Genomic DNA, 144179 nt, shown 5'->3' with positions numbered 1-144179 from the left:
AGACCCAGCCTCACAAACTACCCTGCTCAAATAAGTACATACCATTGGTGCTCTAGAGCTCCAGTCTCAAAGGCTACATCAGAATGAACTTCAGATTCCCCCAGATCCTTTCCCTAAACTGTATAAAACTCCCCTTTACCCTTCTGTAGCTATCTAAATATAAATGGTCACCTTCATCACACTAAATTCAGCATGTCAGAACAGCTGGCCAGAGAATTCTTGCTTCTGTTCGCAGGGCCCAGATGCTCCGGAGGTTCTGTCTTACCTGAATATTCAAGGCTTTCCCCCAACAAATCAAGGTCATTCCCACCCAATTTAATTACCAAAATCTTGAACTGGGTGTGGGTGCGCTATGTGGCTTAAAAGACTGGGAGTAAGCTGTGTTAAAATAAACCTCTCTTCCCCAACCATACCACTGTGACCCAACCACCCTGGCTCCAGTGGGATCCAAAGTGGGACTTGTGTGCCTGCAGCATGGACCAGTAGATATGCTGTGTCCACAGATAGGTACCTTGCTCTGACCCAGCTGTATTTTTTAGGACTAGAAGAAAGTAGACTTTTAACAAGCAGAACAGCTAACACGGAGGGGTTTACACATAGTATTAGTAATCTGGAGAATGTCACCTGCCTATGATTTGAATGGTCTGGGCACTATAACCCCTAGCAGTGGTTGTTGAAACAAAACAAATCCTAAAGGAAAGATTCTAAATGGTATTCCTTTAGCCCCATTTTGCCAGCTTCTTTGTTATGACTGTTCAAAATGGATACCTGGTTAGAGGGGAATGGACTTGGTGAGCAAAGAGAAAACCTGCCAAGGATATCATATAGACAGAAATTCATGCAAGGTTCTCACTGAGAGGACTCGTGTATCTTTTCTATCCTGGATCTTAAGTTTTCTACTGTGAGTTTTGAAGGATGTTTAAAAAGAAACATTAGCATTCATTTTTTGTACACAACCAAAAATATTGCATCAGTTACTGATATCTCTGTCCCAATTTTATTCCACTAGGGCTTCAAAGTATGGCAGTAACAGGAAGAGGAAGCAAAACAGCACCGCTAGGCAAGAAAGACTCCAGCAGCCAGTCCTCCCCGACTACTGCTTTCTCAGCAAGTTTATTTGAAAGAAGAGAACTTGTTTTCCTGTAGTACAAAGACTAATACCTTCATTTTTCTTTCAGCAGAAAGGAAAAACACAACAACCCTAACCTTCAGGAAGATAATTGCAACACAAATCTCAGCACAAAACCTAATCTGGTAGCACAGTCACAAGTGCAGAATGTTTGGAAGGCTGTTGAGTGTGCATTCAATACTGCTGGATTCAGAACAGAATTCAGCATTTTAGGTGGAAAGCAAACATAATTTCTTCCTCTGGCTTACATAATTTTGTAAGATTGGGCTTGCCATCTTCTTTATTCATTCATACAATGATGTCCCATCTTTCCTGTTTGTGAATATGAGAGGTAGTCATGAATCTGACAAGCAGAATAATCAGTATTTGCAGTCAGAAAGTGAGCTGCGATCAATACCACACCACCATCAAGAGCAGGCATGGGCAAACTTGGCCCGTCCAGGTGTTTTAGACTTCAACTCCTGGAAATCCCAGCCACCTTTCCAGCTGTTAGGAAGTGTGGAAGTTGAAATCCAAAAAGGAAGAGGGGTCTACCAAGGGCAAGATGGATGGATGGTATCCTTGAAGTGACTGGCTTGACTCTGAAGGAGCTGGGGGTGGCCACAGCCAACAGGGAGCTCTGGTGTGGGCTGGCCAATGAGGTCAGGAAGAGTTAGAAGCTACTGCACAAATAAAAAACAACAATGAATTATTAGAGAGTCTAAGCTTGGTTGAAGGCTTGTCCACACACTTCAATTGTGTGTGGAAGGTTTAGAGGGTGGGGGCTAGCCTGAACTCCTTCGGGAGGGCATTCCAAAGCCAGGGGGTCACCACTGAGAAGGCCCTCTCTCTCGTCCCCACCAGGACCTCCCTGGTAGATCTTAAAGCCCATGCCAGTTCATAGGAGATGTGGTCTTGAAGATAGGTTGGACCCGAAGTGTATAGGCCTTTTTAGGTAATAACCTGCACTTTGAATTGGGTCCAGAAACTCATTGGCAGCCAGTGGAGTTGATTTAGCAGGGGCATGGTGTGCTCCCTGTAACCACATCCAGTTAGTAATCTCACCGCCAACCTTTGCACTAAATGCCGTTTCTGAGCCATCTCAAAGGGAGCTCCATGTAGAGTACACCACAGTAGCCCATTCTAGATGTAATTAAGTTGTAGATCACCGTAGCCAAGTCTGGCTTCTTGAGGTATTGGTAAAAGGCAGAGAGAGAGAGAGAGAGTAGATTAAAGAATAAAGAAAACAAATTCAGGTGAAGACTAACAAACAAGAAATGACATGAATACAAGCTATGCCTAAACTGTTAGAAGGATACACAGACTAGCCACTACTGAGTGTAAATACGCTAAGATGGCTACCTCACACTTTCCTTCAGGGGACCACAAGTCATGTATATGGTTCTCCACCTCCTCCCTATATTTCTCCTCACCATTACATTGTGATGTAATCTTGGTTGGGATGCGCATCATTGTTAGGTGTCCCCAGCCTGAGGGTACATATACACTGTAGAATTAATTCAGCTTGACACCACTTGAACTCTCATGGAATCTTGGGAGTTGTAGCTTGATGCAGCACTAGCGCTGTTTGACAAAGAAGACTAAAAAACAACTCCAATGATTCCACAGTATTGTGCCATGGCAGTTAAAGCTGCATTAATTTTACAGTATAGATGTACCCGTAGTTCAACATTTCAACCTCCATTATTTCCCCCCCGTCTTGCTGGGACATCACAATTTGTTCAAATGAGGATGGATTTATCATTGTTTATTTCAAACTTTGTTGTTTCCAGTTATAGTTAAACATTCTGTCCTTATTTCAAATAGAAGACAAATCATTGAGAAAGAAATGTCACAGCTGGATCCAAGATTCTTTTAATTCCAAATGTTAATAGGTGAAATCTAGAAACTAAAGTTGATCAATAATAATAATAATAATAAACTTTATTTATACCCCATCTCCCCCAACGGGGACTCAGGGTAGCTTACATGAGGCCAAGCCTGAACAACAAATTACAACAAAATAAAACCAAAAAACAAGCAACACCATAATAATTACATAGAAACATATGAATACAGTGAGCAATATAAAATACAATATAAAGAAGGAGAAGTTGTTGGGTCTAGTGTCCATAAAGAGTTTCTTTCCATCCTCCCTCTTTTTTTGCAAATGGCAGTGGGGAAGAATGGAGACCCACCCACCATCCCCTAAGCAGTTTCACTAAACACTTCTTTGCAGTCTCCACAGCAACTGCTGGTTTATGGGACTTTCATGGGCAATCCCATTTGATCTTCCCTTGATCCGGGAAGATAATTGCCTACACCAAGTAAAAAAGCTGCTGTCATTTCTTTCCCTGTGGAGCCTGCTAAAGGGAAAGCTTTGACATGCCATCTTCTGGAAGTCTAATAATTTTCTACCTAAGGATATAATTGGCAGAGTGATATCAGATCCAATCAGGAGCCTCTAGTGGCACAAAGGGTTAAACCCTTGTGCCAGCAGGACTGAAGACTAATAGGTCAGAGGTTCGAATCTGGGGAGAGTGTGAGTGAGCTCCCTTTGTCAGCTCTAGCTCACCGTGCAGGGACATGAGAGATGCCTCCCACATGGATGGTAAAATATCAAAGCATCTGGGCATCCCCTAGGCAACGTCCTTGCAGACGGCCAATTCTCTCACATCAGAAACGACTTGCAGTTTCTCAAGTCGCTCCTGACATGGAAAAAAAATCAAATCCAGCTGATGACATTGAATCTTCCAATGAACAATAGACTAATCAGTTAAGATGAAACACAGTGCAAAAGGAAAGCAGTGGAATCCAACTTTTACTAGCCAACTAATTACTCACAGAATATGTACAGAATTTTTTGTCAAGTCAGCAAAAAATAAGTATTGACTATGGCTGTCATCTTGAGAGACATTTCCAGAAGAAATAACTATTCTTGAAATCATAATCTTATTAGCTGTTGGGTAGGCCAGCATTCAATATAATTATAGTGTTCCTCTAAGTACTGACCAAAGTCTGTATCTTTGGGTTAAATCCAAAGGTTTAATTTCCCCCCATCTGCATGATACATTTAGAGCTGGGAAACCACTGGAACTAAGAAAAGCTGGAATTGGGTAGTCAGTGGGATTTAAGTAGCCGCCTCTATGCTTTTGCTTAGACTGAAGCTAGGCGTTCCAGATAGCTTCCTCTTTTTAAAAACAGGGGTTTTTTTTCACCTACATGATACATGAAATCCATTTATAGCCTTGGAAACCACTAGAGCTAAGAAAAACTGCAATCCGGCAGAGTCAGTGGGATTTAAACAATCTAGCTATATGCTGTTGCTTAGACCGAAGCTGGAAGCTCCAGATAGATTACTGGTTTCTGTACTACTTTAGAGACACTAAACTTAGATCCAATTTTCTCATGGGGTTTGTTTAACCCTAAAATCGTGCTTCTCCATAGAAATCAACGAGACTCAATTTAGCTGTGACTAAATTGTTAAATAAATCCTGCTCATTTGAATGGTTCCATTCTAAACAGTATTTTGGATATTGTTATTCATCACCATACACACATTTTCCCCATCAAAATACTGGAGCAAAAACACAGTTTCAGCCTTATATCACAATTAGATTTTTTTTTTAAAAAAAAAAACCCTGAAAATTGAATCTTAATTTAATGTTTCTAAAGTAAAATGGAAAATAGTAAACTATTTGGAATTCCTAGTTTTCACTTAAGCAATAGTATTCAATTGGGCTACTAAAATCTCACTGATGCTGCCTAAATCAACTTTTCTTAATTTTAGCAGTTGCAGTGGGTCTTTTGTATCATGTAGATTAAACAAGATCAAAAGTGGAACCTATAATTGTGTAATATTGCCACACCATGAAGCTTGTCTGATTGAAAACTCTGATATATTCTAAAGCCATGTGGTGGAGGGTCCTTCTTTGGAGGCTTTTAAACAAAGGCTGGATGTCCATCTGCTGGGGGTGCTTTGAATGTGATCTTCCTCCTTCTTGGCAGGGGGTTGGACTGGTTGGCCCACAAGGTCACTTCCAACTCAAGGATTCTGTGATTCCATAAGAGCATTGTATGAAAGTAAACATAGTGATTACCTCATAAAATTATATGAACACTCTAAAATAATGCATGGTTCCTTATTGTATACTAGGCTGTTCGGCATTTACAGAGATCATAATGATAATGTATGAAGGTAGCACAACCGAGACTTAAATGCAATTAAGATCATTTCATTATATATAATATATTACATCCCACTCAGAAAAGGCTTCTATTTAATTATATTGTGCAATGTGCTTCTTCTTCCCCACTTGCTCCTACTCCTCCTTTTTCTCTTCATGGCTACATTACACTCTAGAGAAGGTTATTCTGCTTCCATGGGTTTCAGTTTAATTAATTGCCTAATCTCTTAAAAACAGTTTTTGTATATACAGTATAATCTCTATGCACAATACCTTAATTAACGGCAAAAATGCTCATGGAAGGAAACCAAGCTATTTGCTAACTCTTGCAATTACATTTGACCCATGACATTGCCATTAGCATTTTATAGCTAAAGCCAATTTCATATATGAGTTTAGGATCATGTGCAATGTTTTGCATTAAGTTATATAAGATGCATAGCAATGCTCTGCAAATTCATGCAAATAGAGGTCCGAAAATTCTTTCTGCTGGAATTAAATGAGGAATATGCACTCCATAGTGCCCTCCTTCAAGGGGAAACTCTCATGGTTTAGTGTTGTATCACATATGTGTTTGGTGTTTTATAAAGCATTTCAAACATGGGGGAAAGCAAAATTTCTTTTCCCTTCATTACATTCTTCGTCTTCATTGTGTGTGTATATACATGATGATTGCACGCACAGCTTCTACAGTACCTTAAAAATGTCTTCTCAACATCAGAGACTCCTCCTCAAAAGTAGTTTTAAACAAACAGGAAACTTGTGGCCAATTGTTTAGCAGTTATATGAATAAGAAGTTGAGTTCATCTGCAAATTGATTCATTTCCGATGTGGCAAGGTAAATATGGAAACCAGCTTCTGCAGACCACACCTTTTTATTTAGGCCAGGCACGTAGCCAGGATTTCGTTTCGGGGGGGGGCTGAATTTTTTTTCAGGGGGGTTTCGGGGGGGGGGGCTGAGTTTCGGGGGGGGGGGCTGAGTCTGAGTGAAAGAGGGGCTAGCCTATCAAACCTTTTGTATCGTTACCCCAATACCCCCATGCATATGGGATATATTGAGTATGGTGATCAGATCATGATATGAATAAACATAACAGTTTAAATAATGCACCATTAAGGCCTTTTCGCGAACCACCATGAAAATTTCGGGGGGGGGGCTGAAGCCCCCCGAGCCCCCCCCCCCCCCCCCCCCCCGGCTACATGCCTGATTTAGGCCAATAATGTTCATTATCAAAACCTGGAAATGTTTTCTTTTTGGATGATCTGTCCAAGAACCTCCAAGACAGCATGGTGTATGCTAATTTCAGAAACTGTAATCCAAATAATAACTCTTCCAAGCATTTCTTGATGGCAGATTTGAAATTTTTCTCAAGATGTTTTTTCTGAGAAAATTTCTAATATTTTTCTTTTTCCCTCTTTCTCTCCTTCCTAAACAATGAAACTTCCAAATATGATCTGTCCCATAACTTCCAAATATTCCCCAGCCATCATCTCTCTGTCTCTTGAATGCCTCTAGAACAATGGTTCCCAGCCTGTGGTCCATGGATCATCAGTGGTCCTCAAGAACTGAAATATGGTCCATGGCCTCACTTTTACTACACCATTATAAGAAGAACAGCTGGTCTTATGAAACCCTCTTTTAGTGCCATAGCTTATTAAATATGGCGGACGAGCAGATGGTGACTACGGGATTGCATAAGTTCTGTATCAGAAACTAGAACTGATGTGGTATATCCAATGCAATTTTATGAATCAGCACCTCACATAACCAAACCAAATCTAAAGTTGACCAAAAACTGATTTGTAACCCTTCTGGTACTAATGTTGGAGTGTGGTGCCTGGTCAAAGGGGTCCCTGTTTAAGTGGTCCCTGGTAAAAAAAAATGATTGGGAACTACTGCTCTAAAATGGTGTTAGGTAAGCATTGCAGAGAATGCATACTGGAGGTCTAGCTGTCAGTGGAACTGTTGCTGCTGACACCTGCAATGAAGTGCAAAACCCAAGACACATACAGGGGAAAATAAAGTCTTTCTGTATAACCACTGCTCATGGCAGGCATGTAGCCGGGGGGGGGGGGGGCTTGGGGGGCTTCAGCCCCCCCCCCAATTCTCATGGTGGTCCGCGAGAAGGCCTTACTGGTCTATTATTTAAACTGTTATGTTTATTCATATCATGATCTGATCACCATGCTCAATATATCCCATAAGCATGGGGTATTGGGGTAACGATACAAAAGGTTTGCTAGGGTAGACCCTCTTTCACTCAGACTCAGTCCCCCCCCCCGAATCAAACTCAGCTCCCCCCGAAACAAAATCCTGGCTATGGGCCTGGCTCATGGTGACCCCTTTCTTTGTTAAATGTGAGAAACTTTATCATCTTTCTGAAGATGGTAAGTGAAATAGTGCCCTCACCCATTTCCAATTCTTCTGCCCACAAATTAGGTAGGGAATAAAGTATATGGTGGAATATTATCAATTGTGTGGTGAACTTTTCATCCTTTTTGTTTTGCTTGGTGTTTAAAATACATTTTAAATTATTTTATCTGATTTTATAGTGCTGTGGTTTAATTGTTTTGTAACTTCTGTTATTGAGAAGACAGGAAAGCTTAGAGAAGACAATGATGCTTGGGAAAATGGAAGAAAAGGGGAAGAGGGGCTGACCAAAGGCAAGATGGATGGATGGTATCCTTGAAGTGACTGGCTTGACTCTGAAGGAGCTGGGGGTAGTGACGGCTGACAGGGAGCCCTGGGTTGGCTGGTCCATGAGGTCACAAAGAGTCAGAAGCGACTGAACAAATAAACAACAAACTTTGGTTATGTACATTTTAGCTTATTTCTGTTTTCAATTTTGTAGGCCATCTTGGGCCAACACAGATCTGACTCTAGGGTAAGAGACTGATCTGAGGCTGTCCAAAAAGCTTTGATGCAGGCAAGGATTACAATCTAGGTCTGAATACACAGTAATGCTCTAACTGCTGCATGATGCTGCACTTTGATGAAGCAGACAATGCATGTGCGTAAAGCCTGAGTAGCCTTTTTATTTATGCAAGCTCCATCATTTTAATCAATTGATTAATTCAGTTCATTCACTAAAATTCCTGTGATTAACCATCTGAAAGGTCTTCAATCAGGTGAAATTAAGGAATATTCATAAACCTTGCTTTTAATCTTTTGTCCTAAAGGATGTAATTTCCCCATCACTAGGAATGTTGCACCCAGCAACTGCTGGAGCTCTTTGGAGCTTTGTGGCTCATTGTTGTGGTGACAAAGAACATCTCAGTTAAGGGGGTCTGACTTGTATGGCCAAGCCAGATTGGGTGCAACTGAACAATATGGGCTCTGTGCTCATCGAAGCACAGAAACAACGCCCTCAAAACAACAATGCTGCAAAACAACAATGCTCCAGACTGGCCTCAGATTTTGTGGTTTGTGTAGATGAGACTTTAGTCCATAGGAGCTAAAGTGAGTAGGAGCAGACAGTAGAATATCACTCGCCATTCTTCCAGCCACTGGTTGAGTTTGAGGTTGCTCCCTAGTGCATTCCAGTTGCCCTCAAACATCTGATGCTCTTGTGCATCAGGGTTTACAACACTGTGAATAAATGTACAGGATGCCCCTTTGTAAATTATCATTCACAGTAAATGCACTAGCATAACTGAGTACTTATTGGTGGTGGTAGTGTTGTGTGCCTTCAAGAAGTTTCTGACTTATGGTGACCCTAGAGTGACTCTATCATAGGGTTTTCTGGGGATGAAACCATGTGACATACCCAATTTGGATGTCTATGGCTGAGCAGGGAATCCAACCCAGGTCTACAGAGTTGTAGTCCAAAGTTCAAACCACTATGCCATACTATTCTAATGTATGTTTCCAAGTACAGAAAACAGATGTGAGCCCAGAACAGGAAGGGTAGCTCTTGTACACTAGGTAAGAAGTGGGGCACATAGAGCTGCCACTGCCACTTTCAACTATGACAAAAATACGCTGGTGGAGATTTACACTCTCCCCACATGTTTGCTGGATCTGGATTCCTTCACAACAGTATGTCTGAATGTAATTTAGGACTCTATTTTAGCTTCTTTGTACCCAGTGTGGTGTTCTCTGAGCCATCACCTCTACACTTGCAGTTTGTCTTGCCATTTTTAGAAAGGTCAACCAAAACAAACAGAGCTTTTTGTGTGTGAAAGGCTCTTCTTCTGTAACAGCTATACAACACCATCTATTCTGAGTTGGGGATATCTGCTTGATTTAGCTAATGCAACTAGAAGAGAGCTCCATGTCAGTTCATTATAGAACAATTTTTTGCAATTTTCTTTAGATTTGTGAATAAAAGAGCTTGAGGTTTATCAAATTCAAACACGAATGACAGATTTTCTCAATCCCTACTTTAATGTCAGTGCAAAAAATAAGATGGTTGGGCAATGCTGCCACAATTCCTGCTTTGACAAATCCCTTATTTGGCAAACATGTGATAAACACAGTAACTTTTCAACATGATCCAGACATGGAGAGAAGCATTTTCTTCCTGCCACTACCTAGAATGTCTTCCCTTTTCCTGTTTCCAGCGATGCTGTCAAAGTGTGTTAGCACATAGTGGACCACTATTAATGTTAATGCATCTATAAAAACTGCCTATATTTGAACAAATATCTCAATAACGTCATTAGTCTAGTTGTAGGTCAGGGTAGCACTCATCTACTATATATTAAAATAATACAAATTCAGTCAGTACTGCTGTGCTACAGCATTTCTCCTGCCAGCTCTTAGAAGCTGTAATAGTTTGCCTCACTTTTCACGATGCACTTTTGACCTTGGTCTCTGGAGGGAATTCTTGGAGGCTAGTCATCCATGTACTGAAAGAAATTAGTATTTCTGCTCTTGGGATGAGCTGCTGTAGCTGGTATATGTTTGGGAATTGTGGGTGGGAGGGATGCAACACATTCTGAGAGCTAATCTAGCAAAGGAAGATTGATTTGCATGGTACCATTTGAAGGACATGGAAAGGAAAGAATAATTGCAGTATGCTGTCTGAAAGAGATGAAGCATGGAGAGATGCATGATAAATTTTTCATCAGATAGCTGTTCGTACCAGCAACTAGACTTATTAATATGACAGCCACAATTCCAATCCATGTTGGTGGTGGTGATAGTGGGAGGTACTCATTTCTAGGGGTCAAACTAGATGTTATGCTTAAACCTATTTAGAAGAAATCTCTTATGTGGTGAAAGTTGGCCATTTCCATAAATTTCCTTCATCTATATCTCTTGTATTTAACATGCTTTGCTTTGTGATTGGCCAATGGAAATAAACATAGCCTTAATTCGCAAGTCTGATTGTTGAGATGTGTATCTCTGAGAAAATCCTGATATGTGAGGAAAACAGCTTCATTATATCTAATACACATTCTCTTTAATGTCTAAATTGACCCAAAGGCACATTCCAATTTGGAAGCGATCCCATGTGTGGCAATGTCATGAAATGCACTGTTTATGCTCATGATTGAGTTATGTAGTATCTGTTTCACTAATATTCTTGTGTCCTTGTTTTCTATTCCTATGGGTGCCAAAGCTAAAGTGACTAGTAGAGTTTCTTTCCAAATTCAACAGTGGGAGTTTTTAATTAAGCTTTTAAAAATGTTCTTGTAAGGAAATTAAGTGAAACTTCATTTTTAAGGCTTGTATTCTCATCATCCCTTCCCTCCATTTCTTCCTTTCAAAATGTAATGCAGATGTCTTCTATGTAATGAGAGAGCAGCTCATAGGACCCAGATTGGAGCATCATCATCATCATCATCATAGAATAATAGAGTTGGAAGAGACCTGGTGGGCCATCCAGTCCAACTCCCTGCCAAGAAGCAGGAAAATCACATTTAAAGCACCCCTGGCAGATGGCCATCCATCCTCTGCTTAAAAGCCTCCAAACAAGGAGCTTCCACCACACTCCAGGCAGAGAGTTCCACTCTGACCAACTCTCACCATTAGGAAGTTCTTCCTAATGTTCAGGTGGGATCTCCTTTCCTGTAGTTTCAAGACATTGTTCTGCAACCTAGTCTCCAGAGTGGCAGAAAACAAGCTTGCACCCTCCTCCCTGACTTCCCCTCATGTATTTATACATGCTATCATTTCTCTTCTCAGCCTTCTCTTCTGAAATCTAAACATGCCCAGCTCTTTAAGCTGCTCCTCATAGGGCTTGTTCTTCAGACTCTGGATCATTTTAGTCACCCTCTTCTAGACACATTCCTGCTTGTCAACATCTCCCTTCAATTGTGGTGCCCAGAATTGGACACGGTATTGGACACTGTATATGTCAGCATATGTCATGCTTGAGCACCTGGGAAAAGTACTATTTCAAAGGACCCCAGTCCTGAGACCACATTTTTATTATCTTTTGTATTATCTTGGGCAGGCCCAAGAGCATGGAGGTAATACTTTTTGGACTACAACTCTTACACTCTCCCAGCCAATGAGGCCATTGGATTTTCTGGCTAGGAAATGGTGGAAACTGTAAGTAATTCAAAGAATAGCTGTTCCAAACACTATCTGGCTCTGGATCTCAGAATACTGTTGTCATTGCCACTACCAAGTAAGTCTCAAAGAACTTGTTATTCATATTGTCTATTTGCAACATTTTGTTGCAGATCATAATTTTAATGCCTGGTAGCGATGGGCAAATTTCACCTCCATGAAAATGTCTGATCTCCCTTTTATAGTATTCTATAAATATATAGCTTTCGGTGTTTTTCTGGTTATTGTATGTATTTTTGCCAGTTCCATTGCCTTTCTGGGAAAATTTCAGAGCATGAAGAAATATATATACTCCTTCTTTCTTGAAACTGGCAACATACAAAATTCAATGCTGACATCAGCACACGAAGATATTCTGAATTCAGTGCCCACTGCTTATAGTGAATTTGACTCAACATCCCTAGTGAGCAAAATGTCACATTACCTCTGCTGAGCAGGACATTTCACATAAAATATTAGCAAAAACAATTAACTTTAAGCTATTAATCCCACAGATGCTCCTGGCAGCTGCATAAGGATTTAAGCCAATTCCCCATAAATGTCTTTGGCTTAATAGATTATATTACGGTATATAAAATTGAGAGATACTAAATTAGCTGAATTATTATTTTCATATCAATTTTAGTCAAGCAAATAGGAGCTGGCAATTAATAAGGAGAAAGATTAATGTTGCATCAATATATATACAGGTATGAATTTACATATTTAACTATGCATTTCATTAAAATTAATTTTACAAAAATATTTGAGAGTAGTATCTTATTTATAACTGAACACATAAATGTTAGAAGATAAGCAAAGCTCAAGTATCCTCCAAATCCCTGGTTCTACAAATGAGTCATAGTTGGGTATTCCCATAAGTTATAGGATGGCTACTATAATTCATCCCATAGAATCCATGGAATGCAATGCAGAAAAGTCAGATTGAGAAAGACCTCTAGTTCCAGACAACTGTTCCTCCAGAAAAAGTCTGAGTACCTATTGGTCAATGCAGCAGGTGAATAACTTCAGGAGAACGACCCCTCCCCCTGCCAATGCAAAGATGTGGAAAGTTGCCAGGATAAGGAACAGTGATGAAAAAAACCAACACATCTTAAATACGCAAGATCTGCCAAGTGTGGTGCAGATCTGTGATTGGTGGGGTTCAGAGTGCTCTCTTGATGCAGGGTGAACTACAACTCCCACCTTGGTGGATCGCCCTCTCAAACCCCTCCAGTATTTTCTGTCGGTCATGGGAGATTTGTGTGTCAAGTGTGGTCCAAATATATTGTCGGTGGGACTAAAGTGTTTTCTGGATTCAGAGTGAATTGCAACTACCATGTTGGTTGACCAATCTGCCCAAACTTTCCAGTATTTTCTGTTGGTCATGGGAGTTCTGTGTGGCAATTATGGTCCAGATCTGTCATCGGTGGGGTTCAGAGTGCTGCTTGAGTGTAGGGTCCATCATCGGTTGGGTTCACAGTGTTATCTGATTGTGGGTGAACTACAATTTCCAAAATTCATGGATCAACACCCCCCCCCCCCCACTAAACTCCACCAGGATTCAAAGTTGGCCATGTTGGGTCTGTGTGCTAAGTTTGGTCCAGATACATAATCAGCTGGTTCAGAGTGGTCTCTAGATGTTGGTGCACTACAACTCCCAGAATCTAGGCCCCTAACCCCTCCAGTATGTTCTGTTGGTCATGTTTGGTCCAGATCAGTTGTTGACAGGAGTTACAGTGCTCTCTGAAAGTTGAGAACATCTTAGAAAATATATAGATACAAACATATCCAAGGTCAACTCCCACCCCAAACCCCACCAGTATTCAAAGTTGTCAATGTTCGGTATGTGTGCCGATTTGGTTCAGATTCATCGTTGGCTGGGTTCACAGAATTGTCTGGATCTGGGTGAACTACAACTCCTTGAATCCAAGGTCAATTCTCCCCAAACCCCACCCATGTTGATTATGTTGGCTATATGTGCCAATTTTGGTCCAAGTCCGTCATTGGCTGAGTTTGCAGTGCTCTCTGGATGCAAATTGCCAATATCTCCTGGATAATGGAGAAAGGCAGGGAGCTTCAGAAAAACATTTCTGTTTTATTGACTATTCTAAAGTCTTTGACTGTATGGGGATCCCAAGTCAACTTGTCTGTCTTCTGAGGAATCTGTATAATGACCAAGTAGCAACAGTAAGAATTGACTATGGAACAACAGACTGGTTCAAGATCGGGAAAGGCGTCCGGCAGGGTTGTATACTCTCACCCGACGTATTCAACTTTTATGCAGAACACATCACGCGATGTGTGGGGCTGGAGTTAAAATTGCTAGATGAAACATTAACAACTTTAGATATGCAGATGATACCACTTTGATGGATGGAAGCAAGGAGGAGCTGAGGAGCCTTCTAATCAAGGTGAAAGAAGAAAGTGCAAAAGCTGGGTTGCAGTTAAACATTAAAAAATCAAAATTATGGCAACCAGGCTGATCAATAACAGGCAAATAGAGGGAGAAGTGGAGGTAGTGAAAGACTTTGTATTTCTAGGTGCAAAGATCACTGCAGTTGCAGACTGCAGCCAGGAAATCAGAAGAAGTTTACTTGTTGGGAGGAGAGCAATGTCCAATCTCGATAAAATAGTAAAGAGTAGAGACATCACACTGGCAACCAAGATCCGCATAATTAAAGTGGTTACTATTCCCCACAGTAACCTATGGATGTGATATATATTTATATATCCTATGGAATCCTGTAGTTTGATGAGTTATCCAGCCAAGAATTCTAAATATCCCTCACTAGATAATGCTAGATTAGATATGGTAGATGGTTTGTAGTTTGCAGTTTTTATGTGTAGGATGTAGAAATATTATCCTAGAAAAAAATCAATTTTCATTCTTTTGTTGTTGATGATGTTGTTTTGATTTTGTATGTTTGTATGTAGGTCTTGTTTTAATCTGTCGTAATTTTTAAAAAGGGGGGGGGGGGAGGAAGTCAGGAGAAGCAGGGGTATCATTCACCCTGTCTCTGTTGTATCACTTCTCAAAGCTAAATCGTTCCTCCCTCCAAGGAGCTCAGTAAGGGACCTATTATGTATGCTAAATTCTTTTTAAATTTTTTTAAAAAGAAATGATCGTTCCTAAACTAATTCCCCTGCTGTGAATAAAACCATTTTTCTTAATATAGAGGGCAATTAAAAAGCTTTGTATAGCACCCAAGTAAATGCACTTTACACTGTGTGTATGCAAATACTTCAAATGGTAGAATTTCCATTTGCCAGCTCTCTGTGAGTAGCCATTTAGCTTTAATTGTGCCTAAGAATGTAGACCAATTAAGGATGACATCGGCAGAGCAAGGATTATTTGTTAATCTGTAAACGATATCCAGACAGTTCGTCTTTCGCTGCAGTTTTGGGTGCATCTGCATTGAAGAGCTATCAAACTGCATTACTTCTACAGTTTAGATGCAACTTTGGTTTAGCTTTTTTTATGAGGGCAGGAGAAAAGTGATGTATTTTAAACAGCAAGAAGTTGGAAAATGACAGAGATAGTGTTCCAGAACTACTATTACTATTCATTTTTTTCTGGATTTCACCCATTTTTTAGTCAGGTCTCTTAGTGCTCATTCATCTGCCCTGAATCCCAAGCTTTTATTATTTTTATGTCTCTTGTTGTTGTACAAGCAGAGTTACAGTGCAAATGTGCAGTAACTCCTCTGCTCAATATTTTGAAGAAACAAAGCCTATCACCTATTCAAGTGTGTTGCTGAATACTATGCATTTTCTTATATGACTGGTGGAAGATCAAATTTTGGATTTCTTTCATTGTTTGTAGATGAAATTTATTTATTTATTTATTTACTACATTTATATATTGCTTTTCTCACCCCTGAGGGGACTCAAAGCAGTGCACATCAATTAACGGCAAGATTCAATGCCAACATACATACAAAACAAAGCATTATATCTAAAACAATGGTTCCCAACCTGTGGGCCACGGCCCAGCACTGGTCCGTGAACCTCCTTCCTCTTTATTTATTTATTGTATTTTATTTGTTTTATTTCTGCTCCTTTCCACAGAGCTGACCAGCACGACCCTTTTGGTACTAATGTTGGAGAGTGGTCCCTGGTCAAAGTGGTCCCTGGTCGAGTAGGCTCCAATCAAAGTAGGCCCTGGTCTAGTGGGTCTGGGTCAAGTGGGCCCTGGTCAAAAAAAGATTGGGAACCACTGATCTAAAATGATGACATATAACTAACTATACATTAAACCCTTAAAATCATATTAAAACACAGAACATAAACAAACATTTATGCAATTAAAACAGAGAATTAAAAACATCTTAATATTAACATTAAAATCATATCATCCAAGATTGTAATCCAATGCCATTCCAGTTGTCAGTTGCACTTATTTCCTATTCATTTCTTGTACTCAATTTATTCATCCCATAGCCAAGTCTTTAGGTAAATAGCTTGAATTGGCCTTTTTTGAGAGAATCAGATGCTAAAAGAATTGGCCTACACTGGGTATGTGTAAGAATAGTTTAGAGCTAAAGTATTTTTAACACTATATGATTATTTTATTTATTAGTATATGGAGCCCCCGGTGACACAGTGGGTTAAACCACTGAGCTGCTGAACTTGCTGACCAAAAAGTCACAGGTTTGAATCCGTGGAGCGGCATGAGTTCCCACTGTTAGCCCCCGCTTCTGCCAACCTAGCAGTTTGAAAACACGCAAATGTATTTATTTATTTATTTTATTTTATTTTATTTTATTTTATTTACTACGCTTCTATACTGACATTCTCAGCCCGAGGGCGACTCATGGCGGTTTACAAAATGGCACAATTCGATGCAAAAATAGTTTAAACATTAAAAACATTTAACATAGATAGTAGATCAATAGTAGATCAATAGGTACCACTCCAGCAGGAAAGTAATGGAGCTCTGTGCAGTCATGCTGGCCACATGACCTTGGAGGTGTCTATGGAGAACCAACCCCCAGAGTCTGACATGACTAGACTTAATGTCAGGGGGAAATCGTTACCTACCTATATGTTTCCATGTTCAAATGGGAACTCACATCCTGATTTTCTGGAATCTTAGCCAAACACTCAGGCCCCTTCTGCACTGCCATATAAAATCCAGATTATCTGTTTTGAACTGGATTGTATGGCAGTGTAGAAAAGGCCTTAGACACCACACTGGCTATCTTATAGATCAAAGCTTATACAAGCTTATTTCTTGAACAGCATCTTTCAGAGTCTCCCAAGTAAGATGTCCTGTGGTCATGATTGATGAAGGATTCTGGAATACAAAGTTTAAAAAGAAAGTGACATCGGCAGGTTTGAACTCATGACAAGGGTATGGAAGCCAAGTTCTATGAGGAGTGGCTAAGAGAACCATGTTTCGCCTGGAGAAATGAGGATTGAGAGCAGACACTGTAATCATGTTTAAACATTTGAAAGGATGTATTGTCGAAGGCTTTCATGGCTGGAATCACTAGGTTCTTGTGGGTTTTTTCGGGCTATAGAGCCATGTTCTAGAGGCATTTCTCCTGACGTTTCGCCTGCATCTATGGCAAGCATCCTCAGAGGTAGTGAGGATGCTTGCCATAGATGCAGGCGAAATGTCAGGAGAAATGCCTCTAGAACATGGCTCTATAGCCCGAAAAAACCCACAAGAACCTATTTGAAAGGATGTCGCATTGAGGGGGGAACAAGCTTGGGGTTTGTTTTGCTGTTTTGGAGACTAGGATATGGAGCGATGGATTCAAATTACAGAAAAAAACCTTCCACCTAAACAATTAAAAAGAACTTTCTGCCAGTAAGGGCTGTCTGACAGTGGTGTAATCTCCCTTTTTAAGCAGAGGCTAATTGGTCATCTTTTGGGTGTGCTCTGATTGGGTGTTCCTGCATGGTAGAATGGAGTAGGACTGGATGGCCCTTGTGGTCTTTTCGAACTCTATTATTCTATGATAATAATTTGTTTCTTGCATAAAATAAAATAGTTTTATGCAAGAAACAAATTCTGTGTACACTGAGCCACCAGAAAGCAAAGATGTCACTATTTCAGTCACCCATGTGGACAGTTTTGGATTTCAGAATATTTCCTATTTTGTAATTCTAGATAATAGATGCTCAACCTATATCAAGATTTTAGATATCCCCAGATTGGTAGATGTGAGCTGTTTTGTGTCCCATACCAGGAGAAAGGCATGATATAAACAAAGGAAAATAGTATAACACAAAAATAAAGTGTTAATCATTCTTTACAGAGGCTGTACTGGGTTTCCCAGAGTGCTATTTGACAGCAGCAGCTTTTGGTATCCCTTTCTCAAACAACGCCTTCAGCATCTTGTTTTCTTTTCTCTATTACTTTTCTTTGTCAATATGAAGAGTGATCTCTCGGCTGGTGGCGATGAAAAGCTACATCACTGTTGGCTTCCCTCTAGTGGAGGCTTGCCAGTGCGGATCACTGTTACAAAAACTAACTCCTCTTCACTGTCCATGAAATCTTAAATCTTCCTTGGGGTTTTGTGCTATGTTGCAGACAATCAGTTCAAGGATGTCGAGCTCTAGAAGTTTAAAGCAGCCCTGGCTAGGATTCTTGACCCAGCAAACGGCAATGGGATTTTGCCAGTCTCTTTAAACTGTCAACGGTGGAATAAGCTAACCCAGCATCTGTAATAAGAATCACAACACCAGGAATAAGAACTCACATGGCTTTCTGTGCAGAACAAATTAAGGTTTGATTATGACTAAAAAAAATCTCTAAATAGGCTTCAGGAGACATTGCATCAGGACAATTCTAAATTATTGACATGGAAAAAGTTATCATCGAGGGGCACTTCATTCTCTACATCTGGTTGCAAATGGTCTTGCTTGTTGTTTCTAAATATGTGGTTCAAAACTTCAATGCTGGTATGAAAAAATGGAATACAATAGTGCTCCCCCCCCCCCCCCGCCTCATGTGTACCTTTTTGGGGGTTTTCCATGCCCAGGATCTTGGCACATTGCTCTCCATGTGTTTTGCTGCTTCTGGTCTTGCACTACAGTGGCCATAAGTCCATCACCTTAAACAAGGAAATGTATTCCTGAAAAAGAAAGTAAAATAATTGGCTAGCGAATAGCTACAGCAGCAAACTTTGAAAGCATTGCTACAATTTAAATATACTGTTGTATTTAAAATCTGGGTTGCAGTTAAACATTAAAAAATCAAGGTTATGGCCACCAGACTGATTGATAACTGGCAAATAGAGGGAGAAAATGTGGAAGTAGTGACAGACTTTGTATTTCTAGGTGCAAAGATTACTGCAGATGCAGACTGCAGCCAGGATCACAGGCTGAACAAAGGAAGATAGATGCTTTTGAACTGTGGTGTTGGAGGAAAATTCTGAGAGTGCCTTGGATGACAAGAAGATCAAACCAGTCCATACTCTGAGGATGCTTGCCATAGATGCAAGTGAAACGTCAGGAGAGAATGCCTCTAGAACATGGCCATATAGCCCGAAAAAACCTACAACAACCCAACCTCCTGATAATAAGAGCTATTCAACAGTGTGATATGCTACCTTAGAGTGTGGTAGGGTTAACTATGCTGAAGCCTTTTAAACAAAGGCTGAATTGCCATCATTTGGGAGTGCTTTGATTGTGTATTCATAGTGAATTGGATGGCCCTTGTGGTGTCTTCCAAGTCTATTATTCCATGAAGGAACCAGACAGGGCTGTAGCCAGAAAAAAATTTCGGGGAGGGTTGACAATTTTTGGGGGGGGGGGTGAAAATTTTGGGGAGGGTTGAAAATTTTGTGGGTGGGTGGAGTTGAAACCTGCCTCATAGCTCATGCTGAAGCAAAGAGCACAGCAGGAGGCAGAGCAACTTTCAATAGCCTGCAGCTCCACCCCTATCAACCACCTCCACCAAGTCTGGCCCCCAACTTGGTTGCTTCACTACATAGGCTCTTGCTGCAAGTAATGACAGTGTGAATAAATTGTCAATATTTGCTTGAGATAGTGCTTACAGTTCTGGACGGACTCTTAATTTTTTGCATCTCATAGACTTAGCAGGAGGGGGATTCGGTTCACCAGTTAAAATTCATGAGTAAACCAGGTTTTTTTTTAAAAAAAATCTGAAACATTTCGGGGAGGGTTTGAACCCCTAAAACCACCCCCTCGCTACAGGCCAGGAACCAGACCCTGTTCAATCCTGGAAACCACACATGGTTAGATACTTGGATGGGAAAAGCCAAAGCAATATCAGGTACAATAAGATATATTTTAGGGGAAAGCTGTCTCAAACCATGACCCACTGCATGCCTACTCAATCTGTTATCCAAATGCATAGTGTTGATGTTTAATTTAAAGGTCTCTGCTCTATTCTCTTATTGTTTTTTTTTTCTAAATTAGACTTGCACCAGAAAAGACAACCTTTCAATCCCCCAAATAGATGTTTGTGAAATAGAGCACATAGCTGCATTATCATGTGCTGACGATCATATAGAAAGGAAGGAACTAATGAAATATGAAGACTCCCTCCCAAGATAGACCAGGATGGCCCCATCCCTGCTTGACCTTCACAAGCAGGTAAAGACCTTTCTGTGGCTGGCATTTAGGGGAAGATGAGGGGCATGATACTGGGGAAGTTGTGGATGGATTCTGAGTTTTAAACATAATTTTAATTGCATTTATTCTATTTTAACTATATTTTAACCTTATATCCACATAGTACTATTTCATTGGGTTTTTTGTTTTTTGGGGGGGGTTTTTTGTATTTGCTTTGATTTAAACTGTGATTAGATTGTGTAGTTGTTAGCTGCCTTGAGTTCCCATGTGGAGAAAAGTGGAGTATAAATAAAGTAAATAATAATAATAAGCAATTTAGTATTAATTTATTTCCTAGGCCTGCTACACTATAATGGTTAAACGTATATGGGCATGATGCAGCAGTATTTGAGATCTTGGAGTGCAAGGTTGGCCTTATGACAGCATGTCTACCTTACAGCTGTGTAACATGCCAAGGGCAGGAGTAATTTATCCAGGTCTCTCTCGCTTTCCACTGCTCCACTGACCCTGGAACTGTGTTTGCTGTGTGCATTGCAATTCAGTCAACCGTGAAATTACTTCCTGTTGGGAAGATGCTATGTTTGTTAGCAGTTATCGTAGCTGTGCTGGCTGCCTCCAATGATGGAGTCATGAAGAAACTGTTTCTTCTACCTGCAATATCCTTGTAAACTAAATCTCTACAATTTTTCAAAATGTAAAAGAGTACATTCAAGGGACCAGGGTGAAAAGTTTAATTTTGAAATCAATGATTTTATTTTTCATCTATAGCTACAAAACCATGGAAGAAATGGTTTTTACAAGCCTTTTTTTGCTCTGGATAATTAGGCCTTCTTCTGCTCAATGCTCTCCATGTGTGTTTGACTCTATAAACACTGTCATGCTAGCTGCAATGATGGGAGTTGTTCAACATAGTTAAGGGCAGGTTGAAGAAGACTGATATGTTTTAAGTATGCTCCTTTGTAATCCTTGTTTATGCTGGGCTTAGTCCTCATGTAAGCCACCCTGAGTCCATTCGGGAAGATGGTGGTAGAATCTAAGAATAAAGTTGTTGTTGTTGTTATTCTTCTTATTATTATAAACACAACAAGATTAGTACACAGCAAACAAGATTGCTATGCTGGCTGTTGTATTGGATCACATTTCGGACACTTCCCACGTGTCTAGGACTTTGTGAGGTAGCGACAAATAATGTGTGCAGATCCCAGTAGGGTGGCCTTTTGCAGCTGGCAGATGGTAATTTTGTCAGCACTGATTGTGTTTAAGTGCAGGCCAAGGTCTTCAGGTACTGCACCCAGTGTGCTGATCACCACTGGGACCACCTTGAGTGGCTTGTGCCAGTCTTTGCATTTCGATCTTTAAATCTTCATATTGTGTCAGCTTTTCCAATGGTTTCTCTTCAGTCCTGCTGTCACCTGGGATTGCAACATCAACGATCCATACTTGGTCTTTTAACACAATCGTGAGGTCAGGAGTATTGTGCTCCAAAACTCTGTCAGTCTGAATTCAGAAGTCCCAGAATAGTTTGATATGTTTATTATTATTATTATTATTATTATTATTATTATTACTATTTTAAATATTTAAGACTTGGATTGACTGCCTTGCTTTAAAAAATCAATATACAGTTCTTACTGAGAAAGATGTATATCAGTAGAGGCTGCCATTAACATAATGAACTGCAAAATGTGTACAATAGGTGCTATACCAATTTTTCCATAGTTTATCCAGCACTAGGGTTAACTACATGCATCCTGTCCAGAGCTTAGAAAAATGCATGCTGGCCAGAAGATTCTGGGAACTATAGTGGAGGGGAAAGTCTTTCTCACCCATGTTCTTATCACTAAACTGGAAAGCTCCCATGTTGTTGGAGCAGTTAGTTGTAAAAGTGCTAATCAAGGACAAGGACCAAAACATGCTCCATTGTGAGTTGTACATTGGCTATATTAATCAGTACATATTATGAGCAAAGCTATGCACAACTATGTCCGGACTATATAGGCAATGTTACTTGTCAGTTCTGCAGGACCTTAGTACATCAGCCTTTTGTCTTGTCACAATCATGTTCTTTAAGCAAACAGAAGCACACCATTATTGGAATGATCACTTTCACATCTTGTTTCAGTAGCACACTTTGTTGATGTGAGTCTTCTGTAAGGCCTTGCTTCGCCTCCCCCCTTTCTATCCCTACCTGGGTTTTTTTTCTATTTTCCCTTTGCTCCCCCTTCCCCATTTTGCTGCAACTGCACAGCTACTCAGTTTCAGCATTCTTACCATACTCTCCTCCACTTTGCAATGTTGAGACTGCCAGACCTGTAGTCAGGGGTTTTTTAGGGGTTCAACCCCCCCCCCCCCCCCCCGAAATTTTTCAGGTTAAAAAAAACCCCTGGTTTACTCATGAATTTTAACTAGTTAACCAAATCCCCATGCTAAGTCTATGAGATGCAAAAACTTAAGAGTCCCTCCAGAACTGCAAGCACTATCTCAAGCAAATGTTGACAATTTATTCACACTGTCATTACTTGCAGCAATAGCCAATGTAATGAAGCAACCAAGTTGGGGTGGGTGGGTGTTGAATACTCTCATTAAGGAGGCCAGACTTGGTGGAGGTGGTTGACAGGGGCGGAGCTGCAGGCTATTGAAGGCTGCTCTGCTCCCTGCTGTGCTCTTTGCTTCAGTGTGAACTAGGAGGCAGGTTTCAACCCCCCCCCCCCCAATTTTCAACCCCCTCTTCCCAAAATTTTCAACCCTCCCCGAAATTTTCAACCTTCCCCGAATTTTTTTTCTGGCTACAGCCCTGGAGACTGCAGTATAAGGACTACACAAGGAAGATTGATGGGAGATCAATGATATTAGATTAATTGATGTGTTTTTCCCCATCAATAAAAACTGATCCAATCATGATTCAAGTACTATGTAACTATGGGCCAGAAGACATCATATAACACCATCTACCTAAAAGTTATTTTATCCTGCTGTAATTGCACTTTATCAGCTTCATGTGATAAAGTCTTAAGAAGGAAACACAGGAAATAAATGATCTTTTTTGTAGTCATAATCTAAATGAAAACTCTTCCCTTTTACTGCAGTGCAAGCCCATAAAAGTCTACTCGAGCTCATTTCTTGAATAAATTAGATATACCCTAAAAGGAAAGTTTCTACTGGCATCCATGAAGGCATCCCTCCACAGACTAATGGTAGGTGTGTTATGGCATGGTGCAGGGCGATAGGTCTTCATGCCCAGTGGGCAGATGCCGCTGGAATCGCCTCAATATACGGCAATACTGAACGATTCCAGAGGCACATGTGAAGAGGTGGGGTCAGTAGGGAGCATGCTTCCTATTGGCTTTTTCTTTTTTGAGTCCTTTTGTTCATCTGAGATGGGTGCGACTGTCACAGTATTATATCACAATGGTTCAAAATAGCTTTAACTCAGCAAAGTTTCCAATTGGTGCAACTGATGATGGAATTTAAAATAACCCTATATATTCTCAGTTGAAACTGCCACTGAAATCAGCGGGATTTAGTCTCAAGGAAAGTGAATGAGTCTTCCAGTCATGCTGTTGTACATTTTCTTTGCTTGTTGGTAAAACGGAGCCACAAGTTATATGGACCTGTGACAAAATTGTTGGGTGTTTTGAAATGTACAGGCTAGCAACGACTTGTTTGCCTGCTAGGTAATATGCTCCACTCTGGGAAAGAGGAGACCATAGTATTGGAGTACAAATGTCAGCGAGGTCATAGTTCAGATGCCATATTAGATCTCTTCTGAAATAGTGGAAGCCCTTTTCACTGAGTGCAGAAGAACTGGACATGCTAACTAATAGCTCATCCAGAAAAAAATGAAAGCATATTCTCAAGTTTGTATTCAAACTTTTTCTGTAAATATCCCAGGGTTCCCTTTGGGACTCATAATGAATTAGAACAAATTAAAAAACCTATTAAAATCAATGAAATACAAAAGTTAAAATGAGGTTAAACATATTATTATTGTATTTATTATAATTCTATCCTGCCTTTTTCCAGTTTGGAAGCTTAAGTGACCAAAACAAGGACTGGAGGGCTCCAGATTGATACAAATTAGTTGGCCCCATGTAGTGAAGTTTTCCTCTGTGGTTTTTTTTTAATTTTCTGTTTAGTTTTGCTGTAATTAACATATGTGGAAAATGTAAATGGGCATATCAATTCAGAATAGTATAAAAGTATCTGAATAACAATATGTTGAATAAAAAAATAAACAGAAGAGGTAACATTTGATCAATGAACATAAAACAATAGGAGGTGTGACATAGGTTCTGAACATATCGGATCATTTTATGATGTCAAAATGAATTTTTCAGTATTTTCTCTGCATTATTGATCTATGTAACTTTTTGTGTATTCGTTGGCCATTACATCTCACCACAGCCTTGAACTGGCCCAAAGTATCGAGCATACAAGGCTCAGTGTTGTGTTTTGGGGGTGCAGTAAACATATAGCATAACATTTTTTTCAACATAAATTTAGCACTTTTCTAATATGCATAGTGCATGCATGTCTCTTCTTGATGATAGATTGTTGTCACACAATTTAAATAAGTATTTATTGTGCATGATACATGCACTGGGAAGATATTTTTGTGCTGGATGCATTTAGAAACTACTACATAATACTTCATTGGAGTATTCTATTCCCTACAAGGATTAATTTTAAAAGCCATCGCATAACTACTCACAAAAGTCAGCCTTACACTAGCATATCTTCTAACCTTTGAAGAGATCGGCATGACCTTAAAGGATGGAAATTATGTCTGACTGCCATTAAACAGACTCCCATAAAAAGCCTTGTTTGATAAGGGCAAGCTACAAGGAAATGTTTGATTCCATAAGCACAAAAGCAACATAAAACATGAAAGGAAATGTTAAAAAGTCAAATAGTTGAATACCACACCAGTATAGGAAGACAGAGAAGGAAGTGTTATCTAGTTATCCTCTCATAACTAATCAATATTTGTCCAAGGGAACATGGGTGGAAGGACCATGGAATAAAGTTCAGGCAATTTTTTGTTGCATTTTATTCTACATATCTTTTACTTAGGATTGTAAGAAAAATGTTTATTGTTGTTTCACATCTATTTATTACAACAGTTATTGAATGAACAATAATGCCGGTCATTGACCAAAATAAAATATTCATTCATTCATTATTGAACAAGATTGGAACTCAAAACAGAGTCACCTATATATTAAGAGAACTAGGAAAGGAATTACTGTGAGAATAGTACCCAGCACAGCTTGAATGAGATCCTGTTTAAATGGTTCTTGGTGCCTTGCAAACTAACCAAGTGATATTGGTTGGAGATACAGAATATACACCAGTTGTACTGTATTTTTGAAGGAATGGCCTCAAATTGTAAATGTTTAGGAATCATGATTGGAAATGTTAGCAAAATTACAGGTTATATTATTCCATATGATACACCAGCAGCTCTTTTTTATTATTTAAAATCCATTGCTATTTGAGACTGATCTAGCAAGAATGAACAGCAGCAAGCCAATAAGCAATCAATCAGTGGTATAGAAAAGCTAGGTCTGGGGGGGGGGGGGAGTTGGGGGGGGGATTAACTTTTGGACTGCAGCCTCCAAAAACCTACAGACAGTAATCATGGGAGTTATGCTCCAAAAAGTAATGTAATAGGATTGATCTGCAGTCCCAAAACATCTGGGATCATATGTGGTCAATGGGGAAGAAAATCAGCAGTCCAAATCTGTGTTCTTCCTTGATGGAAATCGCTTCCACTTCTTGATCCTCCAGTGATCCCATCCTTGTATGTTTGCCTGCCTGTGTGCCTGCCTTTGAGAGCAAAAGCAGGTCAGTAGTTTGAACATTTGACTAGGATTCTGAAGAGCAGTATTCAAATCCTCGCTCAGCCATGGAAAGGAAACCCATTGGGTGACTGTGGACAAGTTGCACTATCACAGAAACACAAAAGCAAAACCTCTCTGAAACAAGTCTTTCAAAGAAAACCCCATGTTAGGTTCACTATGGAGACACCCTAAATCAGAAAGAATTTGAAGGCACACAACAATAACATGTATTAATGGCATCTTTGGGCATATTTGTGCGTACATACAATGCATACATCATTTAGGGACAGAAAGGTTGTCCATCTCTATAGAAATGATTTTTTAAAAGTCTTACGACTCTGCCAACAACATCTATCTCACAATCCAGGCCAGGACAGCTGTATGGATAAACAATGCATAGTGTACCACACATGACTCTGCTGAAATGACCTTATTGATAAAGGGCCCTTGGGGATAGGAAAGGTGAGTCTAAATTTGCTGGTGTCTTATCTAGGATAATGTCTAATGGCCAGTCTGGGACGTTTTAGCATGAATCTGCTTGTATTCATCTGCTACTTAGAAACTGCTCTTTAATAGGAACTGAATCTATCTAGGGATAGAATTAGAATTAGCCTCATTATGGAAAATGGAAAATTTAAGAGAGTTCCTTACAGAATTTAAGATGAAGAAAACTCTTCACAGCCAGTTTCAGTCCCTTGGTGATTCCTTTGGGGCTAAGTATTTATTTGTTTGTCACTGACTCTCCTATTTTCTTCTATTTGGGCACCAAATGTACAAGATGTGTTTGATAACTTTTCATAGAACAGAATAATGAGATAAGTTGTTCTTACCAAGTTGTTCTTACCAAGTTGTTCTTACCAAGTTGTTCTTAGGAATTGAGATTCCAAATTTATATCTTCTGAAAAGAAAGATGCAAAATTCTGAGTTCAGGAGAGAGACTCAGGACAGGAATCCTACAAGACCATATCTCTCCAGAATCCAGTTTTCCAGGAAGCCATCACATTACCATCCTTAGACACACCACTCCTTGATCTGCTCCAATCACATTTGCTCTATTACATCCTAGGCTTGTAAAACCAGGATCGAAAGAAACAAATCCTCCATAAGTATGATGGTAGGGTCAAAGAGACCAACCTTCCTTTTAAGGTTCATTCTGGATCTGGTCCTCATTGGAGTAGCATAACGGATATGGAATAGGATCCAGTTAGTGGCATACATGTCAGCATACATGTGGCATACATGACCCCTCGATGGACTGTCACCTTGTCGTGGTGAGGGGGCTTGCGTGTTCCGATGAACCTGTGGGCACAACAACTGGAGTCGTGCACTCCCAGGAGTGGCCGCGGGGGAGGTCCCAGACCAAGCACAGTCCGAAGACCCAAAGACCTCAACGGCGGAGCAGGCGGAGGATAACATGACACATGTTACAACGGCTGCGAAGGCGGAAGAAGGCTGCAACAGACTGAGAAGCCATGGTCATTGTGTTAAACTACATCACCAGTGGAACCTCATCTGTGAAGACTGTGTGTTGTTCAGTTGTGCACTGACCTCCACACATTAAAAAAACCCACGCACAGGCGTCTTCCAAAGAAAATAAAAACCAAGCAATCAAAGTCCCATGGCGATCAGCGAGTGGCGACGGGGGCAGGACTGTGAAATCTGGAAGCCCCTAGTCACAGACTGGCACATGGGCGGTGGGTACGGACTCAGTCGTTCTACCTCAAGGTCCGAGGCAGTTGAGTAGTTCGGCAGCTGTATCCACGACTGAGCAGCCCTATTGAGGACCCACTCTGCTCACCCCACACGGGGAGGGGGCTAGAAAAGGTGCCCTAAACATAGTCTGCCTCACTTATCCCTGACTGGACTGCCGCGTCCAGTGGGGTCACCATCCTGCGGCCAAAAAAGGAAAATGAACTTCGGTACGTGGAACGTACGGACACTGATGGACAACAGTGACAGTGAACGCCCCGAACGCAGAACTGCCATCATCGCAAGGGAGCTGGGACGCTTCAACATCGACATAGCAGCCCTTCAGGAGACCCGGAGAGCAGGAGAGGGACAGCTGAAGGAAGAAAAAGGAGGCTACACCTTCTTCTGGAAGGGACTGCCCGAAGAAGACCAAAGAATGCACGGAGTTGGCTTCGCTATAAGAAATGATCTGATGAAACATCTGTCCGAAGCACCCACTGGCATCAACGAACGACTCTCCACCCTCCGAATTGATCTTGCCAAAAACCAACGGGCAACCATCATAAGTGCCTATGCACCAACACTAGACGCTGATGAAGACATCAAGGAGAAATTCTACTATCAGCTGGACACTGTCCTATCGGGGATACCTAAGGAGGACAAAATCATTCTCCTGGGGGACTTCAATGCAAGAGTCGGGCGAGACTTCGACCTGTGGCCAGGCACCATAGGAAAAGACGGGGTTGGAAACAGCAACTCGAATGGCATCCTGCTTCTCACCAAATGTGCGGAGCACAACCTTGTCATCACCAACACGCTCTTCCGCCAGAAAAACAAGTTCAAGACATCATGGAAGCACCCCCGGTCAAAGCATTGGCACCTCTTAGACTATGTAATCACACGTGCCAGAGACCGCCGTGACGTACTCCTCACAAGAGCCATGACAGGTGCTGACGACTGCTGGACCGACCACAGGCTAATCCGATCCACGATGGCTATCAAGATCGCCCCCAAGCGCAGACTCCAAGGAAGAAAGACAAGGCGCAAAATGAACACCCAAGCCCTTCAGGAGCCCTCCAGACGAGCCCATCTCCAAACAGCACTCAAGGACCATCTACCCACAGTACACCCCGAAAATGTTGAGGAACATTGGAACAAACTGAAGACCTCCATCATCCAAGCCTGCGAAGAAACTATTGGATACCAAGCCAAGAAACATCAAGACTGGTTTGACGAAAATGACATCGAGATCCAACAGCTAATCGACAAGAAAAGGAAAGCCTTCCAAACATGGCAGAGAGACATCAACTGTGCTGCTAAGAAAAAGATCTACGCCAGTGCAAAAGCTGAGGTCCAAAGAAGGACAAGAGAACTCAAGAACATCTGGTGGACAAAGAAGGCTGAAGAAATCCAACACCTAGCAGATACCCATAATGCTCAAGGATTTTTCAAAGCCACAAAGGTCATCTATGGGCCAAGAAACCATGGCATACAGCCTCTACGCTCATCAGACAGAACCAAACTCCTGAAGGACCAAAAGTCAATTGCACTACGTTGGAAAGAACACTACCAAAGCCTCCTAAACCGCAGCTCCAGTGTGGCCGAAGAGGTCCTCTCACAAATCCCGCAACAACAAACCAGGGATGAGCTTGCAGCACTGCCCTGTTTGGAAGAAGTCAGCAATGCCATCAGCCAACAAAAGAACAACAAAGCCAGCGGACCGGATGGGATCCCTGCAGAAATCTTTAAAGAGGGAGGACCTGCGCTGACACACCAACTCCACCAGCTCATAGAAAAAGTGTGGGTGACCGAGAAAATCCCAGCAGATTTCAAGGATGCCACCATCATCACCCTCTTCAAAAAAGGGGAAAGAACAGACTGCGGAAACTATCGAGGTATCTCCCTTCTAACCTCTGCTGGAAAAATCCTCGCAAGAATCCTTGCAAACCGCCTTCTGCCCCTCTCAGAAGACACCCTCCCAGAATCCCAGAACGGCTTCCGCCCCTCCAGAGGAACTGTGGACATGATCTTCACTGCACGACAACTCCAAGAAAAATGCAGGGAACAAAACCAACCTCTGTACATGGCATTCATCGACCTTGCAAAGGCATTCGACACAGTGAATCGCAGCGCTCTCTGGACCATCCTCCAAAAAATCGGGTGCCCAAGCAAATTTGTGAACATCCTGCGGCTCCTCCACGATGACATGATGGCAACAGTCTTGGACAGCAATGGCTCCCAAAGTGACCCATTTAAGGTGGAATCAGGTGTCAAACAGGGATGTGTTATTGCCCCAACTTTATTCTCCATCTTCATCGCCATGATACTACACCTTGTTGATGGGAAGCTTCCCACCGGAGTGGAAATCATCTATCGGACAGACGGCAAGCTATTTAACCTCAGCAGACTGAAAGCCAAAACCAAGGTCACAACAACATCTGTTATAGAACTCCAGTATGCTGATGACAATGTCGTCTGTGCGCATACAGAAGAAGATCTACAAGCCACTCTCAACACCTTTGCAGAAGCATACACAAAGCTTGGCCTGTCACTGAACATCGAGAAAACCAAAGTGCTGTTCCAGCAGTCACCAGCCGCCCCCTCTCCAATGCCAGAGATACAGCTTAATGGTGTAACATTAGAAAATGTCGACCATTTCCGCTACCTTGGCAGCCACCTCTCCACCAAAGTCAACATCGACGCCGAAATACAACACCGCCTGAGCTCTGCAAGTGCAGCATTTTCCCGAATGAAGCAGAGAGTGTTTGAGGACCGGGACATCCGTAGGGATACTAAGGTGCTTGTCCATAAAGCTATTGTCCTCCCAACCCTGCTATATGCCTGTGAGACGTGGACTGTCTACAGACGTCACATGCAGCTCCTGGAACGATTCCATCAGCGCTGCCTCCGGAAAATCCTGCAAATCTCCTGGGAAGACAAGCGGACAAACGTCAGCGTGCTGGAGGAAGCAAAGACCACCAGCATTGAAGCAATGGTCCTCCAACATCAACTCCGCTGGACAGGCCACGTTGTCCGGATGCCTGACCACCGTCTCCCAAAGCAGTTGCTCTACTCCGAACTCAAGAATGGAAAACGGAATGTTGGTGGACAGGAAAAGAGATTTAAAGATGGGCTCAAAGCCAACCTTAAAAACTCTGGCATAGACACTGAGAACTGGGAGGCCCTGGCCCTTGAGCGCTCCAGCTGGAGGTCAGCTGTGACCAGCAGTGCTGCAGAATTCGAGGAGGCACGAGTGGAGGGTGAAAGAGAGAAACGTGCCAGGAGGAAGGCGCGTCAAGCCAACCCTGACCGGGACCGCCTTCCACCTGGAAACCAATGCCCTCACTGCGGAAGAAGATGCAGAGCAAGAATAGGGCTCCACAGCCACATGCGGACCCACAAGGAAACCCATGATGGAAGACCATCTTACTCGTCCAACGAGGGATCGCCTAAGTAAGTAAGTATACATGTCAGTAAGTGTGATGTCATGTATCATGTCCCCGGTTTTCATAAGAAAACCGGAGTATTATTTGTTAGGTTTTACAGATTTAGATCTACAATTGACGGAACAAGAGGATAAACTTTTTACATATATGACGACTGCCGCTAGAATTGTTTTTGCTAGAGAATGGAAGAAAGACTCAGTACCACCCGTACAGGAATGGGTGGGAAAAATCAGAGAAATAAAGGACATGGATGAATTGACTTTTTTGTTGAAGAAAAATACAGGTATGATACTAAGAAGAACGAATTGGGATAATCTCCATGAATATCTGGACAATTTGGGAAAATAAGAAACAAGAGAGACAATTTCTTTTTGAACTTATTTTATATTTTTGAATAATAAGAAGATATTATCCAAGTAGATGGAATGGAAGTCATTTTTTTGTTTTCCTTTTTTTGTGTGTGTATTTGTGTATTTTTGTAGAATTTTTTTTTAGGGGTTATTTGGGATTTTAGTAAATTTTTGTGTTTCTTCTTTTTTCTCTTTTTTTCTTTATTTACTCACTTTCCTATACTTTATTGTTCTCACTCTTTTGTTGTAATCTATATAAAAATTAATAAAAAATTCTAATTATGTATCATGTCCCATAGTTGATGGTGGTGGCAGACCTGGCAGTTGGTGATAGAAGGGTTAATGTAAGTCTTGGTTGTAAAGGGCTGAGTAGTTTGTAAGTAACAGTTTACAGGTAAAAGCAATTAAGGGTGGAGGCATGCAGGGGATAGGATGGAGCTGGGTGTTACTGGATTTAAGGAGCTAACCTTGGGACTGATCTTTGGGAGAAAAGTATTTGTCTTATTTTGGTGGTAGATGCTGCTGGTTTCCCCCCAGGTTTGTTGGATTTTTGGTATCTTGACCTGTCTCCTGTAATCCTGGAGCCTCTGGACTGGCTTTTGACTACGGTATAGACTCTTGATCCATGGACTTTGTTTATTGAACTCTCAGCGTTTGACCACTGGAATGGACCCTTTGACTACAGTGTAGCATTTGCTATCAGTTTTTGTTTATTCTGTGGCTGAGTGCTATCTTTATTATTTATGCTTTGGACTATTGAAAGTAAGTGCTGTTTTAATTAAATTGTTTTATACAAACTGGGTTTTTGTTTGGTTCATCTCTGCCTCTGAATAAGGCAGAGCCCTGGCAACATGACATGTGGCTTATGTGTGCATGCAGAAAGGTGTTTCTTTTAAAAGCTTCTTGCATCATGACAAACAATCTTTTCTGCAGCTGTCATGTTTGTTCAAGCATGGGCACACTTCAGCCCTAACAGTAATTCCTAACAGTAATTGTGGGAGTTCAAGACCAAAACACCTAGAGGGCCGATGTTTGCCCATGCCTGGGTTTGTTGGTGAGAGCAGGGGTAGTGGAGGTCATGGCTGCTACTGCTGCTTATAGGAGAAGGCAATGTAAAGAAGCAACTGGTTTCCATCATCTGAATTGCCTCCCCATTTCCTACCAGTTAGCAGCAGTTGCTCCACCTGAGGCTTGAAAGTTTCCAAAGCATGGGAAGGATATAGAGTTGCATGGACAGAGCATTATGCTCCACTGGTTGAATGTAGCATCTCAGCAAATATGTGTCTGGCCTTCAGCCTACTTACTGCCTAGAGCTGTCCAAGGTACTGAGCATTCTGTCATTTCTGGCTTCATTTCCTATAATTCTGGAGTTTCCCAGATTTCTGTTTGGAATGTGCAGAAGTCTTTGCAATTTAGGCTACTGCAACATGTGAAAGCCAAGTACTGGTAGTGCCGGGCCTTGTGAGGGGATATTACAGCTTCAGAAGTGAAATGCTTTACTGCAGGAGTTCGCTTGTTCCCCCAAGGTACCAGCCAGTGCTGTTGGCGGTTCCTAAGTCAATTTTGACAAGAAGCAAAGCTGTATTGCATCTGGAGGCCACCAAGTAGTCTATGAGATGGAAAGGTAGCAAAGTCTATCTCCTTGTGTCCCACTTTGTTATTGTTTGATACTGTCAAATTGTTTCCAAATTAGGGTGACATGGCAGTGAAGCTATCATTGGATTTTCTTGGAAGATTTGGTCGGGAGTGGGGCTGCTACTGTTTTCCTCTGGGCCTGAAAGAGAGTGTGACTTTCACAAAGTCACCCAGTGGGTTACTATGTCCAAACAAGGATTTGAACCCTGTTCTCCAGAGTTATAGTTGAATGCTCAACACTTTATTGAAGGACTTAAAGTTATTGCAATGTGAAGTGTCTTTGTTATACGTATATATTAGATGACAAAATCCAATATGCAATTTCCTGTGTTATTTGAGTTTCTATAAGAATGTATTAATGTATTGATATTTGCAATGTTTTAATGTTTTTAGATTGATGTACTAGTTTGCTTTTAATCTTTTTACTGTCAATTTGTAAATAAACAAATAAAATTTTGCTGTTGAGATACTTTTTTAAGACTGTTTGCTCTTGCTCTTCTTTAAAGGTCTTCACAAAAGCCTGGTGAAGTAGAGCAGGGTAAGACTTATATATGTTTCACAATAAATTCTGTAAGTAAGCTGAGGCTTGCACCTGTGTTCCCTACATACAAATATGCGAATTAAAGCTAAACATGTTTGGAAAAAAAGGGTTTGGAGGCTCTTCATTCAGTTAGTATTTCACACCTAGTCCAAATTGGCTCTTTTGTAGCGCTTTACAGCTGTGGTTTCTGAAAAAAATGGCAAGAGTCAACGTACTAAAAATTCAACAAGCTCCCAGAGCAACAAAGGAACACAAGACAAATGTTACAGTCTTACTGACAACAGCAGTAATACTTGTGTAAGCATGTGCTTCATAAAATAGAAAATGTAACATTAAAACAAAGTTTTAAAAGGGAAATCTCTGAAGCATGCAGCCTGGTGCCTTGGCCTTATTCGGAAGAGCATTTCCTAACCATATTTAAATGAGGGGGCTCATAGATTTAATACCTTTTTTTACAAGACTCTTAATGATATATTTCTTCTTTTCCCACTCACAATGGGAAGTAGAGGATGACCCCCATATCCACAGGGCCCATATCTGTGGTTTCATTTATCCATGTCTGACAAAGCATGTCCCTTTTAGGCATTTTCTAGACCCTCCAGTGAATCTCTATGGTATTCTTGGGCCAGAAATCCTTCATTTCAATTAGAATTGTGATTATCCTTGGTGTCGTGTATCTACATCAAGACTGGGAACTTATCCCATGTGGATCATTTTGTATCCTCTCAGAATTAGAAGACACCACAAAGGACATCTCGTCCAATCTACTGTGGAAACTTATGGAAGTGTAATGCTCCTTTGTAGCAATTTAGGACAATTTTGGACTTGAGACACAACAGAAGAGGATGAGGAAGGCATTTTTCTTGCCAGAGAAAGCTGCTTTCCTTCCTCACCTCATGATCTCCGAGGAAGCCCACACAGAGGAGACAGATAGCAAGGTCTTTCAGCTGCAGAAGACTGCCCCACACCAGAACCTGAACTATCAAGACAGAACTTGAAAATGGGTAGACAACACTTTCCTTTGTGCAAGAATGGCAAGCCAGAGAAGCAGAGCCAATGCTCCACACATCAGTGTAAATACTAGGGGTATGTAATTTAGTTAAACACCATTCTGTTTTCAGTATCCGGATTTTGGTGGACACCCAGATCCATTTTTGGGAGTCTCCTGAATACGGTTGGGGGGGAAAAACAATTTTTTGATCTGGCAACCAAAAGATCCGGGAACATCCAGCCCATTGGTGGCAATGGGGAACTTACGAGGCTCCCTTTCTGTCATTTTCAGGCATCAGTCTTAAGAAACCATCCTTTCTGGGATCCTTTCTCCTTCAACCTCTTCACATGCGCTGCCTGCCCCGTGCTCCACACCATCCAGGCTTCCCCCTCATCTCCCTCATCACACAGAAGGAAGTCTAAGCCTCAGTGAGCCCACTGAGTTCAGGCTTTAAAAAGGGAGACTTCACTATTTCTCCTTCACTGCAAGTCTCAAGCCAGCTGGGTTCAGGTTTTAAGGGAGACTTTGCTATTTTTCTTTCCAGTCTCCCTTCTTTCCTTGGCCCGGGTTTCATGTTGCCAGAGGTGGCCCACATTGTCCCGACTTTCCCTCATCACATGGATGGAAAACTCTTTAAGCTGGCTCAACACATCTTTCCTTATGGAAAGATGGGAAGCCTCCCATCCTTTCTGGGGTCTTTTCTCTTTATATCCTTCAATAAGACCTGGGTTAAAGGCATCAGACTTAAGAAACCACCCTTTCTGGGATCGTTTGCCCTCAACACCCTTTCAATGAGGCTGAGTGAAGGGAGACACCCTTTTTAAAAAACTTATTTCAGTGGGAGCCACACCACTTGAAAGAGTATTAGCCATTCTTAAAAAAAGATACAAATTACCTCCTCATTTTTGCCTCATGTGAAGGGAACCATAGGTGGCAGTTGATTAAGTAGAAAATAAACTTCTTATTTATTGCTATTTGAGTTTTAAAAAACCAAAAAACAAGCCAAGCCATGCAGAGCTGTGAGCAGCACTGAGATCACCGATTTATCTCTCTCTGAATCCTGTTTCCAAAAGAAAAATGGAAGCTCAGCTTGGCTAAAACACACGACTTTAATAAACAAATAAATAATAAACTTTATTTATACCCCGCCACCATCTCCCCAACGGGGACTCGGGGCGTCTTACATGAGGCCAATCCCAGACAATATATTACAGCAAAAGCCCAGACAACATATTACAGCAACATATTCTTCTGTTCTGATTGGCTCAGCAGGCAGGGCTCATAGGGAAAGCTTATGTGGGTGCGTGGGTGCCTCTCTGCACTCCACATGTAGCCAAAAGAAACAAAAGAGTCATTTTCACCAGCCACATGGTTTGTTGTGTCCAGAAAAGAATGGCAGTGGAGCCTGTGCTGTTATGGCTGACTGAAAGGGCTGAAATAGGTGAACCAACCAGAGCTCATTTGTGAAAATGAAAACAGCACAACCCTAGTAAATACCACATACCAAGTAATTAGCCACTTGGCTATCAAGTTCAGGCAGCTATACATCTCCCACCAGCAGGGAATATTTATTGCAGATGACCTTTTTGACTTCCTGACTCCTTGGATTGGCTATAAGGTACAGTATTTGACTTGTCTTCTTACCTTTTCATTCTTTCTGACTGACTGATTTTAATTTTTTTAGACCTTGCTAGTTCACCTCTCCTCATTTTGACTCTCCTATGACTGTTCTCAGCCCAACCAGAACCTGGCATCTCCAGCACTTGTTACTTCTAAGGACAAGACAGCTCCCCTGCTGGCTTCTAAAAGGTTTGAACGCTAGCAGGAAAGCATCCTGTCATTTCAAAGATTAGTTTGCTTGCTGCCCCTGCTTATTTTGTCTCTGAAGTGTCTGGAGCCATCTTGCCTCATGGGCCAAATAACACTGGAGTGGGAAGGATGGAATTGCCTATTTGAGCCTCTAACAATTATAGTATCCTGGAAAAAGTATGTTTGGTTGACTGCTTGGCACCCTGAACAAAAAAATTGCTACTGGAAGTGAAGATATAATGTAAATCTTGGAATCTACTTTTAGTCCTGTTATGCATGCTGAACTTTTCCAAAGACTTTGCATCCAAGTTTTGAAAGTTATATTACCTTTTTAATCAAGGGTTGCTGTAATCTACACAGGAAGAACAGTGAATGCACCACAAATGTGAAATAGCAGTTGAACAAAATTTTACAGAAACGAGTAAATAAAAAGCTTGATAAATTCAAAATTATCACACTTGCTCTAGATATGAAATACTGTGGTAGTGGTTTTCAATTTCAGATTTTATAAATCACTGTTAACCAAATCAGTGATATAACTTAAGAACAGATTATTAACAATCTAAGAACTCTAGTACAGTATATTACAGATCCTTGGTGGTGCAATTATAACTCACAGATTTACCCATTACAGTGGGCCAGTAAAAGGCAGAAACTCTTGTATTTTCTGAAATGGACTTCTGCTGGAAGACCTCCCCTGTTGGCTGCATAGCCCACTTTTGCCAGATGTTTTAAGAAATCTGCAAGCAGAGGTTCTTCTGCCAAAATTGTTCTGTTGGCTGATACAAGCTATCAGAAGAAGGGGGATAGAGGGCTAAGAGTGAATGGAGTGAGGAAGGATCTGTTTTCTGTCAAATCCAAACCTTCCAGAAACCAGGGACACAATCGCTCTGCTGGCCAATATAGGTCTATGTTGATTAATTTGCAGCAGGCTGAGAGCAGGGTTCAGATTCAACATAACTTCAGCTGGTGTAGCTAAATTAGCTCTCACATTTTTAGGAGTCAAGATTGAACTCTTTTATCTTGAGATTTTTGTCAAAACAAATTTGCCTTCTGGAAAATAGTAACAAACTATTTTAGTTTGCATCCAACAAATTTGAAAGTGCTGAGGCTTATTCTGTTACCCAATTGGCTGATAAACAAATTGACATAAAGTTTAAGGGCTATCATGACCCAGATGCCTAGTGTTAACAAGGGGGCTGTAAAAATAAATAAGATTATATTATTATTTTATCCCAAGCTTCTTTCAAGGCGCTGAGAGTAACATTCACAGCCCTCCTTACCCATAAATAAATATACATCTTGTATTTCCGTATAAATTACTACAATCTAAGAAGTTAGTTAATATAAATGTCTGGGAGAGCTGTTTTCTAAAAGTAATTACCTACTGTTATTATGCCAGTACTACAAATATTTGGTTTCTGTTATACATATTCTAAAAACAACTCCTCACTAATAGGTCTACTTTTAAGAAGTGAAATAGTCCCAACACCAGCCAGCACTTGTCCTATGTGATTCTTCTAGCACCAGTGCTTAGTAAGAACACACTCCATAACTAAGTAATTAAAAATTAGAGTTACACATGAACAGATTGAATTTATTCCCTCTTTGGTTATGCTCCTAGTGCAATATAGCTAAATCTTTCCTACTAGGAAAAGGAAAGATGCCAATAAATATGAAAAACAAAACAGTGGCTGAAAACATTATATATTTGAAATCCTAGGAAAAGGAAAACTGTGTGTTCAGGTACCTACTGGACTGTTTGTCATGAAAGCAAAATCATGCTTTAGATTTTACAACAAAGACTTGTTGTCATCTATGTGTAAGATATATGAAACATCCAAGCTGAGACAACAAAGAGGTACTATAAAGGTAAGGTGAAGATTTTCCCCTGACATGAAGTCCAGTTGTGTCCGACTCTGGAGGTTGGTGTTCATCTCCAGTTCTAAGCCGAAGAGCCAGCATTGTCCATAGATACCTCCAAGGTCATGTGGCCAGCATGACTGCATGGAATGCCTTCACCTTGCCACCAGAGCAGTACCTATTGATCTACTCATATTTGCATGTTTCCAAACTGCTAGGTTGGCAGAAAATGGGGCTAACAGCAGGAGCTCATGCCACTCCCCGGATTCGAACCTGTGACCTTTCGGTAAGCAAGTTCAGCAGCTCAGCGGTTTAACCCACTGCACAACCGGGGGCTCCAAGACACTATATAAAATACAATATAAAACTATATATAGAGGCATTATATAAAGTATAATATAAAATTTATTTTTAACTTGTCCTCTCTCCCCATGGAGACTCAGAGCAGATTCCAAAGTAAAAATGGCAAATATTCAATGCCACTAGAGATAATATTGTACACATATGTTAGGTAACAGAAACCATCAAAAATTCAGAAAAAAATCAACCTTTACAGATTATAGCAAAGTTTTTGGTTGTAAAAATCATGATAAATTGAGATTCACTCTAAAAGAAATGGATGTGCTGCAACCTCTGATTGTTCTGATGATGTGCAACCTATAATCTGGAGAAGATAAAAATGTCAGGACACAATACAGAGAAATAAAATGGTTTGCATGTGCAGGGCAAACAACTCTCTATCTGTGGAAACATGACACCAAACAGAAGCTTGGGATAAAAAATACCACAACTTTTTAATAGGTTATAGCTGAAAATAGGGTTGACTGACACACACGGGTTCTGGATCGCCACATCAGTCAGTCCAAATGTTGGAATGATGACACCATGGAGGTGCCTCAGAATGGATGCAAGAGGCCATGACCAGGCTACAGCTATCCAAACTGGATGTGAAAGGGAGAGTAGGGCAGGTACCTGTTCAACCCTGCTCCGGGCTACTCATATTGTTACACCCTCCTTTTTACCACTGAGCAAGAACAAGTTAAAACTGATAGGTAACCTATAATATGGACAAGAGGAGAATGAGAGGACACAATATAGAGACTTATGGTTCTCAATTAAAATGGAATCACAGAAGGGTACATTTTATCACCATATTTGGAAATTGAAATTAGTCTAGCATGAAGGAGATTTCAAATTTGGGGAAATGAATATCAACAACTGATATTGCTGATATGTAGATGAAATGATATTATTAGCAAAAAATAATTGATATTTGGAATGATTGTTGCTGAGTAAAGGAAGAGACTGCAAAAACAGGGCGATAGTTGAATATTAAGAAAACAAAACCATTTGCTATTGGTGATGTAAATAATTTAACATAGGTGAAAACATAGAATTAAGATTGTATATGCATGAGCTCAGCCATTAATCAAAATTGAGACTGTAGTCAAGAAATCAGAAGGAGACTAAAACTTTGAAAGGCATCTATGAAAGAACTGAAGTGTAAAAATATATCATTAAATACCAAAGTCTGAATCATCCATGCCATGGTATTTCCAATTTATGTGCACTGTTGTGAAAACTGGACAGGAAAGAAAACTGACAGAAAAAGAATAAACTCATTTAAGCTGTGCTGCTAGAGGAGAGTCCTACTGACACTATGGACTTTCAAAAAGGCAAATCAATAGGTCTGAGAGCAAATTAAACCCAAACTCTCACTAGAAATGGGGATGACTACACTGAAGGTATTGTATTTTGGATTCATTGTGAGAGTACAGGACAAACAGCAAAAGCAGAAGGAAGTAGAAAAAGAGGAATGCATTAGAGATGTATTTACTCAACAAGGAAAGTCATAGGCCTCAGTCTACAAAACCTGAGCAGGACTGTTGGTGACCAGGGCTCTTCGGTGTTTTTCATTCATAGGGTCACTATAAGCTGAGTTGATGGCAAATAATGACAACAGAAAGGGAATTTCTTTACTGGTAAGTTCAATAAACTTTAACTTAGGCAGGATGAAAGTGGCTCAATGTAGTGAGGGTTTTATTTTGGGGGGAGGGGGTTGTTTTGTTTTATGTTTTGTTTTGCTTTGGCTACATGAGACCTTGAATCATAATATTTGAATCTCTCCAGTCTAAGTAGAGCAACCACTGCAAAACACAAAATATAGGGATTGTGTGGTGCTTTCCAGGAGAATCTGGCTTCTTAACACAATTTATTCTTCCTGGCATTTAAATACTCCCTTAAAGTCATCCTTTTTGGTATGGAGTTAGAAGAGTCCAGTAATCACTCTGCTTTTCTTTTCTGACTGAAATGTCAATAGGATTGGCTATTCAGGATTGCCCCAAGCCCTTTGGTTTCCAGGCCAAAATCTATGACTTGGGAATATCTCATAGTGATGTATTATGTATTAATTGCCAACCAGAATTGCTCAGAGCTTATCATTCAAATACACACATTGAGAGAACATATATTCCTCTTGGAAATTAAGACTGAAATTGTAGGGACATAAAGAAAAAAATAATCTAAATTATTTGCTTCTAACCAGAAGGTAGATGCAGAACAGAGTGAAAAGTGAGCTCTGGAACCACAAGGACTGAGGGGAAAGGAGGATGCTAATTACATAAACCCAAAGGATCTCTAGCGCCTTTGCAAATTGCATCAACAAATCAATCCATGCAATTAGTATTAGGCTGGTGCTCTACTAAGGACCTCATTCCATGAGCAGGGGGAAAGCAGTGGAAAGCGAAAGGAACTGTCTTACTTCATTCTCTCCCATTGAGGTCTGTCTTCTGCCATCCCACATCCTTTTGCTGTCAAGGTCTGCCTCCTCTTCAGCCCCCCCTCCCTCCTTTTCCACGTTTAGGGACGAGTAGCACCAAACACCTCAAAACTCATTCTGGGCTCAGTTTCCATGTGCTGTGAAAATGGAGTCCCATGGAGGCCCAACAGAAGTGCCCTTACTTCATGTGATGGCCTCTGTGAGACTCCCATGGGACTCTGTTTCTGAAGCACATAGAAACAGAGCCCAGAATCCATGGGTTAAGGTCCTAAGTAAGTTAGAGATTTGCACACAGAGCATTTTCCTCACCCTTGTGTTATAGTCAATACATTAAACAATATTGCAGACAACATACAATAGCTCAAGGCAAAAAGTACATTTTAATCAAAGGTAAAGAGTTTATTATTGTAGAATAGAAATAATAGACAGCTGGATAAAAAGCATGCTACAAAATCTAGGGTGAGAATAATACTTTGGAAATGTGTGTGTACTCATTTATTAGAATTCATGTTTTTATGCAGCTGTGGCTGATGTATGTGTGTCTTGGAAGCAGTAAAAATGGCTGCTGCCAGTAAACACAGTTATTGTTCCAGAAGACAGATTCAACAGGGATCAAGCAAGGGAAAGAGAAATACAAAATAACCCTAATGCTTAACTAGGATAATATTGGTAAAGCATGTTAGAACTTAGAGAATACAGAGAAGACTGTGAGAAAAAAAATGAACATGCATTTCCAAATTTGCTAGACACCAGATGTGACATGTGATTTGGGAGAAGGGTAGAGCTTGTTAATAAGCAGGTACAATAAAAAATAAAACAAATATTTGTTTTTGGTTTTGCCTCTACCTTTGTCGGGGAGGTTTGCTTTCACCTTCAGGTAGTGAAACGGAACAGGCAATGACAAATTGGTATTGTTCACTGGTACGTGCTAGCTAGCCACAAGAATTATTCAAAATGACAGTTTACACCATAATGTGGACACATGTTGAAACTTTCCAAGGATAAGTCAACATATGAGGAGTTTCTCTGAAATTGCCATCTTTTGGGGAACTCGCCTGGCAATACAACTCTGGGCTCTTTATGAGGAATGATTGGGTAGATATTAAAAGATACTTTGGTGCAGTGTTCTGGGTGTTGAACTTGGACACTTCTTCTTTTTTTCTTTCTAGTATATGGCATTCAATGATATCCAGTCACTGAGAGATTCTGAAAACTGTAGTTCAAACAATAGCTTTCCCAATCTCTGGTCCTGACATATATACAAATAGGCACATCAGTCATTTTGACAGAAAGCAGACAGCAACTCTATGCTGACTTCACATTGGGGCAACAAGTCACACCTTGCCTGAAAGGCAAGCAAAAAACTCATCTGCTGAAACTGTTGCCGGGGGGGGGGGGGGGGGGGGATTTTCCTGCTGATACTTTACCTATTTGGAAATGTCTGGTGTCGCACAAATTTTTAAAAAAGAACAAAACTCCTACTCAAAAATCTAAGTAAGAAAAAAAACCCTTTCTGGCTCCTGAAGGCCTTTGCTGAAGTAGCTGATTATATTTCTTCCATCTGATCCCTTTACAGGAGTGAGTGAAAGCCTGCTTCTTTTTCCAAAGCAGTATAAGCCCACTTAAAGCCAGTGAATTCACCCAAAGGTAAGCCAAGAGCAGCACTGTGAACTATTTGAAATGACAACTGAGAGAAGCAGTAGTTACAAAGCAGCTGTTGCAATAATCCCCAAACTGTCAACACCGTATTTGTGTTGGAGTGAGGTTTTTTTTCAAAGTAAGACTAATTTTTTCCCAGGTGAGCCATTAAATTTCATAATCAAGAGAAAGCTGTGGTGGCAGCTAGACATCCATTGGTAGTGACGGAGTACCTGCCTCTTGCCACCAGTGGGAATAATTAGAGTGAAATGAAACAGCAAACATCAATAGCAAGAAGGAATGGAATGGCGAGAAGTTGGACTGGAGAAAGAGACTGTGAAGAATTCCAGTTCAAAAATCCTGAGATTTGCTCTTGAATGTTACCGTGAAATATACATTTGAATACCCTGAAGACCTGAAACCTACAATGACCATTGAAAAAGGTGGATGTCAAGAACCAAAGCTTAATGCTTTCAAACACAGAGAGACAAGATGGCTATACACACAGAGAGAGAGAGAGAGAGAGAGAGAGAGAGACTGAGAGACTGAGAGACAGGGAGAAGCATGTTTGGAAAAAAGAGTCTAGAATAAATTGTTGCACTCATAAATTTAGGTGTATATTTACTGAGCAAGTGTATACTCCAGTAGTTTAAATACTGCAAGACAGCTGAAGGGATATCATGTAGAAGATATAGTAGCTTTGGGTTCTGATTTGTTTTGTTTTGCTGTTCCACAGTCTAGAACATAAACATAGTTCAAATTACCAGAAATGAGATGCCACCTAAACATTGGGAAGAACTTCTTCACTGTAAGAGTTGTAAGAGCAGAATAGGCTCGTTCGGAGTACGGCAAACTCCTTCTCTGAAGGTTCTTTAGAGAGAAGTCCAGTGGTCACATCTCAGGAATATTTTAGTTGGGCATTCCTGAATTACAGGGTTGGACTAGATGCGCTTGCAGTCCCTTCCAGCATTATCATTCCACAAATGTATGGCTAGAAGCCAATTTTCAACTCCTCTTGAATCCATAGATTTTGTTTTCCCATCTTGTTGCCTTACTGGAAGTGATATTACATGTTGGTTTAACTATTGCAGATTTGATTATTTGTGACCTGACTGATATGTTCTCTCTAGGAATCTCTAAATCCTCCTACACAACTCTGTGGTAGATTTTTTGCTGGAAGTTGACCATAGGGTCATGCTTGATGAAAACATTCACCTTGGAGCACTTCTTAATGGGTTTGTTAGGTGGGGTTGCCTCTGAATGATATCATGGTTCACCTTGGAATAGAACTAGAGCCTCACCTTGTGAAATAATTGATATGATGGTACTGAAAATGGTGCTCCTTTTCCCCAGCCTTGGGACTCAAGATGGCTTTTAAAAGTTAAAACAGATATAGTTAAAATGCAATTTGCATTGTTTTCCATATTAGAAGAGAAAAGTGCATGGCTTGATACTCCAAAACGTGGTGAATGTACCATTTATATCAAGTTAAGAAACCATCACTTCCTTAAGTAAAGAACAAGTATGATGACTGCTGTTGACAGAACAGAAAGAAACAGTGAGCCACAGAGAAATGTGTGTGAACTATAAAGATACTTAGGAAAAACTGAGATTTGCAGAAGTACAAAATTGGGGGGGGGGGCTGTAGGGAAGAATAAGGAAGCATGCTCAGTCCCCAGTGAGGACTGAGCATGCTCAGTAGACAGAATGGGAGTGTCGCCTGGAAAAAGAAAGTGGAAGAAGAAGGAGAGGAAAAACTACAATTGGTTGGAAAAAGGTTTGGAGAAAGGATAAATTACAACATATATACTTAATTTATTCAGATTTGAACACAATCTCGGCATAGGTATATAAAAGAGAAAAGCTGTTAAAATTATATCTATAGTCAGCAAATTATTGTAATGTGATATAGTTTTAGTGCTCGCTAAGTAAAATCAATTAGGAAACATAATGCAGCACTGACAGAACAATGCTATTCATACAACTAATTCTATGAAGTGCTCCTCTAAACTTACAGCCTTAGAAATAATTTTCAGAGAAACTGTCACGTTAATCTATTTTAGTGCAAAAAATAGTGGGGGAAGTTGTTTTGTGGAAGCCTTTAAGATTTCTTGATTTGTAACAGTCACAAAGGTGATGAATCCTCTGCCCTTGCGGCCCTTCCCTACTATTTAGCCTTAGAAATTATTTCATATCACAAAATTCCAGAGAACAGAAGGTTCAAAGTATAACATGTTTTGAAATCTATTATCAGTGATGATTTACTCTGATATATTATTTTCTGCATACTGGATTTGATACTCAGAATGGATACTCATTAATGGATAGTTAAGGCTAGAGAGGAACAAAGTGATATCATGAGCTAGTGCACATTACCAGGGTCCAGCATACCAGAAGGGCATCTTACTATTTATCAGCTTTTCTTTTCTTTCTTGGCAGTAGCATTATCTGTCAAAGTTTTTTTTTTACAACCATTGAATAATTGATGAAATTCCAAAGCAATATACAAAATTCTGTTTTACAAGCTAGTAACTCGACTAATTTGAAATGTGATCCTGGATAAGAGTTCTATGAATATCATAGACTACTAAAAAGACAAATTAAATGGGTTCTAGAGTCGATCAAGTCTGACCTCCCCCTAGAAGCCAAGATGACTATTGTTGAAACACCAGGACCCCAAAAGAATCCCAAAACCTATGGCCAAGTGAATGCCATGAAAGATCCCAGTGGTTAAGCCTAACGGTGACCATTCCCTCACAAACCCAGTTCAAATTACCTCTGGTCTGAATCTACAGTTTTACAAGCATACACACACACACTCCAGAGGGAAACATAATCATCTAACAATACCTTTGTGTACCCAACAATGAGCTAATCGCCAGGCAGATCAAAAGATCACGGAGTTACCAAATGTCCTGCCCTTGTCTCTTTCTGAGAATCTATTCAGGTATAACAACACCCATTATCAAAAAGACAATGGATTCCCAAAATCACAAAGACACAAATCCACTACAAGCAGTAGTACATCAATCATAGAGATAAATATTTTTTTGCAACTTATATAATACAACATTGAACGTATGTACAAAGAACATAAAACTTATATACACAGTGATTTTTACACCAGTCACAGACGTAGAATATTTTTGTATATACTTTTCCACCTGAGGAAGACTTTATATTTTGGAGAACTTGATGTCCATTTCATTGTAAAGTCTTATAAACTTTGTAATATCCATTATCACTCATTGTTTTGCCAGCTCAGACCCATTGTCTCACCGAGGCTGGCAGGAATACAACCATTGGCACCCATCAACCTAAACTGTACCCACATTCCTTTCCCCCACATACTCACCAAAGATGGGCCCAAGAAACAGTCACAAACTTCAAACTGAGCAATGAAAGTTTATTCATGTTCCTGCCAGACTCTGAGTCTAGTCAGTGGCAGCAGCAGATGGCACACCATAACCAGTCAGCACATGGATCCTATCCTGCACCAGCCTGCATCAATCAGTGCTTGGGATGGCAAAAGTTCTTTATATGAATAGCTGTCAAACTTCTATAAATGCGTTTGCAAGTATCCATTGCCTCATGTCTGATTTGAGAGTGTAGACTCTCCTAACACCCACTTTGGCCAAATGAGTAAAGCCTCTGTTCTTTCCCTTCAACCTGTTCATGCCTTATTTGATCATTGGGAACCTAAGCATGCCTTGACCTTGAATACATTAAATTTCAGAAGCTGAAATTACATATCATGACTAATCTGAGAATGTCATACTTTAGACCTCCAACAATGATGATGGTGACTGAAAACACAGACCCAAAGGCTATCAAGTTCTCAGAGGAGGGGGAGTAGTAGCGGCAAAGCCACCATCACCACCACTTCTGCCTCCATAAGATGGGCAAGCACCTCTCCTGATTTATTGCCGAAGGCTTTCATGGCTGGAATCACTAGGTTCTTGTAGGTTTTTTCGGGCTATAGGGCCATGCTCTAGAGGCATTTCTCCTGACGTTTCGCCTGCATCTATGGCAAGCATACCTCTGAGGATGCTTGCCATAGATGCAGGCGAAGCGTCAGGAGAAATGCCTCTAGAACATGGCCCTATAGCCCGAAAAAACCTACAAGAACCTACCTCTCCTGATTCTTTGCCAATTCCTCTCTCTGAGAGCTGCTCCTGGTTGGTTGAACTGGCCCTTAAGCATGGGCAGCTCTGGCTATCAGTCAAAGAACAAAGTTGCAGGTATGCAGGGAGGCACTGGGTGTGGATGGCAGTGATTGTGTGATTCCCCTTCTCCACAAAGACTCAAGGGACCTTGAGGAAATAAATGAAGTTCAGTGGAACCTCCAAAATTTCACCGAGACCCAAACCCATTCTTAGCAACGTTAGTGGAGAGCAAATTTGTGGAAATGATGTTGCGTTCACAAAGCAAGAATTATTTTAAAATTAACATTCTGTACATGGAAAAAGTCTATGAATTCAGCCAGTTTCCCGTTCTACACCTGAAGCTCAAGGGTTTGCTCAAAATATTGTACACATTTTGATACTCATTTGTCTACAGCTGTGTAGTTTCATGTATACTATATCTTAATATATTCAGTCATTTCAGTTTCATTCCTAAAATGATATTATAATGTAATACTATATAATACTAATAATAATACAGTATAAGAATTATATATTTATATTTTTTATATTTTATAATAATATTACAGTATAGTGGTATAGTGCAATATAGTAATATATAATATGAATATTGTGCTGTGCTAATAATATAATATAATATAATAATATAATATAACATTGATAATATTATAATGTAAAACAATATAATACTACTAATAATACAATATAATAATTATATATTTCATATTATATGTAATATTACTAGTATTACAGTATAGTGGTGTAGTACAATATGGAAATGCATTTTACTAATATTGTGCTATGCTAATAATATATATTGTATTTACATATAACTTATAAGCTGCTTCGAGGTGAGAAAAGTGGCATATAAATGTAGTAAATAAATACATAAAATGACAAAAATTTCAAATGTCTCCATATTCACAACAGAAAGAACTGGAGGTCAAATTCAACAAAGCCAAATTGATTGAATTGTCTATTTTTTTAAAGCACTGTATTTCCAAAAACGTGTTTCCACTTGTGGGGAAGCACGTTCCATGAGAAAAACAAGCCCTGTGTATAATGATTGCCTCTGGAACATCCCATCTTTCGGGGCAGCAGGGAATACAAAAGAATATTATTCTGTTCTCTGTAGACCACGAGTAGCTGGATTCAGTGTCACTGGGTTTAGCAAGCAGTCATATTCCTAGATGAGTTACTCTCTTTAATAGCTATAGTGCCTGAAGTATTCTATTTCTATTTAATTATAAATATGGTAAAATTGCTATTTCTGGTAACATTTTTAGAAAGAGCAATGAATGGGGAGAAAAAATTCCCAGTGGTAATCACTGTGACAATGTTTTTTTCTTAATAAACTAAACCAACATCAAATGAGATGGTCTTAGTTTAGCTACATCATTATTTACCATTAAGCCCGTTCATTTACACTAATGATTGGAAGGCTTTTGGGAGTAGCTGATTTATTTATTTATTTAAATGAGCAACTAGGCACTGAAACAATATAGAAAGAACAAACTCTCTTGCAAAGGAAAATGTTTGTTTGTTTAGTAGACCAAAAGCTAAGGTATAATGGACTTTCAATCATTTGTATATTTACCGTGCCTTATGGTACAACTTATTTTGACGAATTACATGATATCCTTTGCATGATTTATTTGGAGCAGTGGTATGCTGAGGCGAGGATTTTCCTGGTCAAAGTACTGGGACTTTTTAGTAGACTGGGAAATGACAAACTCTGATTCCACCACCTTGTAGTAACAGGGGCAGTGGTAGCTCAGTGGGTTAAACCTTTAGCTGCAGAAAAACTTGCTGACCGGAAGGTTGGCTATTCAAAGCCGCAAGTCAGGGTGAGCTCCCACTGTCAGCTCTAGCTTCTGCCTACCTAGCAGTTCAAAAACATGTAATGTGAGTAGATTAATAGGTACAGCCTCAGTGGCAAGGTAAAACGTGCCCTGCAGCCATCCCAGCAAGCCATGACCAGGAGGGTCTATTGACAGCAGGCTCTTCAGCATGGAAAATGGAACAAGAGAATCTCGCCATAACCAGAGTTGAGCATAGCCGCCATACACCAAAGATGGAAAAGCAAGCCTTTGCCTTTGTTTGTGTATTGTATGTCATTGTTCACTGTATAAAACACAATGAATGTTTGCCTATAAATGCTTATACTGTAGTCCGCTCTGAATCCCCTCAGGGGAATAGAGCGGAATATAAATAAAGTGTATTATTATTATTAGTTTCTCAACAGCAGTGTAATGCCATGAGTAAAACTATTCCATGGTGATTTTCCGTAACTATGCATAAATATGAGAGCTGGATGGTGAAGAAAGCTGATAGAATAAAATCAGTTTATTTGAGATATGAGTCTGGAGAAGAGTTCAGTGGATACTGTGGATGGCTAAAAGCAAATTGGTCCTAGAGCAAATCAATTTATTTTATTTTAAATTCAGTCCATCAAAAACTTTACTGTCATGTGCCATACTAATTTGAATGACTGAAGAAATAATTAGGGTCCCCTTAGGCCTTCCTTCCAAACTGAATTTCACACATGCCACACAACCTATATTTTACATTGTTAAACTTGATGTAAATCCATTAAAAATAGGTCTCACAAGTGAATTTACTGTTATCCCATAGCCTATACGTTATGTCAGATAGCCCCAAACATACTTGCTAAATATAGTGAAAGTCCAAGGAAAACATAATTGAGGCACACATACATCTGCCTCTTTGAATTTTGTGTATACTACATTTTTTTCCTCTATATTTTACTATATTTTAAGGCAAAACATAATTTTATTTCTATAGATTGACTTGCTCCAATGAATTTGCGGCAGCATACATACCTCTCCTCTTTCCCGTTCTGTCTTCAAAATAACCCTGGGAAAGGTAGGATGAGTTCAAGTGGTCTTTTTTCACACTATACAATTACAGTACATTGGTATCACTTTAACTGCCACAGCTGCATCTCATGGAAGCTGGGATTTTAGTTTAGTGAGACAGTAGATCAGGCTTCTTCACCTGTGGCCATACAGGTGTTTGTGTCTTCAACTCCCAGAAGTCCTAGCAAGCTTGTTCAATGGTCAGGAATTCTGGGAACTGAAGTTCAAAACACCTGGAAGGCCGCAGGTTGAAGTGTTCTGGCAGAGAATTATAAATAGCTCACAAAACTACACATCCCAGAATTCCATTGGATGGAACCATGGGAACTGAATCTTAGAGATCAAGGCAGAAAATCCCACACTATCTGCTTTGAACTGGATTATCTAAGGACCCTTCCACACAGCCTTATATCCCAGAAGATCAAGGCAGAAAATCCCACATTATCTGAGTGTGGACTCAGATCACCCAGTTCAAATAATAATATTTTTTTTGTCGTGTCAGGAGCGACTTGAGAAACTGCAAGACTTGAGAAATGGAAGAAGAAGAAGGAGAAGGAGAAGGAGAAGGAGAAGGAGAAGGAGAAGGAGAAGGAGAAGGAGAAGCAAATCATCATCATCATCATCATCTTTATTTATATTCCACTCTATCTCCCCAAAGGGACTCAGGGCGGATTAAAAGGCATAAAACATTCAATACCCAAATACAACAACAATACATCCATACTAACAAAATTTATACAACCCAACATATAAATAGCAGATACTGTGGGATTTTCTGCCTTGACAATCTGGGATATAGGACTGTTTGGAAAGGACCTAAATCCACACTCAGATAATGTGGGGTTTTCTGCCTTGATATTCTGGGGGCCCTTCAATGCAGCCCTATATCCCAGACTATCAAGGCGGAAAATCCCACAATATCTACTTTGAACTGGGTTATCTGAGTCCACACTGCTCAAAGAAGATAATGTGGGATATTTTTCAGCTGTGTGGAAGGGCCTAGGGATATAAGGCTGTGTGGAAGGGCCCTCTATGGTATTGGAAGTGATATCAAAACACTATAATGATGTCCTGTGGAAAAAAAACCAGTAACTCAGTCACTGAGAATTTCATGACCCAGTTGAAACTAGAAATGGGATCATCCAAATGGGAACCAAAGACTCTCATCAGAGTAGTCTCATAAGCCAACAGAATGAAATGCTATATTAATGAAAATGACCTCCTGTTTTTCTGCGAAGAGTGTCAGGAAGAGCTGTATGGTTTTACCAAATCTCATTCTTTCATATAATTAAAGAACTTAGTTCTGAAGTTAGCACTTTCTTTTCCTGTCAGGTGTTGCTCTAAGGAACCTTCCACACAGCCATATGAACCAGAATATCAAGGCAGATAATCCACAATATCAGCTTTGAACTGGATTATCTAAGCCCACACTGCCATATAATCCAGTTCAATGTGGATTTCATACAGCTGTGTGGAAGGGGCCTAAGAGTGACCAAGTACCATCTGCTTAGTATAAACAAATATATTTTCCAGTATTATTGCAAGAAAGAAAATCTTGCCTTTCATTGTGTTGATTTCTTTTCAAATTTGAACAAGCAGGGTATGAAAAAGCAACAGGGGAAGGATAAGGTAATTTATGTTCAAAAAGGGGTTTCATATACAGGTTGACAAGGTATGCAAAATCACACATAAGAAGTGTCTGTTCTTTCTTTTTCTTTTCTTTTTTTACCAGTACTAAGTTAAAACCTTAAAACCTTTACTTATTGATGGCCAAAAATGAAATGCATACCAGGATTTTCATTCATTGTTTTCTCCTGCAAAGAACAGGGTTATAGCACCACTATCTGGACAGATGGAAAATTAAATTCAGCACACACAAAAAAAATCTTTCTCTACCTTGGTATTATGGCAATATGTCAAATTTACTGCTGGACAGCTCCTTGATGTATTTCTACTGGCAGGCAAACTTTTGAGGGTTGTTTGTTTGTTTTGGCAACATTTGGTAATGGACTATTCTTAAAAGGAAATTTTAACAGAGTGCTGTGGTTAGAGATGTCAATTTTTTACAAAAAATAATTGTGTTTTGTATATTATAGTACAGTTTAACCAGAATATAATTGAAATTAACCTTCATTTTATGAAGATTTTTTGGACACTTGAATAGACAACTGACTGAATTGTAAAGAACACTTGAACTGTAATGAGTCTCTTTTATGTTACCAGGTAAACAGTAAAAAAAAAACCCCGGAATAAAAACATGAGCAGATATCAACAAAAGTAATACAGAGAAAATTGTTTTAGCTTGTTACACATATTGCACTCAAGCAATATGAAAAGAATTGGGAAAAGGAAAGCCGGATCAGAAATTGCTGTGACCTAACACATTATTATATTATATTATATATCTTCTTGCATAAAAGTCTTCCTCTTAAATAATTTTAGAAAATACAGTATGTTAGGGCAGGCTCGGTTTCCGGGTCCTTCCACACAGCCATATAACCCAGAATATCAAGGCAGATAATCCACAATATCTGCTTTGAACTGGATTATCTGAGTCCACACTGCCGTGTAATCCAGTTCAATGTGAATTTTATACAGCAGTGTGGAAGGGGCCTGAAGTAGAGTGTGACTTGCCCAAGGTCAACCAGTGGTTTCCATGGCTGAGCAGGGATTCAAACCTTGATCTCCAGAGTCCTAGTCCAACACTTAAAAAACTATACCATACTGGCTCTGTATTGAAGACACATATATATACATGTTTTAGCTATCATTTTTCTTAATTTTTGCTCTTTATGTGTGGTTATCTTGAGTTTTTATATTTGTATTTACTATTATTGAGGCATTGAATGTTTGTTGGAATCTGCCCTGAGTCTCCCAGGGGAGATAGAGCAGAATATTATTATTATTATTATTATTATTATTATTATTATACACTTTGTCTTAATTGTTTTAGCTATCATTTTTCTTAATTTTTGCTCTTTATGTGTGGTTATCTTGAGTTTTTATATTTGTATTTACTATTATTGAGGCATTGAATGTTTGTTGGAATCTGCCCTGAGTCTCCCAGGGGAGATAGAGCAGAATATTATTATTATTATTATTATTATTATTATTATTATTATTACATTTAATTTTTCAAATCAGTCATATATTAATACTATAACAATTGTCCTGTTTTTCATTTGCTTGAACACACTGGGAAGGAAAATATCCCTTCTCTTTCTCTTCTCCTTCCCGAGTTAGTGCAAACTTTTCTCACTTTGAACTCAGTTTGCACCACCATGAATAAGCCGAGGGCACCGGGCAGGGGTGGGGAACTGGGCATTTTTAAAGCAGCTGAAAATATAAGAGGTTATTCTTTTGTGTGTCCTCTTTTGTTATTGCTTTCCCCCCCCCTTTTTTTTTGCCTTTTGTCTTTCTTCCCCCCCCCCCCTCCTTAGATAGACACCCTACCCTTACTATCTTTGTTCCAGCTAGCCTCTATCCACTAAGTTTGGCCAAATGAACTAAAGCCATTGGACGTATAAAAAATTGTTCAGCAATAAGGTGACTTTCTTCATGAAACCAGTGAAGGAAGCCTGTGTCCCGTATATTTTGCTGGAGCTGAGGTGTTGTTAAGGATAGGCTGAGTATGCTTGGAATGTGTTTTGGATTTTGGATTTTATAGAGTTTTGGCATGCCTTTATTTCCATATAATGAGATATCTTTGAGATGGAACCCAGCTCTAAATCAAAATTAATCTATGTTACATATATACTTTGGGTCATATACATATATAATGAGATATCTTCGAGATGGAAACCAGCTCTAAAACAAAATTAATTTATGTTTCATGTCTACTTTGGGCCCCCTGGTGGCGCAACGCATTAAACCACTTAGCTGCTGAATTTGCTGACTGAAAGATTGGTGGTTTAAATCTGGGGAGCAGTGAGAGCTCCCGCTGTTAGACCCAGCTTCTGCCAACCTAGCAGCTCAAAAACATGCAAATATGAGTAGATCAATAGGTACCGTTTCTACGGGAAAGTAACAGTGCTCCATGCAGTCATGCTGGCCACATGACCTTGGAGGTGTCTATGGACAACACCGACTCTTCAGCTTCAAAATGGAGATGAGCACCACCCCCCAGAGTCGGTCACAACTAGACTTAATGTCAGGGGAAACTTTACCCTTCCCTATATATTTTGTACCTTTCCAAAAGGTAATTTTGTACAATATTTTAAATAGAATTTTATGCATGAAACAATATTTGTGCACATTGACCCGTCAGAAAGCAAGAGTGTTACTATTTCAGTCACCTATATGGACAATTTTGAGATCTTTTGTAATATGCTATGAATTGCTTGGTGTGACAAAGAGAAAAAAGAAGGATAATTTATGTATTTATTCTTTATTGAAACTGTATCCCCAAGAAAGCGGTATTGCCCCCTTTTTTTAAAAAAAAAATCTGGCCTGCTCCTATCATTTTAAAAGCATATGGAGACACAATCATACTTTCAGCAGGGAGATATTGCCTGTAGTCTATCTGCAATTGAAAGCATAGATAAGGACAAGAAGGGAACCTGTGGCAACTCTGAAAAGTGCAGATTTCCTTAGGCTTTGTCTTCCAGTTGCTGAAAGGTGCAAAAAAGCACAAACATTTTTTTTCAATTGATCTAACTTCACAGATTTCTTTGCATCATTTGCTCTTTCTCTAATCTTCTTTTTCTGCTTTGAACGCTTCCATAGTATCAAAACAGACTGCTGGAAACAAGTAGCAGTAATTTAATAAAACTTTCATTTTCAAAGGAAGAGGCACCATGGTGTTTAAATCAGCATCTCTTTTATCTGATAATGCCACCATTTATAAACACAATTATTAGTTTGCCAAAAATAAGATTTAAAAACCACCCAAAGATGAGTCTCCATAGGTCTTTAGTTAAATGCTCATTGATGCTTTGATTATGATTTGGGATTATAATATAGCCTTACTGGCATGTAGATAGAGGAAACTCTTCAAAACTCACATTGCTTCTCCCTGTGATTTATAATCTGATCAAGTACATGGCAAAGGATTAGAGAAACCATAAGCCAATTTATCTCAGAGCAGGAGAGTCTTTCATGTGGTTATGGTATTGATACTGCATTCTATAAATCATGCTAACTACGATTACTTCATAGGACAGCATAAGACACTATGGACAAAACAGTTTTACCTATGAGTGAACAAGCTGTCAATTTGCAAATCTACACAAGCTGTCCCCTGAAGCTGTGGAGCTGTTCCCAACCCACAGCAGTAGCAAGGGCACAGTCCAGACTGTCCAGTTGAGCTGGAACTGGTTTGGCCCCACTGTACTGTCACCCTTGCTGCCCTATCAGAGAACTGCTGGCCATTTCTGGGCACCTTTGTTGATATTAGCAAAGATGCCCAGCAGCTCTCCAGAGTTCTCTGGCCAGCTGCATAATGACAGAAGCAATATGGCTCCATTCCATCTCCTTTTCTCACCAAGCACAGAGAGAAGTGAATGGTGCCAGTGCCCCAATTGGGCAGATGATGGTACTAGCCCGAGTGGGTCACCTTGAATGTGGGTCTGCTATCCACATTCATCCCAAACTGCAGCACTTCTGAAAAGTTTTGATGAACCTCTGGATCATCCTCCAACTTTGCTTCATGTGACTCATCCTGGTTTACCCCCATGCTGAAAAGCTGAGGTCCCTGGATGTCATATGGACATTTAAGTTTGATTTCTGGACCAGTTTGTGGTAAGAGCTTGGTGTGGACAAGCCCATAGACTTCCAAATTTGGAAGGTCCTCTCTTCTAGTGCAGTATCATTGGATTTCTACATATGTCCAGATTAGGAATCTCCAATACCAAGTCCCAGAAGCACTTTAGTAGAACTAAGATTGCTGCACACTGCACACTGCACTTACCCTATAATCCTGCATACCTCCTGTCACATCAGCACTTTTAATCTTGTACCCATCACTCTGGCCCGGCCCAGTTTTATAGTGTCTTGTTCTTTTGTTTATTGCTTGTTGTTAATATTGCTTTAACTGTTTTAAATTTGCTTTAGGTGTTGTATTGTTGTGTTGTGTTGTGTTGGCCTTGGCCTATGTAAGCTGCATCAAGTCCTTCGGGAGATGCTAGCAGGGTACAAATAAAGATAATAATAATAATAATAATAATAATAATAATAATAATAATAATGTCTAACACAAAAGTGTATCTTGAGGATGCAATGTGTGTATTTTGTTCATGTTATAACCCTGTGCATCAAAATGACATGCGTTCCCATTGACATCTCTCATTAAAATTACTCAGTCTTGTGATTTTGATATTAAAATCCAAGTTTAGCCAACTGCTTTGTGCCCAACGAGATCAGGTCGGCATTTTCCCTCCTTTCTTTCCAACAGAAGGTTAAATCATGGTTCTGGGACCAAGCCTTTGACAGCAAGCATGACAGCACTTTGGATATTGAATCGGACTGGAATTTGCTATATGGATTGATGACAATGTTTTTAATGTGTTTTTACCTTAATGTTCTATTTACTGTTTTAAACTGTTGTTATATTTGTATTATCTTGTGGCATTGAATTGTTGCAGGTGTAAGCTGCCCTGAGTTCCCCCTCGGGAGTTGAGAAGGGTGGGTTAGAAATGTGGGAAATAATAATAATAAATAATAATAATATTTGAAAAGATAAAGGAAAGTACCATCTTGATATTTTTTTTCTATAGAAGTTGAGGATGGGATTTGTAATTTGATGATACACCAGTACTTTCTGGTGGAACTGAAGTTTTAAAAGGCTAAAGGCCTTTTAAAACTTCAGCTCCAGGGATTCCATAGCACTGAGCTATAGAGTTAAATTCGTGTCAAATTGCATTAATTTTACAATGTAGATGCACCCTTAATTTTGTATGTTTCATGGTGGTTCTACACAGCTGCACAATGCAGGCCAGAATGGGCATTCAAAATGCCCATTCTGGTCTCCATTACAGCCTGAAATGGGTGCCCTGAGCCTCCTCCATAGTGTCAAGATATCCACGCTGTCCAGCTGTGCTAAACCAATTTGGCATCACTAGGCTGGGGTCCAACTGACACCCCCTCTCCCTTCTCCAAGGCTCCTTTGCCAGTCACACGGCATGGAAGGAGGAAGAGGGACTGCTGACCATGAAGATGGTCCCCTAGAGAAGAAGAGGGCAATAGAAGACTGCCATCCCACTGCATCCCTGGGCTGCCTGCCTGTTGATACAGCCACAGCTGGTTCTTCATAGATACAGGTTTGGGCTTTTTCCTGAATTATGTCAATTTGGGGTGCAGCCGTGTTATTATTTTAACCTGAGGTGCTTTCCCTGGGAAACCATATCAGCCCATGTGCACTGTAATCCAAACTCATACCAATTTAAATAGTCAGTCTAGATGTGGCCTCAGATTCATCTGAAAAGTAGACACTGTTCTTAAAAGACACATGTGTCTTAGCTATCTGGCTTCTCTACTGTACATTACATATTTTCTATAGGCAGCTCAGGTGTGTGGAAGTGTGGGAATATATATCAGCCACAAATTTGCAGGTGGGTTGGAAATTGATCGCAAAATTAAAAATGAAAGATGGAAATACTAGAAACGACCAATACTGCCATCTAGTGTCAGAATTGTCAATATGTGTACATCTAATTGACATCCAGATTGCATATGAAATAAAATCAGACCTTTGCAATATTCCTGGTTTTTTTCTTTCCCACCTCATTATTTGCACATGTATGTAAACTGCATCTTAACAAAAGGTTCATTTTCTTTTAAGGGCTTCCAATATCATTTTTTTATACAGTGTCCTGACAGACATTTTCAGGAAGATGGGAGAAAGAGAATGCAGACAATAGTTCTCCCTCATGGTAGTTTCTCTATAGCTGGTTATTTAAATGCCTACTGCATGTATTGTACAATGTATTTTTGGATTGCAGTTTTGAGAAGAACCCAGCCAACATAACTACTGCCCATGTTGGCTGTGAGATTCTGAGATTTGTCATATAAGAAGTACTGTGGCATACCGCTTTTCATCTAGGAGATTTCATTTAGCTTAGTTAATAGCCATTAACAAATTCATAGTATTGTCGAAGGCTCTGAGGATGCCTGCCATAGATGAAGGCAAAACGTCAGGAGAGAATACTTCTAGAACATGGCCATACAACACGAAAAACTGACAGCAACCCAACAGATTAATTTTCCAAGAATTAATTATATTCATGGAGGATAGGACTGTAGAGTTTATTAAGCATAGAATGTTACATGAAATTTCTGGGTTTGAAAGGTGGGTGTGGGGGGAAAGATCTATATCCTGTACTGTGGCTGGAAATGCTAGCAGAGTGGCTTCCAGTTCATTAAAAATAAGATATTCCCGGACCTTCAGACTAGCAGCCTCCATGGGTATATATACTCTGTATCGGACTGCATTGTATAAAACATATTAAGAGAGATGATATCTGCAGTACACCAAGTTATATTTCCTGCTGCAAATATACACCACTGCTATATCCCTCAATTCCTGCTACAAATGTTGCACATAATAAATAAGAGACATGAATAAGGATGTAATCTCAATTAAAAGTATAATGTGCACTGGCTCTACTGAGACCATTTGGAGAAAATAGAGATATTGTATTGTTGAAGGCTTTTAATGGCCAGAATAACTGAATTGTTGTAGGTTTTTTTGGGCTATATAGCTATGTTCTAGAGGCATTCTCTTAGGGGAGAATGCCTCTAGAACATGGCCATATAGCTTGAAAAATAAACCTACAACAACCCAGTAGAGATATTAGTACAGTTTGTCTGTGGTTGAGTCAGAATATATTGTTTTTGATAAATTTAATGACTTCACAATCATAAAATACTGTTGTTAGGAGATGACCCCAAAAGCTCCCCTATAGGAAAATCTCAACATCAATATGGTGTCTGAGGAAATCCATCTGAAAAACCTAAGGGTCTGCTAACAATTGTAGGCACATTCACCTATATAGAGTGGGTGGATTTTTTTTTATACATATACAGGAGGGGATTTTATTCAAAAGATACAAGGTTAAAATCTCAGCTAGCATGGGAGACCAGATTTTGAAGTACTGTGCCTTCAAGTTGCTGTTCTGCTGATGGCAATCACACAGGGTTTTATGAAGTAAGGAATACTCAAGAGTTGGGTTTCTCCTATTTTTAAACCTGATTAAAAATAAATAAAAAAGCTGTATTGGCACTTGACTATTTTAAATTCCACAAAGGTGCTTCATTCAAAATCAGTTTTAGATTTCTATTGTTATCCACACATACCACCTGCTCATTCATATAAAGGTCTGTCCCTCGGTACCTCACTCCATGCATCTGATGAAGTGTACTTAGGATGCAACTATAATATAGATTTGGGTCCCAAAACTAAGGCCTGTGGGCCAGATGTGGCCCTCCAAAGTCATTTACCCAGCCCCTGCCCTAAACTTTAGACTTAGGGTTGCCCTATGCCTGAAACAACGTGAAGGCACAGGGCAACCTAATTACAACAATCTTAATTAACTTTGTCATTGCATTGTCCAAAAGCAGGTCCACACTTCCCACTATATGTTGATTAAAAATTGTTCTTCATTTTAAATATTGTATTGTTCTTTCATTTTTGCACTACAAATAAGATATGTGCAGGGTACATAGGAATTTATTCATTTTTTTCCAAACTAAAATCCGGCCCCACAGTAGTCTAACGGACCATGAATTGGCTCTCTGCTTTAAAAGTTTGAGGACCTCTAGTATAGATTAATGAAGTTTGACATCACTTTAACTGCCACGTTTCAATGATATAGAATCCAACAAATTATTGTTTGGTGATGAAGGGTAACAATTTTATAAAACTACAACTTCCATTATTCCATAGTTTTGAACAATGGCAGTTAAGATGATGTCAAATTGCATTAATTCCACTGTTGATATAATAATAATAATAATAATAATAATAATAATAACAACAACAACAACAACAACAACAAGTGAAGAGTCAACGATAGATTCCAAGTGTAGACTCTGCAAGGAGGCAGATGAAACAATAGATCGCATCCTCAGCTGCTGCAAGAAGATCGCGCAGACTACAAACAGAGGCATAACACCGTTGCTCAAATGATACATTGGAACTTGTGCCACAAATATCATCTGCTTGCGACAAAGAACTGGTGGGATTACAAGCCTGAAAAAGTTACAGAAAATGAACATGTCAAACTATTCTGGGACATCCAAATTCAGACTGACAGAGTTTTGGGGCACAATACTCCTGACCTCACAATCTTGTTAAAAAAACCCAGTATGGATTGTCGATGTTGCAATCCCAGGCGACAGGATTGAAGAGAAACCACTGGAAGAGCTGACATGATGTGGGGATTTAAAGATCGAAATGCAATACTGGGTGTAGTACGTAAAGACCTTGGCCTGCACTTAAACACAATTGGCGCTGACAAAATTACCATCTGTCAGCTGCAAAAGGCCACCCTACTGGGATCTGCATGCATTATTCGCCGATACATCACACAGTTCTAGAAACTTGGGAAGTATCTGACATGTGAATCAATACAACAGCCAGCAGATCAACCTTGTTTGCTGTGAACTAAATTTTTGTGTGTTTCTGATTATTTATTTATTTATTTATTTATTTATATACCACCCTATCTCCCCAAGGAGACTCAGGGTGGTTTCCAACATATAAGGCAAAACATTCAATTGTCCCAAAGGAAAACCATACAGATAAATTAAAATAAACATCATAAAACATGAAATTAAAAAACCCAATTTCATTATGATACATCCTTAGTCTACAAAAGCTTATGCTAACAAATTATCTCAATTAGACTCTTAGGACCCTATCAGATGGAAAATCCAGAAGCCAAAGGACAGTGGGGAAAACCATGGGGCAGTGCCCAGCTTTGTCTCCTTACCATGGCTGGCATCCCATGATGTTTCCCGGCTGTCCCTGGCTTCCTCCAATGCTGTCCCTGGCTTCTTCAATGAGGATATGTGTGGTTAGTTCTCAGGGCTCCCTCTTAGGGTGCTGCCAAGATGTAGTCCAACAAAACCTTGCTGGAAGTAGCCCTGTATCATATGATGGGCTCTGGCGGACTTCATCCCAGCAGCGTGCTAGAACGGGGAAAAATCCCATCTCATTTTTTTTTTAGAAACTGCAAGTTGCATCTGGTGTGAGAGAATTGGCCATCTGCAAGGATATTGCCCAGGGGACGCCCTGATGTTTTACCATCTTGTGGGAGGCTTCTCTCATATCCCTGTATGGGAAGCTGGAGCTGACAGATGGAAGCCCACTCTGCTCCCTGGATTTGAACTGCTGACCTTTTGGTCAGCAGTCCTGTTTAATCCATTGCACCACCGGGGGCTCCATCATCCCATCTGATGAGGTCTCAAGATGCTGCAAGACTGCATACTGATATTCCAGACTAACATGGCTATGTCTTTGAATTGTACCATCATAAGAGGGAATCTGAGAAATGGGGAAGATGACAAGATTATAGAGCCTAGAAAGAGAGTCAAGGTTGTCATTCTGGTACTTTACCCTGAGAGCACAAATCATCAATTTTAGCCAATTGCCTCTCTACCTAATTATAGGCTGGCATTCTCTGGGTGTTTTTCTCGACTACAATTCCCACAAACTGCGGCCGGCATGATCAAAAGGCAGGGATTATCAGAGACACAGTCTACAGCAATGGAAGGACACTAGGGTGCAGTATTCCTGCAGCAGGCATAGACAGCAGCTCTCTTCTTTCAGTCTGAATAATTATGAAGAGCAACAGCTGGTATCTGTCAAGCCACCACCAACCTTGCTAATCTGCTCTTTCAGTAAGATGAAAAACTAAATGTAACAATTCATTCAGGCAGGACACTTTGTCATGAAAAGAGGGACAAGTTGCAACTATCACAAGACAGAATGCCATAGCTTTGGGCATTTTTTTTTTGTTTTAAAGAATTGCTGCATCAAAGAGTACTATACTCTCAGGGATGGTAAATCATAGAATCATACAGCTGGAAAAGACTCCAACACCCACCTAGTTGACTATGGAGCTCTAATATACTGTAGTGTCTGGCTGCCACAGTTATATCTGCTGATGTCAGAACAGGCACCTGCACAACTAGCAAAAAGGAGAGGAACAATTTTCCCCTTTTCTTGCTGGTCACATGGACACCCCAATTTGACATCAGCGGAAGTGACTGTGGTGGCCAGGTGCTCAGATGGAGCTCCATGACTGGCTAGGAATGGCAATGATGGCAACACAGGGATGAGCCATCCTCTTTCTGATCAATATAGGGAAAAGGTGATGGCATGGTATCCATTTGGATATGGGATAAAGTCAGATTATCTCCAATCCAGCTGTCCAGGATTCTCTGAAGCCCTAGAATACACCAGAATTTCCAGCAAACTCCAGCATATGCCCTGGCATTGCCTAAAGTGGGACAAAGTTGGATTAAAGCAACGAAAAAACCCTAGAAAACTCAGAGGAAGTCACCGTGCACCGTGAAGACTATCAGTTGTTCATTCATGCAAGTATGTTTTTTTTTTTTTTTTGCTAGTGTAGACAAGCCTTGGATCTAAAATTGCTTTGAAAAAAAACAAAGAGAAATGACTTCTGGATCACTTCTACTTTGTGGGGAGCAGGGGAGGGTAAGAGAGGCCCATTTAGGTCAAGATCTGTGTGAAAATGTCCTATACATGATGGACCTCATCACATGGAGGTCTTTAAACCAGGGGACAGTAGGGGAATCCGTCGGACAGTGGAGTGAATTGTGGGGCAGCGGAGGAAACTGTCAGGCAGTGCCCTGCATCGCCTCCTCACCATCCCATGCATTTTCCTGTCTGTCCCCAGCTTGATCCCATGCTGTACTCAGCTTACTTTATGAGAACATGGGTATTCGCCTGTGTTCTCAGGAATGGTGCTTAGCATGCTGCCCAGATGCAGCATGCACATAGCCAGGACGGAGCCCTGCTGGAAGTAGGCCAGTGTCATGTGATGGGCTCCATCCTGGCTGCATCCTAGGATGGGCAAAAAGTCCTATATGATGAAGTCCTTAGTTACCACCCTTTCTGATTAATATCTGCTTCGGATACTAAAAGGGAACTCTAAGCATGATGGTAGAATATAAGGTGGAGTGATATATAACAAATATTTCAAGCCCCATGCCCTCTGGATCATCACATTAATGAACTTCCTATGGGAAGTATAGTTCTCCATTCATTTTTGAACTTTAAATCCCATCATCCTTCATTATTAGCTATGCTAGCTAGGGCTGGTGAGAGTTGTAGCCCAAGAGCATTTGGGGGGCTTTGTTTACCCCAGTCTTGATATATAGAGTGCACTTACATTAGAGCAAAGAGTGACATATTCAAGATCAGGCCCACATCCACATACCATTTTTTACCCACATAAACTTTGATACCGATGCTGGCATGTTGTGCTATTATATGCTAATGCTACCACGGTCCAGGCTTTCAGCCAAGTTTGCATAAGAAGCAACACTGATCTGTGCTGGAGTCAATTCACAAACCACTCCCATGCATTAAGTGGCCTGATGCTATGGCAACTCTCACCCTGACAGCATAACATAATGAAGATTGTACCTTCAAAAGTATGACAGCATTCATTGTTAGTGGGCCCCTCATGTCCAGGAAATGATCCAAAGACAAATGCAATTTCTCTTCTCAGTGATAAACCACTTTGAACAAATAAAATTGATAGGTTCCATTGTATGAATTTATGAATACGCTTAGTTAGCTAGGTGGTCCTCTTCAGTGGTTCTGCTGATGTGAAAAGGATTTAATTCTCAGTTGTATTTCAGTGCTCATCTTGCAAAATAGCTAGTCAAGTTTTGTACGAAAGAGTCAGTGAAAGATTTGCTGTAGTCATGATCACACCCCTGTTTATAGAGATCAGATTTCCCATCTGTATTGGCAGCTCTCTGAACTACTTTTATGGCTCGCTCTCTGTCTACCCAGAGCAGCCAGTAGCCAAGCCAGCACGATGTGTTAATGGCTTTGATTAATGACATCTTTTTAAATAGGGGTGGGAATCATGTGGTGATCCAGAAGTCATTGAACAGCAAATATGAGTTGTCTTAGTCTGAATACTCAATATTAAGACACACTGCGATTTGAAGTCCAACAGCATATGGAGGGCTCTATACCTCCCATCCCTCTCATAAAAGAACTAGAACCACTGGGCAAAGTGAGGCAATGCCTGCAGATAATGAAAACAGTGGCAACAGTGCCTTCCTCTGTTTATCATCATCATCATCATCATCATCATCATCATACTCCACCTTTCTCCCCATGGGGACTCAAGGCAGCTAACACTCCACAATAGACAAGTTTAAGGGGTGCAATACAAAAGCTAAAAAACAACTAAATAGTAACAGTGTGGTAAAAACAGAATTAAAATACAGTAGATACACTAAAATGACCTTTAAAACTCATATTCCCCTCCAACCCCACCCAATCTCCCCAAAGCCTGACCCTTCCCCTTCCCCAAAGACCTGTTGACATAAGAAGGTCTTGACCTGCTTGCAGAACGCCAGCAGAGATGGGGCAATCCTAGTCTCTCTTGGGAGGGAGTTTCATAGACGGGGAGCAGCCACCAAAACGGCCCTCTCATGTGTTCCCACCAAGCGCACTTGCGCAGGTGGTGGGACCAAGAGAAGGCCCTCCCCATTAGATTGTAGATGAGTCCCAGGTTCATAGAAAGAGATACAATCTCTCAGATAACCTGGAACAGAACTATATGGGGCATTGTAGGTCAAAACCAGAACTTTGAATTGTGCTTGGAATCATGTTGGTAGTCAGTGGAGCTGTTGCAACAGAGTTGTATGCTCCCTGTAGCCAGCCCCAGTCCAGCTGTTGCAACTTGGGCCAACTGAAGTTTCTGAGCACTTTTCAAAGGCAACCCCATGTAGAGTGCATTACAGTAGTCCAATCAGAATGTACCACTGGGACCAGATTTTACTTCTCCGTGAATGGGCGCAGTTGGCGCACTAGCTTGAACTGTGCAAAAGCACAACTGGGTCTTCAGTTTCAGAGCTGAATCCAGGAGTACTCCCAAACGGTGAGCCTCCATTTTCAGGGATAGTATGACCCTATCTAACACATGCTGTCTCTATTCCCAGATCTGTCTTATGACCAACTAGGAGCCCTCTGTCTCGCCTGTCCATGTGAAGGGAATTAAATGGATGGTTGTGTTACACCCTGGAGGTGATCTCAGTGTGATCAGAGTGAGTAAATTCTTTATCTTCTTTAAAGACAGAATCCCATGAAATCCACCTTTTTCCCCACTTCCCCTCATTTTCTCCAGCTCCTTGTGGCAAAGTCCTTCATATACTGGGAACCCCAGTACAGCAGCAGAGAGACTCCCTCACTGCTCTACAAATACATAGCACCACCACAATCCAAGGTCTATGTTGAAACTCACTGAGCACATCACAAGGAATAATTACATCTGATTTTACATTTCCATTCTCACTGTTTTGTATCTGTGTGTCTAGATCTTATGAAAGGTCATCCATCACACTTATATTTATTAGTCATGTTCCCAACTCCAATCAATGGCCCTTGGATATATTCCCAAGTGTAGATGTTTATACTAACTGAAATTAGTAGGAGTGATCCTTCTTAATTTCACAGGTGTTTACCATCCCAGTAACCAACAATATTTGACAGACATGTATGAAGTTTAATCTGTGGCTTCTTGAGCTTGGGTACAGATGAAGCACACCACCTAACTCCTCATTAAAACAGTTTTATGGTTTCTTTCCCAGACATTCTACCAGCCAAAACTCATCCAGTGGCATTTTAATCTGGGGTTCAAGCACTCAACTATGGCCTAACCCAGAAGCATTATCATTTAGTGGACTAAATCCATCAGTCTCTAAATAAGATTGAATTTCAGCCCTGTGTGGAAAAGATCTGAAAGTGAATTTAGTGGTGATAAAGAAAAGAAAATACAGGATTGGTTAAGCTGATGATATCTGGTTGCATCCACATCAGATTAGCAGAAATATACAATCTACTTTAGCTAGGATTGCCATATTCAGTTTCCTCAAATCTGGCCATTTAATTCGCATGTTAACCCATTTTTCTCATTTACAGGCAGTGCCCAAGTTAAAGACAACTGTAGGTTAGTTCTTAAGTTGAATTTGTATGTAAGTCGGAACAGGTACATTTTTAAGTGAAACCCTACCCATGTGTGTGTGTGTGTGTGTGTGTGTAAGCTTTTGATAGCATAGGGAAGGGTTAACACCTATGTGGCATTTGTGTTGCTGACTGTGCCCCTGTTCAGAAGATTTCACGTTACTTTCTGTCCCTATGACCGTTGGATTTTGAAAAAATTGGCTTCTGAACCACAACAATGATGCTAACAATATAAAAAAACAACAACAATGATACTAACATTTTGCCAATCACAACCACCTCTATGGCATTCTCATCACATTATTTTTGCCAGTATTATTTTTCCGTGGATGTTATGAAGCTACAGATCCATTAAAATACCACAGGAAGCCCCTGAGAATGACTGCCATCTGATTCATGAGGCAAGATGCAGAGGAAAACTAAGGACAAGCAGCAATGATTGGTGGGGGAAAGTGTGGCCTGATTTCCTTCAGAGATATGGAATATTTTATTATAAGCAGAAAAGAGTCTACTTTCCTCTACTTTGCTTTTTATTTAGGCAGTTAATCTATTCTAGAATGTATGTGCATCCACCTAATGCTAATTAAGATAAAGAAAAGTATTTGTACTTTTTGAATTTTCATTTCTTCTGAACTCACTATGAAAGTTACTCTGATAAAGTGGGCTGCAATCAGAAAAATCTTATGCCCAACAAAATTTAGTAAGAGTAGATATTGTTAGCTACTAGGCCTGGGCAGTTTCGTTCGTTAATTTTGTAATTCGTTAAATATTCGTTAATTTTAGCAATTACAAAACGATTACAAAACTTATTTTTAAACCCAGAAGTGTTTTTAAATATCGAAACGGCATGCGCCAAAAAATTTTGTATTTCCGTCCATTTCGGAAATACGTAAGATGGCTTGGCTAGATGCTTGCTGGGAGCTCTCCTCTCTCTCCTCTCCTTAGCCAGTCAGAGGCAGAGCCTGAAAGAGGAGGAGGAGGAGGAGAGGGCGGGGAAGGCACCGGCTGAGCAAGCGAGCGAGAGGGCGAGCGACCCTCAGCGGGAAGGCGGCCTGTCCCTCCTTCCTCACCTTTGCGGTGGGTGTGCTTCGTTCTCCCAATTCCTTAGCGGAGGGCTGTGCTTCGTTCTCCCAATTCCTTAGCGGAGGGCTGGGCTAGATGGCCTTTGGGGAGCCCTTCTCCCAATTTCGCATTGCTTCGGAGGAGCCCGGCCCGACTCGGCGGCAGCGCTTGAGGGCCCGCCAGAGTGAGTGAATGCCTGCCTTCCCTCCTTAATAATAATTTCTCCTCCCTATTCTACTAAATTAATAATTAAATTAAAAAATATTGAAAAAATATTGAAAAAATATTGAAAAAATATTGAAAAAATATTGAAAAAATATTGAAAAAATATTGAAAAAATATTGAAAAAATATTGAAAAAATATTGAAAAAATATTGGAAAAAAGGGCGCCATCTTTACAAAATGTTTTGTAAATATTTACGAAATTTCGTAAATACCGAACTTTTTTAAGGGAAAATTTTGTAATTATTTTAAATATCGAAACAAAAAAAAAAACCCCAAATACAAATCGATTTTAGAAACAAATTTTTGCGTTGTTACCCAGGCCTATTAGCTACATAAACATTGTTTTGCTACAAAGTACCAACACAGCCATCTCCTTGAAAATTATAAATGGTAATATAAGGAAAAAAATAGTGCAAGTTCCAATCCGATGTTCCAAATTGCCCCTTAACATAATTCTTGCACATCTCCTTGACTTATTTCCTTTACACATCCACATCCTTGTAGCTCCTGCTGTTTCCATGACAATTTACATTGTACAAGCAAATGGCATTACATTAAACTAACTGGTAGTAAGACATATGTGTGAGCAACTGGTTCAAATGTCCATACTATAGTCCCCAAACAAATAAATGAGGAATTAGTCCATCAAAGAGAGACTTTGTCTGGATCCACTGCCAAATAATGAAGTTTTAATTGAACTGAGCTGCATTATATAGATCTCCACTGATTCTATAATGCAGTTCAAACTGCAATGTTTGGCAGTGTAGATGCAGCCTCCATCTTGAACTTCATTATTGTTTGGATCAATTTCCTCAAAAGCTTCACACTGAACGTTTGCATTATTGAACTTATTTCAACCCCTTCCTCCTGCCTTTTTCTAGTACCTTCTTTCTTCTGAAATGCACCATAAGTTGGCTACCTCAGGGAGCAAAGAAGCTGCTATTTTGCCTTTATCACTTTGCTCATAACTTTCTCCATCCATTCATCCCCTTCCTGATATGCCTCTGCCATGCCTCCTCTGCTATTTCTCTTACTTCTTCCCTCACCATGTGATAACCCATCCCTTTCTCTTGCCCCTAAATGTTAGAGGTGTGCAATTTGGCCAAAAGGCACCCTGTTTCAGGGTCCATTGCTGGATAACCCCTCATTCCATTTACCGGGAAGTTACTCAAATCGGGAGGGATATTGCCATTTTCATTTGGCAAAGATTTGGCCCATTGGCTAGAATGGGAAAATTTAAAGGCTCAACCCTCAGTCATTTTAAGACCTATCTGCATGAAGCCTACCTTGGTTTTAGACCAAAGTTCTAACTGCAGGCCTGCCAATTTTCAAAACAATTCATCAATTTACTGATTTTTAAGAATTATTTTCACTTTTAACCATAACATTTTTTTTAAAAAAAAAGACAAACTGCAAGAGAGGGTTCTAGGAATTGTAGTTGTCGGTTGTAGGCTCTTTATTGGCTGAGAAACATAGAGAAAGAAACTTCAACTTCCATCATGCTCTGAGATGAACTCAGAGACTTTTCAGTGCTCGACCCATGCAAGTGCTGCTGGGAAAGTGAGTTCCCAGCAGGGCCCTCTCTGGAGGAGGAACCTAGGAGGAATGGGGAGACGGGGGGGGGGGGGGGGGAGATGCTACAGTAAATCCCATCTTCTCCAGGAGTCCCCTGCCTCAGGTATACTGCAGACTTAATTCCTTCCGATAAAATCTGGCTCTATTAATCTGTTTTGCTGGACTTTGCTGCTTACTCCTCCCCGTTCTGTTTTTGGATATTAAATAAAACAGGCCACCAAATATTACTAATCATTTTCATTCAAACTGATTCAGGCCCAAGTCTATTAAGTGTGCATTCTCCATTCTTCTTTGCAGCCTTCCATTGCACCTCTCAATCTCAATTTGCCTTTCCCCCTCTATTTACTCCCTCATCCAACCTCCTACCATTTCAAGTGTACCCTTCACTTTTTCAATCCAGAAAGCTCACCTTCCCATCTCTCCTCCTCCCTCCCTGGACTCATTTGCTACCTCATGCTTCTTGCAGTACTGTCTCTTACTTGCATCAATTCACACTCTCATCACTTTTTGCACTCTGTCACTTGCACTCTGTTTCTTGTTTCAGTGTCCAAATTCTGCTCCCATACATTCCTTCTTGCAATCTGCTGTTTGTGCTGTGCATATTCTCCTATCTCCTATTCCCTCCCTATCTAATGGTTATTTGCTATTCATCCTAAAATAAGGCTGGTAGAAGAACCCTGGCCAGGTGGTTTCCTCTGATTATTCTGGTGTAACTGTTGACTTCTACCCAGAGCTGGTGATCCTCAGCCTTAGCTGGACACTTTTCTAGCCCAGCATTCTATCCATAAGATACTTTGAATCCCTAACACCAAACATTCACATTGTAGCTCTCTGGGAAATCTATACCATATGAGATATTTAGAACTTTTGCTGTTGTTAAGGGGGTGGGACCATATGCACTTGCTTTTCATATTGAACCTACAAATTATCACAGGAGGCCTCCACAACTGTATCATTTTCCATTTTTTTCAAAGTTCCATCTTCTAGTCAGTTGGCAACTCTAATTATTATCAATTCTCTATAGGCTAAATATCTGGCAAAGGGTATGTCTTTAAAACACACACAATTGCAGTGATAGTATCTTATTTACTTTTGAGTAACTTATTGTAACCTCCATATTTACTAAAAATGAGTAGGCTAAATAATGTTTCAAGGAAAGGAAGAGGTAGTGACCTAAATATTTTTCATACTTCCCTTTGAAGATTTGTCTTCAAAAATATTAAAAATAAATGAGATTTACTCCAGCAGAAATAGATTCTGGGAATAAAGCACGCTTAGTGAGTTGTATACGGAAGATTTGTCATATCTGTCTAATCATCAGCTATGATCTTGCTTTGCACTCGAACATCAAAGCAGCCTTTTGTGGCATGTCTTACAAATGAGTGTGAGAATCCATGTTCTTATTCTATTTGCAAAAGTGCTTCTGATTGCAGAACTGATAAGCAAAGTCATAAATACTTTGCTGGAAAAAGGAACATTTTATTGCCCTACAGCCAATAGTCTCTGTCCAGCTGATACTCTTTTTCTATAAATGTTTTGAAAGAAAATTTCATTTGGAAAAACCGTAACAGCTTGAAACACAATAATACCAACGATTTAAGAGCATTAAGCTGGGTGCCATCAGTGTCCATCCTTATTAGCTCTTCAATTAAGGAAGAGCTAGATTCTTGGCCATGTTCACTCTATGAACAACCTGCCAACTCTGAACTGAAAAATTAGATTACAAATGCAGCATTGTAACTCCTCTGGATTTCCTATGATGAGATACAAATCACAATATTGTGAACTGTTGAGATAATAGTTTCCGGATTACTGCTGGCACTGCTTGTTAATAGTAGATGATATTACAGAAGTTAAATAAGGAGAGTGTTCCATTGTTTATCTCTATTCCACACAGAATTATTTCTAGATGGTATGCTGCCATTAATGGCAGAGACACAGCCCACAAAAACGATCAACAGCAACCTTATCATACCTAGAACATTACCTACATTTTTGTGTCTATGTTCATGAAATATGAAATATAATGACTAGAACTGTCAAAAGTATTATGACTAAGTTAATAACTTTAAAAAGAAACATGTATTCCATATTACCAAAATCCTATTGATGACAGTATACTAGTATTTTTTTCAGTAAAATGCCTGTTTCCTACATACAGTAGAGTCTCACTTATCCAACTCTTGCTCATCCAGCATTCTGTATTATCCAACATAGTCTGCCTCCTACCCGGATCCACAACTGTTTCAATACATTGTGATGTTTTGGTGCTAAATTTTTAAGTACAGCAATTACTACATAACGTTACCATGTATTGAACTGCTTTTTCTGTCGATTTGTTGTAAAACATGATGTTTTGGTGCTTAATTTGTAAAATCATAATTTGGTGTTTAATAGGCTTTTCCTTAATCTATTGTCCAAGGTTTTCGTGGCCAGAATCACTGGGTTGTAAGCTTTTTGGGCTGTATGCTTCTGGAACATTGCCATACAGCCCAAAAAACTTTCCCTTAATCCCGCCTTATTATTTCTGTTTCTGTTCGATCCATTGCCAATGGACTAGACTTTGTAGATATATTCCAATTCTGCACTTTCTCTTTGCAATCTTCCTTTGTAGTTTTTTTGTTCAAGGGCTGTTGTTCTGAAGTCTGAGACAGAGTGTCCAGTAACACTGAATTGTTCTGAAACTGATTTCTATCTGTATGTGTCTTCTCTCATTTTTGAAGTCTGCTTTATGTCCATTTATTATCTGGTGCAGAGACGAGCCTCTTTGCTCAAAGTAGAGTGCTGAAGGGCTTTGTTGACAGAGGATCGCATGTTGCATTACATAATTAGCAAGTAAAAGTATTGTGGGTGATACGATTAGGTCCTGTGATTACATTTCCTGGGTAGATGTGAAGGCAGAGCTGGATGTGGGATTATGGCAAGGCCTTTCACCCATTCCCTCATTCTTGTGCATTCTCCTGTAAGTAAGCCCCCATCTACATTGCCATACGATGCAGTTTTAGAATGCAGATTAACTGCAGTGAACTAGATTATATGGCAATGTAGACTTATATGCAGATCAATCTGTATGAGTCTATGCAGTTCAAACTGTATCATATGGCAGTGTAGATGGGGCCTAAGTACCTTTTTGAGATAGGGAAACTGTATGTAGGCAAGAAAACATCTGCAACCAAAAGGTCTTGAGAGGGCAGCATTATTGTCCAGAGTAGGTTGTAGTTCATTGATGATAAATCTGAGTAACTGTGACGATGTGTAAATTTTATTTTTATGGTTATGGGTTGTTTAAACAGTAGTTAATAAATGGTAAGTACGTAGGATTATATTTTGTTAGAGATGGTGGCTGGTGGCTTGAGCTGAGTTGCCATAGCAACGGGGGCGGAGCCAACTGTCACTTCACGGCGCAGCTGTTTGAAAGTGGCAGTCTGTAAGCCGGAGAGCTACAGGAAGGGACTGATTTCTCTAGTGGGAGAAACAGGGAATTAATTTGTGATCAAAGGGGTTACAGGAAAGGACCCAGTAGTGATAAAACTACAGGGGGCTATTGATTTTGGGTTAAGAATCAAGGTTTGGCTGGGAGCCAATTCTGTTGAATAGGCCTTTTGGCTTATTTGTTTTGTTGGGACAGTTGTCCAGAAGAGATACATCTGCTTATAGAAACCTCTTGGAAGTCTGTGCCTGAGGTTACTCATGAAACCTTACTAATGTAACCAGTCAAGATTCGTGCCTCTTGTGAAGAAACAATTGAACATGTTATACTCTTGCTAAAATAAACTTGTTACTGTTTTCCTCAAGCCTTGCCTGATACAGTTTCTCTTAAGTCAATCAGCCTGCATAAGAAGTAAAGCCAAACCAGGGACAGAAAACGCTACGCTATCAATACTTCTGTAAATAATAGTCCCTTTATAAACCAGCTCATAAGCTGATATTGATCATTGCCCGGCTTTCCTCACAGATTAGGTGGCAGTAGTTTTACCCTCCTTTACAGTAACCTTTAGTGGGATTCTACTATTTCCTGTCTTTAGTTTGTCTTGCACCAGGACTGTGGCTTGTTTAATGGCAAAAAGTGGTTTGTTTAATGGCAAAAGCCATTTTTTACTTCTCTGAAATTAATATGAATCTCAACAATAGTTTCTGGGGGGGGGGGGGGGGGTGATCCAAAACATAATGCCTCTGATAAAATTAGCTTCCTAACAAAATAATTAGACCCAACTGGAGTAGGTCCTCTATATCGATGGGAAGTTGATAAATTACTCCTTGATTCAATGTATTCACCTGACCAGTGAGAACTAAGAATACAATTTAGAGACTAGTCAGTAATAAATAATGCTCACTTTAATTATGTTGTTTAATTTACTAGACACATCTTGGGATCCAGCAGATCTTTTGCTTAATCACATATCACCGATTCTCTTGATGCCTAATATTCATCTGTTGACAATTGTTACCTTTCAACCTCGGTGTCTCTGTGTAAAAATGCTCACTGGACCCTTCTAGATAGCAGATTCCCCCACAACACACACACAACCCTCTCCAGATATCTCATAATTTTAAAATTGAATTATCTGTTTTATATAAACACTGTTTATTTCCTAAGCTAAGGACACTTGCTGTAATGATAGTTTTTGTGAAGTAACTGGACCAAATTTCAATTCATGTCATGAAAAGGAGAGCACATTTCTCTTCTGAATTCTGCAATGACTGAGAGCTGCACATGGTCTGAAATATTAAGGTTACAAAAGCATTACAAGACCTCTCCTGCCAAGAGCCGAGCTCTAACTATACCAGTGTAAGGGATTTAGCAGCAATCTCAACTTTGTCTCACTGGGATTAATTTAGGACAGGACTGGGCTGCAAGTCAATTTAAAAATTACTTAGCTGATCCTTTCTAATGCTCCATTAAAGAAGAAAGTAAGGAAGGAAATATTGGTTTCTTTGAAACAGTAACTGAGACAAGAAATTATTTACCATTGGAAAAGGTCCTGGATGTAGGTGGGCCTTCTGCAAACTAAAAGAAATCAAACTTGAACACTGAATTCCAATTTACATTTTATGTCATGTCAGAGAGAAGGCTACTTATTGGGGAAAAATCAAGAAGAGCTTTATAACATACAACTATCTTGACATGTGGACACAACTATTTTTTTAAAAAGGAAAATGTTATATATATATATACACACACGGTAATACTGCACACTAAAAGAAGAGCTTTATAACATCCAGCTATCTTGACATGTGGACACAACTTTTTTTAAAAAAGGAAAAGGTTAAATACATATACGGTAATACTGTACACTAAAATAAGTTTTAGTTTAATTTGATATTTAACAAGCACAAATATTTAAAAGAACATGATAACATTATCAAATTTGCCACAGTATAAATAGATGACCTCACACAAATATTTTGAGAAGCACAGAATACTCTAGAGAAGGGGAGCGGCTAGTTTTGCCCTTTTTAGTGAGCTCACTCTGTTTTCCTTTGTGTGCCTTTTTATTAAATAGTTTTTAAGGTAGTTTTGCAATTTGTAATTGTGAGTGGTTAGTAGTTGTTATCATGCTATGCTGATTTTGTATTAAGGCTGAGTCGTCTAAGGGCTGAGAAGGGCGGTATACAAATATAGTAAATAAATAATAAATTTTAGTGCTCTCTCTATATATAATATTTACATGTCTTTCTTAGTATTGTATGGATATTCTGATAAATAAAGGTGTAGTATCTTACCTTTGCCCTTGTTGAAATTCATTTTGTTAGTTTTGGACCATCTCTCTAATCTGTTAAGGTCATTTTGAATTCTGATCCTGTCCTCTGGAGTATTAGCTATTCCTCCTAATTTGGTGTCATCTGCAAACTTGAAAAGCACACCCTCTAAGTCAGGGATCCTCAAACTTTTTAAACAGAGGGCCAGGTCACGGTCCCTCAAACTGTTGGAGGGCTGGATTATACTTTGGAAAAAAAAAATTGAATGAATTCCCATGCACACTACACACATCTTATTTGTAGTGCAAAAAACACTTATAAACAATATAATAATTAAAATGAAGAACAATTTTAGCAAATATAAATTTATTAGTATTTCAATGGGAAGTATGGGCCTGCTTTTGGCTGATGATATAGGATTGTTGTTGTTTTTGTTGTTGTTGTGTGCTTTCAAGTAGTTTCAGTCTTAGGTTGACTCTGAGTGAGGGCCGGGTAAATGACCTTGGAAGGCCATATCCGGCCCCCGGGCCTTAGTTTGAGGATACCTGCTCTAAGTCATTAATAAAGATATTGAGCAGTACTAGAGCCAGAACCAAACCCTGTGGCACTCCACTAGTCACTTCTTTCTAGGATAAAGAGGAACCATTGGAAACACCCTTTGGCTTTGGTCACTTAACCAATTACAGATCCACTTAATAGTAGCATTGCCTAGCCCAAATTTGACTAGTTTATTTGCAAGAAGGTAATGGGGGACCTTGTCAAAGGCCTTACTCAAATCAAAATATTGCTGACAAATGGCTATCCAGCCTCTGCTAAAATACGTCCACTTAGAGCAGTTCTACACAGACACCAACATCAAATTAGAAAGTAGATTCAACTGAACTGATTACATTGTGAAGTGCCTACACACGTGTTCCAGGAACCAGTTCGACAGTGGCCGCAGTATCTGCTGATTCAGATCAAAACCAAGCCCAAGAATTTTTACATTTTCTAACCCATTCCACCAAGATGTTCAGGATCAGCATGGGACCATGACAGGGCACAGGAAAGAAGAACAAAGGGGCAGAAAATGAGAGTCTGTGGGTCAACTGCTGTGGGTCAACACTGTACAATAGTAGGATTTTGTAGTTTTACAGGGTCTTTAGCCTTCTCTACCAAAGAGTACTTGTGTCTCACCAAACTATAAATCCCATAAATCCCATAGCATTAAGCTATGCCAGTTAAATTGGTGCCAGACTGCATTAGTTTAACAATGTAAATGCACCCTTAAATATTTTGCCACATTTCTTTTTGTTCCCCCTTCCTTCCTTCCTTCCTTCCTTCCTTCCTTCCTTCCTTCCTTCCTTCCTTCCTTCCAATGCCATAATTGATTATTCTTAATCATTGAAAGACACAATTTTGTATTCCCTTACAAAAATATAAGTACTCTAATACAATCCATGTTAAACAAAAATCAAGTTCTTTCACCTTCAAGTGGGATTGACTACAGATAAATGAGAAAGGGCCCATCCAGACAGTACCTTTATTGTGGAAACTTCCGCAATAAAAAGGGGGCTGTCCAGACAATGTTCTGAACAATCCCAAATTAATTTACCACAAACCAAGAAAACCCTGGTTTGTGGTGAATTAATTTGATAGTGGATTTATTCCATGCTTTCTTGCATCGGGAGAGCTCTGACAGAACTATAATAGAGGCCAGGTAAGCTTATTTTACTTTTAAAAGGGGGTTGGGGGAGGGTTTCCAGATGTTCTGCCAGGCCAGACCATGTTTTTTAAATGCGGATGCTCCTGGGATAAAGTGCAGTCTGGAACTGCCCAAAGAGATCAGTGCTGTTGTAAAAATACATCATTAAAATAGCTGTGTTAAAATTCTTTGCTCCCAGAACTACAAAAAACCGAGCACCTGGTATGCATGCATTTTGGTAGGTTATTATTTTTTTTACTCCTTACATGAAAGACAACTTTTATTTCAGAGCTAGAAGAATAAATATTTAAAGCCTTGCATCTCTATAGATGTCGTGGTTCTTGTATCTGCACTACTTTGTGGTCTTGTTTCCTAATGCTATTATTCATGAAGTGATATACTCAGCTGGGGGTGGCTTTAAAAAGCCACACCATACGGTGAAAGAAATGCTTAAAAGGGGGTTGAGTAAGAAGGAGGGATTGCAAAGGAGCTCAGCTGCTGTTGCGGCTTCTTTGAAATCGCAATAACAGGACCAGGCAACAAAATTGTACATTTTTAGTGATGGTTGGAATATTGAACTGTGTTTAAGTCAAGCTTTTTCTGTTATACATTTGCAATTTTCTAAATGCGTATTTATATTAGTTGTTGTTATGTTTTTCAGACAGGATCTCATTGATAATAACTCAGGATAGTATGTATATATGCTGCAGAAATGTTTGTTCTGCTACAGAGTCCAGTATAAGGTGTTTGTTTTTGTTTTTCTTTTTTGGAAAATGACATTCATAGCCTTTTGGAAAATGCCTTTTAGATAAGAGCAAAAAAAAAAATCCCTTTAGACTAGAATCTTCTCTTGTGCTATGCAACCAGATATAATTATGCAAGGCAATGCTTTCAGTTGTTAGACTGAATAACCTATAATCTCTGATCTGTTGAGATTTGCCAATACATAAGGAAAAAGACCCAGCAGTGCTTCCGAAGTGTTTTTCAGTGTCATACACACACACACACACACACACACACTCCCCCATAAAACAACCTATTTTATATCATGCATTCAAGAGACAAAATTGAAGTAGACTTTGATTAAAACAATCAAATATTTGGTTTACTCATAACCTTCATATCAGACATCAGAAGAGCTGCAAGACCAAGAACAAGCCATGAGAGTAAAGACAAAGATCCACGCAGAGGAAAAGTGTTCTTTCCATACATCAAGGGAACCACAGACCGCATAGGGAAGCTGATGAGGAAACACAACATACAAACTATCTACAGACCCACCAAGAAAATCCAACAAATGCTCCATTCAGCAAAGGACAAGAGGGATCCCCTCACTTCTGCAGGAGTCTACCGTGTACCATGCAGCTGTGGACAAGTCTACATAGGGACCACCAAACGCAGCATTGCCCAAACACGAATCATGGAACATGAAAGGCACTGCAGACTACTTCAACCAGAGAAGTCAGCCATAGCAGAGCACCTGATGAACCAACTTGGACATAGCATATTATTTGAGAACACAGAAATGCTGGACCACTCTCACAACCACCATGCCAGACTACACAGAGAAGCCATTGAAATCCAGAAGCATGTGGACAATTTCAACAGAAAGGAGGAAACCATGAAAATGAACAAAATCTGGCTACCAGTATTAAAAAAAACTCTAAAATTACAACAGCAAAACAACAGAGAGGAAGCAATCAGGGACAGCTAATCACCTCTCAACAAAAGATTCCTCCAGGCACTAACAAGCCACACCAAAAAACTGCCAGGCCATCAAATGCTAATCAAGGTGGTCAGTTGAAACATTCACACCTACTTCCAGCAGACAAGAGTCCGTTGTCCCACCCTGGTCATTCCACAGATATATAAACTCATTTTCCTAGTTCAACAGACCTCACTACCTCTGAGGATGCTTGCCATAGATGCAGGTGAAACGTCAGGAGAGAATGCCTCTAGAACTTGGCCATATAGCCCGAAAAACCTACAACAACCCAGTGATTCTGGTCATGAAAGCCTTCAACAATATCTTGCATTTGTCACCATCGAACTTCATTTTGTTAGATTTGGCCCACCTCTCTAATCTGCCAAGATCATTTTGGCTCCAGAGCGTCAGTTGGTGCTGGGGGGCGGGGGGCTCCCAACCCCTCCCTATACCTTTCCCTATATCGCAGGCCTGGGCCAACTCGGGCCCTCCAGATGTTTTGGTCTGTAACTCCCACTATTCCAAACAGCCTCAGCCCCCTTCCTTTCCCACCTCAGTTGCTTAAAAGGAACGTGCCTGAGGCTGTTATGAGCTGTGGGCGTTGGATTCCAAACTCCAATGCCAGAGATACAGCTTAATGTAACATTAGAAAATGTTGATCATTTCCACTACCATGGCAGCCACCTCTCCACCAAAGTCAACATCGACACCGAAAAACAACATTGCCTGAGCTCTGCGAGTGCAGCATTTTTCCGAATGAAGCAGAGAGTGGTATCCGTAGGGATACCAAGGTACTTGTCTATAAAGCTATTGTCCTCCCAACCCTGCTATATGCCTGGGAAATGTGGACTGTCTACAGACATCACATGCAACTCCTGGAACGATTCCATCAGCGCTGCCTCCGGAAAATCCTGCAAACATCTTGGGAAGAGAAGTGGACAAACATCAGCGTGCTGGAAGAAGCAAAGGCCACCAGCAATGAAGCGATGGTCCTCCGCCATCGACTCCGCTGGACCGGCCACATTGTCCGGATGCCCGACCACTGTGTCCCAAAGCAGTTGCTCTATTCCGAACTCAAGAACAGAAAACGGAATGTTGGAGGACAGGAAAAGAGATTTAAAGATAGGCTCAACGCCAGCATTAAAACTGGGTTGCTGTAGGTTTTTTTGGGGCTGTATGGCTATGGTCTAGAGGCATTCTCTCCTGACGTTTCGCCTGCATCTATGGCAAGCATCCTCTGAGGTAGTGAGGTCTGTTGGAACTAGGAAAAAGGGTTTATATATCTGTGGAATGACCAGGGTGAGACAAAGGACTCTTGTCTGCTGGAACTAGGTGTGAATGTTTCAACTGACCACCTTGATTAGCATACAATGGGCTGACTGTGCCTGGAACAAACTTTTGTTGAGAGGTAATTAGATGCCCCTGCCTGCTTCCTCTCTGTTGTTGTGCTGTTGCAATTTTAGAGTTTTTTTTAATACTGGTAGCCAGGGCCATAGCCAGAAAAACTTTTTTGGGAGGGGTTGAAATTTTCGGGGTGGGGGTGGGGGGTTGAAACCTGCCTCCTTGCTCATGCTGAAGCAAAGAGCACAGCAGGGGGCAGATCAGCCTTCAATAGCCTGCAGCTCCGCCCCTGTCAACCACCTCCACCAAGTCTGGCCTCCTTAATGAGAGCATTCAACACACACACACCCAACTTGGTTGCTTCACTACATCGGCTATTGCTGCAAGTAATGACAGTGTGAATAAATTGCCAATATTTGCTTGAATTAGTGCTTACAGTTCTGGAGGGACTCTTAATTTTTTGCATCTCATAGACTTAGCATGGGGATTTGGTTAACCAGTTAAAATTCATGAGTAAACCAGGTTTTTTTAAAAAAAATCTGAAACATTTCGGGGGGGGGGGGGTTGAACCCCTAAAACCACCCCCTCGCTACAGGCCTGCTGGTAGCCAGATTTTGTTCATTTTCATGGTTTCCTCCTTTCTGTTGAAATTGTCCACATGCTTGTGTATTTCAATGGCTTCTCTGTGTAGTCTGACATGGCGGTTGTGAGAGTCGTCCAGCATTTCTGTGTTCTCAAATAAAATGCTGTGTCCAGCCTTAAAATCTCTGGCATAGATACTGAGAACTGGGAAGCCCTGGCTCTTGAGCGCTCCAGCTGGAGCTCAGCTGTGACCAGCAGTGCTGCAGAATTTAAAGAGGCACGAATGGAGGGTGAAAGAGAGAAACCCCCGACCGAGACCGCCTTCCACCTGGAAACCAATGTCCTCACTGTGAGAGAAGATGCAGGTCAAGAATAGCGCTCCACAGCCACCTACGGATCCACAAGAATACTGATGGAAGACTATCCTAGTTGGCTAACGAGGGATCGCCTAAGAAGGATTCAAAACAATGTATTGTCGAAGGCTTTCATGGCTGGAATCACTAGGTTCTTGTGGGTTTTTTCGGGCTATATGGCCATGTTCTAGAGGCATTTTCTCCTGACGTTTCGCCTGCATCTATGGCAAGCATCCTCAGAGGTAGTGAGGTCTGTTGGAGTTAGGAAAATGGGTTTATATATCTGTGGAATAACTGGGGTGGGGCAAAGAGCTCTTCTCTGCTGGAGCTAGGTGTGAATGTTTCAACTGACCACCTTCATTAGCATTTGAAGGCCTGGCTGAGCCTGGGGGAATCTTTTGTTGAGAGGTGTTAAGATGTGCCTGGTTGTTTCCTCTCTGCTGTTTTGCTGTTCTAATTTTAGAGTTTTTTAAATGCTGGTAGCCAGATTTTGTTCATTTTCATGGTTTCCTCCTTTCTGTTGAAATTGTCCACATGCTTGTGGATTTCAATGGCTTCTCTGTGTAGTCTGACATGGTGGTTGTGAGAGTGGTCCAGCATTTCTGTGTTCTCAAATAATATGCTGTGTCCAGGCTGGTTCATCAGGTGCTCTGCTATGGATGACTTCTCTGGTTGAAGCTCAGCCAGGCCTTCAAATGCTAATGAAGGTGGTCAGTTGAAACATTCACACCTAGCTCCAGCAGAGAAGAGCTCTTTGCCCCACCCCAGATATATAAACCCATTGTCCTAATTCCAACAGACCTCACTACATTGTCGAAGGCGTTCATGGCTGGAATCACTGGGTTGTTGTAGGTTTTTCCGGGCTGTATGGCCATGTTCTGGAGGCCATTTTTCTCCTGACGTTTCGCCTGCATCTATGGCAAGCATCCTCAGAGGTAGTGAGGTCTGTTGGAAGTAGGAAAAATGTGTTTATATATCTGTGGAATGACCAGGGTAATGTTTCAGCTGATCAAAGTGTTCTTGCCATACATCAAGGGAACCACTGACCGCATAGGGAAGCTGATGAGGAAACACAACAGCCTTGGCAGACCGTGCAAAAAGAATCTGCGAACCCCACCTCCTCCAAGATGAACTGAACCACCTCAACTGGGCTCTCCAGGCCAATGGAGACTCCACCTCAGACATCAGAAGAGCTGCAAGACCAAGAACAAGCCACGAGAGTAAAGATGAAGATCCACCCAGAGGAAAAGTGTTCCTGCCATACATCAAGGGAACCACTGGCCGCATAGGGAAGCTGATGAGGAAACACAACATACAAACTATCTACAAACCCACCAAGAAAATCCAACAAATGCTACGTTCAGCAAAGGACAAGAGGGATCCTCTCACCTCTGCAGGAGTCTACCGTGTACCATGCAGCTGTGGACAAGTCTACATAGGGACCACCAAACGCAGCATTGCCCAAACACAAATCAAGGAACATGAAAGGCACTGCTGACTACTTCAACCAGAGAAGTCAGCCATAGCAGAGCACCTGATGAACCAACCTGGACACAGCATATTATTTGAGAACACAAAAATGCTGGACCACACCAACAACCACCATGTCAGACTACACAGAGAAGCCACTGAAATCCACAAGCATGTGGACAATTTCAACAGAAAGGAAGAGACCATGAAAATGAACAAAATCTGGCTACCAGTATTAAAAAAAACTCTAAAATTACAACAACAAAACAACAGAGAGGAAGCAATCAGGGACAGCTAATCACCTCTTAAGCCGCTCCTCATAGGGCTTGTTCTCCAGACCCTTGATCATTTTAGTCGCCCTCCTCTGGACACATTCCAGCTTGTCAATATCTCTCTTGAATTGTGGTGCCTAGAACTGGACACAATATTCCAGGTGTGGTCTAACCAAAGCAGAATAGAGGAGTAGCATTACTTCCCTGGACCTAGACACTATGCTCCTATTGATGCAGGCCAAAATCCCATTGGCTTTTTTTGCCGCCACATCACATTGTTGGCTCATGTTTAACTTGTTGTCCACGTTAAACATGTGATTCCCAAACACCTGGAGGGCCCCAGTTGGCCCAGGCGTGGCTGGGCGCCCTTTGCGGAGGAGGCGGGGCAACGCGGTCTCCTCAACCCGAATAGGCCACGCCCCTTTTGTTTGGCCCCTCCCACCGCTCCGCCGGTCCTTCAGCCGTGACGCCTCCACGGTCTGCGCAGCCGCAGTCGCTGCCGGCGACGGTTGTATCCGGCCGGCGCCTTTTTCTCCTCCTCCTCCCTTCTTCCCTCATCTCAACTGCCGTTGCTGCAGCCCTCGCTCCCCCCCCTCCTCCTCCTCCCTTCCGTTTCTCCCTCTCTCTGTCTCTATGACGCGATGGCAACGGCCAACTTCGGCAAGATCCAGATAGGGATCTATGTGGAGATCAAGCGCAGCGATGGTGAGCCGGCGAGAGGGAAGGGAAGGGTGGGGTGGGGAGGCTGAAGATGGAGGAGGAGGGGGAGGCCGGAGGGATGGAGGAAGGCTCGCCGTCAAGGCCCATTGTGAGGGGGGTGGTGGTAGTGGCGGCGGCGTGAGGCCTGTGAGGCGCTTTTCTGTGCCTGGTGGGGAATGTCTAATGCTGGGAGGGAGACATGGACGGCAGGGTGGGAGGTTGCTGCAGTGCTGCTGGGAGAGAGGCAAAGAAAGAGGGGAAGAGGCGAAGGAGAGAGAAGCAGCCCCCTTTCCTCGTGTGTGGGGCTGGTTTGAGGGACTGACAGGGGAAGGGCGTGACCCTCGGGTTTAAGAGGCCGGGGGGCCAGGAGAAGGCAGGGATCCTTGAGGGCTGGAGAGGCGTGTATTGTGTTGTGGGAGGAGAGGAATGGGATAATGCTGGTAGTGAGGAATGTATGACAGGGTGTGGACTCTGTGGCTCTATGAAATCCACATTGAAATGGATCTCTATTTGTTTATCTAGCCCAACCCACTGCCATGCAGGAAAAAGCACAATCAAAGTACCCCTGACAGATGGCCATCCAGCCCCCAAGAAAGGAGCTTCCACCACACTCAGAAGACCCTCCCACACAGCCCTACATCCCAGAATATCAAGGCAGAAAATCCCACATGATCAGAGTGTGGTCTCAGATAACCCAGTTCAAAACAGATATTGTGGGGTTTTCTGCCTTGATATTCTGGGATATAGGGCTGCTTGGAAGGGCCCTTAGATAACCCAGTCCTTTTTTCTATAAGCCTAAAAGCAGAGTTTTCTCTGGGCACCACAGTGTTCCTTTGCTTGAGTCAGGCTCATTCCACACAGCTGAAGAAAATCCACATTTTCTGCTTTGAACTGGGATACATGGCAGTGTGGACTCAGATAACCCAATTCAAAACAGATATTCTGGGATATAGGGCTGTGTGGAAGGGCCCTTAGATAACCCAGTCCTTTTTTCTATAAGCCCCAAAGCAGAGTTTCCTCTGGGCACCACAGTGTTCCTTTGCTTGAGCCAGGCTCATTCCACACAGCTGAAGAAAATCCACATTGTCTGCTTTGAACTGGGATATATGGCAGTGTGGACTCTGATAACTCAATTCAAAGCAGATATTTTGGGATTTTCTGCCTAGATATTCTGGAATATAGGGCTGTGTGGAAGGGCCCTGAAGCAGAGTGTTCCACTGCTGAAGCAGCAATACCCGTTCATTGATATAGGTGTATATGGGAACAGGAATAGGCAATGCATTTTCATCATGCACTTGTTGAATTGGGGGAGGGGGAGAGAAAGCACACCCTCTTTCCTTTCCTCTATAAGCCTAGAAGCAGAGTTCCCTCTGGGCCCCACTGTGTTCCTTTGCTTGAACCAGGCCCCTTCCAGACAGCTGAAGAAAATCCACATTATCTGCTTTGAACTGGGATATAGGGCAATGTGGACTCAGATAAACCAGTTCAAAGTAGATGTGGGATTTTCTGCCTAGATATTTTGAGTAATATGGCTGTGTGGAAGGTCCCTGGGAAAGATTCTGTGGGCCCTTCCACACAGACCTATATCCCAGAATATCAAAGAAGAGAATCCCACATTGTCTAGTTTGAACTAGAATATGTGGCAGTATGGACTCAGATAATGTGGGATTTTATTCAGCTGTGTGGAAGAGGCCTGGGTCAAGCAGAGAAACACTGTGGTGCCCAGAGGGAACTCTGCTTCTAGGCTTATAGAGAAAGGAGTAGGAAAGGGGGTGTGCTTCCTTCCCCCTCACCTCAACAAGTGCATGATGAAAATACAATGGGTATTGTAGCTTCAGCAGTGGAACACTGCTTCAGAGTGTGGTGGAAGCTCCTTCCTTGGGAGCTTTTAATCAGAGGCTAGATGGCCATCTGTCATGGGTACTTTGATTGTGCTTTTCCTACATGGTAAGGGATTGGACTAGATAGTCCAGGCACGAGCCATCTTCAGCCCTCCAGGTGTTTTGGACATCAACTCCAAAAATTCCCAGCCAGCTTTCAGGCTGTTAGGAATTGTGGGAGTTGAAGTCCAAAACACCTGGAGGGCTGAAGTTTGCCCATGCCTGAGATAGCCCATGTGGTCTCTTCCAACTCTGTTATTCTATGATCCTACCCATTACTTAAAGATGCATGTGAAGACTTTGGGGCTCAAAGAGAACTTGGCCTCATTGTTTATAGGTATGGTGAGGTTGGAGAGCCGACTTGTGTCCCTGTCTCTCTGTGTCAAACAGAGAAAGGCTTTGGTGCCTAGAGAGAACTTGGCTTCATGGCTTGTGGAAGGAAGGAGCAGGAAGGGGATGTGCTTTTTCAGATGTGCTTTCTCCCTCATCCTTTCAACAAGTGCATTATGAAAATATATCACGTATTCGCACTCCCACCTTAATGTGAAAAACCACATACTTGCCTGGATGGCAAGGGATACAGGGATGGTGAGATAAGAGAGCTGGTGTGTGTGTGTGTTTGGATTTGTGTGTGTCTTTTTTTGTTTGTCTTTGTGCCCAGAGAGAGCATGGCTTCATGGTTTATAGAGAAGGCTGCTTAAGTCCTCTCCCCTGAACAAGTACATTAAGAAAATATATTTCCAATCCCATCTAAGTGAGCTACGCTTGCATGAATGGCTGATACGTTGAGTAACCATTATCTATCTCAGTCACCCATGTGGACAACTTTGGATACTGGGATATTTTGGAATTATAGATAAGGGATGCTCAACCTGCATTTTTAATTACACTTATTAGATGAATGGAAGAATCCTTGGTAAGCTTCAGTATGCCCCCGCCCTTGTTATTTAGCACAAGTCTTGCTGTGTTGTGTTCAACTAAATAAGATCACCACTCTCCTTAGCACCCGGATGTTTGTCTTCCCGCCCCCTCAGGAGGGATGAAGTTCCTGTGTTGACTCAGCGTTTTCCATTTTTTGCCCCCGTGTTTCCTAGCAGCAGCCTGTGTGGGACATTCAATAGATGGAGAGGAAATGGCCCTTGTGAAGCTTTGGAACAGTTACCTTTGAAATAATATGAATATAATATGGTGGAGGGCTGCAATACGGAGTGAACTGATGGGCCTAGCTCTGTTCCTCTAAGATCATAAAAGATCCTATTGGCTGCTCCTTTCTGACTTTGGTGATGATGGGGTGCGTTCAGGTTGAGATTTTTTTTCTAGAAGGATATTCATCCAGCAGTTTTGAATATTCTTTGAAATACAGAAGGATTTCTGTGGCGACTGAGGGATATAATGCTGGTGTATTCAAAGAAAGAATAAAAAATCTAGTGCTGTTAATAGTGCTTTCTTTTTCAGCTTTTGTAATAGCACTGTAGGTACTGTGTTTTTATTCTAACTGTACACAACTGCAGATGCTCATATAATAATGAAATAGTCATGTTAAGGCGGGGCACTTTGAGTCCTTTAAGTAGGATAGAAATATTGCTCTTATTCTAGTTTCAAAATGACTGAGGGATGTTTTCTTTTTCCCTCCGCAAAGGATGGTATTGGGAGAACTAAGTAGGCAAGATAATTATATCTTCTGAATAGAATTAGTTTCTTCCTTGGAACTGTTGCATTCTGTCCTCATTCCCAAACTCTTCCAATTGATTATAACAGGTAAAACTCTTGCTGCAGCTAGTGGTGGAAGAAGAGCTCAAGAATACCAAATCCCTACATGAAGAAGTTCCATGCCACTTCTAAATAGTTTAAGGACTAGATCATAATATTATTGAAAATAAAGAGAAAATTCTTTAAGATCATTGTTCTGTGTGATTGATATAATAGTTTCTTTATATGATGGGACATGCCATATTTTGAAGTCCTCTTGAGTTTCTTTGCCTCAAAATAGCAGTATGACAGGATGGCTTTTGATGGAAGAAAATCACTTCTCGTTACAAAAATAACTTTGCAGTTCTTTAGATTATAATCTGCTTCCCCCCAATTGTGTAATACAATGGGAATTGCATTAATAATATACCTTTTCAAAAGATTAATTATGTTTGCATTTGTAATCTCAGTTTACTCAATAAACAGCATGGGAATATATGGAAATTGCTATCTACATAATATTTCTTCTACAATGTACTTGACTGTTTTCTAAAACACATAATTTTTTTCCTAACAGACCTTTAAAACTGCTTTATGAATGAAACCTCCAGAGAAAAGTTCTATGCAGATTCTTTTATTATCTTTTCTCTCTCTTAAAAAAAACTTGTTTCCTGGCATAAACAGTTGCTGTAGCTTTTCATGGGTGCAAGCAGAATTAGTATAAAATTGTTCTTCCATGATATAGAGTTGATTAGATTAAGAGTTAGATTAGAACATATACATACATTGCTATTCAAACTGTGACTTGTAATTTTTTAGTCCCTAGGTATTTTTCTTAAATTCAATAGAGCTATAAAATTCACAGCTTTATCATAAGGCCACAAAAATGCACAATAACAAATATTTTTAAAATAAAGCTATTTTCTAACAATGCAGTATATGAAAGGGTCAGGCACTGTGAAAATTAACTAGCTAATGTTAAAAAGTTGAACAACAGTTGCTGCAATAATGTGTATATGTAACAATGGATATAGATGGAATTAGCAAGAGAAACATTGGTTGAAAATTGAAGTAAGTGAAAATAAAATTTATAACACTGGGGTTTGGTTCTAGGCCCTCCTCATGGATACCAAAATCTGTGGATACTCAAACTTACTATATACAATAGTGAAGTAAAATGGTGTCCTTTATATACAACGACAAAATTAAGGTTTCCTTTTTTGCAATTAATGGTTGGATCCATGAATATGGAAGTCTGATAGTATACCATTACAGTGTATTCAAGTAGTGTGAGAAAGACTGACACTTCAGCATTTATGTGAGGAAGGATTAATGCGACCAACTTAAATTTCTAGAAGTATCAGGAAAGCTATCGGCAGCAAATCAAGCTAATGCAAATAATACTATACGTAGCATTAACTCTGCCAAACTAAAATCACTAGATCATGTAAAATCTTTACATGCTTGAAGGTCTGGCCAAGTCAGAAGATATTTGGCTAACGATAAAAGAAGTCCCAGTTCAGGCAGGCTTCCCTAGAAGGAGGTATTCTAACTGTAGGCACCATTCACTTGTTATCAGGCAGAGGAAGAAATTGACGAGGGCCTCTGAAGAATATTCAAGAGTAATACTCAAGCAGGTTCTTTGTGAGATGATAGCACAGAATGCTTCACGTTCATCCATCCAGCTGGCCATTTTTTCTTGGTGTGCTTTTCTTTCTGTAATAAAATGCATTGCCAAAGACTGCTGGGTGAGTGACAAGGTGTGATCACTCATTCACCTTTTAATTAGGAATGGAGTTGCCAGCATCTGCCCCAAACTCTTAATGGCCACACAAAGAATGCTTTCAGGAAGTGTAGCAGTCTTATGCTGTACTGTTCAATCTATTGGCCTTAAGACATAAAGAAGGCCCAGACTACACACACACACACACACACACACACACACACACAGAGTGTACATAAATGCAGTATTGTTTGATTGTTTTTCAACAGGACGAATCATTTTCAATGAAAATATGATATCATTGAAGGCATATATGATTCCTAGTTACTTGCTCCAAAATGCCCCGTAAGTGGTTTTAACCCTCTTCTGATGTACTACATGTATTTGAGTGAAAAAATGCAACGAGTTCAGGGATAAATGGGCCAATCTAGTCCAACCCAACTTATTGATAGGCATTTGTCTATAGATCACCACTTTAGAAAATATTCACTGCTGGAGATTTCCATAAATGGGATTTCTTATTTTCTTTTTTGAAAAAAACAAATCAACAGGAATATGGGCTTATAGTTTCCATGTGGTGGGAGCTGCATATAATCATGGATCACATGCTTGTTTCCCCATGATATACATTTGGAACTCTTGAAGAAAAGTATAATGGGAAATGGTAGGGAGATGAACAGGGACAAGTTTATAGCTTCCTTCTGCAGTTTAGATCATCCTTTAGAAGATTTTTTTGTCCAAGAAAATAATCATAACCAAATGGCACATATCTATTTTTAATGTCTAGATCTGGATACCACAAAGGCAACGGATCATGTTTGATCTTGAAAGCTAAACAGCGTCAGATGTTATTGGTACTAGGATGGGAGACTGCCAATGAGTACCAGGTGCCCAGTAGCCTATCTATATAAATAAAAATGTAATGATCATTTGTGGGATTAACAGAACTCAAAAACCACTGGACGAATTGATGCCAAATTTGGACACAAGACACCTAACAACCCAATGTATGTCCTTCACTAAAAAAAAATAAATGCTTTTGTCATTTGGGAGTTGTAGTTGCTGGGATTTATAGTTCACCTACAATCAAAGAGCATTCTGAACCCCAACAATGATGGAATTAAACCAAACTTGGCACACAGTTCTCCCATGACAAACAGAAAATACTGGAAGGGTTTAGTGAGTAGTGTCCTTTGGTGTTGGAGTTGTAGTTCACCTACATCTAGAGAGTACTGTGGACTCAAACAATGTTGGGTCTGGACCAACTCTACACGAATACTAAATATGCCCAAATGTGAACACTGGTGGAGTTTGGGAAAAATAGAATCTTGACATTTGGAAGTTGTAGTTGCTGGGATTTGTAGTTCATCTACAATCAAAGAGCATTCTGAACCCCACCAACAACAGAATTGGGCCAAACCTCCCACACAGAACCCTCATGACCACCAGAGTGAGCCACAGCAACGCATGGCAGGGAATGGCTAGTATTTCATAAGAAGGAATTGAAAAAGCCATCTCTGAGTATTCCTTGCCTATGAAAGGCAATCTGAAGACACATAATGCATATATAGGATATAGAAAGCCACACATGTAGTATATAGAAAGACACTTCTAGTTTTTAGGATTTCTCAGTCTTAAGCATCTTGTTAAATTTTGTTAGCTATATGGGGAAGACAAAGAACTGGCTGATCAGGCTATTAGGATAGATTCATTTTGTCTTTTTCCCTTTGAATATGCATCATTACCTTCAAATTACTTTATCTCATCATTAATTACAAATTACAAGACCAGTGGTAAGAACAGTAGGAAGGCTCAATTAACCAACCAACAACCTATCGCAAAAGAGGACCAGTAATTCTAAACCAGTAAACACACACAACAGTTTCAGAAATGTTTCTTTTAGTTGCCCAAAAACATCTATTCTCCCTTAAAATATATTTGCTTTTAAATCATGTTCTCCAGAGACAAAATAAGTAGTCTTCTTTAAAAGTAACATAGTTTGTTTACTAACAGACTTTATGTATTCAACATACAGTTACTTTGCTTGTCAGTCCAGTTACAGATATGATTTGAACTGGCTTCTCTGTGTAGGTAACACAGGACTTCTTTCTCATAATCAGCAGTCCATAATCCAAAGCATGTCTCTGTTCTGAGAGTCTAATAGAGTCTCTGTACTCTGTTTCAACCAACTTATAATAATTTGCAAGTGACTTGAAGGCACATGCACATACATTGGAATCCAGTATGGTGATTATATTGAAAGACGGTGCTTTTGAACTAAAAGAAATATATGGTCCTGACTTGGGTAAGAACAGGACATGGCATTTTGCTCCATTGGTATTTACAGAGCATGGAGGACCCATCAATATGCCTATCTCATAGATCTTGTTGGGGTGTTACAAGATCTACCCCGTTCTGAATTTATTTTTCAGTTTTCACTGACAATTATGATCTATAAGCTTTATTTCGGTCTTAGTTCTGCTAGATTGCTGTCATCTTATAAAAACTATTTGTATTGATGAAAGTGTCTTGCTGTAAATGCAGTAAGATTTGTGTGTGGCACAGTTTGGTCTAGTTGCTATAAACTTTACTACACTTGCCTTTTATTTGTAGCTAAGTGAAACCTCATTCATTCACAACTACAATTGCTTCATAATGCAACACAAAATTGCTTCCTGAAATGTAGTATCAGGGAGCTAGATTAACTGGAAAAAGCAACAGAAAATGTGACAGAGGCACCATTTATGGGCAATACAGATTTGAATATGTTTACATTCACTTAATTATTTTCCTGTGTACCTCAGTTTAAACAAACACTGAAAAAATGTGACACAGAGAGAAGAAAACATGTACACACATACATTTAATTTTGTGTAGCTTTCACTGTTGTCCTCGAAACTGGGCTAAGACTTGAGATAAGACTTCTTAGCCTTTCATATATTTGAGATTTTGAAAATATGTGTATTTGAGTAATACAGTAGTCTGTGTATGATGGGTTTGAAATTAATGCATTGCAATACACCCTGCCAGAAAGGAATAACTACTGAAACTGTTAGCATGATAGGGCATAATGAAGCATGTCCTTTTTCTTATGTAGATAGTGCATGTCAACGTGTGTTAATCTGAACTGGGACTTTTGTGGTGATCATTTTGTGTAATCCTATGTGAATGAGGCTATTCCATCCATAACAGGAGTTGTGCCAATAGGAATCCAAGAGGTTTTGGAATTTGCCATGTAAAAATGGATCATTTACAGAAAGGTATATTGTACATTTTCTCTGAAACTTGCTGTGCAATCAAAAATGACATCAAGCACTGTAATTTGTACTTGTTAGCAGATTTCTTTTTTGTTTATAGCCCAAATTGCTTCTTTTGTTTCATTTTCCTTCTTACCCCACCATAATGCAGTGATGTCAGACTGCATTAATTCTACAATGTAGATGCACCCTAAATGAATGTATGAAATTGCATTGTTTGATTGACCAGGGACATTAAACAGTATTAAAGGCCTAGGATTTTATAAATAACATAACTATGTTTAGGAGAGAGTGGCAGACTAAGCTCATGTCACAATTTTTGCAACTTGAAGAACTGGAATATATTAAAATCTACAAATATTGTAATAGTGTGATAGTTGCATAGCAGCAATCTCATGCAGGCGTGCTTTCTAAGATTAGAATAGCAGCATATGTATATATAAAATTTAGGTGAACACGTAACACATTTTAATCTTCAATGTTATTTTGTCACCACAAGTAATTGCCCTCCCCCCATGCTCTATCATAAAGATGGTGGCACCCACTACATGCAGAAGGGCAACTTGGATTTGTATATATTTGCATTACAGATGGGCAGATTCATCCTGTGGTCTGCATGTGGCAATCAAGTCTATTTTCTTGATCTCCAGTGTCCTCCCCCCCCCCCCCCCCCCCCAAATTCAAAATATTTTAATGGCAAAGATGGCTAGCATTGCTACTGGCATCTCTGAAAAAGCTGTTGTGTGTTTGTCCCATTTCAGGGTGCCCTCGTCTTCTGTAGACGTCTGTTAATTTTTATGAAAGAGAATGAGAGACATAGTTTCTAGTAGAAAGCCATGTTTGATTTGCTTTTAGATTCATTTATTTATCTTTTGGTTAGCTGGTGATATCAGTAAAACCTTACTCTAGCACCACATTTGAGATGAGGTTATCTTCCTCTCACTGTTCTTCCCTGTGTGCAGTTTCCCCATCCAATTAGGCCTGCAGTGACCTTTTTCAATATACAAGTCACTTCCAGTTGCGAAACGAGGTCCATAGGAGTACAAATATCAGGTGATGATGGGTGGCTGAGAGCAGGGCAGAATGACTGATCACATTACACAGAAGCTTGGTGTGTGTATTTTTTGCCATCTCCTCCCACCTCCACAGGGTTGTTTTTAGGAGCCTATGATCCCAGGTTTTCCCGGAGCTTCATATCTTTATTTCCAAGAGACATATAGGATTCCTGTGAGAATAGAAGAGGAGAGAGTTCTTCAAAATATGGTGTAAAGCTCGATTTACATGCATTTTTGAGGATGGAAATAATTTGTGGGTTTATATTTTCCTAAATTAACAGTTTTTATTTTGCATGTTGAATTGACTTAGTCTGGCAAGCAAAATGTAAAGAAACTATCTTTTCCTATTATCAAGAAACACACATATACTAATTTCTGCTGTGCTGCAAAAGGTTTGTGTGTGGGTATAGATTCTACTTCTTGTGAGTGTGTATGGGGATCAGTAGATCCCCATGGAAAGAAGTAATTAAACAATGCTTTAGTGTGAAGTGTGAATAACTGGCATTGCACACATTAGTCTAAGCTTTATAATAGCAAGGTTCCCAATATATAATCCTATTAAATAAATTGGGGCAATCTTTGTGGTTAGTGGTATAATTGTTCGAGATTATCAGTAAAATCTGAGGTAAGGAGTAAAATAAGAGGTGACAAATCTACAGATGTGAGATAATTTCTGATGGGATGCAGTAGGAATATTTGGATACATAAAAATCCTTTGGCAATCCTTCAAAAGTGTATTATTTATGGATTTATAACATGGAAGATTCTGCAAATAGAAACATCAACAATGTTATGAACCTCTTTGCAGCTTTGATCAACTCCAGTTTTGATGTCACTTTGTTGTGTTCAAGAAACAGTCCTTCCTGCAAGCTAACTTTGTTCATCTTTGGTGATGTTGTCATGCAGCCAAAATCTGATTATCTTTAAAACATCACTATTCTTCTGAATAGTGTAATTTCTGAACAACATATGGAGCCAAAGCTGAAGTTAGTGGAGCTGCAATCAAGTTCCAATAGCAAGATGTTACCATTTCATATCTGTCATGATCACTGAGGAAGCTTGAATGGAGTACTCTACAAATACAGGTAGTTCCCAAGATACGAACAAGGGAGGTTCTGTAGTTTTGTTCCTACGTTGAATTTTATGTAAGTCGGAACAGGTACATTTTAAGTACAACTCTAGCCGTACACACACTCACTTTGGATAACTTAGGGAAGGGTTAACACAACTGCAGTGTTTGTTTTTCTGTCTGGTCCTCTGTTCAGAAGCTCACTTTCTGTCCTCTGATCATTGGATTTTGAAAAATTTGGCTTGTTGTTGAAAGAAGGATTGGTGATAAAGCTTCAGTGGAGTGAATTTTCCTTCTTAGGGGTAGTTTTCTCTTACTTCCTGTTACCTCACCCCCGTTCTTTACTGAGTCATTTGTAACATGGGGACTGCTTGTATGTAAAACTTGTCAACAGGAAGAATGGAAAAGAAGTGTTCCCACAGGTGTGACAAGAATAACAAGGTGTACAGGTATGCAATTGCGTGAAGAAAGAATCAAGTAGACTGTAAGAAAACATTCTGTAGATAAAATCATCTGAGTGTATGGAACCCAGTTATTTGAAACCTCATTATTGGTGTCTGTCTAAAAATAGACTTGCTATGTTCATGATTCATGTTAAAGCAATTCTGGATGCAATAGATAGCGACTTCACTTTCTAAAAATCGATTTATCTTATGTACAGGGTGCCTCCGAGTTACAAATATCCAACTTAAAAATGAGTCATAGTTAAGAATTTATTTTATTTACAGCATTTATATACCGCTTTTCTCACCCCGAGGGACTCAAAGAATGGGTGAGATACCAGGAAGTGAGAGAAATCTAGCCCTCAGAAGGATAATTCACTCCTGAAAGAGTTATCATGGGAAAAAAGGTATCTCCACTGAAGCTTTATCACCAATTCTTGTTTTTCATAACAAGCTAATTTTTTCACAATCCAATTTTCACTGGGACAGAAAGTGAGATGACAATTTCTGAACAAGTGTGTGTGCATACACACACTCACACATAAATGTATATAGATAAGGCTGAAGTTACACTTAAAAATGTATCTGTTCTGACTTACATACAAATTCAACTTAAGAATCAACTTAAGAACAAAGTTATAGAACCTATCTTGTTCGTAACTTGGGGACTTTCTGTGTGTTCAATTATATATTTTCATGTGTATCTTTAGTGAAATATGAGATAGTACCCCACAGAGATTAGTAGATACCTTGTTTTGTTTGTTTTTAAATCCTTGTGCTTCTAGGTCTTATTATATAAAATAAACAATCAGACATACATTTAAATCAGTCTTCTTTTCTACATGTTGGCTACCCAAATGCCACTACTGAGCTTGGATGGAAAATGTTTTTCTTTAAGAAGTGTGTGACGCAGATTAGATTGATGAATAACAGCTGGCTCATGACGACCCTGTGAAGTTGGAAACTGAGTGGAGATTTGAAATAAAGTATGACCAATCATAGTGCAATCTTTTCATCATTGTAGAACATTGCATCTTTACTGAGTTGTATTTTTTTACTTGCAGAGTAGAAATGGTGACTTAAAATGATCGTATTTTTCACTTGGAGCTGTGTTCATGAAATGACATTTTGGTATTTGATTTATTGAATGTATTGCCTGCCTTGCTCCTGAAATGGAAGCCAAGGGTTTCACTATAATGGAACAATAATGGATATTGTAATACACTCACTGATAGTCTTCATGTAGAAGTTGATGTGAAACTATCTCTTCATAAGTTGCTCTTTGCCTTTTGGCGGTCTTTAAAATGGTTTATCATAGGGATTCGTTTTGTTAGGCTGCTCTTTCATGATCAAGATTTTTGAATAGTCAAGACGGAGTATGACTTTGAAGGCTGTGGGTGCCACAAATACTCACCCCACCTTAGTTTCCACGTAGCATTAAAGCTACAGAGCTAGATCATCTTAAGTCAGATATGCTCAAAATATAGCCCTGCAGCTATTTTGGCCTCCAACTGCTAGCCACCTTTTTCAGTGGTTAGGAATTCTGATAGCTGGAAACCCAAAGAGCTGAAGGGACACAGTTTGAGGATGCCTGATCTAAGTAAAGAGTTAGGTGCCCCCTATTTTCATATTAAACCCAGTTGTGAATTTATATGGTTAGTTTATTATATTTATATCTCTCTTTTCTGCCAAAAATGGAAGATAAGGTGGGAAAAATAATCAAATTGAGAAATACTGAAATACAAAGATATTAAAACACATTATTAAAAACAAAGCATGTGGGGACACTTACGTTAGCTTTCAATAGTATCATTATTGAAATGTCAAAGGTCTGCCTTTGCATTATGATAGGACATTATTGAAATGTCAAAGGTCTGCCTTTGCATTATGTAAACAGAGATGGAACTAGTTTAATCTTCCTTGGGTTGCAAGTTCAGAGTCTGGAAGCAACCACTGAGAAAGCTATCCTCTGTGTGACCAAGAAAAGAGCCTCTAATGCTAGTAGAACCAAGAGAATGGCCTCTTTTGACACTTTTAAAACAGGACACAAATTCATATAGTCAAAACCAGAAATTCGAGTTATGCTTGTAAACAGATCGATAGCCAGTCATAAGACAGTCAAATCCTCCATGCTCTTAGAGTTTTCTAAGCTTTTCTACATCAATGCCATATGCAATATGTTGTTATGGTCCAGACTGTATTCATATATGACATCTCCAGGAACATCTGGATTTCAAATCTTAGTCTTTGGAGGGAATATGACCCATTTCACCACAAAATGAAACTGTTTTCTGATTTTTCTTTAAACTGAGCTGGAGTTCCTCTGTTCACTCTAGGTGAGATCTCAATTTGATATCCCTTTTCATGTTCTGTATCAGACCAAATTCTTTCACCTTCACTCTCAGCATTTGGATAATCCTTTTCTTTAAACCTTCTTTCTCATTTCCTATGAGTAATCTGATATGTCATACACTTCTGCTGACATAGCTTTTTCTACTTTGATTGAACTGCCTGCTTCCTGTGTTGGTGCATCTAAATGCTTCTATTTCCTTTTACATTTTCCTGACTTTTCTTATGGCTTATGCTGTTTAGTATTTGAATCAATTGCTGGAATTACAGCTTGTTTACAATTCACGGGGAATCGTGTTATTTCAAATTCATTGCTTTGGAAATCAAAATCATTGAATTACAAATTCAATAAAACAAATCCAATTCGACTGGCCATGAATTTGAATTTTCAAAGTTCCTTGTATTTGACTAAAATCAAAAGGTGGCCTTTTTCAGTAAGCTGACAACATTCTTACTATATCTTTAATCTGCTTCTTACAATGCTTCAACTCCACTGATATACGCTGGGTGTCTAAGGCTTTATGCATGATTACACACCTCTGACTCAATTTAAAGTGGTGCTATAAAAAATTCCATTCCTATTGGTGACGACAGAACACTGCCTCAATTAAGTGGATGGGCCCATAGTTCACTGCTTTAAATATAGAGTGAATACATTTTTTAAAATTGCATTTTAATTTTAATCTTGGTATGTATTCTGCCCCTGATTATGAAAGCTATTTCACTTGCACTTCACCTGGGCTTTATCTTATTACTTCAGTGCTGATTAGTATATCAGTAGCCATTCCACCCTTGTGAGGAGAGGGCCTAGTCATACAGATGCTATAGCTACTTCTGCCCTAGCCATATACCCCAAGAGATTGCAGTGCCTAGAGCCTGTCACCTCAGAAATAGTTTCCTCGTGTTTGCAGAGGGCATCAGAACCCAAGAAATAAGTAGTTTCTTTTTTCTCTGCCTGTATGTGTTTGTGAGTGTATTTGTAAGTGTTCTGCTTTTTTGTTCTGGCTTCTCTAGAATAGAATTGAGTTATTTCTAGTCAATTCACTCATCATTTATGCTGGGAAATGAAAACATGTTTTTATGTGGCTACTACTACATCAAGAATTGGCAGTCCAGCAGTCATCTGAACTGTTTGGGAGGTAGGTCTTTGCTGGCTCCCAGCAACTGTTTGGTAGCCTTTAACTTCTTTATCAAACTTCAGGCTACAAAGCAGAAGTGTATACTGATAATCTTAATAACTCTGGAGTATAAATATTAAACAAACAGCAGACTTTATCTTCATTCCACCCAGGAAGGCTTTTTGTCTTTCCGGTTCGTTAATCCAAAATATACAGTTTGTACAATATGTATATAGTCTCTCCTCTACTTGCAGTATTCTCTTTCAATGTATCTGCAGTTATACAGCAGTATTTGATCCACTAGTTCACAAAATCAAATCAAACTCTTACACACACCAAAGTGTCTCCTATAGAGAAACCCCAAACACTTCACAACAAGGAAGCCAACATGCTATGGTTCCTTGCTTAATTTATACTCTCTTTAACCAATCACCTGCTGAATTACATCATCCCCACTGCAACCTATTCTCTATTGTTTACAGCAGTGTTTCTCAAACTGCTCCTCCAGATGTTTTGGACTTCAGCTCCCAGAAATCCCAGGCAGCTTACCAGCTGTTAGGAATTGTGGGTTCTGAAGTCCAAAACATCTGGAGTAGTACAGTTTGAGAAACTCTGGCTTACAGATTCCATTAATTACTCAGAACTTAGGGTCTGCTTAGTCTTTCCTTACTTTACAATTCACTATGAATTTGCCAGGTACTATACCAACTCGAACATCATAGTAGACAAACAGAAAAATGAAGACACATTGAGAAAAGAATGTTTCCCAGAGTAAAGAAAGAATGGATAAATCTCTGATTGTGAAAAGGTAGAATCTTCAAAACTGATGGAAAGGGGACTTTTACTCTGGTTTGCAGGGCAAGGCAGTGCATATTTGAAATATAACCCCTTATGGTGTCATTTGTTTTGTTCACTTACATTTAGGTTTAGCTATCATAGATTTAGAAGTGGTACCAAAGGCTTGAGGTGGGATGTGAGGTCGGGTTTGAATGAAGCAAGAGAGACAGAATTACATAGGTTTTCTGGGAGGCAGACCAAGCATGAACATAATTAGGGAAAAGAATGGAATTAGTTTTGACCAGTTAGCATATTTTTCTAAAGGATCAATAATATTTTGAAGCTTTCTGTATCATACTTTAATGCTGGGTACTTGGTGTAAGAATACCAAGAGACTGAAACTGAATTGGAAATACATTTGGGATATTGTAGTTTCTCTCATTTTAATCTGTATTGTTTTTAAATACATTTAAAAAGCTGCCTTGAGTTTCCTTATGAGAAGAAAGGTGGGAAACAAATTACATAAATAGATTATTAATGATGGTTTAATTTTCTTCTGTATAATCTGTGAGTGAAAATTTATATAGAGCCAGTATGGTGTAGTGTTTTGAGCAATGGACTGTGACTCCAGAGAGCTATGAAAGTGTGGAAGTGCATTTCAGTAAAACTCATAATGGTATGTTTAAATATGTGTTACCACTTTAGTTTTTTTTTTCCTGATTAGTTAGATCTGGGAAAATATGACAAATAATTTCATTTTGGTTGCACTGGGTTTTAGCCTGTAGAAAACACATTTCAGAAAGTGAGTTTAGACCAAAAACAGTTTAAAGCTATACTGTAGCACCCTTATATATCAACAAAAAACATAAATTTGATTATCATAATTGGCCATTAAGACAGTTACAATTTAAAAAAATCTTCCTAGAGTCATAGTATTGGGTATGAATCTAGAAAGACTTTTTTTTTTTTGGAAAAATGAATATGTAATTGTCTAAATGATAAATCATATCACCAAATCCCTTTAGACAGAACAACAAAAACATAATAGGCACATCCAGATTTAATTAAAACTTCATAGAATTTAGATTTTTACAAATTGGATTTAAGAGGAAAAAAGTCAGAAATAACTGTTCTAATCTGGAATGGTCGAATCAGTATACAGAATCACGTTACAGACTGGCTGGTTATAGATATATCTTTGTGCCCTTACTGTATCTGTAGATAGTGACATCCAGTGGAATGGGTATACAACTGGTTTATATCCAAGATGTGTTGAATGCTGGGTCAGTGATTCCAGTAATTTCATCTAATTAAGAATGATGCATAGGCAGAATAACCACCTCTTTCAATTTGTGCTTACTGTGTTGGCTTATTCTCTTCCCTGTTATTCCCATGGAGGGGAATGGCCTTCTGTGAGAAGTGTCCACTATCCATTCCTTCCCCTCTCCAGCTAACGCAAAATATATAGGTGCATGTATTACTATAGTTTCCATACCTAACTTTTCCTCCCGCCCATTACTCATGCAGAATGTGATTGGCATAGATTTTCTAAACCATTAAAACTTATCTTTAATTCAGTATGTGGTTCTGGTGTAATGGGTGAAACTCCCACATGAATAGCATATTTCTATTGGTTTTGTTAATCTACTTTCAACTTTTTTTAGACTGCCTTTTGGGTTAACAAGAATTTATCCAATAATTTTTATCTTGTAGGTTTTTTCGGGCTATATGGCCATGTTGTAGAGGCATTCTCTCCTGACGTTTTGCCTGCATCTATGTCAGACATCATAGAATCATAGAATCAAAGAGTTGGAAGAGACCTCATGGGACTTCCAGTCCAACCCCCTGCCAAGAAGCAGGAATATTGCATTCAAATCACCCCTCAGAGTCACCTCACTACCTCTGAGGGTGCTTCCCATAGATGCAGGCAAAACGTCAGGAGAGAATGCCTCTAGAACATGGCCATACAGCCCGAAAAAACCTACAACAACCCAGTGATTCCGGCCATGAAAGCCTTCGACAATACAATTTTTATCTTTTCTGAGACAATGCAATATGCTACTTTCTCACTTTACTTCCTCTGTCCCCAAATATCAGAAGTTGAAATGTATTATTCTATTAATCTGTTTTGGTCTCTGTAACGTATTTTTACCCTAATATATAATTTGGTAACGGCAGCTTTACAGTTTGGATGTTGCAGAATTCATCCAAAAAAAATCATGTTTTGCTTCATCTCTCCCCTCCCCCCCCCCCCCCCCAAGATCAATCTGTTACTTTTTCTCTTTCATTCTCTCTCTCTTATGGCATAATAATCTTAATAGTTAGAAGAAAATTGGCAGTTGTTGCATTAAAAATATTTATCATATACTCCTTTTGCCAATTTTAGAGGGACTGTTTTCTCCCATGCCTTTTTGTATACTGAAGTAGGTCAGTATCAGGAAGAGGTGGCTTCTTACTGTTTCAGCATGGTGTGCTGAATTCTGTTATTGTGATATTGGCAGGTAAGAGATACATTTGAGTGGAATCTGAGTGCTTAAGGAATCTGCAATAATTCCACATTTGTATAGAGGAACAGAAGCTGCATAAAACCACACTTTGTTCAAATATTTTCTCAAATGGCAACTGTTGACTGAGAAGAGAACTGAAAATGAGAAAAGGAATTATCAACCTAATTCTTCAGCTTCCCTTTCAGATAGATTCAGTTAAACTGCTGGTGGAATGGGGAAACATCCCAGATCATTAGGAAATGCTTATATTGTAAATAGGAGAATAATACATGTTTCTGTGCTTGATTGTTTTCTTGATACCACCTGAAGATTAATGTAGCTGACTCCTCTGCAGTGAAAAATTCCTACATGTGATTAATAAATAAATGAAATAAGAAAAGGAAATAAATTGCTAATATTTATTTAGCATGCAAATGACAGAAAATATTATTGGTAGTTTTTTATTCTTAAAGAAAAATGTTCATGATATGAAATTGTTTAGCTGAATTCAACTGTATTGAATTATATTCACATTCATTTAGTGCTGCCACACTTAAGAGTACTGCACATGATTAAATCACTTGATCCCTGATAGAGTTTCAGAATTTATTTTATTCAGCTTGAAAATATTATTTTCTGATATTTTTAGTTTTCTCCTGTCATCTTTTTGTGTGTGATTATTTATTTCAAATGATTATCGCAGGGTTGGACAGAAGGTGGTATAAGAGGCATAGGCTTATCTGCTAGGCTTCTCACATGGGCTGTGATCCGAAGGGAGGTTTCATGAGAGGATGAGGAACTTGTCATGTGTTCTGTCAAAGCTTTATAGTTTACACTGCTGAAATTCCTATGAGATAGGCTTCTTTCAAACATGTACAGATGTCCATTATATCAGGCTTTGAGACTTCCAGTTAATGGAAATTATCAAGAAATCTCCAGCTGTGGGTTCTTCATACTTATAAGATAACTTTGGTGCCTCTCCCCAATGTCAGTGGTCTTACTCACTGAAGTGCCATTTCAAGGACTCTTGCCTCAGCATCCACGTTATTCACTCAGCGTTTCCTCTGACACTGATGTCACTATGGAAACTCACTAACTCCAGATCTCAGACTGTATATCGGCAAGCCTGACTTTGGTCTCTGAGATCAGTTTTCTTGTTTCACCTGCCATCCCATGATATATACTGGAGTATATACGGTACCTAAAAAAAGAAAAGTACTAAACCTATCTTATTAATCTTCACGTGAAATACTGGAGTGGTTTCAGAGGAAATTATATAACTAATTGAAGGGGTAATTATGCCAGTTGCTTTGGGGATTGCAAGCTGAAGGTAATTATAATGTGGTCTCTGCCATTGGGCAGGAGACTAAGGGCCACTTGGAAGTTGTATGTCCTGCTTCTGAGGAATGATGTAATGGAGATTAGCTTAGATAATAAATGAGCATCTATAGAAAGGTTTTTCCCCATACACTAAAAAAAACATTGAATTCTAATTGTCATTTGCTTTGGGACTGGAGAGCTAAGGAAGCATGCTTTGTCTGCCAGCTAGGGGTGAAAGGCGGTTCTGGATACTGTGAGTTTTGGAGTATATATCATTTCACATTTCTGCAAGCCTACCTATATTATAAAAACTGTGATTGTTTATGCTTTGTTATATTCTGTTCTAAGTCTCCTTGAGAATCATTACATCAAAATTTTTGCATATAAATAAATATTATTTCTTTCCAGGACGAATACATGAAGCTATGGTAACATCTCTTAATGAAGACAATGAAAGTGTTACAGTTGAATGGATTGAAAATGGTGATACTAAAGGAAAAGAGGTATACATCCATCATTTCAGCTGTTCAGAGATTCTTGTATTTAAAGACTGCATTTTTAATTTCTCTACATGGTGAAAGGTAATAGATATAATATTTTAAATAGTACTTAATGGTTTAATGCCTTTATGGTAGCCATAAAGGATGATAGTCATCAGTAAATACATGAACGAATAAATGAATATACATTTAAAATATACTACAAAGCACTGTGACTGGATTGTTTTTGCAAATGTTTCTGATCTCTTAAAATCATAGCAAATTACAATTATTAGTTTACTTTAGGATCACAGACTCTATCATGTAAGTGCAGCAAATCGGACAACAGTGACGTTTATAGCAGTACAGTGTTCCCACACTTATTGTGGGGGTTCCATTCCAGAAGCCTCCATGATAAGTGAAATAGAGACTCTCTGCCCACTTGGCAGCATCCTCCTCGTCGCCGCCTGTGCTCCTGCTAGCTTTGGAGGCCCCTTGGCCGCCATTGATGGCACTGCCAGGCTGGGCTGAGGCCTGGCTCCCCCTCCCCCCCCATCATCTTCCACCTCCTTCCTCCTCTCCCTCACTCCCTGTGGGGGAGGAAAAAACTGCGATATGGCAAGTCCGCATAAAGTGAATCACGAAGCAGCGAGGGGACACTGTACCACATTAATTTAATGGATTACTTATGCAGAAATAATAAAATATAAAGGAAGTAGCATTGCATCAAAAACATTGAAGAAATAATTAATACAAAAAGAACCATTTTACTTCTGATATTTCTTCAGTGTTTTTGATGCTTTTAATTGTAATGCTTTTTTAGTAATCCAAGGTAGAGTGAGTTAAAATATAACCTGTTAAAGACAGAAGACCTGCAAAATACAGTACTAAATAAGTTGTGTTATTAGACATGGTTAGAACATATGTTTCTTTACATGTCAGAAATGTAGTATTCAAAATTTTCCGAGTAACTCCTTCTGGAACAGAAGGACTAGGGGAAAATAAGCTCTAGTTTTAGAGAGCTTTCTTTCTTTTTTTTGGCTAATTTTTTAGCTCACATTTTTATGGCTAAATTACCTTCCCAAAATTAGGGTGTGCGTTAGATTCATGTAATATGGTAATCTTAATGCTGATCAAAAACAAAAGGGGAAATGAGTGGTAGAATTGAGAGCAGAGCTTTTCCAGCAAAGAAGTCTTTAATTAAAAAATATAGAAAGGGCAGTGTGTGTGTTAATTATTGAATATTGCTTCAAAGAAGAGATGAAGGAATGAGATGGCATCCAACCAGAAGTGGCTGTGAAATAATATTTAAGTGTTCAGGATAAACAGACAAGATTAAAGTTTCCGAGAGAAGACAATTGCACCTTTTCTTCCTTATGTCTAAGAGCAAAAGGCATGGAAATGCTGACAGGGGATAGGGAAAAGGCAGAACTACTTAATACCTTCTTTGCCTCGGTCTTCTCACAAAAAGAAAGTCATCTTCAACCTCAGCAAGACGGAGTGGATGAGGGATTTGAGGACATCCAACTCCATATTGGGAAACAAGTCGTACAGGAATACCTGGCCGCTCTAAATGAGTTCAAGCCCCCAGGGCCAGATCAACTACACCCAAGAGTATTGAAGGAACTAGCGGAAGTCATTTCGGAACCATTGGCAACCATCTTTGAGAGTTCTTGGAGAACAGGAGAAGTTCCAGCAGATTGGAGGAGGGCCAATGTGGTCCCAATCTTCAAGAAGGGAAAAAAGGACGACCCAAACAACTACCGTCCGGTCAGCCTCACATCAATACCAGGCAAGATTCTGGAAAAGATTGTTAAGGAAGCGGTCTGCAAACACTTAGAAACAAATGCGGTCATTGCTAATAGTCAACATGGATTTATCAAAAACAAGTCATGCCAGACTAATCTGATCTCTTTTTTTCGATAGAGTTACAAGCTGGGTAGATGCGGGGAATGCCGTGGATATAGCGTACCTGGATTTCAGTAAGGCCTTCGACAAGGTCCCCCATGACCTTCTGGCAAGGAAACTAGTCCAATGTGGGCTAGGCAAAACTACGGTGAGGTGGATCTGTAATTGGTTAAATGGACGAACCCAGAGGGTGCTCACCAATGCTTCCTCTTCATCCTGGAAAGAAGTGACGAGCGGAGTGCTGCAGGGTTCCGTCCTGGGCCCGGTCCTGTTCAACATCTTTATTAATGACTTAGATGAAGGGTTAGAAGGTAGGATCATCAAGTTTGCAGATGACACCAAATTGGGAGGGATAGCCAATAGTCCAGAGGACAGGAGCAGGATTCAAAACGCTCTTGACAGATTAGAGAGATGGGCCAAAACTAACAAAATGAACAGTGACAAATGCAAGATACTCCACTTTGGCAGGAAAAACGAAATGCAAAGATACAGAATGGGGGATGCCTGGCTCGAGAGCAGTACGTGTGAAAAGATCTCGGAGTCCTCGTGGACAACAAGCTAAACATGAGCCAACAATGTGATGTGGCGGCAAAAAAAGCCAATGGGATTTTGGCCTGCATTAATAGTGTCTAGATCTAGGGAAGTAATGCTACCCCTCTATTCTGCTTTGGTTAGACCACACCTGGAATATTGTGTCCAATTCTGGGCACCACAATTCAAGAGAGAGCTGGGCATGTTTAGCCTGAAGAAGAGAAGGCTCAGAGGGGATATGATAGCCATGTATAAATATGTGAGAGGAAGCCACAGGGAGGAGGGAGCAAGCTTGTTTTCTGCTTCCCTGGAGACTAGGACGCAGAACAATGGCTTCAAACTACAAGAGAGGAGATTCCATCTGAACATGAGGAAGAACTTCCTGACTGTGACAGCCGTTCAGCAGTGGAACTCTCTGCCCCGGAGTGTGGTGAAGGCTCCTTCTTTGGAAGCTTTTAAACAGAGGCTGGATGGCCATCTGTCAGGGGTGATTTGAATGCAATATTCCTGCTTCTTGGCAGGGGGTTGGACTGGATGGCCCATGAGGTCTCTTCCAACTCTTTGATTCTATGATTCTTTGAAATTATAATCCATAGGATCGGGATGTATCTATAAAATATTAAGAGATGGCATTCTTTATTTGGCCATAGCAGGTCCTTGCTGATCTAGGATTGTTAAGTGGAGTAAGGGGGAAATTATGTCTAATGTATCAATTACTTTGTAGAACACTATTTAGAAGGTGGGGGCTTTGGTAGTTCTTTCTTCCTGTCAGTAAGGGATATTGGCAGGAACTATAAGTGCGCTTATCTTAACTGAGTTGATCTTGTTAACTTTTCAAGATGAAATGGAAACCTTTGAGTGGAGATAATAGTGTGGCAACACCAAATGTGGATAATCTGATGGTTACTAGAACTAAACTACCAGACCTGTTAGTTTAAAAGAAAAAGGTGGGACGTATTTCATGTTGCCAAAAACAATTTGTTTTTCTTGTATACAGATTGACTTGGAAAGTATATTTTCGCTTAACCCGGACCTTGCTCCTGAAGATGATGATCCCAGCCCAGAGACACCACCACCTCCAACACCTTCAGCGAAAGTAAACAAAATTGTGAAGGTTGGTTACTTTATCATTATGCCATTTTATTGAAATCACTGTCACTGTTACGTGATTCTTTTTTTAAAAAAAGAATTCACGGTTTAGAAGTTCTCTAATTTTTCAAGTGAAATAGGGAATTTCATTCCCTTTCCTTTTTGTGGGTGAAGTGAGGAATTATAATCCCTTACAAATTTTGGTTATGGAAAATAAGTTACTACAAATGGTTAATCATCAAAAGTAGGATGTAGGGTATCCTTTCCCCCAGACATATAACACTGGTCAACACACATTTTGATGCCTGAAATATTAGCCCTGTTTCTGGGTATTTTTTTTAAAATGGTAGCTTTTGGAAACAAACTCCACATATATTCTGTAGTAAATCTAAGGGCTAAACCTCGTGCAGCACTAAATCTTAGTTTAAATTGCATGAATGTTTTTAAAGGGCAAATAGCAGCCATTGGGTCTTGCTGATTATAAACTTTATTGATAAAGTTAGATAATGGAGTGGGAGTTCAGTCCTTTTTCCAGTTTTCCTGGATTCTTTGAGGTATGTAAGTTTTCTCTTGTCTAGTGTTATGTTATAGATGATTATATATATATTACGCATGGACAAACTTTTGGACACGGGGCACATTGCGTTTTAAAATTTGACAGACGGGTCAGGCCAGTGGTAGATGGAGAGTGTTTGTGTGAACTAATTGAGAAAAACATGACAAAATTACTATGCACACTGCACATATCTTGGTTGTAGTGCAAAACCGAAAACAAACAATATAATATTTAAAATGAAGAACAATTTCAACTAACATAAACTTAAAAGTATTTCAGTGGCAGACCTTAGGCGCCATCCTGTCCAATCCCCTTCTGGCATGTAGGAAAAACACAAATTGAAGCACCCCCAAGAGATGATCATGCAGCCTTAGTAGTAGTAGTAATAATAATAACAGAAACCCCAGGGGCCATCTGGTCCAAGCCCTTTCTGCCATTTAGGAAAAGGGTTCTGGAAGCAAGGAAGGCATGAGGGAAAGGGTCTGCATGGCAAGGAAGGGAAGGAAGGGAAAGGGTAGGAAGCGCTTTGCGGCTGGTGTCACTAGCCTCAGCATGTTCCAGTCTTTGATTGTAGCGGCGGCAGCAACGGGGTCCACACACTGCTTTTACATTGAATCCTTGGTGGGCAAGGACCCATTTCCTCTGGCTGCTGCATTTCCGGCTCTTGGGCAGTGGGGGAGAAACCAGCTGTTAAATGTTTCTTTCCCCACCACCACACCCTTGGAAGTGGGGAGGAGGGAAGCGCGGAACCCCTGACTGTTCTTTGTGGAGCCCTAAGGGCTCCATGGAACAGTTTGAGAAACACTGATATAGACCAAAGTAAAACTACATTACTTTTGTATTAAATCACTAACTATTTCAAATAAAACTCTACCATCAATTATGTAGAATGATATTGAAAATTATTTCCAGTTGCTTTTTAGTATTGTTCAGCATGGGTTTTGGCTTTATCGCATCTGCACACTGCATTGTTACATTGACATTCTGAAGCTCTTTCCTATTTAGTCAATTCACATATAAATTGATGGGGTCTGAAGCGAGGGTTTTACATTCTCGTATGCTTCTGTTTTAGATTTTTAAAGGTTTTGTTTTGCATTGAATATCATTTGCTATCTTGTAACACATTTCTCAGTATGAGTAAATTATCATCATTATATTTCTCTAGCACCATAATTGTACAATTCACTCTACTAGTAAAAGAACAACAGAAGAAACAAAGTAGATATGTCCTTAAACAATATTGTGTAGATGTATTTTACATGGAGAAAATGGAAGGGTTTTTTATGAAATTATGAATTATGCTGGCTGGCCATTCCTCTTTATCTGCTGAAGGTTTGATAATCTTCACACTTTTCTATTTGAAAAGAAGGCAGCAAAGTAGGTAAGAAAATGTAAAGTGTTTGTCTTTTTCTAGAATCGACGGACTGTGGCTCCTTCTAAAGTTGAAGCTCCTGCTAGAGACAACAGAGGTAAGCCAGTCAGTCAGTTGATTTTACACTTAGGAAAGAAAAATAGGTTTACATAAATTCCAACTAAACTGTCTTGTTCCAATGGCAAAACCTCTGTGTGCCCCTTTTCATTGTAAGAACACAGCCTACTAATATTGTTCTTTTCATCTTCACTTAATCATGTATGATAACCAGTACTGGAGTTGGGGTTACTAATTTATGACTTTCTGCTGTATGTGCGAGTGGTGTGAGAATAATAATTTAAAAAATTAGCTCCTGTGTAACCTCACAGTTGGATTCTGTGCCTGCATAGTAAATCCTTGGAATGATATATAGAGGTCTTGGAAGAGAGGATGCATTCTTGACCTTCCCATTTACTAGAGGAACATCATATTTTCAAGGCATGGGACAAATGATTTCTTGTTCAGATATCTCTTGACACCTCAGTAGCAACAGTATTGAGAACCTGCTTGATTTTTTCTCTGAATGAAATGGAAAAAAGTGAGGGGGAGAAAAAATAGAATTTAACAGTGCCTTTAAGACTGATTTGTAAGCATGAGGTTTCATGGATATCAGTTCACTTCTTGAGCTTCAGGTTGTTACGCATGAAACCATTATCTTTGTTCATATCTTTGCTAATAGATTGGAATTTGGGAATATTCAGATGTTTCTGTTTCCTTGTAAATCCCATATTATGTGTCCGGGGAGATTGAAACGCTCTGACACTGTTTTTCGAGAATTGCCATTTCTTATGTCAGATTTGTGTACATTTTTCTTTTGTGGTCTCTGTGACTCACAAAAATGGGTCACTTGCATCTGTGCAGTGTGCATCCCTTGAAACCTTTTAGAGCTCTTTTGGCAGTAGCCCCACCTACTCCCCACACATGTCCCAGCACACTTCTTGTCCAAATTCTCAATTCCTTTTTGTTCACTGAAGCAGCAACGTTTTAAAAATACTTCAGAGCTCTATTTCCTCATTTTTACTATTTTCATTAAATAGACTTACTTTCAACTCTCTGTTAGCATTTTTGCATTGGTTCACTCATCCATCTGGCTTGACTTCAGATGGATGACAATTTTGCCCCATGTTTTTTGGACTTAGTCTTGATCTTGGTCCATATTGCTTCAACAAGTACCTTTAAAAATGTAGTAAGTGTGCCAGTAAAATTCCTGAAAAGCACGGCTGTCATGTATATTGTGTCTCAAGATTACTTAACAGTATACAGTTGTGCAGGCATTGCTATGCTTTACATAAGATGCTTGAAGGAACACCGAGGTGGGATTGAAGACTGTGTGGCATGGCAGTCCCTCTTTCTATGTTTAGCTAATCTATTTGTGTGAGTTACAAAGACTGTGAAGGACGGGTTGCTTACCTATAACTAGTTCAAGTGGTCGTCTGTGAACTCACAAAATCCCACCCCTCCTCCTCATGGGGTACTGCCTTCTCCTTAAATCCTTAAATGGTGCTACTTTAGTGTCCATAAAACTGAGGGTTCAAATGTGAAGTTCACAGTGCATTGGTATGGTGTTAAGGGAGTTGGTGGGTTTCTGTAAAATGTTTATGTTAAGAACTCTCAAAGGTTCTGGATGTCATACTAAGCAGGTGACCCATTTGTGTGAGTTCACAGGTGATAATTTGAAGAACTACTTTATCAGGGATGCTTGTGTAACATGGAAACAAACCTTGCAACCAAACTGCCTCTTTTATTGATGCCCATCCATTTATTCCCTGATGCAACCTGTTTTGAAAGGTTACATGGAACTGCCAGAGAAGCAAACTTACTCTATATTCATGTATAAGTCTAGTAATTTTCATTTAAAAAAAATCAACCCTCTAAAACTGGGTCAACTTATCTATGAGTAAATGTGATTACTGTACCTTAAATTTGTCAAAAAAGGAACCAGCCCCTTCTCTGAGTGAAATGGCAAGAGCTTAGTCCTTGGGAGAACCTGAATTAATGACCCCCTGTATTCTCCCCACTGTGGTGACATTTCTGGTTTTTTTTTTATTTCTGGGAGGACAAATGATGGCTGACCCCCTGAGGCAGCATTGGTGCTTCCTCCTCTCAGTGAAACAACCCATGATTTATCCATGAGTCATATCAAATTTGGATTTCAAAGCATGCACTTGACTTATACATGAGTATGTATGATATTTATTAGAATAATTTTCCTTACCTTGAAAATATTGATGTTATACTGAAACATAAATACCACCCCCCCAAAAACGAAGAATTGACGTGTTCTTATTACATGTTTAATTCCAATCCAAGTTAATTGGTCTGCTAAAGAAGTCGCTTTGTCTGAAAAAAAAAAATTTTTTATGTGCCATATTTATATATTATTATAAATAGCAAATCATTGTGTTGAGAAGTAAAAAAAAATCCTTCTTGTCTAGTTAGGTTAGGTTTCATAGTAATCTTTCATTTTGGTTTTTACAGTGATTGGTTCTGCACGTGCGCGACCTACTCAACTTCCTGAACAGTCTTCCGCTACACAACAGAATGGTAGTGTTTCAGATATATCTCCAGTTCAAGCTGCAAAAAAGGAATTTGGACTCCCTTGTATGTAACTCATGTATCAAGGATTCATTCATTTTAGGCATTACATAATTCTCTCTTGGACAGTTATATAATTCATAAATAGTGACGTCTGTACCAGTGTTATGTCTCTTTCAAGAAATCACAGTGTGATTGTTCTTCCATAGTCTTGCTGGTAACAAAATATGTTTGAAATTTCAGTTCTTAAAGAAATTTCAGTTCTTATTAGGTTGAATCAAGAGAATAACATGTTTAATCAGTGCCTGTTTTGTGTTGGTGCTTTTCACTGTCCATATCCATTAAAGTGGAAAAGAGTGATGTAGGAGAGCAAGAACTCTCTGCTAATACATTGGTGAGGAATAGCAGTGACTGCTGCGTGCTTAGAAAACTTTAAAGGGGTGGAAGACAGGCAGAAATGAACTGATACCAACATAGTATGAGATAGGTCCTGCCTCCAAGCTGGAGAAACTCATTTTTGTTTGTTTTTTAGCTCAGCTTTTTTTACCCATTGCAACCTGAACAATTGTGACAAAAACAGAGTACAGGCAGTCCCCGAATTACAAACATCTGACTTACATATGATGCATCATTAAAAACAGAGGTGAGACAACAGGAAGTGAGAAGAAATCAACCCCTAGGAAGAGAAATTAACCCCTGGAAGAGTTATGGGGAAAAGGTGTCTGAAGCTTTCTCACCAATCTTAGTTTCCATGGCAAGCCAAACTTTTCAAGATCCAATTGTCACAGGGATTTTTTTTTTTTTGGGCCGTGTCAGGAACAATTTCAGAAACTGCAAGCCGCTTCTGGTGTGAGAGAATTGGCCGTCTGCAAGGACGTTGCCCAGGGGACGCCCAAATGTTTTGATGTTTTTATCATCCTTGTAGGAGGCTTCTCTCATGTCCCTGTATGAGGAGCTGGAGCTGATAAAGGGAGCTCATCCGCCTCACCCCGGATTCGAACCTGCGACCTGCCGGTCTTCAGTCCTGCCGGCACAGGGGTTTAACTCACTGCGCCACCGGGGGCTCTTCACAGGGAAATAAAGTGATATGAAATCCTCTGAACATGGGCACAGACAACAAAAGAAGCATTATGAAGATGCATATGCTATCCAAAACTTTTAAAAAATCGGCTGGAGTTACACTTTAAAAATGAACCTGTTCTGACATATACTGTACACATTCAGCCTAAGAACAAACTTAACAGAACCTATCTTTTTTATGATTTCTGTGAAAGTTGTGCTTACCTGTACCTGTGCAGTGAGCTTCGGAATCCTCTCAACAGCTGAAGTATTAAGCATTCCAATAGGGAAAGTAAAACCTACAGTTGCCCAGTCAAAATTTAAAAGTATACATAAAATTCTTTCCCATTACTTGTTTAGAGAACGGTAACAACTAAGCAAGAATGTCTAGCTGGAACTGTGAAACTGAGAGTCACCAATGTGTCTGGCTTCAATATTTGACCAGAAGGAAGAGATTCTACTTGTAGCCCATGGCAAAATGTTTCTTCATGAAGTCACTGGGATAGTTGATTCATGTTGGTAGTTTAACAAAAAACAAGGCCATAACCAGGGTGCTAGTGCTTACCCATGCTGACAACATATGACCAAGTTCTCCTGCTGTACCCCTACTCTGGTGTAGCAACATGCAACTCCCTCTAAGTGAGGTACGAGGGCTATGCGCCATGTTTCTAGAGAAGGGCTGCACAATCTGTGACTCTCCAAGTGTTTAGGGCTCCCAACTCCCAGAAGCCCTAGCCAGCTTGCCCAGTGATCAGACATTCTGGGAGCTGAAGTCCAAAATACCTGGAGGGACGCAGGTTTTGCAGACCTGTTCTAGAATAAGATTTGTTTGGGTTGGATTATTATTTTTAAATGGTTAAATAATTATTTGCTCTATTGACCACATTTTGAAATTTGAAATATAATGAGTGATAATGCTCTTTTTTCTTCAAGCACGTAGAAAATCAAATTGTGTGAAAGAAGTTGAGAAACTGCAAGAAAAACGTGAGAAACGGAGATTACAGCAGCAGGAACTCAGAGAGAAACGAGCTCTGGTTTGTTTCTTCATTCATTGATTTTTAAAATTTTGATGGGAATTCATTTCAACTACTTCTTAATTTTGTGACTTGCTGGAAAGTAATACTTCTTAAGAGACTGTGGATTAAAATGCTGTATTTTTGTTATTAAGGTTATATTTGAAAATGTGATATAAGAAGTTCTATTTTGAGTAATTCTACAGTATTTGAAGGGGGTCTTATAGGAAGTAAGTACATCGCTGCACATTTTACAGGAAAAAGGCTAATCTGTAAAAAAATCCTTTAATATTAATGAGTTTTGTCATACGGCAGAAGCTTTGGATGAGTCAGTAGTGTAATCCTGTCAGCAAGCTGGCATGATTGTTTTGGTGTTTAAATGTGAGACTTCTAGTCTCTAGTTGACATTAAGAAAAAATATTGGTGCTCAAGCAACTTGATGTGTATAAATCATAATTTAAGCAGTTAAAGTGTATAAGGGTTTTTTTTGTTAGCTGTCAGGAATTAGCTTAGGAGATATTTGTCCTTGAAAAATGCTTAAGATAAAGGTTGTCTTTTATGCAGATGGAACCATCTGGAGAAATGGGCCTTCTCACGTGCTGGTTATACATAGTATAGCACATGGAAACACCTTAATATCGAAGCTAGTTGGATTGATATAGCTTTCCAGTTTGTGTTAAATGTAACATCCAGTGTGTTCCTTATAGCTTGCTTGAGGTTTTGTTAAGGGCACAGCTTTTTCTATTGGCATTTTAATATCCAGGGCAATCAGATGTGGCCTGTACATGAAAGATTTCTACAGAACTCAATCTTCTTTTAAGTATTGTAAAAGTTCTAATATTTTAGTTTTGTAGTGTAGCAGAAGAAATATAGACAATTGAACTAATAATGGTATATAGTTTATTTTCATTTATGCTGAGTCTGATTTCTGGAATTTGAGGATATTGGGAAGATGCTAGCATCTGTGTGTAAATCTTTCCCTGTTTCTCATGACTCATCAAGGTTTCATCAAACTCATCATGAAAGATTAACCAGAAGAATCAGGACATGATAAAAGAGGTCATAACATAATAGTGCGTTTGCCTGTGTTCTGGAAAAAGTGATAAAGAAGTAGTATAGTAAATTGTAGGAGTTTTGTAGGTGTAGTTACCTGCATTTCAGCAAAGCATTTGATAAAGTCACCCACAATATCTATTACATCTGGAATAGGTGGAAGTTCTGTGAGATGGATCTATCAGGGATTGGAAAAATATGTTCACAGAGTCTTCATTCATCTCTGTACATCAAATTAAGTGAAATGCTTCAGTGTTCTGTCTTGGGGCTGACACTCTTCATTATTTTTATCAATGACTTAGATAAGGTCTGCACAACTTGCAGCCCTCCAGATGTTTTGGCCCCCCAACTCCCAGAATCCCTAGCTAGCTTGTACAATGGCTAAGAATTCTGAGAGAAGTCCAAAACACTTGGAGGGCTTCAAATTGTGCAGGCCTGACTTAGATGATGTTGTAGAGCGAATCCTTATCAAATTGGCTGATGATACAAAACCAGGTGCAGTCGCTTAACACATTGGAAGATAGAAACAACATTCAAAATTACCTTGAAATTGATTGAATGAAATTTAGCCAAGACAAATGCAAAATTTTCAGGCAAATTTATTTATTTATTTATTTCAATTGCTTATACCCCGCCCTTCTCACCCCGGGGGGTGGGGGGACTCAGGGCGGCTTACAGAGGGGCACAATTAGATGCCCAAACTATTGACAGCAATACAAATTACAAAAACAGTTCAACAATTAAATTAAAACATCGATGCATGATAAAATAATAAATAAATTGAAGGCGCAGTTCACACCCATCTGGAGTATATTCCAGCAACAGGGGTTTAATTTTTTTTCTTTTTCTGTTAGTCTGTACAGTTTTTTTATTGGGTTGGCAAAGCTGTAAAAGAAAATTGGAGCGTAAGAAGTCAACCATATTAATGGTTTCGAATTTGGAAGACTCATGTTTCATTGGCTTGGTACATGGAGATATCTGATCTACTGGTAGTTCAAAATGGTTTGGGAACAGAATAGGTCTTGGTCACTTTGATGCATGACCCTCTTTTGGGGAGCCAGGGGAGTGCATACCTCCTTTTTGCTATCTCCCCACAAATTGGGAGGCCAAGGCTCACGGATTATTCTGGTCTGTTTTGTGGGGGATGAGTTGTAGTAGTTCATCTCTTATTTGTATTTGGATTCAAGAAAATAATACCAGATTACTGTTATTCAGTGTTTACATGAACTCATTGGGAACTCAGAAGAGTTTCTTCCCTTTTAGATTATGGCCTTTCTACAGTTCATCATAAAAGGTTTCAGAGTCTTAGTACTTCAGGTTTCTATTATTGCATATGAGGTTAATTCATGAAAGCTGAGTCATTGTATATTATAATATTGATATACATTTTTCTTTCTTTTAGGATGTTGATGCTACAAATCCAAACTATGAAATTATGTGCATGATCAGAGATTTTAGAGGAAGTCTGGATTATAGACCACTGACAACTGCAGATCCCGTACGTTTTGTTATGATGTTATCAAAATATAAAACCTTGAGGCACTTCAAAATAGATTTTTTTGTGTTCATAACACAAATATTAAATATGCAGTGACATTTGTGAAATCTCTTGAAACAGCTGCATTTATACAAGCTTACCAATTTGAGTGGGTGCTGTACTAGTAAAGTTGTCTGAAAACTGAATCCTAAATTAGGTAAGAAATAGAGGAATGTGTGCTTCAACCCTCATGTGGTTTTTGTTCTTGAACCATTTTGTATTTGTTTGAAGAAAATACTCAAAGAAATACAATGCCGTAAACTCTGATACTAATTTTTCACTATTAGAATTCTGGCAAATATATATTATTTTATTTCATTCACATGTTATCTAGAGATGGCCTATATGTTAGCTTCATTTGCTTTGCTTTCTAATAGTTATATTTTGCTTTTCCTAGCTGGGAACTATGAGATCTTAGTTATGGCAACCTGTGTTCTCAGAGGTTCCTAAACGTACTCATGAGACTGAAAGAGCTGTGACCGGAGACAAAGATCTTTTTAGAACTCCACTCCTGTTACTGATAAAAGAGACCCAAAGCAACACCTTATCTGAACTAGATTTTACACTTTTGTAGTTGCATTTTAACAGGTATAATAAATCTGTATGGATGATTTAGTATGGATCATATAACTTATGAACTTGCACATCGCGTGTTAGATGAGTTGTTCTAAATGGCTGAAAAAATATGACCACGATCAAAATATGTATGTAATGTATGAGTCAAGCAGCCCTCTTGATTTGATTGAATGTAAACTCCTGGCACCTTCACCAGAATAGACAGTGGTGAGGAATGATTGCCATCCAAAAATATCTGGAGGGACTTTTGTAAACTGCTAATTTAATAAAAATGGGGAAATGATCACTCAGATTTCCCAGGTGACGCAACTTCTAGATATGTGCTGCATTGGGAGCTAACTGCTAAGTGTTTGTCGTGGTGAATCCAAGATCACACGAGGCTTTCCTAAAAATAAGACATTGTGGCCCAATGGGTTAAACCCTTGTGCCAGGTTAGCAGTTTGAATCCTGAGAGAGCAGGTTGAGCTCCCTCTGTCAGTTTCAGCTTCCCATGTGGGGACATGAGAGAAGCCTCCCACAAGGATGGTAAAACATCAAGCATCTGGTCAGACAGCCAATTTTCTCACACCAGAAAACAACTTGCAGTTTCTCAAGTTGCTTCTGACATGGAAAAAAATTGCTGCAATAACTTGCCAATTAAATGTTAGATTTCATATAAAATCACACATTTTTGTCGTTTCCCCCTCAGATTGATGAGCACAGAATATGTGTATGTGTTCGAAAGCGACCACTCAATAAAAAAGGTATGACTCTTTTTAATATGGAGACTTTTACCTCTATTGCCTGGATAATTTTACCTAATATATTTGTAGAAGACTAGTTTTTAAAACATTTTACTGCAACTACGTTAAGTGTTCTGCAGTTAGTTATTAAAATTCCTTCAGCTTTGTCAGGTTCACAATATGCAAAATTAATAAAAAATAAAAATAACGTAATTTAGAGAACTGATACATTAAGAATGTTCAACAATTAGCCTTTAAATGAGACTATTTCTGAATACAAGAATAAAAACAATTTTCACTCATAATTTTATTTTTGATTGTGTGTGCATTTTAAAACTAAAGGATAGTGATGGTTTAACGGGATCTGAAGAAATGTGCTTGGCTGTTTGTCAGTGTGTTTTCCAAGTGAAAGAAAGGGCATTGTTGAAATTTTCACTTTCCCATCCCTCCAAAGGGGAAGGACACATATCAGGGCAGAGGTTGGACATGCGACTCTTCAAGACTCTATTCTCTAAAACAACTGAGCACAAAGCTATTGCATTTGAAAACAGAGACTCAGTGTTATAAGTTAGAAATTTGAATAAGGAAGAGGAATATCCCCTTTCTCTATTGTCTTGCAGGAGAAGACTTCTGTTAACGAGTAGAAATAAGTATCTTTAGAAACAGCCATCAGATTAAAATGCACATGTAACTGGTATTTACCTAGGCTTTTGGACTTGGAAGAGAATGGGCCTTATCGTCTTTCATCAGAGTCTTTCTTAGTCCTCTTGTGGATGTGTTCACAACATGGCCGTTTCCCCCCGGCTGTTTTTTATAGGTTTTTGCATTGAACGTGCAATCCTTTGTATTTGGGTATATTTAAAAATGTCTTCTCCTGTTACAGTGCAGGCTTTCATAATAGATGTGCTCCCTCTGAAATGTGAAGAAGAAGGCAATCCTAAATGTTTAAAACCTTTTCTAAGTGCATTTGGCTGCTAGAAGGATTAAGCTGTGTAGTACTATTCTGCTAGAATGCAAGTCTGCTTTTTTAAGATCACAGATTCATATGTAAATAACACTTCCTTTTAAATATCTGATTATTCAGAGGCTTCTGAAGTCACCATGCTACCTGACTGAATGAGTTGTTAGTGTGTTACAGACTAATGTTGAACTTGTAATGGTATTTTGGAGGGGAAAGGATTACTCTGGAATTATGTAATGTACTGGTTACATAATGTCCCACCGGCGTGCTTTGTGAAGAACAGCGATATGTTAAGTAATCTTTCACTAACATCTCTTAGGTTGCATTATCTAAAGTTGAAGTTCTAGATTTATTTGGCCTCCTTCTTGGAATTCCTGTTTAGTAAGACATTTTACCAGGTTATTATATACAATCATACGTCAAACATTAGATTTAAAAATATTGCATCCTTAAAATTCCCACTGTTACTAATTGATACAATTTGTATCTCATCTAGCTAGGAATAAGTTGTAGCTGTTTCTTGGTTTGAGGCTACTGTATTAGTTGTAGCTTCCCATAGTAGTCTGTAGTAGTGTTAATGATTATCCTCTTCTGTTGACATTTGATTTGTTCTCTCAGACTTCTCCAAGGGTAGCAATTAGCATGGGCAATTCTAATATGTTGGTGCCTTCCAACATGGTCTTTCAATATTTCTCAAAAATATTGTTGAGGGGTTTAACTGTAGCTTAATGTCTGTGATGTCATTCTTGAGTTAAATTACATTGCTACTACATATGAACAGAGGTGTTCCTTGGGCATCTCAATATCTGACACCCCGGATATGTATTGGGACCAATTTTTTTGTATTTTGAGTTTGATTTAGCATCATCTGTATGTAATTTATAGAACTTTTTTATTTTGTATTTACAATTTATGCATATCTTAATTTTAATAAAGATGATTATTCTGTACTCCCAATGCAATAGAATTACATTCTCATTGTGTATACATGTCATCTGTGGACTTTTGGTGATACCATTCATTTATTAGGCAAGAAATACTCGGGTAGTTTTGTTGGTTTGCTTCGCAGATTAGCAGTTAATTTTTCTGTACTTTTTCCAGCAAAACCCTAAATTCAACAATTATTTTAGATAGTTTTTTTGTTTGTGTTATTTTCTCAAAAGGCATAAGAATTCCAATTAAAGCAGATTCTTTCCATGATTTGAGTAGAACTGTTCAGGTGCAAATATGAATAAAGTGGTAGATTACAACTAGTGATTTTGAAACTGTATTGACTAAATATAAGATGATATAGATACTTTAGAAGGAGGGGAAAATAGAGAACAGGATAATCAATTTGAGAAGGTGATTAAGAAATGTTTGAGAGAGGAGAAGAAGGTGGCAGGAGATTTGTATGAACAAATCATAATGGTAAAAGAAGAAATAATAGATGAAATTTTCAAACATTGAAAATGGACATGGAAATTGAGAGAGAAGACATCCAAGGAGAAATAAGTAATATAGCAAAAGAAAAGTACAATGTATTAAGGGAAGCAAGAAGGACAATGTTACAAAAATTGTACAGAATTCCTGCACAACTTTCACGTTTTGTTTACCAGGGATAAAGGACAGGTGTTGCCATGGTTGTGAACAAAGAGGAGTGTTTAATCACATGATGTGGGAATGTGATCAAGTGCAAGAATGATTGAAGGAGAAATCAATAGAATGTTAAATCTACAAATAGTAATAGTTAATAGAAATGTACTACTATATGCAAGTAAAATAGGAGTTGGTTGACAAATTAATAGCATGTGCACAAATAGTTTTAGTGAGGGGTTGGAAAGATAAAACAAAGTGGGCTCTGAGGAATTGATATAAGTATATAGTTAATATGTTAAATGGGGAAATAACAAATTGCAAATGGAACAATATATATAAAATTGAAAAGGTTACATAGAGTAATTAAGAGGATGTGGGAACCAGTTAGGAATTATTTAGAGAAAGTGCAAAGATATGGAGTGGAAAAATTAAGACTAAGATTGATATTTCAAATGTAACTTCTGTAGTTTGCTGAGGGGAGGATGGGAGTGGAATAAAACAATAAAATAATAATAAAGAAGATACTTTAGATCTAAAGTACTTCAGTTTAATACTATGTCAGCTGAACTTTGTTAAACAGTTGTGATATATTGTTAATTTAAGAAGTCAAGTCTCTACACATCTCATTTCATTTAATGCTGCACTATGGTGCATATATTAATATCACAGTATTTTTTATTTCAAAATGGTAAATCAGGCACTCCACATCTCCCACCAACTTATTCATATTAGAAGCTTGTAGCTAATGTTGACCTGGTGTTTTGGGACCCATCCACCTTCAGAAAGAAAGAGTACAGATTATGATGAGTATTATTATATTTATACCCGGGTTTAGCTCTCCTGAAGGAGACTCAAAGTGGCTTCATATAATAAAAGCATTCACATACAATTTAAAATATACAAATATGCAAACATTAAAACAAAATTAAATATAAACAGTTTTTAAAAATTCACAGTTAAAACTAATTAAAACATATTCATAGTTAAAAACCACAGCACCCCTGACTCTATCTTAAAAACGTTCATCTTTAGAAGCCTGTCTGAATAAAAAGGTTTTAGCCTGCCACAGAAGGACAACAGGGAGGGGGCCATTTATCAGATGATGTCCTACATCATCTGATAATCCAGCAATTACTTAGGCGTTGCCACGGTTGTCAAGAGGGCATGAGTAAAAGATGTCATTTCTTAACAATCTGTAGGGGCTAGGACTGAAGCAAGACAGAAGTGCAAGTGATATACATTTGCTGAGTTGATGCTTGTGCTGGTGTGTGTGTATGCAGTCACTTGTTTTACAGCAAAGTACTTGCACAGCTTCTGGCTGTCTTGTAATACAGGAGGGAAATGGCTAAAGAGAAGATGAACTGAGGATTAGCTGTGCTTGTAGGAGCTCAACCTAGCAATAGGAGGAGAGAAGTAGGTGAACCTAACCCATGTAGTACTGACCTAATTTGAAGCCAGCACAGTGTGGCCAGAGCAGTACTTGTCTTCTTGTTAAATAGTATGTGATGATGTTGATTTCAATCTGTCCCTTTTGTGTTTTTCTTAACTATGTTCGAGTTGAATTATGGTGACCTTATGAATGAGAGACCTCTAACTCACTCTGTTATCAACTGTCCAATTCAAGTCTTGTAAATTCAATGCTGTAGCTTATTTGATTGAGTCTATCCACTGTAATGCAGTCTTCCTTGGGTTTTATTTACAGGTCAAGCATATTATCTTTTCTAGGAAGCCATGCCTTTTTGTAATTTGTCCAAAATCTACCAGTCTCCATTTAATCATATTGATTTCTAGGGACAATTCAGGTCTGATTGGCTTTGGACCCATTTATTTCTCTTTCTTACTGTCCGTGGTATCTGTAGAACTCCTCTTCAGCACCAGTTTTGGGAATTGGAATGGATAGTATTCATTTCCAATTTGTGGGCCATTGCTTTGTTTTGCATATTGGTTGACAGAGTGCAATTAGAACTGGAGGACAGTCCATCTCTATAACTTAAAGCAGTTCTTCCCTGAATGCATCTGCCATTCTTTCTTTTTTGTTACGCAATTCTTCAGTGTTATGCTATCACTGCCTTCTTTATTTATTCTTGACCATGCATTATATTCTCTTACTGGTCGAATAACTTCCCTGGTCTTGGTTTGCATTTTTAAAAATATTCTTGGATATTATGAAAAAAGTCTCATCCTCTACCTTTTATGTTTCATCATCTGTTTCCTCTGTTAGTTATTATCTGGCAGTTCTCTTTGCCCCTAATTATATCTCCTATTTCAGTGGTCCTCAAAGTGTGGCTCCCATTCCCTTTGTTCCACCCTATACCTTTCATACCACCACATCCTTTTCACTCCGTCCATATCATTCCACTTTGTCCCCTTTACCCCATCCCATCCCCTTCACTCTGCCCACACCGCTGTGGAAGGACGACAGGGAGAGAGGAAGCAACCAAGCAAGTGTGGAAGGGGAGAGAAAAAGGGAGGGAGGGAGAAAGGAAAGGAAAGGAAAAGAAAGGGAGAGGGAGAGGGAGGGAAAGGGAGAGAAAGGAAAGAAGAGGGAAAGGAAATGGAGGGAAAAGGAAGGATGGAAGAAAGGAAGGGAAGGAGGAAGAAAAGAAGGGAATGAGAGAAGGAGAGAGGAAGACTTTAGCGACGTTATATTCTCAGGCACAGATAAAAACAAAGGCAAATCCCTTTTGAATAAATAATGACAAGAAAACTCTGTGATATGAGTCTGAAATGACTTGCAGACACACAACAACAACCATAACTAACCTGACTATCTCATCAGCCAAAACAAGCCCACCCCTCCCATTGAAATACTGGTACATTTATGATAGTCAAAATTGTTCTTCATTTTAAATAGTGCGTTCTTTCATATATTTTTTTACATTACAAATAAAATGTGTGCATAGTGTGCGTTCATGTTTTTTTCAAACTATAATCTGCCCTCTCAGCAGTCTTAAGGATCCGTAAACCAGCCTTTGGCTTAAACAGTTTGGGAACTCTGCCCTATCTGATTTCTGTATTTGACATCAGGTGACATCCGTGTATGTAGTCACATTTGTGGTTGCTTGAAGTATGCATTTGCAATGAACAAACCTTTTTGAGACTCACCAACTTCAATCGATCATTCTTTTTTAATCGGTCATTCTTCTGCTTCCTTTCTTCATCCCAAATGACTATACAAAGTTTTGGTTCTGTTTACACCTTTTTCATTCCAGTCATTAATTATTACCAACACACCTTGTTCTAGTAATCCTGGACTAAAACATTGCATCTTTCAGTTTCTTTCCCTTCTGTCTCTGCAACTGGAACATAAACTTGGATTATGGTCACACTGATGGGTTTTCCCTAAGGTCTTACTGGTATTGTATTGTGAAACTGGTTGGACTGCTTTTGCTACACCTCTCCTCACCATTAATGCCACTCCATTTCTTCTCATCATCTCATTTCCTGAGTAAAATGTTCTGTAATTATCTGATTGAAAATATCTCATTCCTGTCTTCTTTAGCCACATTACCTTGAGTAATGCAATATTTATACATTATTTTTCTTAATTTGCAGTAGTTGAACATCCCTTCAGCTTGAACTTCCTTTCAGTTTGTGTTCAATGCTGTAGAGTAGTGCCATGGTTGGAAATTTTAGGGTAATTTTTGTGTCAGATCTCACCTTGAAAAATGTCACCTCTAATTAACAAGATATATTAGTATTCCTGGTTTTGTTGTCTTTAAATTACATATTGGCATTTTGCCTGAGTTAAACCATGTTTGGAAGATTCTAAATATGAGTAGTTGGGAAACTGCTCTTATATTCTAACATTTTACGTTAGTTATTTAATGCATTTTCAAGTTTAGCTTGCATCCAGAAAACCAAAAAAAAAAAAAGTCCATTGAATTCCATGGAAATTGAAAGGCAGAAGCTGTTACATTTGAGGCCATTGTCCATGTGTTTCTTCTCATATTTTTCTCTTTCCTATATTTAACATTTTTAGAAAGCTCTTTGATCTGTGGTCTTAAAACAAAGCAGATAACAAGAAAAAGAATCCAGTTGAAATGGTTTATCAAAAGCTGGGAATATACATTTAGCTTGCAGTCTGATAGGGATTTAATTAGTTCCGTTTCAGTAGAGGTTATATAATCAGTAGTTATCCAAAGATAGCTAAAAGAAGAAATTCCATTTTCACTGAATAGCATTGTAGTTACTCTGTTGACATTGCCAACAGAGATTATGGTATCTTAGTTCTATATTTCTCAAGATCACTTTTTCATATTTACAGTTTGTCTCCACAGCAGATTCTTCTATGTTTTGACATAGCTGTTCTGTGTATATGTGTTTTTATTGGTAAACCTTTGCTAGACAACATAGATTGTATTTATTTTAATAGTAAAACTATATTTCCCCAACTTTTTCAAAAGTCATAATTTGATATTCATTGTCTTAAACAGATAAGTTCTTTAAGTCTTTTATTTTCTCAGCTTAGTTGCTCAGTGTTTGTGAGATGTTCCATAATTGTTGTTTTAACTATTTATTTCATGGTTTAATGATATAACATTTCAACTTTAAGCAGAAGGTCTTAGTAGTCGGTAAGAGCTATTTTAGAAAATACGTTTTCAGCAGTTTCAGTTGCACTCAATGTAATCTTAGGGCAGAGGTCAACGCTTATTTCTTGCCAACTAAATGGATATATTTGCATGGCAGTTCTGTGCCCTATTATACTCAATGATATTAATTCCCAGAAAAATGTATGCAGGATTCTTGCTTTAGATATGTTTTTCATTCATTGGGGATGTGGAAAAGAAAAGATGGCTATGTTTTAACAGAACATGTAGTTTGAACAGCTTTTTAGAAATCACTTTCCTTTCTCTCAAAGGTAACCAAAATACTTACGTTTTAATTATTTTTTTTTAAAAAAACTCCACAGTTGTGTTCTGCAGGCTGTTGATACATATACAAAAACCATACATATTCCTCTATTCCAATTCTTAATTTGCACAGTATCTACAGCATCTGCACCTGTTAATGAGGTAATACTTGGTGGTACTACAATAAAAGCTATTGTTCCGAGCATAATGACTGTAATTTAGCTATACCATGGTCATACAAAGCAAAACACTGAAAGTCTGCCTTAAGAAAAATATTCACATATTTCTTTCCATCAATATTGTTAATGTTTTAACGTCCAATATAGCACAGAATTGTTTATTTTATTTTCTAGTAAAAGTGACAATACTCTGTATTTAAAACACTGGAAGTTAAATTTTGGTTGCTTTTTTTGCAACTAGGAAGTTAAAACAAAATCACATATTTAAAGTACTGTACAGCACTTTGCATGAGAGAAATATTAGTATATTCAGGCTTTCTCTGAAAGCAGTTTCTCCCACACATAAATAGGGCACATGAATATATTTGATGGTACATACAAAGCACCTTTTGTTTGTCTGTCTTGTGAAACATTGGGCTTTGTTTATGTTGTTGCTGATTCAGCCATTTCATACAATGAACGATAGATATTAATTAATGCACAAATTGATGAAATCAAGTTTAAAATCCTTAGTTCTTTTCAATATGGTTGATGTCCTTTATATATTGTGCTCACTGCAATAAACCTTTTAATCATACTTGTTAAGTTTCATGAACTAAACAGTCTGAATGTTTATACTGGGATGATTTTATGCTTGTCTGAATGTTTAAATTTTATGTATGTTGGCACTGAAATGTTAGTATTAGTGTGTTATAAATTGCCTTGACCACCTCCCCTCCCCCCAGCGGGGGGGGGGGGGGGGAGTTGAGAAAGGCGATATATAAATACAGCAAATAAATAAACAAACAAACAAACTCAAATTGTATTTACAGCAGTAGTGCTTAAGACCATTAAGTTACACTTCTGCAAAAGGTATAGTAACAAACAAGTAATTTATATACACTAATTTTATTTTTATTTTTTTGGTAATTCACAAATGCACAATTCTGATTGATATAGGAAAGCGCTAATCAGACTTTTCAGAACTAGATGCAGTGGAATAACGGAAAGTATGTGAAACTAAAACCTTTTCTAAAAAATAGATTGCGTACACCTTTGCATTCAAAATGCACAGCTGAAATATGCTACCACATAATGCCCAAATAACAAATATTTTAATTTTTAATAAAATAATTTGATATATTTTTACTTCATGAAATAATTCCAAGCTTGTTTTCATAAAGTATACCTAGAGTTTCTCCAGTGTATGAAGATAGTATTTTTTATCACCATACAGAATACATTTTAAAATGCATGACTACTGCTAGGACTTGCAGATATCTGATTCTTTTAATCAAATTGATTCAGTACTAGAATTCTGGACATATGAATACCTTCTGGGAGAATCTTGGCTATAAGTCCTGAAAATTATACATGTTTCTTCCTTTTTAGAAACTGTAGTGAAAGATCTTGATGTAATAACAATCCCTAGCAAAGATGTTGTTATGGTACATGAACCCAAACAAAAAGTGGATTTAACAAGGTACTTAGAAAACCAAACTTTCCGTTTTGACTATGCCTTTGATGACAGCGCACCTAATGAAATGGTCTACAGGTATGTGTTGCCTTTGCATGTTTTGATGTTTCTTGCTATTATCCTGTAGTGTGGTTTGGATGACACAATAAGCAGATTGGATTTTATTCTACTAGTGGGATCTTGGCATATGACATCTGTTGTGCATGTTTGTATCAGGAGTTGGTTTGTTGTATGCTCTAGAGTTGGTTTACAGGGATTGTCATTCTGGTTTGCTGGAAGATAAATCAGAGAACAGAAAGTACCTGCATCCAGATATCATAAAGTTTACAAAGCAAAGGTTTTGTTCAGCTGCTAATTCTGCAACTCACCGTACTTTTCCTTGAATTGTGATGTCCCCTGAATCATTTGCATACTTGAGAACTGGAGTAAAGGAGTTGCTTTTCCTACTTCCTTTGATATATGTCTTTCTTGGAGATGGTAGAAAGCTCTGTAAAAGGTTTCTTAGAAAGTTGGTGGCATTTTTCTAAAAATGGGTATGAAATGCAACGATGAACTTGGAAAAAGTATCCCCAGAACGCCACTTCTTTATAGTTAGAATGGAAGGTGGGATTAGGAGTTGAATCTGCATGCTACCTGGAGTTCATTGGATGTAATAAATAAATAAATAAATAATAAAAAAAGAGAGAAACCAAGAGACTGGATGCCCTGGCAGTGCACAGTTCCGTCTCCTGGAAGATTTCAAATTATCATATTTCACTGCATAATCGTTGCATTTTTATGTCATTTTTTTTCCAAAAGGGGACAGGACCATTATGTAAAGAAAAACATGGGCCTTAGGTTTGCTGTCTTTTTTCTGTTTAGTTTTGTTTTAAACCTGTTTTGCCTCCGAGAAACAATGAGAAGGGAGGAGTTAGAATCCTTGCCGGCTCGTTTCTATTCGTTTCTTTTTAAAAATGTCTTACCTCCAAGAGGGTAGGATTAATGCAACAATTAAGTGAAGAAAACTAAGAAACAAGTTTTTGCACAGTTTTTGCAGTTTTTGCACCACAATTATGTGGTGATGACTATTACGCAGTGAAATATAGTAATTATTTTTTATTTTATTCTTTGATCTAGATAGCAACAGTGGTGATTGTGGATCTACCCAGGTTTTAGTTAAAATTTTAAAGCTGCTACACACACACAAATTGCATGGAGACTTGTCACTGATCATTTTAAATCATTTCAGTGATGCTTTGGAGAACTGTTGGTTGGTATGTGAGTGTTGTCTTTTCTTTTGCTGAATTGCTTTTTGTTCTTTTATTTTTTTTAAAAAAAGATGCAGGATCTGATCCTTATCTGATTCAGTAAATGTTGCAGTGTTTTTAGCTGATTTCTGACCAAGGTAGTTCTGTTGAATTTCTTATGTGTAGAAATTGAATTCTGCTTTAGAAAACTTCTCTAGAAGTGAAAGACCTTAAGAAACCCTTTGTACTCTCATTCTAAAGTGTTCAGAAAGCAGAAAATATGATCTGACTATCTCTGAATTCTAACTCGAACCTGTGTCAAAGTACTCTGTTATTGGTTGATTGTGTTTCCCCAACCTCTCTTTGCTTTAACTCAAGCAGATAGTTATAAAGACTGCACTGATCTTTTTGTTTTGTTTTCACCAGCCGTGAGCTAAATGTAATAGCTGGTATGTTTGTTCTTTTTGTTAAAGGTTTACTGCAAGACCCCTGGTAGAAACCATATTTGAAAGAGGAATGGCTACCTGTTTTGCTTATGGACAAACGGGCAGTGGAAAAACCCATGTAAGTGTTCTTAAATAAATTATGCAACCTGCAGAATTATTTTGTTCTAAACTTAACCAGCTACAAGAGATTTTGACAAATTAACACTAATAGTGGACCTCTTTTATTGCAGAACTGCTTAATTACACATGTTAGAGACTTCAAAGGTTATTTGCTTCCAAATTGCCTTGGTGTTATAAAACCCATATACAATTAAGTTTTGATTCATTTTTATGGAATTCTTTCAGAATGTTTATTGTTGCCAGTAATGTAAAAAGGATAATGTATTTCCAGCACCTGAAGGGAGCAAACTCAATATTTTGGTACATGCCCATTGATTTTAATGAATCTGCTTAATTAAATGGTTACTGCTTAATTAAATGGTTAAATGGTTAAATGGTTACTGCTTAATTAAATGCTTCTTAGTCATCAGTATGTGGAGTGTTATGGTTTTACTTTATTATATTTTCCTTCAGACTATGGGTGGTGATTTTTCAGGAAAGAATCAAGATTGTTCAAAAGGAATTTATGCGCTAGCAGGTGAGTATCTGCCTTGGTTCTGTGCAAAATAATTTGCGTCTTATAGCTGCATACTTCTGTAGTAAGTGATGAAGATTAGTATTATTCCTCTGATGAGCAGAGCCTAGGAGTCTAATACTACTTAGTGGGCCTATGGTTAATCCACAGCAAAGCAAATCCATCCCTAAAATACTTTTGTTTTGAGGTTCATGAGCACAAAAAAAAATCAAGTTTGGTTAAACCTTTATTAGAGTTCTGAAATATTATAAATAAATGAGCTACCATGTTCTCCAGAGCCCCTTGGTTGTGTTGGATGTGGTGTATTAAATTGGAGAATGTATTGAAATGTCTAGAAATTATCCTGGCCATTTTCAGGATGTTATAAAAGATCAAAGTCCCAAAATGGAGATTGCAGGCTTGAAGAACTAGGTTAAGGTGTGATAGATAGTATCAGGTTTTACTTTAAGAATGTAGTGTCCATTGCTTCTCTGTAGTCAAAGGCTGGCAATTACTCAGTGAGCTATCCATTGATTTTTGGTGAAGCACATGGCTCTTACATAAGCAAGGGGCAGAAGTAACAAGTGAAGTTTGTTTATTTGGCAGTTCTTGCAGGCCCAAAGCTGAATTACACTGGATTTCACTCTGAGAAATGTAGGCAGGGGGAAGAGTACAGAGGGATTTTTTCCCATGAATGTCACTGTGTTCTCCAAAAGCTGCCTCTGAAGATTGGGGAGGCTGCAAAACAGAGAATGATATGGACAGAGGGGCTTATTGGGAAGAATTAAAGAAGTTGTTGAAGACATAATGAGGTTTTATGGATCTCTTATATAAAATACTCACACCTTATTCTAGCAGATTTTCTTTGCACTGTATTCCACTTTATTTGGAAGGTTTATCCAACCCTCAGGAGTGGCTTTTGGTAATATTCAGTGGAGAATAGCAGTGGGAACATCTTCCGTTAGTGACAGCCACTTGTAAATCCCAGCATCAGAGAAATCAAATGTCATGCATGGTCTCTTGTAGCTTTTGCTACTCCCCCCCCCCCAAAAAAAATACATGCAAAATCACTCCATTGGTTTCTTATACATGTTGTAGAAGGGTGACACATCTGCTCATAATGCTATATTGTAATTTCATGCTATAAACATGAAAAACGATGCCTGCATGGCTGATTTGTCTGATTCCTATCTTGTTTTGTAAAGACCAGAGTTATAGTTTAAAATAAACTCAAATGTATTGGTAAACATTGCAGTTAAGCAATCATTCATTTGCTGTTGACTTTTTAATTGTTTTGCAGTATGGATTAGTTTATTAAAGTTAGTTTACATGTAATAAGAAGCCTAGATATGGACATTGTGAAATTGCTTGCTTTTTTATTCCTTCTCCTGGCTATGCAGGGGGAAGAGAGGAGAGGAAGGAGTGCTGAAGCCTAATATTTGTATATAAGTTTTTTTTTATCTTTACACACCTGGCACTATGTTGTGATAGGGTGTGTGTATGAAGTACACTCAACACTCCAAGTGCTACAGAAAAGCAAACTGTTATTCTTTGGGAATTTAATACATGGGTCGGAGTGCCACTACTAATTCCAGTTCGAGTAGACCCATTGAACCAATGGAATATGTATAAGTGTTGAATTAAAAATTGATTCAGTTGCCTAAACTAATTGGGACTAGGATTTGGCTTAAAGAAATAGAAGTCAGTATGTCAATAAGTTTGCCTGCAAAGTTTTTTCTGTCACTCACTACCATTGTTTTTAACCAATTCACAGCCAGAGATGTCTTTTTAATGCTGAAGAAACCAAACTATAAGAAACTAGAACTTCAAGTATATGCAACGTTTTTTGAAATTTACAGTGGAAAGGTATGCTATTTTAAAATATGCAATTATCTACCTCTTTAGTAGATTTTAAGGGAAATTATTTGTCAGGAGTTCTCAGTTTTTATCTCTGATTTTGTATCTCTTTATCTCTTAACTGATTTGGTTTTGTCACAGAACAAAGGAATAGTTAATGTTCCAAAGAACATTAGATGTGTTAGTTGCTAACAAACACATCTCTTCTCCTTCTCTTTTCCTGCTCTCCCCCATCCCCATAAGGTTTTCGACTTATTGAACAGGAAGACCAAATTAAGAGTTTTAGAAGATGGTAAACAGCAAGTCCAGGTGGTGGGATTACAGGAGCGAGAGGTTAAATGTGTTGAAGATGTATTAAAGCTTATTGAGATAGGCAACAGTTGCAGGTATTCTTTTTGCCTTTTCGAGTGTCAGTTATAGTAAATGTGAATATTTCTAAACATTTCGATCTTTTGAAATTAACTGTTCTGGGACATAGACAACAGAGATATTTTGAAATTGCATCAATTTTGTAAGACATTGTGTTCTAAAATGCCATTTCAGAGAAATAGTAAAAGTCTGTTTGTGTGTGTTAGAAACCGTATGCATTTCTGTAATCAGTTTACTGTTTAAACATGCTTCTAATTCTTTGACATATTGTCACGTTCTGACTAAACATAATATTGTTTATTATTCAGACTTAAATTTAGATTTGGTAAATAGTATAAGTGGCTTTAAAAAAGTAGTCTCAATAGAATTTAAACAGAAAGTGATGTGATAAATGGGAAATAGAAAAAAGAGATGCTATTGTGTTTCATAGCTAATGTCTGTATCATAGCTGATGAGAAAAGGTAATTGGTATGCAGATACAACAAACGCCTTGTTTATTTTATTTTGATGAAAGCTAGAGTATCCTTTAAACTGTCAACAGAAAAGACGAGCTTAGCTGTGATAAACAGTGCTGAAGATGCTATTCTTGGTGATAATTTGTGGTTCAATGGCATTTCCTCCTCTTCTCTTCCCACTCTGTTAAAGAACATCTGGTCAGACATCTGCAAATGCACACTCATCTCGGAGTCACGCAGTGTTTCAGATCATCCTCAGGAGAAAAGGGAAACTGCATGGTAAATTTTCATTGATTGACTTGGCTGGGAATGAAAGAGGAGCAGACACTTCTAGTGCAGACAGACAAACACGACTGGAAGGTGCTGAAATTAACAAGAGCCTTTTAGCACTCAAGGTAAATTAAATGCCTGCCATTGTGTCTAATGTAATAAAACCACCGACTTTCCCCATTTCAGCTTTTATCAAAAAATGAACCATTGCTTTCTCTGAATAGAGTGGCAAAAGGTTGTTTTTTTTTAAGCCTAGGTTCGAAAATGGTTGTGGTGTTGAGAAGCAGGTGGCTTTTTGAAACAGTGCTGGTGCTTTCACTTCTTTGCAGAATGACCTCCAACTTATCCAGAAGTCATATCAAAATCTGTATTTTGACCCTAAAACCTACCCTCGTTTTCAATATGAAGTCAACTTATATATGAGTTTTGGCCACCATCTTGAGTTTTCTGTGAACAGATGTTTTGATTCTTTCCTCTAGCCTATTTCTGATAGCTTTGCAGTATCATGTACATTGAGCAGAGTACAACAACATATTTTCAAGCCTAAGGAATTTGTAAAATACATGCCTTTTGAGCCTCACACTTACATCTCTGATGTTTAGCAACCTCATTGCCTTAGAAAGAGCTAATACATCAAGAAATGTCACCCAGTTCTGACTGGAATTATAAGGTGAAGGAGGGAGTTATTTACTGAATTTCTATTCAGTTGGGGAAGACATTTGAAACCTTGAAAGATAAAGCAAACTGATCTTCTACCTCATACGTGGATTTATATATCTTGAAGTCACCTGAATTTTACAGTTTTCGTTCGGACTTACTTAGCTAACCAGAAAACAACTCTTATGTAATACAGTGATGGTTAGTTAAAATGTATTCTTCCCATTTCTTTTGGGGACATGCCAAAATAATATACTGCATTTTCTAGTGTATAAGACTACAGGAAAATCTTCTCAAAAGTCAGGGGTCGTCTTATACGCAGGGTGTCGTCTTAAAGAGCGGGTGCTGAAATTTCTGAGCTGCATTTGAGAATCGCCACATATGGTGGGGTGGGGGTGGGGAGCTCAAAAACGGCTGCGGAAAGGTGTAAATGAAGGGCAGAGCAAGCTGCAAGTGTCCGGGACTCCCAGGGTACGGAAAAAAGAGATAGAGTGGCTCTGTGCCCAGACAAACATCTCTTTCACCTGTCTGACCTGGCCTTGTATCCTATCATCGTACCTACTTCTCTGCTTCTCAGATCTCGCTCCTGAGGACTGCAGTGAAGCGGCACAGATGAACATGTGCGAGATCTGAGAGGCAGAGAAGGAGGTATGGTAATAGGAAAATTACAACATTGAAATAAAATCTGATATTTTTTAAAAAATTATTTGGAGTGCATTGGAAAAGTGGTAGTCTTATACGGAAAGTATATACCAAACTATATTTTAACTGGAATAGTTGGGGGTCATTTTATACACTCTTTATTTATTTTATACGCTCTGTTGTCTTATACGCCGGAAGATATGGTAATTCTATTCCTTGCTTTGCTACATTTATTTACATTTGAAAGATTCCAGTATTTGGCCTTGGATGAAGTTGTCTTTTGTATGTAGTCATTCATTCATTGTGTCTATCTTTGACATGTTAGTTTCTCCTTAGGAAAAGAACCTACAGTATTTTAGCAGCAAACATTTTTTGCTGTTTGTGTAACTTGCTAGCAATAGAAATCCAACAATAAATATCCATAATTTATGTGTTTTGTATTTGGATATGTTTGCATTGCTAATTCAGCACATGAAAAATATAAATTCAAGATTTAGCATTCATTTGTATTTAATTGCAGTGAATTGTGCTCTTTCTCTTTTTCGTTTGTCATCTTCTCTTCTTTCGTTTGTCATTAATTATATAGGCAATTAAGAATAACTAAACAACCACAGATGTTCCAAATTACTATTGTTAGAAATAAATGGAACATTTATAATTGAATGGCTTAATCCACAACCTCTGATAGTTTTTGTATCAAGATAAAAAATAAAATAGATTGGAATTCAGCTATCTAGGAATCCTCAAATCCACTTGTCAAAGCATTCTTCTCGTTTGAAATAGCAGTGATATCCTTCCTATTGGTAAAATATTCAAAGCCTTGTTATTATTGTTATCAGTAATAGTGAAATACATCTTTAGCAGGTATGCATATTCCATAAAGAAAGACATAAAATTCCTTGAAAGTCATCCTTGGTTTTTAGGCATATTTTTTTAGGCCTCTAATTAGAAATACCAGAAGTACCTTGCTGATACTAGCTTATAAACATGTGAAATGCCATGTAATGTATTGTTTATTTGGCTTGTTTATTTTGTAGAGATTTTGCAGAAGAAAAAGCATAAATATACTTACTCTTTACAGGAGTGCATCAGAGCCTTAGGCCGAAATAAACCTCATACGCCATTCAGAGCGAGTAAACTTACTCAGGTCCTGAGAGATTCATTCATAGGAGAAAACTCTCGCACGTGTATGGTAAGTGTGTTGCAGTGCTTGAATTGTGAAAACATCCTTTTAGGGATTTTGTTACATTTTAATAGGTCAAGTGTAATTCATTGGAGACCATGTCCAAATGAGATGGCAGGTTGTGTATTCTCTGGAGCTAATAGGGTTGCCATGAGTCAAAAACAACTTGAAGGCACACAACAACAAGAAACCATGTTAGCCAGGTCTAAGAAACCTTGAATACACTAGGCAATTCAAAATGCAATTCTCATTATTCTTCCTATTGGCCCTACTAATTGAGTGTTATGGTACTTATTGTTCGCAATACATGGTAGGTATAACACATGTTCTTCCTTGCTTATTTCCTCATCCTTCAGCTATCTGTTCAAATAATTGCTTTTAAAATTAGCCTAAGGGATGTATTCCAGATATGATCTTTCTTTTGGGACAGTGATACTCAGCTTTTCATGGTCAATATTGAAGACTGATTATGGTGTGAAACTTACTCATCAGAATTCAGTAAGTTCTCTCTGTGGAGGAAATATTTAATTTATCTCTTCAAATGCCATGTGCCAGCTTAAGAGTTCCTACTACAGTATCTGTTTAATTCAATGTTATTTTATTTGTCAAAAAGATATCGCACTGTCCATCCTACTCTACATAAACTATTCTATTTCTAAGGATGCTGCATCTTTTCGTGGTTCTTTGTGAGGAGATTAATACTTTCTCACCCAATGGAGAAGGAACCATTCATGAAAGGATTCATTTCAGTTACCACCCAGGCTATGCAAAGAGTAATTATCATTGATTCCCCAGTTCTGCAAATAGGCCTTGACCTGAGTCTTAAACCTAACATCTTATGGTGCCAAACTACAGCTATGGACTCAATTTTGTTGACTTGCCACAATCAGTTTATTTCTTTCCATCCTCACATAAACAAGATCTTTCCAGACTGCCTTAAAGATGGTTTCACTTTGAATCCTCTGAAAAGATACATTTCCTGGTTACCTCAACCAGGAGGTTTCTGATCTATCAGCTCTCTGTTTGGACCCCTTTTCTTGTAAATTCGATAATCACCCTGTCTCTCCCTGGTTTGATCTGGATTTTTTTAACCTATAATAAATCCCCCGTTACACCACCCACTACTGATTTTTTTACAGTTGTTTTGCCCCATTTTACCCTTGAAAGAATCAATGAAACAAATTGGATATTAGGAGAGCCCTGAAGCTGTACATCAGACACACTACTAGGCTATTCAGAAAAATGGACTCTCTTCTTGTCTTCTGTGTTCTCACTTCTCTGGGTAAGAAGGTCTCCTCGTATATATTGGTTCAATGAATTAAGACATGTATCTCTAGCCTATGAATCTCTTGTCCTCCCTATACAAAGTAACAGCATACTCTACCAGGTCAGAAGCCACTTCAGCAGCCTTCTGAACTAGTGCTGCCCTGAAGGAAATTTTCAGAACAGGAACGAGGGTTACAGACGGAACAAATTTGCCTCCGTTAGGGTGCTCTTTGGCAGAAGGTTTCTTTAGCAAATACTGTCAGATTAAATTACATTCTTACCACCATCCCTATTAAGGTAATTACTTTCATGGGCATTTCCTTATCTCCTGGCAGAAAATGTCACATGGGGGAAAACGCTCAAAAATAGCAAGTATTTTTCAAAAAAGATACAAATGATCTCTTGCCAAGTCTGGACATTGACTGGAATTAACCCTTTTGAGGATGGATCCTTCTACTTAGAGTGGAACTTCAGAAATAACACATCTGCATATGAATAAGATGGATTTTCCTTGCACTTTGCAAAAAGATCACTGCCAAAAATATTCTGAAAATCAATCGCCAACAGGAACAATGACCCTTTTATTTTTTTAAAGAATATTTTATATGCCATTTATTCATTTCAATTATTGTGCTCACTTTAGAATAAGCCTTGTGTTTATTTGGAATCTTTGAAGGATTATAATTGTTTTGTTATCTTGTTTCTCGTGGCATTGCTATATCAGCATAAGCAGTCAGAGGCTCTCTGTTTGCTACAGCTCTCTGTTTGCTACAAAGTTCCTACCTTTCTGTTACTAGAATTCAGATAGAAGATAAAAGTGTTCCTTCACTACTTCGTGGTTTGCTTTTCGCGGACTTGCTGTTTTGCAGGTTTTTGCCTCCCAGTTAATGAATGGTTGCAATTGCCCAGTGGCATTCTAATCCTGCCTCCTGGCAACGATGGAGTGTGAAAGGGGGTTTCACCCTACCCCTCAGGATAGAGGCAGCCAATTGAGAGAGATTGCAAGGCAAAGCAGGGATAGCTAGCAAAGAAAAAAAGGTGTGCAATGCCTTTAAATCTCTCCTTGCTTCTGCCTCACCCTCGGAACTCAGTATACATATATAGCATCCCTACTTCACGGATTTTCACTTTTCGCGGGTGGTCCTGGAAAGTAACACCCGTGATAAATGAGAGAACAGTGTATACATAAGTAAGCATTATCATAAGTTCTATATGATATCTCCTAGAACTGGGGTGTATCCCCTTTCAGAAGAATTGCTATTCATTTTAGATAAAATGCAGTGGCATATTTGGTAGACTGGAAGAATAGTGAGCTAAAATGGTACTGTATAAGGTACTGTATAAGGTAGCCTGAAATATGGATTCACTTTAAACTTCTCTGATAGTTGAAAATAAGTTAAAAACAATATGCAGCTAGCAATTGCTGGTATGCTTCATTAAAAAAAATTCACTTCTGGGCCTTTGTTTGTTTTTGTGTTTTTTTTGCTCTCAGATTGCTACTATTTCTCCTGGGATGGCATCTTGTGAAAACACACTAAATACATTAAGATATGCAAACAGGTATGATAAGGTTTTGTGTACAGTTTTTATATTTATTTATATACACTTTCAATTTAACACTGAAAAATTCTCAATTGACATGTGTTTGTGATTTCTGATACCAACTGAAGACTAATTGTAATGAACCTGAAAATCTTCTTTCAGGACTCAACTTCCTTACATTGCTGTAAGGTACTAAAGATGCAGATATGAATTGGCATTGGGCTGGCTTAAACATTCACTGAAGGTCTTGTGTTGAAAACAGCTGTTCTTTCCTGTTTTCAAATTTCACGTGCAAGAGGGGAGGGGAAGCAGGGGAAAGCATCCTTAAGATTGGGGACCCGACCTATCCCGGCAAGGTCCGTCTTTGGGAATGGCCAGCCATCCCACAATGTTTTCCATCTTCCGGCTTTTCTCCACTTCCCACTGCTATCTTCAATGAAGTCTTCTGACTGTTGTCTTACTCTGGCAAGACAGATTTCCACAAGCAGCCACCGGATGGGCTCTGTGGGACTCCGTTTTGCTACCACATGAAGATTATAAGAAAATGGAAGGACATTAGGGTGGGATAAGGTCACCAGTGAATACTGGAAGAGCAAATGGTGATGCTTTGTCTTAAAATTTTCACATTTTCTTGGATGATGAACCTTACTGGAAAATATTAGCTGTTGTGTTGACAGAATGATAGCACTAGGTATTAGGCTAGACAGATATGCTGTGGTGTTTCTGCCAAATTTCAAGGCTTATGCAGGAAGTCTAATTTCTTTGTCATGATACATGTCTGTCTGTAATTAACTATATTTGGATTCTATTTCTGCATCATAGAATTTTAGCAAGTCCTATATCGGTTCTTCTCAATGTACAAACTTTTAAACTTTTATAACTAGATATTGGTGAAGTCTTTAAAGTGCATGGCTATGTATTTTTGTAATGTATATTACTAAAATAAGAATGGATTCCTGGCCCATATTGCAATGATTTGTTCCCATTTCTGAAGCTATAAAAAATATGCATATTGAGATGCTTATGTGGCTCATCAATGGGAATCAGTCTCCTTCCATTCTGCTCCAAGTATTGATTCATAAGAAAAGTGTGTTGATATTACCATTGTTTAACATCAGTTTCCTACCCTATGTACTCATGTGTAAGTCTAGAAAATCTAGTCAGAAAAGTCAAACCCAAAAAAGTAAAAAGTCAAACCCAAAAAAATGTGTTGACTATTCATAGGTCAATATGAGTGTACAGTACATTAATCAAAAACAGGAACCATCTCCTTAGAATGGAAAAAAGCAAGAGCTTAGCTCATCCTCGGATAACCTGAAAGTACTTGCCCTATTTCTGTCTCCATTGTGGCACTGTTTCTCGTCTGGGCAATGAAATTATGAATATCAGCCATAGGTGGCTAAGCCCTTGAGATAGCATTGGTGTTTTCTCCTCTCCTTATCCATGACCCTTGACTTATTCATGGGTCATATCAAAATCCATAATTTTGGCTCCCAAAACTACCCTCAGCTTATACATGAGGTTGATTTATATATGAGTATATATAGTAGTTTATATTAATTACTTGTATAGGGTTTCTAAGAGTATTATTGAAAGATTCATTGTGAAATATTTTGATTGATGGCTAAAGGGCTACTTAAATTTCTGCTTGCAACAGTAGTGGCTGAAATTTTCATGGTCTTTACAAGAACATTTTCTTTTAATTCGGTGCTGTATCTTGCTGCTGCAGAGTAAAGGAATTTGGAATTAGTCCTTCGGACATTCCCTTCTCACAGGGTAGTGGCAGTCGCTCTGATCTCTCTCCTTCCTATGAGTATGACGACTTTTCTCCTTCGATCACAAGGTCTACTTCATTCTTTACATGGATTTTTTTTATTTCAGTGGGATCCCATCCCCCATTAAGCTGTGTAATCTTATAGACAAACCTCCACTTACTGTCCTTGTTTTTTGAGTTATCACCTTCTTTTTGTTTTCATTTTGTTTGACAGGTGGTGACACTGCATGGCCTGCAAATCATCTTCCCAGTTACTATTACTCATCTTTACTTTTTCCAAACATTTCATGCCCAGGCTTGCCCCCCCCCCCCCCCATGTGAAGTGATGGTGATATCACCTTAAAATCGTTAGATTTTCTGCATCTGACTAATTGAAGTAAGATGTATGATTGTTTAAATCCATATTAAATAATGATATTAAATCATAGTATGGTACAAATTCTTGTATGACTGTAAAGTTTCATCTTTTAATCAAAGATATTATAATTAGCATCTTACATTAACAGCATGAAGTTGACATCACCATCGTTTCTGTGAATTGCCTGTGAATTGATGAAGTGTTATTTTTTTTCAACTTGTGTAAGTGAAATGTTGCTAAAATGACCACCTATTTTGCAACTGTAGAGTAAAGGAGCTGACAGTTGATCCCAGTGCTGCTGGTGATATCCGTCCAATCATGCATCATGCTCCAAATCAGATTGACGACTTGGAAGCACAGTGGGGTGTTGGGAGCTCACCTCAGCGAGATGATCTGAAACTGCTTTGTGAACAAAATGTGAGTACCTCACAGATCTTAGTAGTTCTTGGTGCAGTGGAAATGCAAACCCTGGCCAGTTTGTTTTGTATGTTTGCTGTCTATTTATCTCTTTGTATGAAACAAAAGCTGAAGTGGATGACGTGTTGGAGACATTCATCCTTTGTTTTGTGAATCCCCTGTGAATCAGTTCCTTGAAATTATTGTACTTTGAATTCTATGGAATCTTATTTCTTCCTATATTTTATTTTAATGGCAGCGAGATGTTTCTCCTACCAAATATGGTTCTAAAAAAGACTTCACGTGGCTGTCTATATATCTTTTGGTGTTTTCCATACCTGGTTGGAAATATTCCTCAGTGATAGTGGGGGCAACTGGTATTAGAATTCTCACAGTGATTCAGTTCACCTTGTGGGGCCTGTATTTGGACATGAGAGCAATTTGTGAAACATCTAATAAAGTCCTTTTCCTGTAAGGTTCGTGATTGAGGGCTTTGTGCTTCAGTTTATTCAGTAGTGAGGCACCTGCACTTCTAACAGTTTTTGAAAGTGTATCAAGCACATTTGATTATGTTTTTATGGATGTTAACTGAATTTTAAAAATATTATTTATATTTAATCCTGTTTCAATGTTTATATATTCTGACATTTTAAATTGTATTGAAAAGCTTTTAATTGAAGCAGGGTATAAACATAATAATAATAATAATAATAATAATAATAATAATAATGTGATGATGATGCACATTGTTTTTATTCAAAGCATCACACTTTTTCCATAGCCGTTACCTAAGCAGAAGGAAATGATCACAACCCTCCATCAGGCAGATGAGGTATTTTAGTGTCCCAAAGCCTGTGGTACAATTCACTGAGAACTATATTTGTAACACAGATATTTTACAGCACTGTCGCCCAAAGAGCTGGAAACAATGCTACTGAGTTTCAGGCACCAATAACATATTTTTAATACACAGCCATCATATTATTTTTTTTCAAAGAAAGAGGGCTGACAGTGAAATGTTCCACTGGAGGTACAAATGCTATTCTGATTTTGAGTGAATATGGTGAAATGTTCTTGATTTTGCCGCCAGAAACACCATCTGGACACAGGATATGTTATACACTGAAATTACTATGGGGTGAGAAATAATCTTAATGAAATTGCTCTTTGGGGTTTTTGTATCTTACTGTGTGAAGGTTAAGTGGGGTGGCATAGTTTCAAGTAATATATTTGTGGAAATAAGCATTTCATGCTCTTTAGATGCATAGTTCACTTTCTCCAGGCTGTCCCTTTTTAAAAAGGAAATAAGATTTCAAGCCTTTTTTGAGATAGCTAGATCGGGTAATAGCTGATCCTGTCAGATTGGGGTAGAGGGCAAGGGTGGGACAATTCCTGGAACATGTGTATCACTCTTTGAAAATTCTCACTCTCTTACATGAATCTTTTTGGATTTGAAGATACTGTCTCTGTCTTGTTTGCTGCCAATGTGAGAGAGGGTTTTCCTGGAGGGTGAGCCTTTGACTGGAACCCTTTTACAGGGAAGGCCAGATTGTCTTGCTGGTTGCTAATTTTTGTTTGGACAGACTTTGCATATCTAAGATGATTTGTTGTTATACAGATTTTAATTTGGTGTGAATATTCGTATCTTGCTTTTATTTTAACGCTGTGCAATGTCATTATTATTTTATTATTTTCTTCCCTGAGCATAACTTTTAATAGGAATCTGGAATATTAATTAATTAGAGACTATAGACTTGCTCCAAGAAGATTCTCTGCTTGGAATTAACATACAGACAATATCATCCATGGACCTGGCAAGGGTTTGGCATTTGTAAGGGTTTCTCTAGCAGTTTTTTTGTCTGAGGTCTGTGGCTTTGGTTACAGTTAGGTTATTATTTTCCAGTGATAGACAAATGTTACCGATTGGCTCCATTAGTAACCTTGAAGTTAATAACAGGTTAAACAGTTTCAGAAAGCTGTCATTTTTTTTCTCTAGAACATGACTTTCCTTTTAGCTTCAGCTTCAAATTGTTTCTTGGTGTATAGAAATTATAGCCTGTTTCCCTATTTTTAAAAGGAGGAGGAGGTTTCACCACAGCTGTTCACTTTCCATGAAGCTGTCTCACAGTTGGTGGAAATGGAGGAGCAAGTTGTAGAAGACCACAGAGCTGTCTTCCAGGTAAGCATTCACAATACAAAGAACCTTGTGATTTTGGAGCATCTGTGTGGTAGTTTGTGTTTCAGAAACAGTAGCTTCTCCCATCTCACAGACCAAGATATTATTGAAACTTAAAGAACTTTTAGAAGCAGACAAAAGCTATGACATAGATATCAACTGTCTAAAACAAATAAAGAAAAAAATAATAAAAATCACTATGTCCAAACTATTTGTTGTTAGCAAGTGGTAGTTGGTTATAAAATCTAAGATATGTTTTGATACCTTATTCAAGCTTGTCAGACATTTAAAGGACATCATAGTATGGAGTAAGTAACCTGAAATTACAATGACATAAAGCCTGGACTGAAAAAGGCAGAGCAAAAGGTTTGTAAAATCTTTATTCAAACATGTTAGCTCAGTAAAATATATGGTAGGTTATAATACAAATTTTATTTGCGTATCCATCTACATATCCTGTAAATTATCTCAAGATGATGCTACATCTTACTCATTGAAGTAGTATTTTAAAGTTCTTGTTTTGAGGTCAGTATTTCAGTTGAACTCATCTGTCTGGAGATGCACCTAGCCCCGGGGGGTCATCTGCACACATTGGACATCCCTATTTAAAACTCACACCATTCTCCTGTTTTTGGGTGTATTAGTGCAGTTTCATTATGTTCCTGCCCCTTGAGGTGTTTAATGACACTGTACAATTGTCCCTATGCTTCCTAAAGTGATGGAAGTTGTTTTGAATTAAAAAATGGGGTGGTAGAACAGGGGGTGATAAAAATCCTGCAGGATCCAAATGGTTGATTTTGAAAATGGCGTTAGAATTTAAGTTCAGCTTTCTATCCAATAGTTTGTCACCTTGCCTCTTTTTGTTCTTATTAGGAATCTATTAGATGGTTAGAAGATGAAAAAGCTCTTCTGGAGATGACAGAAGAAGTAGACTATGATGTGGACTCATATGCGACACAGCTTGAAGCAATCTTAGAACAAAAAATTTACGTGTTTACTGAACTTCGAGGTAGGTTGAGTACCTCCTTTGCGTAAAAGAGGAAAGGGTTTAACTGTTGGGCAAGTGGGCTTACCAGCAAAAGACCCACCTCACAAATGCACAACAGAGTAACTTATTAGCATCAGTGTGACCCAGCACCAATAGCCCAAAGTGATATAAAGAATACTTCCTTCTTTGCTTCCATGCTGGGCTTCTTTCTTATGCAGATAAACAGCTTTGCTCTCACAGAGCTCCCTCTCACACCAAAATTACACTGGAGCTTCACATAGATTTACACATAACTTTACACAAAAGGCCTTTAACCTGGGGCTTCTTTCACCGAAGTTTCTCATACACTGAGGTATTTTCACTCTCCTCAGGACGACAGTGGCTTTGGCCCATTAACTCTAACAGGCCTCGGCCTACTCACTCTCAGAACAACACTAGCTTTGGCCCGCTGGTTCTAATAGGCTTCGGCCTACTAACTCTTTCAGTGCTTGACTCACATTTTTGTAATAAAAAATACCTAGTTCATTTTTAATATTTCTGACATTAACAAGAGTGTTAATTGAGTTGCTTCTGAGGATGCTTGCCATAGATGCAGACGAAACATCAGGAGAGAATGCTTCTAGAACATGGCCATAAAGCCCAAAAAACCTACAACAACCCAGTGATTTCAGCCATGAAAGCCTTTGACAATACAGTGTTAATTGATTTATTTTAGAGTTTAGTGGGTAGCTGATAAAAGCTTGTGTGCTTCCATTGCCCTCTGCCTACATCTTTCTTATGTCGGCACTTTCTTTCACTTTAATGCAGTCCTCTTGCCCTTTCTTGGCTTCCTTTTGTGTCTCATTTAAAACATGATTGTCAAAATGGAACACTTAATTCAGATTGAAATTTAGTCCTCTAGGTAGAATTTGTACCATTGCTTTCTATGAGTAGCACAATGACACCTCTATTCCCAGCATCTGTAACTTTATACAGTGTGTATAATTGTACTGAGAGAGCTTCAGTGTTTGGACTTGTATTCTCTCCATTCTTCTAGTATGGCTGTGAAGAGTTTGGAAATGTTTGTTCCTATTTCATGTTGGCCACACATAACTTGCAGTATTAATCTTAATTGGGGGTAGTGGAAACAAGCCAGCTATAAATAATAATACATGAAGCTGGCTTCTTTCCATTAATGGAAGTTAAGGCTTCATTTTAGGTTTGAAGGTAATGATCAATTATATTTCCTCTAAAACAGAAACTTTGCTTCCAGTTTTCTTCTTGCTTTTATTCTGTCAAAGTAGTGAGCACCGTGCAGCCTGTTCCCTTGAGGCTAAACTGTGATTTTAATTTTATGTTTCAAAGTATCCATTAATGTAAAGCCCCTAGATATTGGAACCACGCTGAAATTACTTAGTTACTATTGATCTTCCTTCTTTCTTTTTCAGATAAAGTGAAGTCCTTCCGCACAGCACTACAAGAGGAGGAACAGGCCAGTAAACAAATCAATCCGAAGAGACCTCGTGCCCTTTGAGGCAAAGTTCTGCTGCTAAAGGATGCCTGAGCCTTCATTGCTGTACCATTGTGGTTGGTTGGAGATGAAGCTGTAAGAAGTCGACTACTTGAACGATCTGAAACTGTTTGAAGTACCCTGTGGAAATACTCCATTTCTTTTCTCCTGGCTGACATTTCAGTTGTGTGGAACACTCCTAAGATGTCTGCAAAATGCTTCTAGACCAGATAGCACAACCAGGCAGGTTTTGGAGCTGGGAAGCACTTTTGTTTCAAATGATTTAACTTACTCAAATTGTGAATCTTTTTTTTTTTGTTTGTTTTGGGATTTTTTTTTTGCCAATTTTTTAAAAAATAATGAAGTAAAATGGTGGACTTGTAAAAACTTCGCAGTATTTTGTTTTACTTATGTCAAGTTTTGTTGCAAAGAACAGCTGTGCAGTTTTGTATTTGCATGCCTGCCCACCTCATCAGTGATTGTATATACCTCTTCTAGACAGCTGTGCTCACCTCTTCCTGTTCTGTGCCTTGACCAAGGCGACTTGACCCTAAATGTCCTCTCTAAAGCACAGCCTTAATAAATGACATTCCTTACTTGTCAATGTAAATTACTTTTATTGGGTGTACATTTTAAATGTGTGCTGTTTTTTCTTTTCTTTTTCGTGACTAGTTCTTCATTTCACAGTATGTGCCATATCATTGACCTGGAATTAAAAATCTATCATGTGAATTGACAGCAAGCCATTCCATTTTTCCCTGTACAAAATTCTGGAATCATGCTTTTATTTCAATTCCATAAAGAGTCTCTAACATTTTCTTTGTAAAGAACAAAACTATAAATTAGTGGATGTACAATAAAAGGTAAACTGATTATGAAGGAGAGTTGTATCTTAGGACAATACAAATATACGGTATGTGTGCTAGTGTGATGATGTCAGAATAAAAGGTGCAATCTGATTTCTACATATATGTGTAGGAGAAGTGTCACAGGATATGAAAGTAACCCTTTCT

At 39.1% G+C, this 144179-nt stretch overlaps 1 protein-coding gene across 4 annotated transcripts; it reads left to right on the top strand.

Moving 5' to 3' along the window:
• Window positions 1-82575: 82575 nt before the first annotated feature.
• Window positions 82576-143898, top strand: KIF2A (kinesin family member 2A). 4 transcript variants are annotated; one of them, XM_060761538.2, is made up of 21 exons: window positions 82576-82803; window positions 102372-102466; window positions 105879-105995; window positions 107941-107995; window positions 110416-110481; window positions 112465-112565; window positions 115000-115095; window positions 116399-116453; window positions 125375-125537; window positions 127159-127249; window positions 127705-127768; window positions 129519-129610; window positions 129845-129987; window positions 130616-130820; window positions 133076-133186; window positions 135936-136003; window positions 137715-137828; window positions 138384-138534; window positions 140591-140692; window positions 141563-141698; window positions 143105-143898. In XM_060761538.2, the coding sequence occupies exons 1-21, from the start codon at window positions 82740-82742 to the stop codon at window positions 143188-143190; spliced, it is 2175 nt and encodes a 724-aa protein (XP_060617521.1). In that variant the 5' UTR covers window positions 82576-82739; the 3' UTR covers window positions 143191-143898. The 4 variants fall into 4 exon arrangements, with proteins under 4 accessions (XP_060617521.1, XP_060617520.1, XP_060617523.1 ...); XM_060761537.2 differs by having other exon boundaries at window positions 110416-110538; XM_060761540.2 differs by lacking the exon at window positions 137715-137828.
• Window positions 143899-144179: the final 281 nt, after the last annotated feature.

This window comes from Anolis sagrei, chromosome 2, assembly GCF_037176765.1.
Source record: "Anolis sagrei isolate rAnoSag1 chromosome 2, rAnoSag1.mat, whole genome shotgun sequence".
Taxonomy (NCBI): domain Eukaryota; kingdom Metazoa; phylum Chordata; class Lepidosauria; order Squamata; family Dactyloidae; genus Anolis; species Anolis sagrei.
The sequence above is the reverse complement of the archived record's forward strand: the minus strand, read 5'-3'. Positions and strand labels throughout refer to the sequence as shown.

Excerpts from the sequence above, each read along its gene's own strand:
- KIF2A (XM_060761537.2), top strand. The coding sequence starts at position 82,740 with ATGGCAACGGCCAACTTCGGCAAGATCCAGATAGGGATCTATGTGGAG. Across the intron at positions 110,539-112,464 it reads AAAGGAATTTGGACTCCCTT|CACGTAGAAAATCAAATTGT; the intron begins GTATGTAACTCA and ends TTTTTCTTCAAG. Across the intron at positions 115,096-116,398 it reads CACTGACAACTGCAGATCCC|ATTGATGAGCACAGAATATG; the intron begins GTACGTTTTGTT and ends TTTCCCCCTCAG.